The sequence below is a fragment of the Phalacrocorax aristotelis genome, chromosome 3 (assembly GCF_949628215.1).
Source record: "Phalacrocorax aristotelis chromosome 3, bGulAri2.1, whole genome shotgun sequence".
NCBI lineage: Eukaryota > Metazoa > Chordata > Aves > Suliformes > Phalacrocoracidae > Phalacrocorax > Phalacrocorax aristotelis.
Genome location: NC_134278.1, coordinates 39,930,668 through 40,074,846, shown reverse-complemented (window position 1 = coordinate 40,074,846; position 144,179 = coordinate 39,930,668). Strand labels below are relative to the sequence as shown.

General features: G+C 42.5%; 2 long non-coding RNA genes across 3 annotated transcripts; one reads left to right on the top strand and one right to left on the bottom strand.

Annotated features, from left to right (window-relative positions):
- Positions 1 to 34,497: 34,497 nt before the first annotated feature.
- Positions 34,498 to 71,673, bottom strand: LOC142055739 (uncharacterized). Its single transcript, XR_012660022.1, has 3 exons — positions 71,569 to 71,673; positions 58,209 to 58,547; positions 34,498 to 34,976 (listed from the first exon to the last, which is right to left on the bottom strand). It is a non-coding gene; the product is annotated as an uncharacterized LOC142055739 (long non-coding RNA).
- Positions 71,674 to 71,795: 122 nt separating this feature from the next.
- Positions 71,796 to 106,987, top strand: LOC142055738 (uncharacterized). Of its 2 annotated transcripts, XR_012660021.1 has the most exons (4): positions 71,796 to 71,920; positions 72,118 to 72,242; positions 103,249 to 103,448; positions 106,710 to 106,987. It is a non-coding gene; the product is annotated as an uncharacterized LOC142055738 (long non-coding RNA). The 2 variants fall into 2 exon arrangements; XR_012660020.1 differs by lacking the exons at positions 103,249 to 103,448; positions 106,710 to 106,987 and adding an exon at positions 74,607 to 78,372.
- Positions 106,988 to 144,179: the final 37,192 nt, after the last annotated feature.

The window sequence follows — 144,179 nt, the reverse complement described above, 5'->3', positions numbered from 1 at the left end:
CCTCTTGCCCACCTGGCAGAAGCTGCTGGCTTTGTTTTGCCCCTAATTTACCTGTAACTGGCCACACACATTCTGCAATAGCTTTACTATCTCCTTCCTAGCAACACTACAATAGCAGGCAGCAGCAGCCCCAAGGCCAAGGGTGTCCAAGCACCTCTCCTGGATCCGGTGGAAAGGAGGATGATTCCTGCAGTAAGCTCTGTTCTACAGATATATTGCCATGACCTCCTGCAACCAGAAGAGATCTGTGATGTGATGTTAGTGCTACCAACAGAGACAAAATGCTATATCTGAAAATAGAAAATTATATAGTCTTGGGTTAGGCAAAGACAGGGTTTTTGAGCATTTCTGCCATTTAAATGTTATAAAACTTTCTCTAGGTGCTAAGATAGAAAGCATTACTGTGGTGCAAGATATTATTTTTCTCTTTCTGGTTCTGGCCAGACAATATATAACTACCTATGAAGAGCCCACACTGATTCATTAGCTTGTTGTTTTCATTTTAATACTGTTTTGGCCTCTTGTCTAACAAGTCAGACTTAACTTTACAGTTCCCAAATAATTGCTGTGTACACAAATTCAGATAAATGTTATTGCAGAACTTTAACTCTTCCTTGTTATTGGTAAGCTGCAAGAATGAGGCCCTATTTGACAGCACTTAAAGGCCAGATCTGTTAGTATCTTGTTATGAAATATTTAGTGTAAGTAAATACAAAAGCTGACTGAAGCAATATTCTCAAGATTATTTATTACTATTTTCTAGAAACAAAGAAGAAAATAGGTCTCCCTGGAGATTCAATTGACATGAAATTATTCCAGCAGAAGGTGTTAAAAATTTGGTCCATTTTTAACGGGAAGCTGGAGAAAAGTTGGCAACCTGGTTTTTACAGCTTCATCCCTCCATCCTCTGTCCAAAATGTGGATGAGCTCTGCACCTCTGCCATTATCCAGGGGAAGGAGAGTAAAGACACTTCATAGAGTTAGACGCTAAAAAAGGCAATTTACTCTGCAAAGAAATTTGGAACTTAATCTGACATAAAACAATAACAGGGATGTTGTTACTTGGCAAACAGAACAGGAAATGTAGATAAGAAAACATATTTAGCTGAGATTTTTCTTGAACTACCAGCAGAAAGGTAAAGTTACATCTGAAGAGATAAAAGTTTTTCCTTCATCAAGAAAAATAATCCATGGGTTTTTATTTAATAATAAGTGGGAAAAAAACACATCCCAAAAACAGAACTATATTTGCCATTGAGCTGCCATTTAATGTATGTACTAGCTCTATAGGCTGTGTTTAGCTTGCACGTAGACAAGCCCTGGGATAAGTTACATAAGAAAGTTCAGCTGTTAAAAAATTTAGAACCGGGAATTTCAAATGATGTGGTGCAGAATTGTGGGTAAGACTCATTGACCAATATTATAGCTTTGTTATCCTGTTCATTTAGGAAACAACCCATCTCTGGATATTTTGAAAGCAATATCTCGTAACTGAGTTCCATTTTTGTATTTCCAAAATATTAGGATTCTGTTCTTTAGTTCATAAAAATTACCATCTTCATATATGTTTTCCTATTTCCTCCTCAGAAGAGAACTGTGTTACATTCCTTCAGCTCAGGAATGCATAGGCATCAGGATAGAGAAAGTAACTTGGTAATAACTAAAACTTATTGTACAGATTCATAACCATCTAAATATGGAACAAAAAGTTCTGCTTCTACAGATGGTTGATTATTGAGGAATTATGTAAAATCCAGTACTCAAGCAGGTACTTAGTGAGACTTCTAGTGTTTTTTTTGTGTAACTAATGTTTTTCATGCCGTTACTTTTTCTCTGTACCTCTAAAATAATGCAGGTGATGCTAGAATGTCATGGATCTCTACTTTCTGTTAAAGTCAGTAGGTCTGAATACATAAGGTGTTCTCACCACCACTCAAAGCAATTTTTGCATCTGATTAAATACCTGATTCAAATCACCAGGCATTAAGAGCCTAAGTTTCCCATCTAGTCAGTAGAGAGAGGTAAATACTTCCAAAGAACTAATTAGAGCGACTAAGTAAACAGTAGGAGTGGTTCCCCAATGTCACTAGCTCAATTAATGAAGAAAAATTGCTTTTGTAGAAATAAGTTTCTGGACTGATTTACAAACTAAACATAAATACTGACACTTCGTAGTTATTCATGATGTTAAGTATTAGCACCTTGGTGTATGCTTTCCTCTAGACTTAACAAAGTAAGAAAGAGAAAGCAAGTTGATAATCAGAAAAACACACAGGGGAAAGAAATCTTGACTGAAACTATTTAAAAGCACAGTATGGGCACTGTGACCTTATTCTATTCCTGATGAGATCCAAGATTACTTTATTAGTTAGGCCTGAATATTAGTAGGTACGGGTACTTCAGAGAGCAAAAATTTGCAGTACTGCTTTAAATTCAAAGTATTTAATAACTTCATTTGGGAGTGCTTGGTAGCTTTCTCCTGGTTCATTAATTAGGGAAAAGAACTTCTCTCCAATGTATCTGACTGCAATCAGAAACGTAATCTCCTATGAAATATACTGGGAGGTGCAGGGGTAAAACCCCAGTGAAATGGGAGCACAGCACCTGAGGTGCCAAGGGCAAATGGAGCACAGCCTGGTTAAAAACATCTGTGCAGACTGTAGTGTTTTGGATAAGAGTCTGAACAGTTAAATTTCTGGTTTACTGTCAAAGTCTGAAATTAGTTAGGAATGGAAGCTTGGAAAGACAGGCAGAAATGATACAGGAAGAGCAGAGGAAGAAAAAAACCTGGGAGGAGCAGCTGATACACCAGAAGGTTGTGTTGCCGTCCAGAGGGACTTCAGCATGCTGGAGAAATGGGCTGACAGGGACCTCATGAAGCTCAACAAAGGGATATGCAAAGTCCTGCAGCGGGTGGAGAGTAATCCCATGAACCAGTACAGGCTGAGGGCTGTTGGACCGGAAACCAGCTCTACAGAAAGAGACCTGGGGGTCCTAGTAGGCACCAAGTTAACCATGAGTCAGCAGTGCACCCTCACAGCAAAGATGGCCAACAGCATCCTGGGGAAGCATTACCAGCAGGTCGAAAGAGGTGAACCTTCCTCTCTGCTCAGTACTGGTGAAACATGTCTGAAGTGCTGGGGCCAGGTCAGGGCTCCCCAGCACAGGGGAGACATGGACATACTAGAGTGAGTCCAGCAAAAAGTCAAAAAGGTGATGAGGGGACTGGAGGATCTTTCATGATTAAAGAGCTGGAACTGTTCAGCCTGGAGAAGAGAAGGAATGAAGAGGGAGACAGGCTTTTCTTGGTGGTACTCAGTGACGGGACAAGAAGCAACAGGCACAAATTAAACCCCATGAAATTTCATCTTAACATAAGAAAAAAAATTTGTTGCTGTGAGAGTGGCCAAACACTGGCACAGGTTGCCTAGAGAGGTTGTGGCATTTCCATCCCTGGAGATATTCAGACACAGTCCTGGGCAGCCTGCCTCAGCCGCCCTTGCTTTAGCAGTGGTGTTGGTCTATGTGATATTCAGAGGTCCCTCCTAACCTCAACAATTCTGTGAACCATTTTGTCCTACTATGTGATAAGGTGAGTATAGGAAAATGGTAGGATTTCATTTGAATGCAGAGCAATTTGTCTTCTTTAAAGTGGCAGTCATGCTGGACACTATGTGCCAGTCTGTGTGAGATACCAACTTCCATGAACCAAGTTTAAAAACAATATTGCAGATTGCAAATGTACTAGATGATCTAATAAACAATATTACTGTTTACCCACATCTAGCTCATCTCTGCACAGTCACTATTCAAAATTAATGACAGTCCTGCAGCAGGATTTTTTTTGTTTGGGGATAAAGCTTTTTAATTATTCCGTACCTATTAGTGTTTTTGTATGGCTGCTAATGTCTTTATATGATGGCAAGTGGATAAGACATATTGTTCTTCATTATTAACAAAATGTGTTACAGGGGAGGTACATTTGCAAAGAGCAGTGCTGGGAACTGGGTGTCCTTCCTCAGCTGGAAAGAGAGAATTTCTGACACTACAGCTATTGGGGCATTACAGAAATAACATCCACTCTCCTGGTATAATTTACATAAATTATAAAATAAAAATGGAAAACTGAAATAAAAATAGTAACTCTCATGAAGGAGAGAGAGAGAGACTGCACTGTTTTGTTTAGAATACTACCTTTTTATTTTGCAAACCAGTGTTTGCAAATCTGGTGTTGTATTTTCTGAAATTATTTGCAAATCATTAGCAAGCTATGTAGCTAAGGGAGAAAACCATTGCATTTAGATTGTAAGGCAAACAGCACTACTACAGTAGAAGTGTTTTTCTTTTGTACCTCCAACCCCTTGCACCACCCCCAAGAGGTACAGAGATTGAACAAGACCATCAGTGAGGGAGCTGGGTGTGTTTAACCTTGAAAAGAGGTTTAGGGACCATCTGACTGCTGTTATCAACTACCAACGCTGAGGTTTTGAAGAAACTACAACCAGGCTTTTCCCAGGATGCACCGCAGAAAGGCAAGAGGTGATGGTCTCAGATTGTAGCAAGGGAATTTACAACCAGAAGTAATAAAAAATATGTCCCCTGTGAGAGTGGTGAAGCACAGATCTGGGCTGCCCACAGGGCTGTGGTATCTCTGTCCTTGGAAATTCAAAACTCAGGGAGACAAGGTGCTGAACAGCCTGATCTAATTTTGAAGCAAGCTCTACTTTGAGCAGGGAGTTGGACTAAGTGATTCCCCCCCACACAATGGCTCTTCCAACCTGAACTATTCTATGGTTCTACTGTGTAATTCCAATTCAAATATTTCTTATAGACCCCAATCCAATAAATCCCTTAAAATAAATCTACTAGAGATATTAGAGGAATAGAACTGATTTCCTTGCTCAGTCCAGTTGTGAAAGATACTGATAATATGAAAATCATTGACAAGTGGGGAAAAAAAAATAGCTGTAGTTGCGGCTCTGTTCTTTGGGAGATATGTTTTAGTGTTCTTCCTTTGTCCTTTTTCAAATGCAACCTCCTGGAATTTACACAGTGTTATTTAAAATTACACTTTAGTGGGTTTTTTCATTCAGTTGCCTATTATCACAGTGAGACTATCAAGTCAAGGACTATTATTTACACAAAATACATGACAAGAGAAAGTGGTGTACTCTATGTTATTCACAGATATTTTTATCCCCAATACCTCTTCCTTCAAGGTGCTATTGAAACTAGATGATAAACATGTTGGATAATGATAAAAGATATGAATGGGAACAAGGCATTGGATCTGAAATTTTATCAAAAACAAAAAAATTATGATACAGAGGCTCCTGGACAGACCAAGGCTTGAGAACTCACCTGGGAAACAATGTTTTGAAAAGCAGCTTCATGGTAGTTACCCTCTAGCTTGAAGTCAGGGTGAAAAAATGGCTTTTACAGACAAAAAAGTCCTTTTTCTGAGAAGATGGAAGACTGAAAGCACCTCTGATATGGCTGAGGAGTGCAGAAAAAAATAGTTACAGAACCCATTACAAGATGAGATCAATAAAATTAACTGTAGACCAGAATCAGACTGGTAAAGGAAAAAAATGCACTGCGAGGAAAAGCACAATAAACCCCCAAAAGTCATGAACTTCACTTGACTCTGGTAAATATTTCTGTCAGTCTTTTAAGGTCTGTGGTAACTCTTGTAGAACCAAATGTAAAACTAAGAAGCATCTATTTGTTCCTTGCATAATTCAAAAACTAATAGTAATATATTCCGGAGTTTTATTATTACCATATATTAGGTTGCCTGTAGTACTAATTGAGCAGAGTCCTGCTGACCACAGAGAAAATCAAAACAGCTTATCTGAAGCTCTGATTAATTTAAAAAATCCCTTTGTGTGAAAGCATTGCCTAACTTTTAAAATGAAGATTAAAAACCTGAATTTCATGCCTTGGAGTCTTTCATACAAACAGTTGTTACTGCTTACAAATTCACTATGGGCAAACTGCAACCACATGAGGGAGGGCTCATCTGGGGCAATTCATTTTCTACTAGAGATTTAAGCCTGGTGTGCAGTAGAAGCCATTCTTTCTAGTCCTTCTCTGAGGCATCCTGGTTTTCCAGGGAGCATGTGTCCAACATATTCCATAAAATGTGGGTGAAATTCTCCCAGTGTGCCATCAGTGCACTGCTTTTATAGAAATATTAATGGAGGAAGTGGATCGGATGGAAGCAGCTGGATGTCTAGTCCAGAAGGAGGCTGAAATTTAATCCAATCCCATCATCCAGAACTGTGGCATCCTTGGTCTTTTTCCTCAAAACTGTGAACGCTGGGAATGGGGAGAATGGGCAAGATCACACCAGCAATAGAGAATGAATAACTATTACTTGGAAAAAATCTGCCATGCTGCTCTAGTGCAAAACGCACATGTTGCTGGCTGTCTTGTCAGGGGAAAAACTGGAGATGGTAACTGAAATTTGAACCATTCAAAGAAGCACAAATCCTGCAACCCCTGGCCCCTGACCTCTCCAAAGGCTCAAACCCAGACCTGTGGTCCCTCCTGTATCCAGCCACAGATCTCTTGTCCTACTTATCAGCTAGTCTGGCTTGAAACTTGCTAGCTGATTGCACACAGAGAAGAGAGGAGACACAGCAGATGATAGCTAGGGATAGAGCTTAACGTGGAGGCAGGACAAACTGTGGTGCTCAGGCACAGGGCCTGGCGAGGTGAGCATACTGACCAGTGCCTGTTTCCATATGGTTATCCACTGGTTATTCCCTTAAACCTTTTTCCTCACACTTGTTCTTTCCCTGTCCACCTTGATGCCTCCCTTTGGTTCTTCCCCTAAATCCTGCATAATAAGTTTAAAACAGTCCCACAATCCCCCTCAACTCATGATAAGATTGCTCTTTCCCATAAGACACATGGTAATCTTTTTCTTCTTACCTTTACAAAGTTGCATCTGAAGTTCTACCTCTTCAAGGTTGCACTTGAGTGGTACATTAAGTGGCTCATCAATCAGCTTTCTCAGGTCTATGTATCTGTGTGTTTGAATTATTTCTCTTCCCGTTTCTTGACCTTGTCTTTCATGCTGGACAGCCATCACCCAGCTATCCTTACAAGGTAAACAATAAGAGAACAGGGTCTTAAGGTTAAATGAACTACAGACTGTCTAGTCATTTATCTTCACTAACCCAAACACATGGTTTCGGAGATGATATTTTGAAGGAGCCCAGCACCAGAAGCTCTGCTATATAGAACCCCAGCCAGGGATGCCACACGCAGGGAGAGCCAGGACCTTCTGCCTTCAGGTGCTGCTGGTGAAATCCCAGTGCTGCACTCCAAAGCTCTCTGAACACAATTGCTGTGGGGTCCCAATTCCCCCCTGTAATGACCTGGTTTGCCACAGGCACTTTGAGCGTGACTTATCTCATGCAATTCACAGGGTTGGACAGCTTGTGTGAACTAGTCACTAGGCTCCCTCCATAGTGAATCAAGATAGAGGCAAACCTGGAAGATGAGTCATCCCACTTTTCCTGCCCACCGTCCACAGGCTGAAAAAAAGCCCCTTCAGGGCCTTGGGATGGCTAGTAAGGGACTCTGGAGCACACATTATTTTCTCCTCTCTCCTTCCAGTTGCAGGCAGCAACACTGGAAGGAACAGATGCACCCAATCTATTAACGCATGGCTCTGTGGCTGGTGTCATCATCACAATTTATTTTTTTTTATGATGTGATGGCCTACACAGCACCAGGCTTGCTGGCATCTGATAGGATTCACCTTTCTCAAAAGGGAAAGAGGGTTTCTGCTCATGAGTTTGCGGGGTTCATTGACAGAGCTTTAAACTAGACTTGAAGGGGGAGGGTGTTAATATCAGGCTTGCCTGAGACAAGCTGAGGGACAACACGCCAAGGTTAGTGGGATGGGGTGCTAGGGAGGGCACTCAGCCTGTGTCTCTGAGATGCGCTGGGTTCATTGGAGCACAACTGAAGTTGTATGGAGACAAGCTAGGGGCTACTGAGGTAATACGAGCCAAGAAGGGAACACTGGTGAAACACCTCAGAGGAATTAAGGGGTGTTCCCCTGAGAAGGTGACACGGACAACCGCCCAGCTGAAGTGCCTCTAGACAAATGCACACAGCATGGGCAATAAACAGGAGGAGCTAGAAGCCATAGTACAGCAGGAAAACTATATAGTTGCCATCATGGAAACATGGTAGGATGACTCACACAACTGGAGTGCTGCAATGAATGGCTATAAACTCTTCAGAAGGGATAGGCAAGGAGAGGAGAGGTGGTGGGGTAGCTCTGTGTCTCAGGGAGCGCTTGGATTGTCTAGAGCTTAGTGATGGTGACAATAGGGTTGAGTGTTTATGGATAAGAATCAGGGGGAAGGCCAACAAGACAGATATCATGGTGGGAGTCTGTTATTGACCACCCAACCAGCATTAAGAGACAGATTAATTTTTCTACAAGCAGCTGGGAGAAGCCTCATGATCACTAGCCCTTGTTCTTGTGGGGGACTTCAATCTACCAGATGAATGCTGGAAATACAACACAGTGGAGAGGAAACAGTCTGGGAGGTTTCTGAGGCGTGTGGAAGATAGCTTCCTGACTCACCAGCATGAGTGAGCCAACTAGGGAAGGCACCCCACTGGACCTGTTTCTTATGAACAGAGAAGGACTTATGGGTGATGTGATGGTTGGAGGTTGCCTTGGGCATAGCGATCATGAAATTATAGAGTTTTCGATTCTTGGAGAAGTAAGGAGGAGGGTCAGAAGAACTGCAACCTTGGACTTCTGGAGGGTAGACTTTGTCCTGTTTAGGATACTGGTTGACAGACACCCCTGGGAGGCAGCCCTGAAGGGCAAAGGAGTCCAGAAAGACTGGGCATTCTTCAAGAAGGAAGTCTTAAAGGCGCAAGAGCTGGCTGTCCCCATGTGCTGAAAGACAAGCTAGCGGGGAAGAAGACTGGCCTGGCTGAACAGAGAGCTTTGGCTGGGACTCAGAAATAAAAAGGAGAGTTTATGACTTTTGGAAGAAGGGGCAGGCAAGTCAGGGGGACTACAAAGGTGCAGTGAGGTTATGCAGGAAGAAAATTAGAAGGGCCAAAGCCCAGCTGGAGCTTAATCTGGCTGCTGCTATAAAAGACAATAAAAGTGTTTCTATGAATACATGAGCAACAAAAGGAGGGCTAAGGAGAATCTCCATCCTTTTTTGGATGCAGGAGGAAACATAGTGACAGAGGATGAGGAAAAGGCTGAGGTACCTAATGCCTTCTTTGTCTCAGTTTTTACTAGTAAGACCAGTTGTTCTCGGGGTACCCAGCCTCTGAGATGGAAGGCAGGGATGGTGAGCAGAATGGAGCCCCCATAATCCAAGGGGAAATGGTTAATGACCTGCTACACCACCAAGACACACACAAGTCTATGGGGCTGGATGGGATCCACCCAACGCTACTGAAGGAACTGGCAGAAGTGCTCACCAAGCCGCTTTCCATCATTTATCAGCAGTCCTGGCTAACTGGGGAGGTCCCAGTTGACTGGAGATTAGCAAATATGATGCCCATCTACAAGAAGGGCCAGAAGGAGGATTCAGGGAACTACAGACCTGTCAGCCTGAGCTTGGTGCCGGGGAAGGTTATGGAGAGATCACCTTGAATGCCATCACACAGCACATACAAACAACCAAGTGATCAGGCCCAGTCAGCATGGGTTTAGGAAAGGCAGGTCCTGCTTAACTAATCTGATCTCCTTCTATGACAAGGTGACCTGCCTAGTGGATGAGGGAAAGGCTGTAGATGTTGCCTACCCGGACTGTAGCAAAGCCTTTGGCGCTGTTTCCCACAGCATTCTCCTGGAGGAACTGCCCACTCATATCTTGGATGGGCATACTATTCACTGGGTAAAAAACTGGCTGGATGGCCAGGCCCAAAGAGTTGTGGTGAATGGAGTTAGATCTAGTTGGCGACCAGTCACAAGTGGGGTTCCACAGGGCTGTGTTGGGGACAGTTCTGTTTCATATCTTTATCAATGACCTGGATGAGGGGACTGAGTGCACCCTCGGTAAGTTTGCAGGCACCACCAAATTGGGTGGGGATGTTGATCTGCTCAAGGGTAGGCAGGCTCTGCAGAAGGACCTGGACAGGCTGGATTGATGGGCCCAGGACAACCATATGGGGTTCAACAAGACTAAGTGTTGTGTCCTGCACTTGGGCCACAGCAACCCCAAGCAATGCTACAGGCTTGGGGAGGAGTGGCTGGAGAGCTGCCTGGCAGAAAAGGACCTGGGGGTGTTGTTTGACAGCCAGCTGAACATGAGCCAGCAGTGTGCCCAGGTGGCCAAGAAGGCCAACGGAATCCTGGCTTGTATCAGGAATAGTGTGGCCAGCAGGAGCAGGGAGGTGATCGTGCCCCTGTACTCGGCATTGGTGAGGCCGCACCTCGAGTACTGTGTGCAGTGTTGGGCCCCTCACTACAAGAAAGACACTGAGGTTCTGGAGTGTGTCCAGAGAAGGGCAACGAAGCTGTTGAAGAGTCTGGAGAGCAGGTGTTATGAGGAGAGGTTGAGGGAACTGGGATGGTTTAGCCTGGAGAAGAGGAGGCTGAGGGGAGACCTTATTAAATCTCTACAACTACCCGCAAAGAGGTCTCTTCCTACTGTAAATGCAGGTCTCTTCTCCCAAGGAATGAGTATTAGGATGAGAATAAATGGCCTCAAGCTGCACCAAGGGAGGTTTAGATTGGATATTAGGAAATAGTACTTCATTGAAGAGGTTGTCATGGATTAGAACAGGCTGCCCAAGGAAGCGGTTGAGTCACCATCACTGGAGGTATTTAAAAGATGGGTAGATCTGGCACTTCGGGACATGGTTTAGTGGTGAACTGGCAGTCTTCACAGTTTACAGTTTGGTTTACAGTTGGACTTGGTGATCTTAGAGGCTTTTTTCCAATCTATATGATTCTGTGTGATTCTGTGAGATTTCTTTCTATTGACTACAGAGGAGTCAAGGCAATTAATCTTTTTTAAAACACCTCACTTTCCAATAGCATGGTTGGGTGTGATAAGTTCCACCTCTATGTGGAGGGGTGGAACGTATCTACATGATTCAGGACTTCCTGTGTGAGTGTAATCTAAAGCCCATCTCTGTGTGCCTAATGGGCTCTCTGGAGTCTGTTTGCTCTCGAGGGACTATCTGTTACTCACACCACACACAGTACTGGGCACAATGATGCCACTAAGGGATCTCAGCAAGGAAACCCACATGCTTTCTCCTCCTTTCAAAGTGTCATGCAGCTGGCCAGCAGCAGGTAAGGCAGCCAACCGTTCAGTGTGCTCAAAGCCATGAGAACATGCTGATTTCTACACAAATACCACTATTATTGTTGGTATTATTATGCAAGTAGTTTATGTATTAGTAATATTTCTGTATCCTAGAAAACGCACACATTTAAATGCCTTTAAAAACACCAAGAGGAAAAGCAAGACAAATGAAATGGGGAAAACAATATTCTATAACATGTGGTGTACTTGTATCCCAGCAAATGGTTCGTTAATCCTGGAAACCTCCCACGCTGTGGCGTGTGAGTGCTGAAAAGTCAGCTCCAAGCTCGCTCTTCAGTTGGTGGAACACCACCAAGCTCTTCCATAAGGGGTGAGCACAAGCCAAAATACCCTGAAGGGGGCTCTGCTTCAGAAGCTGCTCCCCACACATGCAGCCTTGAAGTTGAATATTGTTTGTTAGTCAGTGAGAAACCTCCTCTCAAATTTTTTGTCTCCTCAGAGGGAAGGGAAAATCTTAATCTCATCTTCCTCACAAAATTTTAAGCTCTTGATTATTGCTAAAAATATTAAAGGATTTTAAATATAGAAATGTCAGTGAGGGAAGTTCAGCCAAGTCAAAAAATAAGGATGAGGAAAAAAATACATTTTCTTCTTGTAGATTAAGAAAAATGCACACAGTCTTTTCATTGAAATGCTGGATTGGAGTTTTTGAAATGCTGCAAGGATGGTTTCTAATGCTTTGACTTCCATGAGGAAATCAGCTCAAAATGTGACCAAGCCAGGATAAAATCTTAATCTACATACCCTCCAAAGAAATTACTTGAATTTGCAGTACCTGAAGGGTCTGTCCTTTCCTAGCAGGCTCACAGTTCTCATCAGTGAGCATGTTCCTTTCCCACAGACCAGATGAACGTGATCTTCTCTGAACTCAAAGCTATCAGAGAAAAATCAGGCTTCTCTGGTAACTGCAGTTTCCAGCTGGTCAGGGGTGGGCAGACACTCTTCTCCTGTGCTCTGTGCAATTTCCTTGGTAATGTCTAGGCTGGACAGAAGAGAAGACTGATTTTTGTATGGAAGGAACAAAAAGATAAACTAAGAAGGGAGAAATACACTTTGAAATGGAGTCAGATGAAATTACAGCTTGTGAAGAAAAGCTGAAATCAGTTTAAGGATACCTGATTTGAAGGATTTATGGCAAAATGAAAAAGGTTAGTTCTATACCAGTTGCCGTTCATAGAGGATAGTTAAAGGGAAGTCTGTGTCAGACAGAGCCCAAAAGAGATGGATTTGTGTCATGCTTTTAGCTGGGATAATTTTCTTCACTGCAGCTGGCACAGTGCTGTGCTTTGGACTTAGTAGGAAAACAATGTTGATAACACAGTGATGTTTTGGTTGTTGCTGGGTAGTGCTTGTACTAGTCAAGGACTTTTCCAGCTTCCCAAGCTCTGCCAGGTGCACAAGAAGCCGGGAGGGGAGGGGGCACAGCTAAGAAAGCAGATTCAAACTGGCCAAAGGGATATTCCATATCATGTGACATCATGCCCAGTAGGTTAACTGGGAAGAGCTGGGTGGGGGAGGGAGGCAACAATTGCAGCTTGGGGACCAGCAGCGTTGGTCAGGGGGTGGTGAGTGGTTGTATCGTTTGTGTTTCTGTTTTTTTCCCTTTTACCCTTTTCCTGTTTATTATATTATCATCATTGTTATTATTATAATAATCACTATTATAATAATTATTATTTGATTTTAATTATTCAACTGTTTTTATCTCAACCCACAAGTTTGGCTGGTTTTTGTTGGTTTTTTTTTTTTTGCTTTTGCTCTTCCAATTCTCTCCCCCGTCCCACAAGGGTGGGGGAGGTGAGCAAGCGGCTGTGTGGTGTTTAGTTGCTGACTGGGGCTGAAACATGACAATTTGTGATGCAGAAGTCATGAAAGACAGAACGTAGTGATTGTCAGGAAACAGCAGCAGGAAGGTCGGAAAAGCACTAAAGAAATGTCAGTACGTGATATTGCAGAGATCTACAAGATGAAGAAGACCAAATCAGAGATTGACCAAAAAGTGCCTAATGTCCACCCTTGAGTGTAAGTCTAAAAAGGATAGATTGAAGGCTATCTAACATGTAATACTGATGTGGAAATATTTCATACATGGACCAGAGAAGCTAACTCTGGTTAGGCTGGCATTCCCAGAGATCATATATCATAGAAACATAGAATGCTTTGGGTCGGAAGGGACCTTTAGAGGTCATCTAGGCCAACCCCGCTGCAGTGAGCAGGGACATCTTCAACTAGATCAGGTTGCTCAGAGCCCCGTCCAACCTGACCTTGAATATTTCCAGGGATGGGACATCTAAAACCTCTCTGGGCAACCTGTTCCAGTATTTCACCACCCTCAGTGTAAAAAATTTCTTCCTTCTATCCAGACTAAATCTAGCCTCTTTTAAATTAAAGCCATTACCCCATGTCATATTGCAACAGGCTCTGCTAAAAACTTTGTCCCATCTTCCTTATGAGCCCCCATAAAGTACAGAAAGGCTGACTCCCTGCAGCCTTCTCTTCTACAGACTGAACAACCCCAACTCTCTCAGCCTGTTCTCACAGGAAAGGTGTTCCAGCTCTCAGATAATTTTTGTGGCATTCCTCTGGACCTGCTCTAACAGGTCCACATCTTTCCTGTGCTGAAGGCTCCAGAGTTGGACACAGGACTCCAGGTGGGGTCTCACCTGGGGAAGAGGGGCAGAATCACCTCCCTCGACATGCTGGCCACGCTTCTTTTGGTGCAGCCCAGAATAAAAATGGCTTTCTGGGCTGTGAGTGCACATTGTTGGCTCGTGTCCAACTTTTCCTCCACCAGTACACCCAAGTCCTTCTCTGCAGGGCTGTTCTCAATCCCTTCATTCCCCAGCCTGTACTGATATTGGGGGTTGCCCTGACCCTGGTAAAGGACATTGCACTAAGTATTGTTGGACCTTATGATGTTCTCACAGACCCACCTCTCCAGCTTGTCTAGATTTCCTTGGATGACATCCTGTCCCTCAGGCATCTGAACAGCACCACTCAGCTTGGTGTCATCTGCATACTTGATGAAGGTGTACTCGATCCCACTGCCTATGTCATTGATGAAGATATTAAACAGCAGGTTCCTCAGGTGGTCACAAACCTGATCTTCTCTTACAGTGGGAGGGATGTTACTCCCCTGGTCCCTGTCTTGTGGTCCATCCACTTGAGGGGTGTGGGAAGAGAGATTCCCAGTGAGGACTGAGGCAAAAATGTCACTGTTGTGCACCTCAGCCTTCCCCTGGTCCATTGTTACCAATTTGCCAGTCTTGCTCACCAGGGCATGTTTGCTTTCTTTGACCTTCCTCTTCTGGCTGACATACCTGTAGAAGCCCTTGTTATTATTCTTTGTATCCCTTGCCAAGGTCAGCTTCAGCTTTGGCCTTCCTGACCCTACCCCTACACAACTGGGCAGCATCCCTGTAGTCTTCCCAGGATACCTGTCCCTGCTTCCATCCACTGCCTGTGCATTTCCATCTTGCCCTTTTATTTTGACCAGCAGGTCTTGACTCAGCCATGCTGGTCTCTTGACTTCCTTTCCTGATTTCTTACACCTGGGGATTGAGAGCTCTTGTGCTCTATGGAAAGCATCCCTAAAGGTCTGCCAGCTCTGTTCTTCTCCCGTGTCCCTGAGGGCAGTTTCCCAGGGAGTCCTATTGACTAACTCCTTGAAGAGGTGCAAGTTGGCTTTCCTGAAATTCAGGGTGCTGACTTTACTCTTCCTCTGACCCATATCCCTCAGGACTGTGAACTCCACCAGCGCATGATCACTGCAGCCCAGGCTGCCTCCAGTCGTGACATCACTGATCAGCTCACTTGCACTGCAGACCAACGGGGCCAGTATCACATCCCCTCTGGTAGGGCTGTCTATAACCTGCCTTAAGAAGTTACCCTCAATGCATCCCAGGGGTCTCCTGAATTGCCCATAGCTCACCGTGCTACTTTTCCAGTAGATGTTGGGGTAGCTGAAGTCCCCCAGCAGGATGAGAGCCTGTGAGTGCGCTGCCTCCTGTAGGTGGAGTAAGAAGGCTTCCTCAACAGGCTCCCCTTGATCAGGTGGCCTGTAGTAGACACCAGCCACAAGATTCCCTTTGTTGCTTCAGTCTCTGATTCTTATCCATAAGCTTTCAACTTGTTCTTAGCTATTCTTCAGAGACAGCTCTTCAAACTCTATACATGTCTTGATGTAGAGGGCAATTCCTCCACCCCTCCTTTCACGCTTGTCCCTTCTGAACAGCTTGTAGTCATCAATAGCCACAGTGCAGTCATGGGATTTGTCCCACCAAGTATCAGTAATGGCAACTGGGTTGTTGCTTTCTAGCAGCACGGTGGTTTCGGAGACATAGTATTGTAGGGATGACAGTTGGACTTGAAGATCCTAGAGGTCTTTTCCAACCCTGATGACTACATGATTCTGTGATCTCCCCCTGTTTGTTGCCTATGCTGTGTGCATTGGTGTGGAGGCAATTCAGCTAGGCTGTGTCACCTTCTAGAACTCCCCCCAATTCCTTTGAGGTATTTCATTGTTGTTTTCCGGTAGGCTCCTATCACCTCATGAGCCCTGTCTCTTCTCTGTAAGAATTCAAGTGTGCTGCAGTGTAGCCAGCACATGCAGAACAACATGTGATAAAATATGAAGTTCGTCCCTTCTGTTCCTAAAGCCATTTCCTCTATTTGCCTTATTGTACACTAAAGCTCTGCACTAAAGGCTCTATTTAGTTATGAGTTCAGACACAGACATGCCCATAAGCACCTCTTAAAAAGACTGAAATGGAGATAAGTGCAGAATTTCAGGGTTAGACCTGGTCATGGATAGAGGGGCAGAGGAGCATAGGGTCTCCTGAGCTGGAGAAGCTGTCAATGAGAGAAACCTGGGGAGGGTATAGAAATAGAGTTGGAGGCGATAGTGGGAATTCCCTTTGTTAAGGGGAATGCTGAAACTGGATGAAGACATGTTGGGTTGAAAAGGACTGGAATCAGCTGGGTAAGAAAAGTAATATCAGAGGGACAGCAGGGCAAGAAGGAAAGGAGTAGGATTTTGGCATGGAAAAGAAAAATGGGGTTTTATGTAGCTAATGTCTTGGAGGAGGGATAAATGCAGACACTGAAAACCTGATCCACAGTGAGAAGGCAGAGAAGGAGAGAGGGCATGAGGAGCTGGAAGGCCAGAGTGGCCACTGGAGTGGAAAGGACCACATCAGTTATGTGTTTGTGCAGAGCAAGTGCTCCCACATAATGAGAGGACAGCATTTTGCCAAGCATTGATTCTGATTTTTTGTTTTCTATTCCAATACTGGAATCTAGCAGGATGAATTTTTGCCATCCCACTCCAAAAAAAGACAAAAATATAGAGCCTTCTGAACACATTCCATTAATTTGGTGTAATTTTGTTCTTGCTGAGCTAAGAACATTTCTTTTTTCTTCTGGGATTTAACTGTTCATTTGTTTGTTTGTTTTGTTCTGTTCATGTGCTGCAGGCATCCAGTACTTGAAATACGAACAGCCTCCCCTGCTTGCAGTTCACAAGATAAATTTTGTTGCGGTTTCCTTCTGCTAGACTGGGTAAAGTCCAATTTTGGTAGTTTTACAAGGAAGTTTTTGAGCAGCCCCTGTAGTTTTATATCTCTCAAGTAAAGCTTTGAGAGCTTCGGTGTTTTCTACACCACTTAAATATTTCCTTTGTGAATATTATTTCTAAAAATCATATGCTTCCTTTTAGGTATTGTTCCGAGGGAAATAAAGCTCTATGTACAAAAGTGGAAGCAAATGGGATTTTGGAGATCACTGTCACATCATTTTTTGCATGTGCACTTCTCATGGCTAAAGATGCTTGTTACACCCTTGCTGGGACCCTCTGAGAGCCCTTAGCACCTGCTTTTGAAAAAGACCAGTTATCTCTTCACTGTGCTGAATATTGTCCTACATTGTACAAGCTCCGCCAGGGAAAACTGGGGATATTCAGCTCTAATTTCTGTCAGAGCTGCAGACATCAACACAATGCAATTACGCTTGCAGACACCCTCTTTGCAGAAGGTGCACACATCTCGTCTCGTCTCACTGCCATTCTACAGGAGCCTTGGCTGAGGATTTTGGGAATTCAGCCATTCTGCTGTTGAATACTATTCCATCTCATATCAAAGGCACTACTTCTGGCAGGATAGCTTATATGCCTGAGCTTAAAACTAGTTCTACAAATGTTTTAGCAAGTTAAATTTGACAGCACAAGTTTCCATGTACAATGAGCACTCCAGAAGCAGAGATTCAGAGAAAGGGAATTCAGCCCATTCAGGACTCCTCTTCCTTTGAAGAAAATAACTGTACTCCTTAAGACTTCTGCCAAAATGTAGGGTTTGGGTCCCAGGTGGGGGAAGCAGGTCTTTTTTTTTCTTCATCAAACAGCAGAAAGTCACAGGATGCTCTGAGATCAGCTTCCCATGAGAACTTCCAAGCATCCTCTGCTTCCATACTGACACCAAGACACGCTTGCCCAGTGGCACCTAGAGGCCCCAAACAGGAGCTGACTCTGGCACATATCACTAAGGGGGAGTCTCAGGTGGTCTCGTGACAAGGCCTCCAATGTACCAGTCCTTTTTTTATGGCAAATTCAGACATTAAACACGCCTGAAGAGAATCACTGATGTATTATTATAAGGAAGTGGCAGCAGTGTTATGGTATGTGTGACGAGCGTGTTAAACTCTGACTCTTTGCTTGAGATGACATCAACATACCTGTCTGCAGGTAATACCAATAGTACAAAGCCAATTTGAGACAAGCCTCTCGTATCACTGAGAAATAAAGCATGCTGGCTTAGCCATAGCAGTGGAATGCTGCAGTGCATCATAGAGTGTGCAGGTCCTGCGAACATTCATTTTGTGTCTGTGCTACTTAATTTCCATCATTTCAGAGGCAATTAATTTTTTTCTAAATCCTTTCTGAGTTAGTCAGTGCCCAGCGATATGTCTTGTCCTTCCAGAATACTGAGCTCAGCAACACTTAAAATATTGGAAAATCAAGAAATATAGCACTGCAATGCACAGCCACACTGCCTTTACTCTGCTTCCTTCCTATCCCATTAAGGCCAGCTATAACCAGTGAGAATGATTTGAAAGCACTCTGTGGGTTTACTGATGGAAAATATAGTTATGGTGTGGGGTAATACGTACAAGATCGATGGGATCAAGGGCTCACGTGGTTTAGCACAGGCAGACATTTTTGGAGGGCTAAATGGTTGAACATAAGGCAAAGAGAGGTAGATCCTGCTCAACCCTGTGCAATGGAAAGTACAAATGTGTCTTCTATGGGTATACTGGGAGAGTATACTGGCAGAGTTAGGGTTGTGACAATGTGTCTACTAAGGCTGTGTTTCTATTTCTCAAATGTTATATGTTTGAGTTGCTCTTAAAAAAAACCCAAAACCTAAAAGGACATACGCTATCAAAGCACAACCTTGTCACTGCATTAAAGGATTTTGGTGTTGAATTTCTTTGAACCATTTTTTTAAACACAAAAGAAAAATTTCCCTGCAGGGATTAATGTGCACACACACAGCTATTCTAGTGCAAAGACCTGAGATACTATTATAGTGGGGTAATTGTAAAAGATACCTATGAGCTGTCTTCCCCTCTACATTTTGTTACTGCGAGATGAATAGCAGGAGGAAATAGGGAGTAGATATTAATCAACGCATTAAACTGTGTTGTCAGCCAGTCCTTAGACCATTCAAGGAGGTACCTTTTTGCAGTTATTTATATCATTCAAAAAAGAAAACCACAGACTGCAGAAAACTTGACTGCAAATTACCTGGTATTTGAAACTTTTGTACTGAAGCCATAATTTCAGCCCTGACAGACAAGTTTCAGGCTTCTCTACTGTTTCTAACTCCAGCACTTTTTGCTCTCTCAGAGAGCATCCCGCCTGCAGGTGCAGGAGGCTCTGAGTTTGTGCAGCCCCCAGTGCTAGTGAATGGCAAAAGCAGGCACCCCCTCTCCCCATTGACGCCTGCCGTTCATAGTTCCCCCTGCCACCTGCGGCATCAATGTACCTTCCAATATCCTTGAAGAAATAAAGATAAGTGGAGATTCTGAATGTGCATAAATATTCATGTATTTGCATCAACTCAGCTGTTACGTGGGAGGATCCTGCACACTTTGCAGGCCTGTGGTGTGGGGAGATAATTGGACACATCTGAAGATGTCTAAGACCTGGGATGCCAGCGTGCATCTCCTCCCATAGCTTTGCTTGTCAACAGACACCAATTTCTTTCTTGCTTTCCCAGAGCAATGGGAAGCAGTGAAGCTGGGAAACCTGGAGAAGACAGTAGGAGTAGAGACACTTTGCAGATAGCTTGGGTGGAGGGAGAGCCTGGCGAAAACACCTGAAAGGGAGGGCAGTTGTAGAAAAGTCAGGCAGCAGAAGACTCCTAGGTCCACTGCAGTCTGCTTTGAGGCAGGATTGACTTTACCTTTGCCAATCCCAAGCACATACTTTAGCTAACACGTTCTTAAAAGCTATAAAGCAGGACTGTCTGTAACTTCTCTGGTTAGTTTATGCCCAATCCCTCACTGTCCTGCTAGAAGGTTTTTCCTAATATCTATCATAAACCTTTTTTCTGAACAGTAAACAGATTTATGCTGTGCTGTGAAGAACACCTCAGCATACCTTTCCCTTTCCAGCAGGTTATAACATCATTCTGTACTATCTTCTCATGCATCTGTCTGCTCAGATTTCTATTTTCCAGATAAAATGATCTCATTTCCTTCCTCTTTCCCACATAAATTGCTTCTGTAAACCTCTTCATATTTTTAGACAACTCTTCTGGACTCTTTCTTATTTCCCTATCATTCTACTAGATAACACCCTTCAATGCCATGTACAATGTTATCACTCCAAGAAGTCAGTGACTTCCCCTTTAGACTGCTACAGCTATAAGTATGAACAAATCCTACTAATAATTTCTGTTAATATATTCCTGAATAAAATTTCCCGTTTTTCCATTGCTTCATACTATAGCCATGTATGGTTCCTTCCTGCAATACTGACACTCAGACAGATATGTCCCATTATACATGAAAATCTTCTGCCTAAATTTAGCACTTTGTACTTGACTTTGCTGAGTTTCATCTCACTGAAAACTACTTTACATTCATAGAGTCATAGAATCATAGAATCACATATTCCTGTCCCTCCTTGCAGTTTCTCTTTCCTCTGTTGGTGTCGACTCAAATCTGACGATCATGCACTCTGTACCATCATCTCGGCTATTAAGCACAATCTTGAAACTGCCAATGACTCTGACCCCCATACAACCATACTTCAATGCCCTTGAAGAGTGACAGTGAATCCTTGATTAACCCTCATGAAGAGGGCTTCATCAGTCAGCCATGCACCCACTTTTAGTGATTGCATCTGCAGGATATTTGTCTACTGCGGTTATAAGAACCTCAAATGAAATAGCACCAAGAGCCTCACTAAAATCAAAATGAATCATACCACCCCCTTCAGCCACAAGGCTGGCTTCCCTGCCAAAGAAAAGAAGTGGGCTGGTTTGATGGGATGCATTATTTACAAGTCTGTGCTGGCTGTTTTTACTCTCTATTATGGGCTAGATCCATTCTTTCAGGAGATCAAAGTTGAGCTGATGGGTATGTGATTGCCTGGGTTCATGTTTTTTCTGCTTTTTAAAGGTAAGCCTGTTGTTTTCCCTCTTGCACTCCTCTTCATCAGACAGCTTGAATATATCTCTTGTCAAAACTACTTCTCTCTTTCTTCTTTCCTGTTCCTGTATTGCCTTCTTAGATGAAAGTCAGTAATTCAATGATTGCAGTTAACTCTTTTTCACAAAGCTGAGGCCAAGAAAGCATGTAATATTTCTGCATTTTTGCATAAATTAGTTTGCTTTTTTCTCTTTTTTTTTGCTGGTAGACCTAGACTTCCTTTTAATCCAGTTAGCATATCTCTTTCTTCGTTCCCTTTATTTCCCTGCAGTCTGCACCTCACTTTTAATCTTATCCGCTTTGATTTCAACTCTATGCCTTGCGCCCACACCTTTTACTATCCCTCTGCTTTCCCCCCCCCTATATTTTTCAGGATATCTATTTGATTTTCAAGTCATTAAAGAACTCCTGAGACAACTGTATCGGTCTGTTTGTAATTCTCCTGTTTTTTCCTTTGCAATGGTACAGCTTGCCACTTTGCTTTTTACATAATCTCTTTTAAGAGCTGTCAGTCTTTGGCACTTCTTTGTATTTAAAGCTGTTGGCTTTGTTTAGAAGTTCTTCCCGCCAATTTCCTAGTTTCTTAGTCTGCTTTTTTGAGTCCATAACTTATTCTGCTTCTTTTTCTCAGCTGATTTCTTAGTCTAATTAATTTTATCATGTGAAATCACTTTCATGTAAATTATCTTCCACTCTTAAAAGTTCTCATCTATTCTCAATTCCTCCCACTTAAAACTAAACTGAACCAACCAAAGAACTGAGATCCTCCACTGGCAGCACGCTCTGCCTTGTGGCCATTTTTGGCTAGGTATTCAGATGAGCACCATCTTTTGTGATAGATACATACAACATTGTTCCCACTTCCTCCATTTATCTTCACCCAGAGATGGCCAACAAGCCTGCAGCCATCCTGCCCCAGTTGCCAGGCAGCTCTGGATGATGCTGTCAGTGAAATGGACTTTCTTGGGGGCCTCTCTCAAGAGAACTGATGAAAACAGTCATGATCCCTGCCCCGTTCCTTCAGCCCCACTCCCCAAGGCTGAGGTCAACTCGGGTGCATTCAAGACCAACGTGGTGGTTTACCAGCCTCTGAGCAGATACTGTCCTGTGGTGGACAATTCAGTGCTTGGTGGGTTGGAGGTGTCCCAATGCCTTTCAGCTGGTGTCTGCAGCTCGGCAGCACACCTTCCAGGATGGAGGGCCTGAGAGCAGAAAGGTGCCTCTCTTTCCAGTATGGTGCCCTCCCCTCAGTACAGCAGCTACAAGCCACCTAGCCAGGGCAGAGACCAGTGCCTCCTCACTAAGCATTGGGGCTGCTTTTCTTCACCATAGCTCATAGCCACATAATGCTCCTTTAACACGAAATTGTTCAAGGAGTGTTCAGCTCTCCTTGGAGTTCTCCTTGGAGAACTTTGTCCTTGGAAGTGTTGAAGGTCATGTTGGATGGGGCTTTGAGCAACCTGATCTAGTGGACAATATCCCTGCCCATGGCACGGAGGTTAGAATAGAGGATCTTTGGTGGTCTCTTCCAACACAAATCTTTTTGTGGTTCTAACAAAACTGACTGGGGCAAACAGTGGACCCTGTTTCTGACAGAAGGTGTCCATCAACCTTGTTGTTTCTTTTTCAATTTTGGCACCTGACATAGTCTCAGAGATCAGACACAGTGTTAAATATGTGCTACAATTCTTTTTTATATATATCACTTTCAAAGGTGAATACAAGCAAAACATTATTCAGGACTGTAAGGAGCACTCTGGGATAGTCCCATGGAAATGAGTTGTTTAATACCAGACATAAACTGATTATTCTCCACCTCAAAACAATTTTAATTAATAAATTGCTCCAAAACCTCATTTCTCATTTCCACATTATACTAACTGGATATAGTTTTAAAGTACTTCATACGTATTTTTTTGCCTTTCAGAAGAAAAGTGTTCTAGACAGGATAATAACAGAAACCATTTGACATTCACAATCACATGTTCATTATTTCAACTGACAGCACAGGATTAAAAAGTGTCTGTATGGTCTGATTGCAGCATATTCCCTTTCAAGAGCAGTGAGATTTTGCTTTTGTTAAAAACATACACATATACAGACAGAAATTGTGCTAACACCTGCAACTTCAATACCTTTGAAAAATAATCAAGCCCTTAAGGTTCTCTTTTGTTTAGAATGAAAATAGCTCATTGATTTATAAAAAAAAGAAAAGAAACACCAAACATTTTAGTAACTACTTTTACAGGTAAGTACATTTTATCCTTTCACCATTCATTTCTGTTGTCATATCAACTTTTACTTTCAGCCTTTACTGAGACAACGGTCTCTGCTAAGACTTTGTCATGGCTATGATTGAGCTGCTGGTTATACACTGCTTCCAGCTCTCAGATATAACACACATCCTCCAGCTGCATGAATTGATACCAGAATCTCTGAAAATGCAATGGAAAACAGTCACACAGCCTTGCGACGACCACAAGCCTGCGGTGCTCCCTCTCCTAGCCCCAGGGTTCTCAAAGTGTTCTCAAAGTTTCAGAAGCATGTGAACTGAAGTCAAATACTTTTTAGCCACTAGCATCTTTGAATGCCCACTGCCTGTAAAACAACCTTTGTTGGAAAATGTATTTGTTTAGGAAGGTGATTATACTCCCAGGAATTTCATTTGAGTTGATCTTAACAGCATGAAACTCATCCTTCTGACAGTACAATATTTTCCAAATTTCTACAGCAAATTCTAAAAAACAGTGTGCTTTTCACCACTTAGGTGTAAGCTGTTGAACAAATCAGACCCTGAACTATTCAGAAATACAGATCGCCTTTTGTTCCTGTCCATCCCTGCACCCTCACCTGTCTTCAGGGAGAGATCACATTTTCCCTTGAACTTCTCATGTCCTGATGCATCTCCAGGGTCTTCTAGATGTTCTTGTTCATGGTACTTTCTCTGTTCATTCCTTTTCTTTTTTCCTACTCTTGTCCATACTACCACCTTTAATAGTATATATAAAAAATGTAACGGTATTTCATTTCCAAGAATGAAATATTCTCTGGGGGCCAGAAGCCACGGGTCTGTACTGGTGTTAACAACTGTAACAAGCCTTTTTGTTTGTTATTTTATCCTGAATTAAGCTAAAAGCTACTAGAAGAAAAAGCATATAAAGGAAGGAGAAGGACACATGTCTAACTCTGCTGGAAGGTCGACAGTAATGCTCAAATAACCAGCATCCTAGGGAGAGGTTTTATGTTGACATCAGCCCATGGAAAGCTACTTGCCCTTGCCCAGCCCTTCCTGTGTGCCTCCCTGTGTCATGTGCCCATGCCCTTGCCAGCTTCCCATTGTCACCCACTTTGTGGCATCATCTCTCATGTATCCTAACCCAAAGTGCCGGTCTGCCAGCTCCCTTCTGGTCGGCCTCAGCGTGTTCCCATTGTTCCCCTCTCCTTGTGAAGCTACTCCTCTGCTGAGCTCTTATCCGATATACATCTTCATCCCAACTCCACAGATCTCTTTCCACCCCAGTGCTTCTCACTCCCTGCTGCCAAGTCTCCCCTCCCAGTACTGCTGCTTCTACACAGCTGTGTTTCACAGACCTATCACTTAGGCTGCTACACCTATCTTTTATTTTCTTTTTTGTCTCTTTCACAATAAAGTGTTTCCTCCAGGAAAAAAACCAGAATTTAGGTTCTTGGTAAGTCTGTACACAGGATTAGTCCGTTAGCAACCTAACGTTTGTAATACATGTCTTGTATCAGAGGTTGAGTGTCAGCTGTCCCCGTGAACTGCTTCTTATTTCATTTGGAGTCTGTGGGGGAGCTGAAGCTATGTATAGCTTCTGGAGCTTTGCATTTTAATGATTTCTCATTCTTATTTCCAATGTTCTTGGAGACAACTATAAAGAGAAACACACAACAGCCAAGAACATGTTAATTGCATCCACCATTCTATTTCCATTGAAGAAGCCGATGTATCAAATATACTAATAAAAATCCCAGCTGGTGTGTTACCTTTTTCCAAAAGAAACTGGAAAATAGTATATTCCTTCAAGAATCATGATTATAGTATTAGGGATTCACCATAATCCCCCGTTTCCCAGGCTTCCCTTTTTGCCAAGGCTCTCCAGGTCCTCCCCAGCACAAGGGTCTGATGGAGGAAGCCCCTTCCAGGAGCAATGAAGTAAGATGACCTGTGTGCAGCCCCCTCTGGCTGCAAAAGGGTCATTTTGAAGTGGCTGGGGAATAGGCTGAAAGAAATGGGGAACCTGCTCCTCTTCCCATGGCCATGGTAAGTTTTCACTTTGAAAGTTAAGCTGTTTTGCTTGGTTATGGTAAGGCTAATTGTGAAGGTTGCTCTGTGTGTTTTAGGGATATGAAACCTGTTATCCTGAAGAAACAAACAGACATATTTCAGGAGATCACAACTAGCTCATATTAATTCTGGTAAAGTGTTGACAGTGCTCAGGCACTGTTATAAAGGCAACCTGGCATTAGGGGAGGATTTTTCTCAGGAGAAAGAGCATTTATCTCAGGGCATTTACTGCAGTCACTTGTGATGTCGCCTTGGTGGCACTGGCTTGGCTGCAGCCTTCGGTTGAACAAATGGCAGAAGCATTTACAGCCTGAAGCAATGCCTTTCTGAGACTGGCAGGAGAGCCTCTGCTCCAGCAGTCACATGCAGAATGGGGAATTCATTGCCAGCATGCAAAGGAAATGGAGGACATATGCAGGGATTCTGGCAGCTGGGGCAAGATGGCATGAGGTGTCCATTGGAACAGGAGTGTGAAGAGGGCAACAAATGACGAGAGTCAAAGTAGCTTCACAAAAGCTGGGGCTGTAATTTTTTGCAAGCAACCCACATCAACTTTCCAAATTGTAAAATGTATCAAAAATGGGCAGAAGAAAGAAAAGAAAAGATTGCTGCCTAGTGTTATCCACTGTTTTTAATTCTATTTTTAGGTCAGTCTCATATTGTTTTGAATTCTGACCTATGGTTTTTGAAGTTGTGAGAGATGATGCTCTGAGGCTGTTGCTAGTTTTGCACCAAGGTCCCAGGGAAGCACAGCTACACACACGTTGGAGATGGAAAGCAGGACTTCAGAATCCCATGGTCTGAGTTCAGAGGTGCAATTGCTATATGAGCAACAGAAAAACACCATTGGCTACCACAGCTTTTTATTTTTATATCCTTTGCATATCTCTATGGAAATATAATACTGACTAGGCCTCATAGATTGAGAATACTTAGGCCATTAATTAGACTTTGCTGCAAGAGGATTAGAAGTACCAGAGAAGCCTAAGTGTGTTTGGTCATCAGATCTGAAGAAACATGAACAGAAATTTTATCCTCTTCATTGCCTTTGAAAAACCCAGCCAATAGGAAGATGCTGAAGATAGCCCAGCATATTGTCATTAGCGACAGATGGCTGGAAGAACCTGTATCCTGTTAATAACGTCATCATCTTCTGTATAAGACAGCCAGTCCAGCTGGAACAGTTGCCTCCAATTAAAGTGAGATAGAAAAGCATCATCTCACAATCGACAAATGCTTTGTGTAACCAGGCTCAGACAGGAGGTTATTACTGTGATGAAAATATATGTGTTTATGTTTAGCCATTTTCAAATGACCTACACCTTCTCAATCTACAATAAATAAATTAGTACAAAAAGCCCTGGGATTTACAAAAAAACCCCAAAACATAATGTGGTTTTACTGCATATAACACAAAACAATATTTACGGAAGTATCCATTTTGTTTAATTGCATACAACCCGATTTGATTCATTAAATCTGTGGACTTGATTTGAAAAGACAATAGATACTTGTGATAACGTGGTAAAAATGGACCAAAGTTATCCTAGCAAATAATTAACCATAGATTCTGTTACGAATACATTTACGAGGATAACTGGATTATAAAACCTCTGCAATAAAAGTTAGAGCACATATGCTGGAGTATAATTGAGACACCTGCATGGTGCATTAATGTCATTTTTTGCTTTCAGATAAGTAATTTGTACTCACTGTTGTATTATTATGTTGCTAGATCACAAAGTCATGCTCTAAGCTTAAATGGACCTTAGGCAGAATGTCAACAAAAATGACATAATGACAGCATGATTACTGTCCTTAAAATGCAATACTTTACAGCTCTGACAAACGAGCTGCCACTGTAAACAAATTCAAGACTTACACTGACTTAGCATGATAGATTTTGTTCTGTTGGGAAAAAATTGGATTTCCATAAACCTTGAAGGAAGAAGAGACGCTGGATTTATTTAAATCTCTCAAGAATGTTAAAGACAAACAGAGCTTTCATCCATGAAATATACATTACAAAATTGTCAAGGTAGAGTCATAGAATCATAGAATCATTAAGATTGGAAAAGACCTCTAGGATCATCAAGTCCAACCATCAACCCAACAGGGTAGTTCTTGGACGTAAAACTAAGAGGAACGGAGGCAGAGCTGTTGCATACATTTCTCTAGGAAGGAGTTGTACCAAAAGCCTTTTGCAAAAGCCTTGAATTTTCTTTCAATAAATACTGTTTGCAGCACTAACTGTGATGTTGTACATTAGTTTTAATTAGTTGGTTTACATGAACCCTAGATCCTAATAACTATGCACAGCTAGATCTTCTTAAAAACTGCTTGTCTTCTCCCTCCTCCCCCCTTTAGCTGAATACACTGGTGAGGATGTGACATTCTGGTGACTTGATAAATTTAGTTTCCTCATTCTTGAATGAGGAAGAGAAAGGGAAATGAGGAAGGGAAATGGAAATGAGGAAGAGAAAGGGAAAGAGTCAGAGAAAGGGAATATATTCTGAATCTTTTCTTACAACCTGTTGAATACAGAGTAGGAGATAGTAAGGAAAATATCAGGAGTCACATAATACCTAAAATAAGAATATTATGGTTTTTTTCTAGCCAGTTCTTTCAGCTCTTGCCTCTAGCAATATTGGCCTGCTCTCTACACTAGCATTAACCCATATTATTTTTTTTCAGTTCAAAACAATTGAAAAGGGGCATGTATCTAGTAAGATAACAAAGGGAATCTTAGTTTGTACATGTACTGGAACAAATCCTTCTTCTCCTATTCACTTATAAGACCCTGCTAAGTATGATGGACACGGGTTTCCTTAAGGCATTATGATCTGAGAAGGGTGATTAAAACTCCTCACTGATTTTTAATCCAGGTTGTGAATATGACCTCAGGAGGTGTTGTATACAACATGAAACAGTTGTACATAAAGTAAGAGTCTAATTCCTCAGTAACCAGCCAAAGCCTAGCAGCAGCACTCATCTGTTGGAGGACTTGGCAGAGGACAAAGCACCGAAAGAAGGTTCATCAGAGCCTGTAGAGCATGGGGCAGAGATGACCCTGGCCTGACTCAGAGGGATCTTACCAATGTGTATAAATACCTGATGGGAGAGAATGAGAAGAGGAAGCCAGGCTCTTTCCAGTGGTGTCCAGTGGCAGGACCAGAGGTAATGGGCACAAACTGAAACACATGATATTACATCTAAACATAAAAAATTGTCCTTACTGTGAGGGTGACTGAGCACCAACACAGGTTGTCTGGAGAGTTTGTGCAGTCTCCATCCTCTGAGTCACTCAAAATCCACCTGGACATGGTCCTGGGCAACCAACTCTAGCTGACCTTACTTGAGCAGAGGGATGGACTAGAAGTGCCTGCCAGCTTCAGCTGGTCTGTGGCTTGGTGCCTGTCACCCACTTTCAGGGTGACAGGCTGCATCCACATTTGAAGCATTTGCCTGTGGCTCCTCTGGGCTCTGTGCACTGGCCCTGTGTCCCCTAGACAGTTATTGGTTTTCACGGGGGACAGGGCAGAGATTTATATTAAAATGTCCACAGTATTGTAAGGGCTGCCTTGCAGCCCAAAAAAGAGAAGTTTTAAAAACATGAAGCTGAGGGTGTATGCTATGTGCTTCAGGGAAGGAGTGATTGAGGAAGAAAATTCTGATGGGACAGCGCTGGAGGAGGTGTAAGGGCAGATTCAAACGTGGTGCTATGCTGCCTTCAGAGACTGGTGTCCGTACTGAGTTCTCCCAGGGCCATGCCCGAGTTTTGTCCAACTCAAAGCACTGCGTGGTCCAAGTAATAGCAAGGTAGCAAGCTAATGAGGATGTGAAGTGTCAGGGATGTAGTCCTTGAGTTCAGTCCCTGGCATAGATGTATCTTATGGGATTGTTAAGTGTCTTTCCTCAGGGCAGAGGTGGCTGGAAAGCTTCTGGGTGGAGAAGGTCCTGGGGGTGCTGGTTGACAATCAGCTGAACATGAGCCAGCAGTGTGCCCAGGTGGCCAAGAAGGCCAACAGAATCCTGGCTTGTATCAGGAATAGTGTGGCCAGCAGGAGCAGGGAGGTGATCATCCCCTGTACTCGGCATTGGTGAGGCCGGACCTTGAGTATTGTGTGCAGTTTTGGGCCCCTCACTACAAGAAAGACATTGAGGTGCTGGAGCGTGTTCAGAGAAGAGTAACGAAGCTGGTGAAGGGTCTGGAGAGCAGGTGTTATGAGGAGAGGTTGAGGGAACTAGGGTTGTTTAGTCTGGAGAAGAGGAGGCTGAAGGGAGACCTTATTGCTTTCTACAACTACCGGAAAGGAGGTTGGAGTAAAGTGGGTGTTGGTTTCTTCTCCCAAGTCACTAGTGATAGAACGAGAGGAAATGGCCTCAAGTTGTGCCAGGGGAGGTTTAGATTGGATATTAGATAAAATTTCTTCACTGAAAGAGTGGTCAGGCACTGGAACAGTCTGCCCAGAGAGGTAGCAGAGTCACCATCGCTGGAGGTGTTCAAAAAACATGTAGACGCAGAACTTCAGGGCATGGTTTAGGAGACCTGGTGGTGTTGGGTTGATGGTTGGACTTGATGATCCTAGAGGTCTTTTCCAACCTTAATGATCCTATGATTTTATGATTCTATGATTTATTTGCTTCCCATTCCTTGCCAGCCCATGGTTAGTGCAAAAGATAGTTTTGGGGTCTTCTGTACTCCAGATGGACCTCTGGTCCTTCCTCACCCCTCCCTACATCTCTCAACAGAAACAAATTTTGGGGTCTGTCACCTGCTGTGCATGGAAGGATTACTGCTGAAGCTGGGCAGTACCACTCATTGCAATGCTCAGGCAGGTTGGGACATAGAAACGCCATTGACTGCTCAGCTCATATACAGAAGCAACTGTTTAGAAGAGCAATCACTCATTTGGCCTCTGGAAGACTTTGCATCCAAACTTCCTCACTCATGCCACACATGTTCACTGCAAAAGCAGCTATGATGTGCTCCAGCTGGACAACAGCAACCTATTACCTGCCGCAGTAGGCAGCGGTGTCCTTATATTTTCATCCGTGCTCCCGGATTAAAGTGTGATCAGACAGGCTGTGACAACACCATCTTTTGGGTCAGAGCTCCATACACTGCAAGGCTTCATCAGTCTTGACCCCGCAGTAACTTTTAGGTAAGCACCTAAGAAGGAGGGGACAATATTTTCTGTGCTCTCCAGGGAAAGTGGTCCCAGATGTGCTGACAGAGCTGGCCAAAGGGGAAGGCTTTCATCACCAAGCACATTCCTGCAGAGGATTTATGGGAAATCGTCCCAGGGAACAGCACCAAGCCAGATACCATACAACTTCAGAAACTCATGTGGATTTGCTTAGCAGAAGTTGCTCAGGTAGCTGTCTTATAGCACTGCTGTAAAATTGGATGAAATGGTTATCTAAAATCAGTTCCATGATTCAGTTTGTTCAAAGTTTAGGTTTTCATTTCTACCTTTGATCACCTTTACTTCTTTTTATACAGACTACCTGCATTTTGAAAGCTGGTTTGGACTAGAAGAAAAATTAGAAACTATTAAAGCAAAACATGCTGAACCTTCTCTTCTGAAATGTTCTAAAATGGCTGTATTTATCAAAGAAAGACCCTCTTCTTTTCCCACTTTGACTCTCAATTACATGGCATTTTCAGTGGAGAGCATTTAATCATAAAACTCCCAACAGAGAAAGAGCCTTTTCAAATGGAGCGAACACCTGACAGTGACAGAAGCTGATGAGTTAGCAGGAGAACATACGGGGGTCACAATTACAATTTTGCAATTGACGCGTGTTTGATTGCATTAGGTTAGAAAAACCAAGCAGATGCTAACACGCTTTTACAATTTTTGCCAGCCTTCTTTGGAAAAGAAATGAAAGCCATGTGGACTCTTGGAGGGGCACTGACAGTACTGCAGAAAAATAGGATGGAGATATGAATGCAGAAATCTTTCCTTTTAACATCCTCACTGTGAGCTTTCAAGGTTATAGGTGGAGAGAGTACATCTCTCAACAAGCTGAACTGCCAGTAAGCAGATTTGGTTTGTTGGTTACCATTTAGCAGAATTACAATTCAAATGTGCTGAGTGCTTCCCAGAGGAGACCTTGCAGACCCCCAGAACATTGTTGCAATTTCAGATATTTGTGTCCACTAGAAAATGGCTTAAGATCACCAGTTTAAGTACTGCCATATAGTGCATGTCACTGAACAGATGTCAGAAGATAATTATCCACCTGAACCAGATGGCCACCTAAAAGAGAGGCTCCTATTTATTAGTTTCTTGAAAATTTTTTTCCTTAATGTTTAATGAGCACAGTAGGAGAAGTGGTAAAATGAAAAGCTCTGGGAGAATCAAGGCTTTCTGGTTATGGGAAATTCTCCGGCTTGATTCTGTAATGAGGCTATTCTCTCCCAGAGGTACACATTAGGATCGCTCTGTAAGATTAGGCTGATGAATAAGCAGATATTTTTGTTTTGCACTTGGCTTTGAATTAGTCTCTTGTACAGTGCAGAGAGCTGTCAGAGTTTCCACAACTGAGAGTTACTTCCAACATTGTTTAGGCAAAGACAATCTCATGTCCCTAGAGCAAAAGCATGACTCTACGCTGGTACATCAGTGTCCACTTTGCCTTGCACAATACAAACCCCAAATGCCTCAGGATGCCTGCACTTGTGACCAACAACATCCTTTCCTGGTCCAATTTGAAACCATGTTTTCATTTCTTAGTTTAAGTAATCAGTATAAAATCTGGCTGTGTTTCTTCTTGTGCTCTGTTCAAAACAAGCACAACATCTGATGGGAGTTTTTCTGCTTTTGGAGTAATCCACTTCTGGTGTGGAGGGCCCACATTTCTTTCCAAAAAAGAGCGTATTATTCACCATGTATACCCAGGAAGAACAATATTTTGTATGTGAAGGAAAGAGGCAACATTTAGCTAAGAGTAAAACCCAAGGCAATAGTTGTGAATGCAAGAACAGAGAGAAAAATACAGCATTTTCATTTTACTGTTTTTGTTTGTTTAAAAATGGGAAGCAGAGTATCTGGACTTACACAGTAAGTACAGAAAATTAAAATTTCATAGTAAAAATAAAGACAATATTCAATATACGCATGTCAGTCCAAATGACATGGAAGCCACAAATTTAATAATAATTAATATTTTACAGACACTGGATAATAAAAGCATCAGCTAGTTGCACGTCCTGCCCAAATACCAGAAAAAATGGAGTGTTTTATTTTACTGAGCAGGCTCGCAGAAGCTAATCCTTTTCACAGTGGGAGGAACTGGTAAGGCATGATTGCAAGGGTATCTAAAACATATCAAATAATGCTAAGGCATCTCAGCTCAATCTGTTTCCTTATAACATTAAGCAGAGGCAGCTCTGTTGTCACCATTAACAAAGGAGATCCCATGTCTGAACACACTGTTGAATATCTGAAATTCTCACAATTTTTGAAGGCCGCTTTGCAAAGGCTGTGATCACATAACATGAAGAGAGTTGTCAGTCACTCACCACATCAGCCATTACACGGAACATCTATCCTTAGCTTTCTTTATTTTTTTTTTTTTTAATTATCTTTTTACACCTCCTCTAGCAAAATTCTCATTTTTCCAGTCAAGAAGAACACTCAGAACTTGCATGCTAAACATCATCTCAAAGAACAGGAAAAGGAAATGGGAGCACTACTAATTGCTCAGGCTTCAAAAGTCCAGATTTCCCCTTTCTTTCATTCATTTGAGTAATGAAGAGCTTTCATAATGGAAAAATGTAATTTTACTCCAGTATCAAAGTTGTAAAGTTCTGACACACTTTTGTTTGGTCCAAGAACATGAGTTTTCAGAATCTACCTGGTCCAGAGGTGACAGGTACCTTCTGAGGAGTCCTCCAGTTTTCTGACAGGATCGGCTATATGTTCTCCTGAAAAAGGGAACCTAAAATCAAAGTGTACTTCAGCTACACACTGCCACTCTTAATGCTGCTTTCTCCTACCCCGTCGCCACTGTACCTCTCTGGTGGCAGCAGAGAGGCAGTGGTGGGAGCAGTAATGAAGTGCAAGGTATCTCATTAACTTACCTTTCCCTAGAAATGAGGGGTGTCTTACACTCTACTACATGGCATGCCTTGAAAGACATGGGATAGATAATCAAATATGAGCACTTGGTTGCTCAGGGGCTTGAGGCTGTTGAGGATGCTGCTGTCTCCTACATCTCCTGGTCTCCTGACAGCCCTGCACATGCATCTGTTCTACATCCTTACCCTCCTAATGGCCCTGGACTTTTATCAAAACAAAATCCTTTCCCCGCTTACTCGCATATATGACTAGCAGTCTGCACCGATCCAGCGTCACGTCCTGAGCACCTGCCGCTCCCTCCAATGATGGAAGGGAGAATGCTAGGGCCAAATTCTGGCAAGCCTTTCAAACCACAGCAGGTTTCAGCAAGGACTACTGCTCCAGGAGAGATTAATGGGCGTGGGAGATGAAAAGATAAGTGTATACTTTCCTCAGTTGGAATTAAATCTGGAGGAAATAACGTTCTACAAAGAGCAGAGAAATCTCAGGTGGCACTAATGATAGGAGCAAAAGAAGAAGAAAACAAAATAAAATCTGAGACCATTTATCAGTTGATAGTGAAGGGATTGCAACTTGCAGCAGAAAGACAAATTTTCTCCTCTATGCAGAAAGAGACAACCATACAAAATGCTCCTGTGAGGGATTCCTTGGAGACAGTCAGCCCAGACTGAAAAATTCATTTCTGAACTGCTCGGTTCCCGCCATTGTGATGCCTAATGACACGAACATTTGACAACACACTCTTTTCTGACCTTGAGACTGTGTGTATGAGCTGAAAAAAGAAACTATATATTCCTCTTTCTTTACTGCTGAAGCTTATGACAGAATAAAGTGTAGTATGCGCTTATGGAATACTTTTTGCTCCCCATACTTAAAACTTTATGCCTCAGCGTTGTTATGTGTAGAAAAAGAATAAACCCTTTATGATCAAGTCACTGAGTAGGAAAACTGTGAGAAGTGCCTAGTTGCTCTCCCAGTCCATACCTGCACATTGTATGGATACTGGTATTTAAACGAACTAACATGTCAAACTGGGCTCCTCATCTGTGGCATCCCATGCAGATATCACCAGCCATGCCTGCATCAACTGCAGAGTGTCTGCCCTTGACCCTCCCATTTATTTACTTTATTCAACTCATTTTACCTATCTGAATACAGGGGGTTTTGATGTAGCTACCAACCCAGTAACCTTATACCAGCCGTCAGTGGACAGAGGGACAGGTATATTCAGCATCTTGCCAATTTCTAGCCAAGCAGTTGGAATTCATCCAATTACTGTGGACCTAATCTTGCTCTCACCGCCAAAGACAGAAAAACTCCCATTGGCCTGCGTGGGAATGCAATGAGATCAATAACTGAGCCCAATCTGAGCAGAATTTTCTTTTGGAGGAAACAGAGACGAGTGGAAGAAGCCTTCCCGCAAAATCACCAGGAGTGGTCCAGAGGGACGGGAGGAGCCGTGCTTTCTGGTGTGTGCCTGTTCTCTCACGCAATGTGGCAAGAAGAGTTATCTGCCCGCAGCTGTGCTGACTGTTGATGATGAAATGATTTAATTCACAAGGCATTGGGTACAGGTCCCACAACAACAACAAAATGACATGCATTTGAGATATGTAAATTAAATTACTTGGTTTTGCACACAGAATTTCAGTCATTAGAGGGAGAGATAATGACTTACAATATGTTTTTGAGAAGAAACACACAAAGTTAATCTTATTTACTTTACACTTTAACTTCCTAACATGCACATGAGCATGGAGGACTTGTTTGTGCAAATGTCGGTTATCAAAGAAATGTCAGAGTACAGCTAATTTAGTATTGCTGCCCCTTAGGCTCGAGCAGATGGTCAAAGTGCAGAAAGTAGCAGGGTTGCCTGCATTAAGAAGATAAATCCATGATGTGCACTCAGTAGACTCTTGTTTTAATGTTGATTACTTACACACAGACATGCAGACATAGACACAAACATATGGAAAGTAGAGAGAATACAAAAAGTGGGTTGTTCAAGAATTTTTCTATTCAAATGATTCTTTTGTTTCCAGAAGAAAATATTCTATTTGCAATCACTTTCAGCTGAATCACATTGTCTGACTGACCTGAAACATTTTATTTTAAGTCACATAATGCTATATATTGCATTTCTCCCTTGTAGTGCACTGTTTCATGGGTCCTGCAGTTTCAGAGCTCTGCTTCTTAAAAGAGCAGTGAGTCCCATGTCAGATATAGCCATTTGTTGGTGGAACAGCGTGATACCTCCTGGGAGACATGCACTGGAGCTACAAAGGGGTTATCCCACCTCCAGAGCTCCAGCACCCCAGAAGGGACCGGTTCCTGCACCCAGGGTTACACCACCCTTGACAGGGAAACACCATCTCTTGCGGGATGACCCGAAGCACTGTTTCCAGCTAGTTCAGTATCAGGCACTTCAGTGTGGCAATATTGTGTCTTAATCAAAAAGTCTGAAATGAAATGATTTTACCATGGCTCTCTAAAATATCTTTCAGGGAAGTGTCCCTCCTGAAATACGTCGGTGTGTAGTACTTTTGTCCCAGTGGGTGGTTAAAGTAAAAGTACCAATACAGAAATTCCCCAGGGAACAAAACACCTTTTTTTGTATGTGTCCTAGAAGGAAAAGTGTACATAAAATTTTTGTTCTCCCTGCCCCCTAAACAGCAACTATTTCTTTACATTTCAAAATGGGCCACTCAGGGGAGGGCTGCACCCAGGAGACACTGCAGAAAGGGATGCGACTGCTCCCTTGATGAGCCTAAGGCCAAGACCTTAAGACCAGGCTGTCTTTGTCAAGGGCAACAGCTGCCATCTCTTCTTTTAAGCCATGGCTGGGGTAGGAGCCCTCCTCCCTGCCTCAGACACCACGCGGGGGTTAGAGTTGTCACTCAGCAAGCCCAAGGTCAGCTCGTCCCTCTGCTCTGGGGCACTGCAAAACAGTCAGCTGCTGCTATTCAAAGCCAGGTGACATTTTGAAGCTAGGTGGCATTTGGGTCCTTTTGTACGTCTAATGTTAGAATTTCATTGCACGTACAGAAACTGCAAAACTCCTTGTCCTCCCTGGGATTTGTTCTCACGTTGGCTGCACTGTTATTTAGGATGAAGTAAGAATACATCATTTTTTCCATCTTCTGAAGGCCAGTCACAATATTGTGCTGAGAGCAGCAGAAAATGCCCTTCAGAATAACAACATAAAATCTTATTAATGGCTTCTAAAATGTTCTGGTGCAGCCTGCCCTGGTTTCCTTTTTTGTGACTAACATAAACATCTGTCCAGCTCTGTAGCAGAGCAATGACAGAAACTGAACTATTGCCTCAAAAAGTAATAAAATCCCAGCCTTGTTTGGATTCACAATCAGGCTTTAAAATTTCTTTTAGTGATAAAATTTCTGGCTTTTCCTTACAAGTCATTGGTCGTGTATGAAAGCACCATGTGTACCCCCTAGTCAGCAGAGTAGAAGAGCAGAGGATGAACTGACACCAAAAATTGTGCCTCAGCCAGCCATCCTGACCCAGCAGCCTGCCCGTCCCTCTGACCTCGTAAATGGACAGTATCTTTCTTGCAATGAACAGTGAGGCAAAAAATACAGTCTTATGAGCACACAGCTTTGTCAGCAGCTCACATCAAGTGCTATAGTTAGACAAATGTCCTCGGCAGAAATGTGTCCTTACTTCGTGTATGTGATATACATACAAGGTTATGTCGTTTCTTTCATTGCAAAAGACAGACATAACACTAATTTTGCTGGAGCGTCACTGGAGGTACCCCATAAATGCGGACACCGGCCCATTGATGTGTTTTTGTACTTCCCCCCCTGCCCCAGGGTGGTCCCAGAGGTGCTCTGGTACTCTACAGCTGATCAGACTGGCAGGACAAGACCAGCCCAAATCTGTAGGATTACAAACTCATGTATTCAAAGGAACACATGAGACGAACAGACTGTTTGTTCGCTTCAGTCTCTTCCTTAAAGCTGTGCTCCAGAATGTGGAGGCTGGAAGACTGCCTAAGGTAAAAGAAATCTGCGTCAGCTGACAGCTGATGAACTCCTTGTTCAGAGACATGGGGCCAAAATCTGCAGGGACTTATGCTGCAGAGCAAGTCATATGGAGCCAAGTCCATGGACGGCGGAGTGGGGCTGGGTGTCTGGGCAGAGATCAGCTAGCAAATAAGTAGCGGAGGCTGTTTTGCTTCAGTTTTGTTTGTGATAGGGAACAGAGGATTAGCAAGTAGACACATGCGTTTCTTCTGGGTGCCTCAGTACTGAAGTCCTGCATGGGGTGTTCACAAGTGCAATCTCATGGTACACCTCCTTCTACCTTACCTTCACGAGCGGGCTGCGTTGCATCTCCACTCTCCTCTGGCAGGGGAAAAAGCTCACCCTGAGGTTCAATTAGGGCCAGTTTGGGTGCTACAGTCTGAGGTCCAAAAGTGTGTGCAGCCAGGTCTGCTTATTCCCCTGCACTTCCTTCAACTGTTGCTGCTGTGTTTTGCACAGACACTGCCTGGGCATTGGTATGGCAGAGGGTCCTCAGCCTCTTGGTACAGACAAAGGGCCACAGACTCAGATGGCACCTACCACTGAGCACAGGTGGAACGAATACCATGTGCCATACCAAACAGCCTTAACAGACTAAGGTTTACTTCACCTTAGGTGTACTACTCTGGCGATCACTTTATGCAGCCCTACATATCACCTACATCAACATATTTGGTCTCCTCACCTCATGTTTTCTTTCCTCCATTTCAGTTTCAGTTGCTTCTTCTCATTCTACCATTCGAGGATGAGTTTCATGGAATAATACTTAAGAACAATCTTCATCTCCTTCTGACCTGCACTAGCCACTAGTCTTGCTGCTCAGGCTTGCATCCTTTGGGGTCCTTTTGTCAAATTTTAACAAAACTTTGAATCGGAACTCTAAAAATAAAATTTAAATCAAAGAAGGTACTGAATCCTGATCCTGCCGCCTTTAATCCCAGTGTGTTGCATATTGCTATGCAAGCACACAGGCATAGCTTATGTAGCATGAAGTCAGTGAAACACCGATTTAACAGACCTCCGGAAGGGAATTCCTGTATGCTAATTAGTAATGAAGATTAATGGAAGAACAACAGTATAACCCAAACACTTGTAGGAACTGGACTTTGTCCCAGTTCTTCTGTAGTTCAGGCACAGTTCAGTTTTCTGCAGAAGTAGCCCTGTTTCACTTTAGGAAACGATCCTTGGGCTTTGGATTAAATCCACACCCATTAAAACTAGAAACTGAATCCCTGGCATCAAAAATAGCTGTTTATACCACACTATCAGCGAATACAGGCTGGATTTGAAGCTTTTTTTGTATGTTTGGTTTAATTTGTTTGTTTTGTCTGACCTTAAAACAAAATTATTCACAATTCTTTTGGAAGAAATAAAAAAATCAGCACCAATTCAATATATTTAGCACTCTATCAGATTGGAGAACTACTTTCTTTAACTACTGTAGGAGGAAAAAACACATGCTTCAGCCCACACTTCTCAGGCAGTTAATAACTTAGGCTTTTTGCATAGGCAAAGTGATCTTAAGGCAATAGAAAAACAATGTTATATGGTTAATATAATCAATGAATTAGAGATCTACCTCCTCCATGGCTCCCAAAACAACGGGAAATGATGGCTCCTCTTATCAGGTCACCACTGAGCCCTCTGACAGGAGGACAAGAAGGAGGGATGAAGAAAAGTCCCCTTTTCCTCCAGATGAGTCCAAAACTGGACTCTCAGTATCTGAGAGAATGATGCTTTCCTGGCTCTGTCAGCCCTGCATAAAGAAGGGTCTCCTAACTCCCTTTCAGTAGCTGGCGACAAGACTCTCATGGAGGGAAGGCAATTTATAACCTATTTCTAAGTGGATTTAAATCCACTACCTTTTGAGAGGTTTCAAAATTTTCATATTCTCAGATTTAAATCTTTGGGCAGGAGTGGGAAGAAAATAGGTCTTCATTGCCTTGGGAAGGACATAGAGAAAGCAGAGTTATTTTACTTTTTCAAGAAATTTCCTGTTCATTTTTCAAGAACAAATAGTTGACATAGATAAAGATTTCTGTAAAAGCCTCACAATGCTTAATAAAAACTGAAGCAAAAACCAGAATATTTGCCATAAGTAACTGTTGAAAATATTTCATGAAATGTTCTCAGTGTTTCCACTTTGTGGGATTTCAAAAGGGAACATTTCCCCGGATTTTCTTAAAATTCATAATGCTTTCTAGCTTGTAGCAAACACTTTTTTAAAATCTTTTGTTTACTGAAAGACCCCTTCTCTGGGAAATGCATGTCAATATTAGGATTTCATTAAATGATCTGGTCAAAATATTGTCAAGGAAAAACATAGAAAAATACAAAACTTGAAAAGCAGGTCACAAGGTAATTGTTTCTGTAAATAAAAAACACTTTTCAAAATGACTGCTTTTAACAGTCACAATATCAGGACACTTTTGACCTTGTCTATTCACTATCAAATTTCAAATGCATCTGAAAGAGAATTAGCCAAATTGCATTAGCTTGAAAAACAGCAATCAGAAGGTTACATGAAATTAATTAAAACTCATTTTCACTATAAGACTCAACTGAAATAATTTTATTATTTACGGTTTAAATAGTCCAAGAATTCAGGAAATATTTTCACAGGTTTTGTACTATTTTCTGCATTTTTTCCCTTTTGCACAAAGAAAACCAACAGATTTTTAAAACACTGGCAGCAAACAGCAGGGTTGTCATCAAATCAATCAGGATATGAAGAGATCGTGTTCTGTTTTGTAAATGCAATGTATCTCTCTTAAACTCCCCACTGAGCAGACCTGGTGTGGAGGCTGGGTCAAGGATATTTGAGCAGAATGGTGCTAAGAGGCATTATGCCTATACACACAACCTTACAACAAAATTTTGGGGAGAACCAGTTTTGGGAGAAATAGCAATGCTTGCATCTAATATTGGCTGGTGGTCCCCATGATGATATTTCTGCAGTGATAAATGGTTGCTTATCTGACCACATGAGTCTTTTTAGTAGGAGACACCACAGAGATCTTTATCAGCTGTGATTTTATTAAATTTCTATATCAAAATGAATAAAACCCACATCAGCACAATGGGCAGCTCCAGCACCCTTCCCCTGGGGCTTCGGCATGGTAGGAGCAGGGAGGGATGCTGTTTACTCCATGAAGGTACAGGTCACCTGAGATAAGGGCTTGTGTTCCCTAGCATGCTGATATCCAACAGAGGGACAGGTGCTTTCACAGCTTCCAGCAGCAGTAATACCTGCCTGAAATTTCCTGCTTGGATTGATCCTGTAAGCAAAGCAGAGCTATTTTCTGGGAAGAAGGCAGTGCTTCCTAAAGAACAAAAGAAAGAAGGTTGGTTGTGTCTTTTGCATGGGAGGGCAGACCTGCCATCACCACCTCCTGCATTTAATTCAGTGCCAGGTTGGGAAGCCTGCCAGCCTGCACGCCTGGAGTGGCAGGTAGGATGTGTCATGCAACACTGTCCAACTGGTACCTGCTTTACTTTGGAGTCTGTTCTGCTTCATTTTAATTGAAGTTAAGCCTCCTTGTTATCCTTCACAAGCAGTTTTAGCTCTGTCTGTACTTGTCTTTTAAAGACAGAAATCTGCCATTCTTTTAAGACTATATATTTATTTAATTATTTGAAAGATTGACTTTAAAATTGCAGGGACTTTTCCACTAACAGAATAGGAGCCATTTGGTCAGTGGAAGCAGGTTCTTGTAATTCAGGCAGAACATAAATGAAGTGGAGAAATGTTTGTGAATATGACCCTTAGATTACATCACTTGACATAATTGTGTTTCGACTTCTTTTTCTCCTCTGAGTAACCAGGCTAACGTCCTGATTTTGCTCCAGTAAGGAGTTTACCGATGATTTTACTAGGCACAATATCAAGGTCCAGGTATACTGTTATGTTTCAATCATTCACTGAATGGTAGGTCAAAGTCTTTCAAGTTTGGCTTTGCTTTTTCTAGGTCAAAAAACCATGTTGCTCCAAGAACTTCTTGAAGCCTGAAGGATATCTGGGTTAAAACTTGTGACAGGTGAACCAGAAGCATGTGTAAGTAGTGACAGACAGAGAAATTAAGGCTTTGAATAACAGTTTGAAAACTGTCCTTATGAAAAAACACGTCTGTATATTGTTGTACTTGCTGCAGTCTTCCAGAGGCTGACGAAGGAATTGCAAGCCATAGCATTTGTTTTGACTTAAAGCTCGCTGCAGTGCATTTCACATCATATGGTGAAGGGTCTTATACCCCAAATGGCACCTTCCACCCCTACTGTCCCATACAAAGGTCCAGAGAAGGAGTAGTGGGAATATCGGTCCATAAGCAACTCCAGCCAGCATGTCAATCCAGGCAGTGTTGAGGCCGGCTAGCACACAGCAGGGGGAGATGGAGCTAGATAGGGTTGTCCAAAATCCTGCTCCCCTTTGTTGCTAATGGGAGGGACTGGATGCCACATACCTTTTTAAAGACTGGGACATCGGTATATCATGCTGACATCATCATCTAGAAGATGACAGTGTGATTTCAAACTTGGCACCCCACAGGGCTGTGTCCCAAGTTGTACACACCACTGCTGCTTGTACTGCTGCTTTAAGCTGCAATAGAGCATGGGAAGTTAAAACCTGACCTTCAAGGGAAACAAATGGAGTCTTTCAGCAAAAGATGCGGTATGATATCCACAAAAAAGAACCTATGGTCTCTTCCTGGAAGGGTGATTGTTTTAAAGAATAGTTACATTTATTCCCTAAGGCTTTTTGTGTTTCAATCCCTCCAAGAGTGTGTGTCTTAAGGTTGTATTTAGTTCAAAAGACTCATGTCATTATTAAATGAATTTCATCTGCTGTCACTCCTAATGCAAACAACTTTTTTATTTTTCCTGATACAGGCAAATTGTAAGTCAGGCAGGATGTCCTTTTCTTTCATCTTACAACCTATGTTAAGAAAATATTACTTTCTGGAAGCTTTTTCTGATTGAAAAAGAAAAGAACAGATTAAAGACCACATAAATGTTATGACTCATGGAAAACAAATAAAGGTATCTCTTTATGGACTGTCATTTCAGGCCTCAGGTTATAAAACTTATTGCTAATTTTTATTAAACCTGCACACATGATCACAGTCATGGTTGGGTACTAAAGTAAAAATGTAAACAGGAAAGTTTACCTTGCAAATACTGTAACACAGGGCTCGTGCCCCACCTGTGCCTTCCTGCTATTGAAATGCTTAATGTCTTTGCTAATAAAAGCACTCGGCTCCCAGGAAGGATTCTTTCTTCTCTGTAAGCAGCAACAAAATTTAATGACTTATAGATACCTTTTTATGTCTTTATTGTCATAGGAAATGAGAAGTCACAGGCAGTGAAGTATTGCAGTTAAAATAGACTGATTCAGAAAATTGTTTCCTTTTTTCTGCTGACTTTTCCTCTTTTCACACTTTATGTTGTCTCTGTTGTAGTCCTGTAGAATCACAGATCACCACCCATGGCCCTACCACCAAGATGTTTAAAGTCTAAGATACAGACCCCTTTATCTAATTCTCTTTGCCACATGACATCAGATGACAAACAGACCACCGCCTTTAACTGCAAATACATTGGAAAGAAATACTGACAATAGTGGTATAAATACAGAAAAAAAAAGTCACAGGCTCCAAACACTACCTGTAAGTGTTTATTTTTAGCAGGTATATATGGCAGTGTTTCAATTCCATTCATTTAAGAGATCCCAGCTGAGCTGCTGACTGCAGCATGAGTTTAACTGCCAGCAAGCCTCCCTACACCTACGGGGAGAGGCTAAAATCCAGTGTTTGCTCCTTGAAGTACATTGAACCCCTAAGGACAGGTGAGATTAACCCAGCTCCTGCAAATCAGTTTTTTTTTCCTTTTGTGACCTCATTAGGTAATAATGTCAAGCTGAAATGCGTTTATTCCATCTTTCCCTTAGCTTATGGTACACTTTCTATCCTAACAGCATTGATTAAAACACACAGAATAGTTTGTTCATGTTTCTCTTTATCTGGAGTACTATGGAAAGGTGGGTTATACCTTAAATCTCAGAAGGAGGTGTCTTCCTTACATGTTTGAAACAAGTTGAGTGTATTTATTCCAAGTCCCTCTTCTGACTCTTTCTGGCAAAGAAGGGCAGGAGGCAGTACTACGGGCTCCAACCTATATATTGCTTTGTACAAATACTTGGACATGATGTCAATGTAGTCTGCAGTAGGTTATTAAATACCAGGTCAGAGTTGTGTCTTCTAATGTGTGTCTCTGAATGTTAGGTATATTGTTTACATCAGTCCTCAGTTCCCACCTGGAGTTTATCCCTGTTGAAAACTGGTGTGTTAGACAAATGGACAGATTCTTGCCACCAGAAATATCTCTCTCTCTCTCTCTCTCTTGCCTTTGACTATAGTGGGAGTCTAGATACTAGACTGGACTAGATATCTCACTTCTAGGTAAGTGAGGTGGACTGCACAGTAGGTATTTTCAGTTGTGACCACTGAGAAGAGCAAGCAGGGACTTAAGCTGTGCAGAAGTCCAGCTGCACTGTCGTTGTAAATGTTTACCCTTAGAAGATGTGTTTGACTTGAGAGGGTCAGTGATTTCATATATCATTAAAATAAAATTCTGCCCAGTTCTGCTGTCAACAGTACATGGCAAAGCAAAGTATAAATAACCCTTCACGTGGGTTTGAATGCCTTGCACATTCTTTGCACTCAATACAATGTCAGCAAGAATTTGTCTATTAGTACCCAGTGAGACAATCACACTTTTACATTTATAGAATTGCAGGTCAGCTGAAGTGAACTGGTTGGATTTTATTGTAAATATATAAACTAAAGTCTTCTAGAGAAATCCTGAACTTTACACTTGAGAACAACTATGTTTTGAGCACTGAAATTCTACATTTGAGTTCCCCTGCAAGACGAATTTGCAGCTCTAATTAAGGTTGCTGAAAGCCAGAGCAATACTAAAAAAAAACAATAATAATATTAGCATAGAGAAAGTTGGCTCCAGATAGTTTTAAAAGAAATTGGAAAATTAGTGGAGAAGGCAGAGATTACTCCTGATGCAAAGAAACAAACCATGCAGTATGTCTGTATCTTTAAAGTAGAAGAAAAATGATGAAGGGAAGACATACCAAAAGACGAAAATAATTGTTTGAGAAAAGCAAGACCCATTACTGTACCAAAGCCCACCACTCTCTGATATTGTAATTAAAAAGCATTCCTTAAATTGCACACTTTCTTAAATTCACGAGTGTAGCATTGTTTCAGTATAATACAGTTAGGAAAAGGGAATTAAAATGTTTTAATCAATATGGTACAATAATTATCCTTAACACTTTTGTCCTTAACATTAGGTGTAAATACAAATTGTAGTGGCTTTCAGGTCATACTTTGTTTCACCAATACCACAATACTGCATCACTATGTGACTAAGAATAACATTAAAATAGGAGAAACCTGTAAAACTTTCAATTACATTTTAAAATTCTGAAATGAAAATATCCTAAAAATATGTGCAGAAATTCAACCTGAAAATTTCAAAACATCAGAATGAAAATAACATTTGAAAATTCCAAACTTTCTTGTGAAAAGGGAGTGACTTTGATCAACCTGAGATGAGTAATGACCATTTGGAAATGTCTTTTTTTTTTGTTATGTCATGGCTTAGCCCCAGCCAGCAACTAAGCACCACGCTGCCACTTGCTCACTCCCCCCCGGTGGGATGGGGGAGAAAATCAGAAGGGTAAAAGTGAGAAAACCCCCGGGTTGAGATAAAGACAGTTTAATAGGTAAAGCAAAACAATAATAGTAATAATAATAATAATAATAATGATAGTATAATGAAAAGGAAAAACAGTGCTGCACGTGCAAGCAAAGTAAAGCCAATAATTCATTCACTCCTTCCCATGGGCAGGCAGGGGTTCAGCCGTCTCCAGGAAAGCAGGGCTCCATCACGTGTGATGGTTACTTGGGAAGACAAACGCCATCACGACAAACATCCCCCCACTTCCTTCTTTCTGCAGCTTTATATGCTCAGCATGATGTCATATGGCGTGGGATATCCCTTTGGTCAGTTGGGGTCAGCTGCCTTGTCTGTGCCCCCTCCCCTCCCCACTTTTGTGCACCCAGCAGAGCATGGGAAGCTGAAGGAGTTTTTGACTACTATAGGCACTACTTAGGGACACCTGGCCGCTACTTAACAACAACTGAAACATCAGTGTGCCATCAGCACTATTCTCATACCATATCCAAAAGACACTATAGCAGCTACAGTGAAGAAAATTAACTCTATCCCAGCCAAAACCAGCACAGTTTACTAGGCCACAAATTCTAATTATTCAAATATGTTACAGAAACAAATTTATACCAATGGTCAAACAGTTTTTTCCTTTGGCTTTTTGGAATTCATTATCAGCAACAGTAAAGACTGCTTAAATTGCATAGTCCTGTTTCTGCTCTCTGGCTTGGCAATGGCAGTTGTGCTTGGTAGAGAAAGACTCTGCTTTGGGAGAGAGAGGGGTGATGGGAGATAAAAGAGACAAGTACAACTCTCCAGTACTCTTTGACCCCAGTTTTGTCCTTTTCTCTTTCTTATGGCCAATACAACTTAATTCGGCACAGAAGTTTCCCAGCCTTAGGCTGGCTGGGAATTTAAAATTCAGACAAATCAATAATAACACAGGTAAAATGGACAGGAATAACTTACTGTTTTTCGTAATACATGAACACAGGCACATCAAGTAAATTGATCTATCAGCAGGTTTCAACAAAAGAAGTACTTCTTTCACATGGTGTGTAATTATACTATTGTCATAGCTGAAAAAGTGAAAAGTATAAATGAGTTCATGAAAAAAAAAAAAGTCTTGAATCATTATTTCACATCATCTATACCCTATTAGCTCTTGAGGTCCCTAGGATTCATATTGCTCAAAGAAAATCCTCAGGGGAGTTGCCAGTACATCTGTCTTGCTCTGTTACGTTTCCGCAAGGATTTGCTGGTGTCTGCTGGTGGTACTAGGCAAAATGACCCAGTAGAGCACCTCTTATGCTCTTAAACTGGTGTGCTTGTCATCAGGAAAGAAAGCAAACAATTCTCTCATAATTTTTAATACAAATAAGGAAGGGGTTTTTTCCACTGCACAACCCCTCTCCCAAGGACTATGCAGCTCCAGTGCTGGAGCCTGCATGAGCCCAAGTGTACCACAGCAGACTGGGTGCGCACTGCACGTTTGCAGTTGTGTCAATGCCTGACGTGCTGGATAACTGTCAGTCACCATGCGATGGAGGGATGAGGTCAAACTCCTGAAAAGCTAGTGGAAAGAAAGGTAATCACAAATTTTCTGCTTCCTTGTACCTGAGGGTCTCAGGCTATAAAGTGTCCTGAAAAAGGCTTCTGCGGTGTGGGGTGGAGAAAGCAGCCAGAAAAGGCAGGAGACTGATGGGGTGAGGGGAATCCACAAAACATGGTGGTCTTCTGATGAGATGAGGAGAACTAGAAATAATGTGAATAGATAAAGCAGAGACAGCTGGGACTGAAGTGGGAGGGAAGTAGGATAAAAATGAAAGAAAAAAAACCCCAAACATTCAATGTTCGGGTGCTTGCAGCTGGGCATGGGGGAAGAAGCATATCAATTTATAAGTGAAAGGCAGCCTGTCCGATCTTCTCCAGTACCTTCCAGCAATACTGGAAATAGGAGAGTACTTGGTGTAGAAGCACTGTGACCTTTTCTGCTGCATTTTGCCCCACCAGGCACCTCTGAACCTTACTCTGTCATGTGGCACACTCACATCCTGTCTCACAGGTAGGGCCAGAAAGCCCCCATATTTAGATTATTTTAGATCTGTAGAGAAGTCATGGGGATCTTCACCCCGAGCAGACACACCTTCTCCTTGCAATGGGAGGAACCAGCCCAAGGAACCACTGCAACTGCAGGTAGGTCAGTCGGGGCTTTCAGTCAACATAAATGGCAACCAGAGAGGCACAGCTGCCAGCTCTGACCCCAGGCTCCCAGTGTAAACCATGGTGAGTCACTCTCAGAGAGTCTTTGGCCTGTCCATAGCCAAAGAAGAAGGGTTAAAAATTCCTTATGCTGCAATAACTCAGCCTGGTAGGCCAAACGTTTTCCCTTTTGCCTTGTGTGCCTGAAATCATCCAGGTGAAGGGGTCCCTCACCTGAACAGATGCAATGAGCTTCTGCCCCAGAAGAAAGCAAGCAGAGCCTGCCCATGATGCAAGATTGAGTTGTTACCTAGCTTTAAATCCTAGTTAAAAGTTTGGGGTTTTTTCAAATCACATCATAGTGGGACCCTGCATCAGTGAGGTTTTCCTTATAATGCTGGACTTGATTACCTGCAGCCTCCCTTTCTTCAGATCTAAAGTCTTTTAGATATACAGCTGTATTTTAGATCAGTCAGTGGTTTGCTCCTTTAGCCTTTATAGATGTATAAAAAGACAAATTTGTCTTTAATTATAAATGCAAAAATATTCACACTGGTTTTATGAAACTTGGTTCAAAGCTGTTTTTCTTGATGAAATTATGATATAAAAAAATGAGCCACTGCTATGAAATATTTACATAACTCTAACTACCAGGCTATTTATAAGTGTTACTGCAAAGAACTGATTCCATTTATCTGGTTATAGCTCACTTCATATAGGGCTTTATAAGATTTCAAAGATGCAAAAACCTGGACGAGGCAGTCCAAGCCTAGTGATGCAAATGGGGGACCTACAACCTTTCTTACTCAGCTTTTTTGAACACAACTACACTGTAAAGGTATGTGCGAATGCCCTTATTCAAGGCTGCATTTATTTCTAGTGTCAGGAACGCTATGAGATAGCCTAGCCTGAAAACACCATACACAATTCTCACTTGCATATTAACTAATTATAACTGTTCATTTTTAAAGGAATGACTATTTAGACAATCTATATAAATAATTTATTTTTCGGCTGCACTCACTGATGTTCATGGGAAAACCTCTTCTGGAAGCAGTCTATATGCACACATTCAAAAGATATTTAACTGTATAACTTCAGGTATCTTCTTTTAAAAACACTGGCTGTTCTCTATCAGCTTTTGAAGATGGAGTTCTCTTAAGAAAAATATTTGCTTCCAAAGAGTTTCTGGTATAAAGCAAAGGCTGACTGTGATGGTGGAAGAATACTACCCACCTTTTACATACAGTGTTTTTCATCACAGGGCTCAAGAGTTACCTTCATAGAGGCAGTTGCTGTTATCCATATTTTATGAATAAGGAAGCAAATACCAGGGGTGAGGCAATTTACTGAGTCATAGAGTAAAACCGTAGCCAAGCTAGTCCTGAAGTCCATGCCTCCCAAGTTCTCCATACACACTGAATCTTAGATATGCTCAGAAAACAAACTTGTTGCAGAACACAAACCTAAATGACTTGAAAATGAAGTTTCAGTCTAAACCAGCATGAAAACAAAAATCAAAAGTTTCTACTCCTCTGTCATAGTTTTAGCTGGGATAGAGTTAATTTTCTTCACTATAACTGGCACAGTGCTGAGCTTTGGACTTAGTATGAAAACAATGTTGGTAACACAGTGATGTTTTAGTTGTTGGGTAGTGCTTACACTAGCCAAGGATTTTTCTATCTTCCCATGCGCTGCCGGGTGCACAAGAAACCAGGATGGGAGGGGGCGCATCTAAAAGAGCAGATTCAAACTGGCCGAAAGCATATTCCATATCATGTGACATCATGCCCAGTATGTTAACTGGGAGGAGCTGGCCAGGGGAGGGAGGCAGCAATTGCAGCTTGGGGACCAGGAGCGTTGGTCGGCAGGTGGTGAGCCATTGTACCATTTGTGTTTCTGGTTTTTTCCCTTTTTCCCTTTTCCTTTTTATTGTATTATTGTTATTGTTATTACTATAATAATAATCATTATTATTATTATCTTATTTTAATTATTAAACTGTTCTTATCTCAACCCACAAGGTTCTCTTTTGCTTTTGCTCTTCCAATTCTCTCCCCCATCCCAAAGGGGTGGGGGGAGTGAGTGAGCGGCTGCATGGTGTTTAGTTGCTGACTGGGGCTGAACCACAACATCCTCCAAAAAGCAGGTCTCTGTTTTCCACAGTGCTCCCTTCATTTACTTGCATTTTCTACCACCCTTTCCACAGCTGCACTTACTAGACATCAGCACAAGAAAACTAACCTTCAACAGAACTACCTCTACTTCTGAAGTGACTCTTTGCCTGAAGGAAATACCCCAAATGACATCTATATTGAAAGACATTCTCCTACTTAAAGCTGATCATTGGCAGCATCAGAAGAGAGAAAAAAAAGAAGATGGACTGATTGAAGTGGTGGATTTTTTGTCATAAGTGTTTCTGTAAAGGAGATTATTTACTATTTTGTCTATGAGTTAAGAGATTAGCAGCCTCAAACTTCGAAGAGATGTGTAAGAACTGATAATAAACAGAACCAGAGAATTGAAAAGGAAACAAAAAGTTTGGAAGGGATCTCTGGAGATTGCTTAGTCCAGTCCCTCTGCTCAAGCAGGGTGAGCTGTCACAGGTTGTCCAGGACTGTGTCCAGTTGGGTTTGGAATATCTCCAAGGATGGATACTTTTCAGTGTCTCTGAAGCAAACATCAGGAGGTCCCTCCTTGGTTATCATACCCCACAGACATCAAGCTCTGCACATCAAAAGGAAGCTGAAATTTAAATACACCAGCAATTCATGTAAATGGACAACAGGAAAACAGTCCTAAATATCCAGAAGTAGTTCATCAGTCACCGTTAAGATAATTTATTTAGATTTTGGCAGATGTAGACTTCCTATTTTTAGCTTTCTATAAAAACTGTTTCAGAGTGTTCATAATTCTTTACTGTGCTGTACTGTACTGTTTAGCTTTCCAGGAGTGTGTCTGGGTTACAAAAAAGAAGTAGTAGCAGTAGCATTATTATTTTTGGAAACATGTATAAACCAGAAAATAGGATCAGTGTTGTAGGACCAAACCTCAGAAATACACTTACAACCAATTTTCCAGCAGATGATTAAAAACATGTAAATAAGCAACATGTTGGATTTGACTGAATGCCACTTGGCTGTGCATAAAATATCACTGAACAAGTTAACTAAATTTAAGTTTATAAATATTTGTATAATCTTATGAGAACGTGCAAACCCTTCACCTGCCATGGGTTCAGGTTAGTCTTCCTTGTTCAACTTGTTAGAAACAAGCATCAACATTAAGGTGAGTCATTCTCCTTCTCTCTTTCTTTTTTATTCTTTTAATGATAAGTTCTCTTATTTCTCCAGTTCAGCAACTTCATGTCCTGAGATGCACTGAAGAAATTTGCACCTGTTTAACTGTGACAGAGTGACTAGTAAACTTCACTAATGTCTGTTTGCTTTACATCAGCCCAATTTATACCTCATGGAAATGTTTTAGCTCAGCTAAGAAATATCCAAGAAAATTAGACTAGATTGAGTTAAATCAATGGAAATGGCTGCATTCAATCTAATTTATATTGCTGAGCCAGAATTTGTGCCACTAGCAGGGGAAGAGAACCTACTTTTTCTCCTAAATAAAAAATCTGAGTTACTTATTCATTAAGGAGATAAAATGAAACCTGTACAAGTACAGGCTGCCCAGGGAGGTTGTGGAGTCTCCTTCCTTGGAGACATTCAAAACCCACCTGGACGTGTTCCTGTGCCCCCTGCTCTAGGTGTGCCTGCTCAAGCAGGGGGGTTGGACAAGGTGATCTCCAGAGGTCCCTTCCAACCCCTGCCATTCTGTGATCCTATGATTCTGTAGTTGTTTTTATTAACCAAAACCCTGCATTAATGCACTGCAGAATACTCAGTCCATATCTTCAATATAAAAATTGGGGTTTTTTCCTAATGATATCTCTAACTGAAGCTTACCATCTCAGTCTAACAACCCTGTGAAGACCAAACACTAGTAATTTTTATTTCTCTGTAGTTTGACAACTATGCCATATGTAGCCATTATGTCAACTAGTTACACAAGGTCAAAAAGACGTTAAAAATAAATCTGTTTGCTACTAGGAGGTTATACAGAAAGATAAACTAGGCCTCTGATATGCAGCCTTGTTCTTCAGCTAGTTAGAACACCTTAAGATCATACCAATAAATATTTTCTAGATGACATAATAAATGCTTTCAATGTCATCTGTACCTGTGTTTGCACTGAGCCCTTGCCTTACTGTCGTAGTGGTTTTTTGAAGGAATTCCCCCAATTCTCCAGCTTCCTGCACACTGGTGCAATTTTGGTGCAATCACAGCAGATTTCTTTCAGAGGCACCAGCCAGGAAGCTCTGCTCAGGGGGTGCCAGCAGTGTTCCCACCCGTGGGGGGACACAAGGGCCCAACCATGGACAGCTTCCAGCCACATACAACGGGGTGACTTTTTCTCCGAGAGATGACGAAATCTAGTCCAAATGATAAACCCAGAACCACCAGCAGTGTAGGTGTGAGGACTCATCACCAGCTGCTTCACTCCTGAACTCCCTGACTCATTTATGCTGTGTTGAACTGTTTGCTAATGTAGGCACAGCCCCTGAAGGTTTGTCAGTAATTAAGACTGCCAGTCTAGGCATTCATGGTTCTGTGAACACCACACATTTGTTAGCAACCACATGGCCATCAGTTTTCTGAGGTCTAGCAGGCAGGTGGTAGAACCGCCTCTGGAGATTTCGAGGAGGGTTGTCAGGAGCAGACTACATACATGTCCCTGGTTGAACATAAGCTTGCTGCAATATCATATCAGTCCATCCAGGTCCCTGCCTGGCACAGCACTCAGTGGTCTTCCATATGGATTGAGCTGGACATAAGACTGTGTCTGTCTGGTTTTTTTCATTTTGTCACTGATTTTAAAGATGTATTGTTACAACAAGGTCCTGAGAAGCAGCAAGAGTGAGGAGGTGAATATTGTCTTTAAAAGACTGTAAAAAATAAGTTATCCTGATTTCTCAGAAAGACTGGGTACTGGGTGGATCTGTCACCTAATACAGGCATAACTCCTATTACTCTACCTCATCAAAGGATTTTAGCACAGGGGCCAGAATTACTGAAGCAGTGCTTGGCTTATCTAGGAAAAATTTTGCTCATTGTGAATTCACATAGTATTTTTTGTTTTGTCTGAAAAGTCTCAAATTTTCTTTTTGATGTACCTAGTGATTGGCAGCCTTTCAGTTAAGATGCAGCATATTTTGATCTCCCTCAGGGAAGGCCTTGAATATAGGGAGGAAAATATTTAAAACCCATCAGTAATTTTTAATGCTTCAGCTTTCAAAATTGTAAAACTTTTCAGTATGCTTTCATATATTTTGACCAATTGTTAAAGGTTAGAACTATTCTTCAGTAGTCTGTATTAACATTTTAATATAGGCTGGTAAATACAGATGAAAAACTCACCTTTCATTTTCCTTTAGTACAAAGTCTATTTTTAAATCATTGGGGGATTTTTTTTTTTAAGGCACTGAGTTAAAATAGTCTTCAAATAGTTTATTTTTATGAAAGTGTCATGGCAAAACTTAATGTGATGATAATGCTTTCAGAGACTTAATGAACACCTTCGATTGCTAAAGAATCTGTAATGCTCTCATTACTGAGTCCTTTTGTTTCTCTAGTGAAAATATTATCTGGACTCTTAAAACAAAAAGTGGTGGTATTAAGCCCAATACCACCTTGCCAAGGATACAATGTTTTTTAAAAAGACGTCTCGATGTCTATAGCATTCATTTCTTTTTTAAGTAACTACTGCCAAGCTTGGTGTCTGCAAAGTACCCCTCCTGAGATCTGATGTTTGATCCCAGCAAACAGGAGATTGCTATTTTCATTCCCAAACAGAAATGTAATTGCATTATCATAAAAGTCACATTGCTGTTGGCTGTATTGCAAACACCCATGGATGTCCTCTTGACCCCAAAGGTGGTATCAAATGTAAAAGAGTTCCAGATAACAGAAATAGCTCCATCTGCTCATGTCTGCAGGATCAAAGCAGAAAAAAATCCCACCATAATTATACTTTAACATCAGTAATACCATAACTGAAAGTATCTTTAAATGTTTAATTTGTTTTAAGGCCACAGTAAAATAGAGGAAATAGATACCAGTAAATAGAAAGGAAAAGTTCGTGATCTCAGATACTGGTGTGGAAACCTAGACTCGTTCCAATAAAACCGGTGGAAGTCTTGGACTGTCCAATGCTGCAGCCAGAATGAGAATTGGGAATCAAAGATTAAGGCATCTTTTAAACATCAGAAGCAACAGCAAAACCAGAAGTTATCTTTTTTAGCCTGCTTTCCTAAGGAGAGGAGGCTTGCACAAACATGCTGCATCCGCCTGTCTGTCTGTCCCATCCTCAGTACCCTGGGGGCCACTGATCCATTTTAAGGAGATTTAACAAGCAGTTTTAATTTCAAAGATGCTGTATCCCTGTGTGTTTTCCTGAAATCAGATGAGGGAGAGACACTACTACTGCCTGTCTGAACCAAAATCTGGGGTTGGCGCCTCTTTGGTATGCTACATCCATCTGGGAGCTCAGGAGCAACCTGCAGCCTGTAAGCAGACACAGCTCAGCCAGCTCTGCCCCTCAGGGACTGCTCACACGCCTTACCCTGTGCTGAAACCTTTGCTGAAAGCCGTGCACTCCACGAGGGTTTCAGAAGAAGGATTCCCTGTCCCAGGTATATGTGTTGCAGTATAGGCTGTCATGCAGCTGCCCAGTTTCTTTCCTATGAACTGTGCAGAAGTGTTACATCAGGTGGTGCTACACCAGCAGGCTTCCCGCCCTCCTCTTCCTCTTCCCCACAGTGAGCTCCCTGGCCTGACACAAAATCTTGCAGTGTAAATAGGCATGACTTAAAACAGGATTGGAGAAAGGATATTCTTGTTATTCCTCTTTTATAGAAAGGGTCAGAGTACCTGAGTTAGACAGGGCCTCAAGGGAGAGTCAGCAGCAGAGCTGGGAGGTAAACACAGAATCCCTGAATCACAGCCCGTAACTAAGCGTAAACCTTCTCACGAATTCCTTGCCAGCTGCTGTGGGACAGCAGCTGCACCGGATGCACTCCCTGCACATCTACAATGCACTTCATGCCCAGCAATAAACAAAAGGAGGACCTCATAATCTCTGGGATGTCATGCTGGTTTCTAACACCTCCCTTTCCAAATCCCTCCTTGTTTTTGTCACAAGTGGATGTGCTGCAGGTGTCTGGAAACCCCTGTCCTCAGAGAGGGAGTCCCCAGTTCTGCATCATTCTCCAGCACTTGGTTTCACTTCCCTCATGGAAGAGCCCTGCAGCTGACCTAAAGCACAACTTTTTCCCAACAGGAGGCAAACAGCAGTATTGCAGCCCCCTATGTGCAACCACAGGCAGTTCTTAGCAGCTCTTATACACTGCAGCTGAGGTTCAGAAATCATTCCCACACAGACCTTCCAGGGCATCTTAGTGCTGCTCTTTAGTGATTTAAATCAGGAAGACACCAGCACCCCTGCCGTGGTGGCAGGGCTACACCCACGGGTGGAGGTGTCCGCACTGCCCTGAGCAGGTCCCATCCTTGCTATTCTGCTCAGACAGCTAGTGGTACTTCAGGCAATGCGCAGACAGTTCTGCTAATAGAAATATAGCTTCCTCTGTGGCTGCTAATGGATATATTTCTGTTGTACATATGGCTGTCTCCAACTCCTGCAAGAATGGAAATTAGTTTATTTCCTGGGCCAGACACCAGAGAATTATATTTATCAGCAGACTGCAGGATCACTTGCTCTATATGACTTAATTTAGGCAATTTTACACTACACCGTAGCCAACAATTGCTTAACCAAAATACTTTTTGTACTGAACAGGCTTTGTTCTGTGATTTTTTTTCAGTCTAAAGAACTGATGTCCTTTTCCAGCTTGGGTTCACTTACTGCCATCATTGTAGTGATCACTGCCCTGGCTGGCCTCTTCACACGCTGCCTGGTGAGGAGCAAAGCATCCTGCTTTCATGCTTGCTTCTCCTCCTGGGGGCTGCTGCCCAGGAACTTTGGATCAGCAGGAAGGGAGGGACAGGAGCAGCCTGAGGTGGGATAATGCTGCTTGAAGAAACCAACTCCTTACTCCATGTGAGGGAGCAGGGATAAAACCAGGATCTTTTGCAACTTGGGACCAGTTTTAATGTTGCAGGCTCATGCAAGCAGTAATGCCTTCAGTTTCAAACCAATAAAACTAATGAGAATATGCTTGTATATATTTATATGCTTTATTTTTTTCTCTGAAGTATCTGCAAGAGCTTTATGTTGTGGTTGGGCTAAAGGGTAAATCTGTTGTACCGCAGGAGGCCAAATGTCCCCGTGCGCCTCACTGGCCTGGCTGGTTAGCACAGGTGACACAATCCATAGCCAACACTAAGAAACACTACTGCTGGCAGCCTGTCCTTGTTTCCACACATATAGGGGCAGGTTTCTCCCAAAGACTACAACATGTCCCAGATCATAGTCTCCAGAGGTTCTGCTCCTGCCAGAAATGACCAGCACTTCCACTTGAAAGACCGAAATCTCATCACAACAAAAATTTCTCAGAGCTCAGTATGTGCCATAAATCCCTGCTTGCTTTACTCAGGTGGGTGGTAACATCGCTTTTAAAACCTCTAGTACTATAAGGAATGCAAGCAAGGGGCTCTGAGCAACCTGATCTAGTTGAAGATGTCCCTGGTTATTGCAGGGGTCTTGGACTATATGACCTTTAAAGGTCCCTTCCAATGCAAACTATTCTATGATTCTGTGATTCAACTTCATAGGAACAAAAATACGAACTATTTCAAACCCTACCCTTTTTATATCTGGCCCTCAGATTAGATGGGAATTTGTGCCCTGTATTTAAGACATAGTGTTGAATTTCTGCCTCTGCTGTCACAATATTCCTGTCAGCTAAAGCTTTTGGCATGCTACAGTAATTATACATTTATCAGCCAAATCTGTTTCCAGCTGAGAGAAAAAATAGATTTTGCTTGGGAGTTCAGGGTATTTTAAATAACGGGGTGATTCCCTAGAATATACAACTGAGCAATTACTACCTTTTAATCATGCACTTTATGTTACTGCTTACGTGAATCATGTATATGCCAGCCAGTATTATAAAACAGAACAGTGCTATATCAGAATCTGGTCCAGGTCACCTGAAGATACTGGGTTCCTTGGGAGAAAAGGAAAAACATAGTGACAATCCTCACTCAGATGCTCATCAGAGGGTGACGTGTCCGTAGCAAGGGGGGATTCTCACCATCTGACATGAGATGTCTACAGTGAAGAGGTCTGAGTTAGCGCTAATAACCGTACGCTGCCTTTTATAATCACTGAAAAGAAATAGGCAATTTCAGGGGGCAATTTCTGTGGTCAGTTTAACATTTACTTTATGATGAGATGGTGCAATGAATCCTGTCTGCTCACTCTGAAAATGTGCTTCTGTCAGCCACAGTGGGAGAAGGCTCTGAGGAAAGGGCTTACACTGCTTTTCCAGACCATTTTTTCCCCTAAGTTTCTTACTGTCCTTTTCTTCCTCGAAGTCTTCAGGGAAATATCCTAGAACTGGTGGGTCAGGATTTGATCTTTTTCAATGAAGAACAAGAGGGTGAGAAACACTGCAGGTCCCGTGCAGGCAAAGCTGTCAGCCACACAGGCTGTTTACCAACCCTTTGGCCTACACTTCAAACCTTTACTATTTCCCACAGGCTGTTTTAAAACAAACAGAAAAATAATTGCCCGAGGAGCTGAATGACTTTCCAATCTGTAAATAAACACTTCACAAAACCCAGGTCCTTTGTTGACCCATCAGCAGTGATGCACTTGCGCGTGGGTCAGATCCTCAGCTGCTGTAAACGGACTTGGCAGCATGGATGTCCCTATATCATGATCTGCACAAATATCCCCACGTCATGATCTCATGGATGTCCCCATGTTGTGACCTGTGCAGATGTCCCCATATCGCGATCTGACAGCAGTTCAGTCCTCCAGCGAGAGCAGGTTAGCCAGTACTGCGTATCAGAATGGTTTGGCACTGGGGCTTTTCACTGATGTAAAATTCAAACCCCTTCAAGCAAACTACTAACTTTTGTCTGTGGATGGAAAAGTAACAAATGGTTTTCTAGAGAACAATATTCACTGACATATGTATCATTCAGCAAGGTATTGTTTCCTGATGTAATCACAGTAATGAGGAAGGGAAAACTATCTTTTTCTTAGTAGAGGGTCAGAGGACCCTATCGAGGAAAACATTGTCATAAAGCAAGTATTTTACAATCAAGTAACCAATTATGCCAAAATGGAAATAGAGGTGTTTAAATGACAGAATAATTAGAGCTGTAAAAATTATAGGCTTTAGTAGAAATTCTGAAATGTGAAAATACACTAAAAACTCAGTTTGTAACAGATTAGCATAGTACTCTAGATCAGATTTAAAATAATCTTTCCCATCCAGACAGTAGGTCATTTTTGAACAGAAGGGAAAGCATAAGTAACATGAAAGGTCAGGATTTTGCTACTGTCTTAATGAAGTACTGGTACAAGTCCATACGTACAAATACTGTCCTTCTAAGAACAAAGAGAAATGGACACCAAAAAAGGAGGAAAAGGCACTAGATACCCAAATCCTAGAGAAACTTCTTATGACTGAGCACCAAAGACCAGATTCAGAAGGGCAGCTGACTACATTTATCAACCTTACCTGCTGACTCTTTCTGGAAACTCCAAGCTACTCAACTTTCCAATAAAATATACAAAGGAGTATGCATGAGCCCTCTGCAAATTGAAGATCCTATCACAACTTCCATGCTCTTCTGTCTTCCTGCTGCTCTTTCTTTGTTTCATTCACTTGTATTTCCACATCCCTCTCTTCAGACAGCCTCTCTGAGGAGCATGAGCATATTGGGTGACCCAGCCAGGGTGCAACGTGAGACACATTCAAGAAACTCTGTCTGCAGAAGCCGCCCAAGGCACCCAGCCTCAGGTGCTCTGCAAAACTGATGCCAGCACAAAGGTGGTGGTACAACATTAGAGACCCCTTCTGAAAAAAAACAAGATACAAAAAAAAACAGGTTATATTTTTAAGTAACGACACAACTGCTCAGGAGAAAAGTCAAAATCAGTCAATCTCAGCCAAAAACACAGTCAAAAAGTCAATCTCAGTCAAAAGTTGAGATTTTCAATTGATGGGGGGAAGTTTGTTTGCTTAGGGTGAGGTTTCTACCTTTATATTGTTTACCTAGTTAAAGCAGTGCCATCTCCTGCATCTCCCTTTTCTGAACACAGTCAGCATGTGGGTGACAGGAAAGTTACCTGCTCAAGGCTTGATGGGTTGATACTATTGACATATAACATCACTGCTGCCATTAGCAGGGCTGTCCCACACTATTTATTCAGCCCATTAACTATGGACCAACACCATTTTGATAACACAGGTGCTGCTGCAAGATCTGCCAGTGCGGCACCGTCTGTGTTTGTCTTCTCAAACAGCTCCCAATGAGTCTAAATTTAGAACACTGCCAGCCCGCCTTATCAGCTAGACACATAAAAGCTGGTATCAGTTTAATTAACATTCGCACAACACTGCTGCAACGAGTCCCCTGAAAGCGGCAGTAATGGGAATCACGTGCAGACAGCAAATATCCAGATGTCAGAGGGAACCCACGCTTGCCTTTTCCTGGTGTTTGCAGGATGGTACTCGCAGTCCCTGTGCTTTATACATCCCCATCCCCACTCTGGGTGCTCTCCTTGAGTCTGGCAGCATTGGCGTGGGGGTGATGGCCTCTCCAGCCTCCTCCCCAGGGGCTGCAGGGAGATATGGGGTACAGCTGCAACTGCTGTGGCCTCAGCAGCCACTGTGGGATAAGGCCAGAGGCCAGCAATGATGGTGGCACTAAAGTCGCTGCAAGACCAGAGCCACATCCCAAGGGAGGAATGAGGACAATGGTGTCAGCACTGAGGAAGACCCCAAATTTGAAGGAAATGTTGTCTGTCTCACTGGGGACACATTCGACATGCACAGATACCATGTCGTGGCACAGACATGCTCATCCTCCTGCCTCAGCAGCTGCTGGTGCCATCCAGCCTGGCCATGTCCTGGGGCTGCAGCACCCTACAGGGGCAATAGCTGGGCTGGGGGATGGATGTGGGCAGGGGCAGGAACAGAGCTTTGTCAGGGCTGTGCTGTGAATTATCATTTGCTGCACTCCTGCTCAGGTTTTGGCCTAACACACAGCTCATCCCAAGGTGCGACATGTGCTCAGAGTGGTGTTGTTAAATTAAAAAGAGAGCATCAGCCAGGCTGGATGCATGGAGAGGAGAGGGAAAGGACACCTAGCAGCCATTGCCCTCTGCAGCTGATGTCTCCTCTACTGTCTCCTGCAGTTTTGCAGCATTGACTGTCGGGCAGTTTCTGCATGTTTGCTGTTGGGGTGTGTGACAGCCGAAGTAACTCAGGAATTCTGGATTGCCAAGGAGAAAGTGTTCAGCTATTTCTGTGCAGGCAGGATTTTAGGCTAATAGCACGGCATTATGCAAATAGCACACTAGTAAAATGATTTTCACTGTTTCATGTGCTTGGCCCAATTTTAAAACCACAGTCAACCAAACAGAAAGACACAGTCGGAAAAAGCTCTGAATTTAAACATTCATTCAGGTGGAGCGCTTGCGTCAGGCCTAGCGACTTAATTCAAGGCAGTATTAGTGTAGGCACGCATAATTCAGAGTCTGCTTTGTATTTCTCCAACTCAGAAAGGAAAAAAATATTCTGATGCTGTTACTCTCACAAACTGCAATGGCATGTTCTTAGCTTTCTGAGCTGTAAGCTTCCTTACCACAGGGGTTGCTCACAGCGGGGCCTTTACAAGACTGGGAGCCAAATGAGGAACAGGGACCATGATTTTCAAGACTCCAAAATAGCTCAATAGCCACTGGAATTATGGTGGTGGTTACCAGCAATGACCATCCAAGGTGCAGTAAGTAGCACACAGAGGGAGCTAGAAACCACATCAGAGGTGTTTTCAATCATACAGCACGGTGAGGACGAAATGTGGTCACCTGGGAGAGACATTAGAAGCTGGCAGCAGTCCACAGGCCCAGCTAGTTTAGAAACTACAGATGTAATTTGTGGCATAGATAGTGTTTTTCTGCAGCCTTGAAACCTTTCAGAAAATAAATAATGTTTTATTTTATGGATAGACCTTACAAATCTCCATGAAGCACATGTATACGGGCTATATAAGATACACAGTAATAGCCCTTGAGGGAGTCATCACTCAAACATCAAGCAACATTTGACACAGCAAGGTAAGCTTTTATGTCAAAAATAGGAAGTCTAAGTAAGCAAGTATCTATTCCTCATATCACATATGCATTGACCCTTTACCTATGATGCTTACTAGTAGTTTCTAAGAGAGTACCAGCATAGCTATTATATACAGTATAGTGGACGCGTATCAGGGAGGGATGGAAAGTTTTACTCCAGTTTTGGTAAACCTCTTTCCCCTACACTCTGAAAATTCATTGGCATTGGAGAGATGTTTTAGTGAAGTCTGCCATCAGTCCCAAACACGACGCTGCTATGTCAGCATTGTGTTTCAATCCATACTGCCTGCCTCCTTGTAATTTTGGATCTAGAATTTTTCTTTTCTGTCTACCTCTGATACACAAATAGAGGGAAATATTTTTTAGTACCAGTTACACAGGAAAATATCATTGTTTAACAGCTTGCCTGAAAATCCTTGCAAATGCCAAAAGACCTCATATTACCAGGGGAATTTTTATGCTGTTCAGAATTTTATAGAGTAAAGTACAAAGAGGCTCTGCAGGGAAATGCTGCTGATTTACCTAAAACCGTCATGGTTTTACTAAATGCAGGACGTTAAGTATTTTCTGCCTCTCTTTCAGTTTAGTTATTGATTAAATTTTAAAAAAACTGTGAAAGCAGAGGCTAAGGAGATTTGAAAGCAGTTGCCTTTTAAAATAAAAAAATAGCTGCTAATATCTAGCTCTGGTGAAGAACTTCAGAGACACAGGCTTAAATTTAATTGCCTGGCTCCCAGAGGAGGCTTAAATCCCTCTGTTTTGTTCTTTGACTTTGTGGCTTGGGTAAGAGCAAGGCTGCTCAGTCTTCTGAGTTTTTAACCATGAATGATGGTTAAAGGAGGATAACTGTAATGTCCTGGTACCCTTACCTGGGAATGAGATTGGCTTTAGACAGAGGTCATTCAAGCGCCCATTTCTACCTCCCAGGAAAATGCCCACAACACGAGAGGCTGGGTCAAGCTAGGAGCTGCTGGGCAAGCACTGTAGGAATAGTGAGCATATAAGTAAAGGCACTCTCTGGGGAACCCCGGGCTTTTCATCAACTTCATTTTGTGTTGTTTTTGAATATAAAAATAGAAATATACCAAGGTACAAAACTCCAGTCAGGTGCCCCCAAAACTAAATACCACTTGTTGGTAATTCATTTTTTACCAGTCTTTCTCCTGTTTTGTGAATCCTTTTTCACTCACATTCAGTGGCACACTTCAAAAGAGAGTGGTGGCTTTGTATTGAAAAAAATACTTACAGGTATGAGACTGTGGAAATATCCCAATGTTTATGAAATGCAGGATTTTGTGCGTGCAAGCTACGTGTTCCTACCAACTCGCTGTGCATGCTAGAAGAGTTAGCAGGCCCTTGTTGTGCGGGAAGTTCATTTCTGATTGAAAAAAGGCCCACAAAGTGGGAAAGAATCAGTAGCAGTTTCTTTGTTAAAATCTCCACTCCTTTCATTTTCTTCTGTTGCTTCACCTGGCCTCCAGTTGTACCCATGATACAGCCAAGCCAGCTCCATTAACAACCCCAGTATCCGTACTTTGATGAGACATGGCTGCATCCCTTGAAAACCAAAATGCTCCTTAGAGGCCATGGAGCAAGCAGCCTGCATGAAATCAAAGCTGCTCTGTTCAGCCCTTGTCCAGCCACAGGTCCGACAGGGAACTCAACTTCAATAGGAGCCTTTTTGCATGCCAACAAAATATTTGCAGAGCAAAAATAATGGCATTCACCTCCACAAATATAAATCCATCAAAATGCAGATTGCAAGCTCTTGCTGTAAAATGCAAAGACATTTCCCAGGACTTGAAAGTACAAATTCATGAAACACCTGCTCTTCTCATCTTTGTTAAATTCTTTGTGGGAAGTCTTATGCATGTCCTTGGGTCTTCTCTGCATGTCACCACACTGGATGCAGGAACATACGAGGTAAACATAAGCGACAAGGCTTTAGATAACATGCAGATGCAGTTGGTGTTGGTTATGTGTTTTCATGAATCAGGTTTTACAGGTGAGTTCCCCGGAAGCTTTATGGGGCCAAATGCCTCCGAGGACATTTTAACACACACTAATCATAATAGTTTACTGTGGTGACCAATATCTCCAGGCTGGCTGGTGCAGGCACAGTTTAGACCCTTTGTAGCACAATCCAGAGAAAGTCCTTGGGATTTACTTTCTTGTGACTTATAGAAATATCACCCAATAATTATCCTTTTTGCCTTTTGTCTGGAACACAGCATTTCTCCTGTTTCTCTTCCCCAAGTTATGGCCTCACGGGCTTGTCAGTTCCTAGGTTTGTAGTGGGAAAGCTTCTGAGAAAGGATCAGGCTAAGAATGAGGTTTCCTAGCCAGGTGCAGGAAAGGAATGGTCAGACCCCATTGTAGCAGTAAATCATGTGGACGAGCATGGGGTATATGCCCTCCTTTTCATTTTCTGCTGTCATCTGACTCCTCACAAGAATAGCTATAAATGGTTATTCTGGTATTTTTCAAAAGGGAAATCATAGAAAGGAATATGCAAACCTCAACTTATTTTTAATGCCTTCTTTAATAAGTACTGAATGTTCTCAGCACTCCAGGGGAAGCAGAAGGAGTGGTATATGCAGTCTATTTTTAGACTCTGAACCGTTCTTTCCAGTGCATCCAGTAATGTGTTATGGCTTTCCAAATGGTAGAGCAGCTATTGAATTCATTTAATTTCTCAAAGCCTATCTAAAATTCAGTAATTGTTTCAGCTGTCTGAATTTTTACTACCCATTGGTAGTCTGTCTGTGTTGAAGCTTCCCATCACTTCAGCCAACCTGCCATTGCCCACCATGCAGATGCCTTGCAACAACAATATATAAGGCTGTGATGTGGTGGCAGCTGCATAGATCTGCCTCATTTCCCATACCCAGTATGGAGGAGGTAACTGCTCCTCTGGCTGTGAAAGGCAGCCAGTCCCATTCAACCCTTCTGTTTTGTAGGAGGAGAATATAGGGGTTGTTTTCAGAGCCCAGATTTCAAATGTGTAAGTACTGGCAACACGTTTGCATGTACACAAAATTTTCATCTGCAGACTGCTCCACGTGTGCTGAAAGGACTGAATCCTTTGTGCATACCTGTGCAGGAATATACCCTTCCATAGCTATGGTGTTTGCAGCTCATTAGCTCATATCAGTCCCACAATAAATTTATCTGAGTTCTCCAGCTGGACTGCACAGTGAGTGGAAGTTACTTTGCATGAGTATTAATGCGTTCCTCTATCATCTTAGCTTTCTTGTTAATTCTTCAGGACTCTCTTGATAATCCTTTTCATTTCTTCTCTGTTTTCCTCCTCATGAATCATAGAATTTACACAAACTGAAGATGGCAATCTCAGTGTTTTCTCTAATAAAATCTATTAAATATATTCTTGCATTATTTCAGTGGTCTTCTCTGCTTAGAGTAATTCTAGTATTTTTGCCAGTTTATCAGCCTCCATTCCTCAGTTTTGCTAGCTGTCACGTTGAGCATATACCCTTCTTTTGCCTCTCTCATACACATGCAGTTCAACACTGATCTCCCAAGCTGTTAGTAGAGCACCTTTGCAGGAGTCAAGCACATTCTGAAAAGGTGACCCGGTTGATATTTAGCACAGAAGTTCCCACCAATAGCTCTTAAAAAAGTTGGGCTGCCATGAGTAGAAGGGAAGTTCTTTCTCAGGCTAACACATGATTAATAGCAAGAAGGCAAAGATTAGGCATTAAATATCAGGTTGCTGGCAGGAGACATGAAGTTCTGTACTGGGACCATTCAACCCATCCTATACGTACATACATAGACCATTTTGTATGAGTGTGACACACTCGGTTCGATGTACTGATGGAAAAGACATAAATAACAATGTGTGCTACACAGCCTGAAGATAATAAAAAGTGAATCAGAACAGTCATATCTAAAGCTGACTGCAAAAATTGTCACCAGAACACTAAATAAGTGGGCAATAAGCTTGTAGGTGAAAGTCAGAGCAAATAAAAGCATAGTCAAGAACAAGGAGAAAATTATCTTGGCCGCACACACCCACCCACAGCCTGTGATTTATCCCTTAGGAGCCGGAGAAGAGCTCTTGATGTCAATGTGACTAGTTGCATGAAAATATCACTCAGTGCTCGGAGATGCTCAGAAAGGCAAGTAGACTATTATGCATGTGGTCAGAAGTATGACTGCTGCAGTAGAGAACAAAATGTTTATAGATTTGGATTTTGTACCTTTTATTAATCTAGGTAGTGTAGCTAGAAAAAGTAGACAAGTGTTCGAGCATGCAAATCCTTTTCTGAATCTCAGGAAAAGAGAGCAAAATTGCAAACACCATTATGCTGCCATATAAAAGCATATAAATACGTCTTCAATGTTGCTTGCAGTGGTGGTCATCCCAGCTTAAAAATGCAATAAATTTGAAAACTACAGAGACAAGAGATATGGAGCAGCTTATTTTGAGAGGACAAAAAATGTAGTTTTAGATGGGAAAAAAAAAGGTTAGACATGGTACTCTGCTCGAAGCATACACAAGAACTGGTACTCCAGTGAAAATGAATAGGGAAAGCAACGGATTTTTCTCACAATACGACTGTGGACATCTAATAAGATTACTGTGCAGTAGGTTTTAAGCAAACGAATGGATGTGCTTTTTTATGAGTATTTAACTGAATTGTGGAACTCTTTTGTGACAGAGGGGAAATCCAGAACAGGTGCAATTTTAGGGATACAAGATCAGAAATTTAGGTTTCGTATTTAGAGATCAGTGGCTTGAGGAGGGGACAAACATCCAAATGCCCTTGTGTGCACAGGTCATTTAGCAGATTTGTGAAAATTATTTATCCCATTAAAACCTCTGGTGTAGATAAAGAGAGGGTGTTCTTTGAATCAGCAGTATGACTGCAAAGAGTTAAAACTTGCTCTGATATGATATGAGACTTAGCAAATATGCAAACTAAGTTATGCCCTATTTTAAAATCCTGAATGTGCTACACTTGTCGGATCTTTGCTCTGTGGTGAGCCAGTTGATTCTTGCTGGTTTTAGACACAAAGTTCCATAATCCATGGACTAATCCTAAACAAGCACACATCCCCAGACACCCTTTGCGTTGTTCCCCTCACTGCTGCGGTTGCATTTCTGCCTCCTCTGATCCGTATGGTTTAGCAGCCACTGAATTAGCCAGAGAATAACTTCTTTCTTGTGATCTCAGCTCTCTATCTGCTCCTGTTCGGGCTTTATTTGCAGAGTTATTTCCTGCACAAATTTGGCCTTTCCAACTCCTTTTGCCAAGTGACTAACAGGTAAGAGTTCGTGACAGACCAAGTGGGGTGGCACAGGGACACCTCAAATACACACTGCTTTAGTTCACGTTCAAGGAGTGTTGTGTGCATAATTATGTCAGCCTGAGGGTTAAAGAAATTGCATGTTCAGCTGACAGAGCTATGCCAGGAGATGGTCTTGGAGAGACACAGCAATCTTCTTTACGACAGCTTGCCAGGAGAGCTTATGTCGTTCCTCTAACCACTATAAACTTCATTGGGAAAATAACGCCCTCACCAGCACAAACTGCAAAAGAGCTTTTGCCACTTGTATTTGGACATTGGGCTGAGGTCTCTTCTGGCTACAGCTAAAGGCACAGGGTGTATTCAGCAGAGAGGAGAGGGCATGGGAGCTAAGCAGGGTTCAGGTGGGGCAGAGAGCAAAGAGTGGGCAATACCCAGGCTAATCTGTGAGAGCTGGTGCAGAGTGAATGGACCCTGGCAGCTCCTCTGCCCCCAGCACCTTTGGAGCAGCTTTTATCTAAACACAGCACTGGGTGGCCTCAAGCCTGTTGATGGGAGCTCAGCTTGATGCAGTGCTGGAGTGAAATATTGCGCTTCATCCCTGCTGTCTCACCCCACCTGCTCTTGCACTCGCTAATTGTGACAGGCTATTTGGCCAAGCTGCACAGATGCTTTTTCATGCAGCACTTGCCAAATTCATCCTTATGACGTCCCTGTGAAATTTCCTATTTCCACATAATGCAAGTCACAGCAGTTTTGGGAGCATCTTTTCACTCAGATCAAAGCTCCAGAGTTCTGCAAGGGTGACCTTTCAAAGCTGCACCTGCTTGCTGCTGAAAGGGTGCTGGTTGCTTACCCAGAAGGGGTGCAGGCTGCTGCAGCACCCATGGAGCCCCTGGCAGCTGCCTGTCCTCTGTGAATTTTGCAAATGTCCCAGGGAGTCTGGCCATGGTGGGGGGAATGGGCTGTGTGGTACCCTGTTTTTGCAAAAGCTGCCATTGGCCTTAACTTACCCATTCCCTCCCCTTCCCTGCATAACATGGTGTGTTTTCTCCTCCAGAGGGTGTGAGCAAGGAGGCACTGGGTGTTTGGGCTAACATGGGTGGCCCAAATGGGGCACTAGGTGGTGGTCATAATTGTGCAGCAGTGCAATGGCACCACGGAGGGGTGATCACAAAAGCTACTTTCCAATGTAGCTGTTAGACTGCTTGTGACCCCAGGTCTGCAGACTGACATCCCCTACATTTCACATCACAGCTCATGAAATTGTAGATCCAATTTGTCACTGCTTAAGCATGTGCATCAGATCCATATTTAAAATGTTTATTTAATTAAAATATTACATTAAAATGTAATATTTAAATGGTTGTATTTCTCTTTCAACAATAGCCAATAGGAGCAAACCAAGAGGCTCAGTTTTATCAGAGAATCATAGAATCATAGAATGCTTTGGGTTGGAAGGGACCTTTAGAGGTCATTTAGTCCAACCCCCCTGCAGTGAGCAGGGACATTTTCAACTAGATCTGGTTGCTCAGAGCCCCGTCCAACCTGACCTTGAATGTTTCTAGGGATGAGGCATCCACAGCCTCTCTGGGCAACCTGTTCCGGTGTTTCACCACCCTCACAGTAAAAAATTTTTTTCTTATATCCAGTCTAAGTCTATGTTGTGTCTCATGACAACTAACATTTAAGCTTGTAGCGCTTGGCAAGCAGAGGATGAAAGAGCTCCACCAGACTTCCCATCACATTCCCGTGTTTCATTTTACCACGTCCCTTTACTTTTGCCTTGCTGTCAACACTGTCTTACCTGCTTTACTGTGGACTCTTAACATCTCCTCCTCCTCCTCCCACCTTTGCCCGGCTGCCTGCACCAGCCCCTCTGCCAGGGACACTGCCCCTGCATCCAGGGGAAGGCTGGCTGAAAGGGGTGTGCAGGGGGGGTAAGTGTAGGAGAGGTTAAATGGCGTGTTGGTGTCTGCAGATCAGAGAAACATCAGTTCAAATATCTGCCTTTAATTCCTATAAACGAAGGGCAGCAAAGCTTTCGCTACTGAGCAACACCTTCATACTACAGTCTTTCTGTGGTTTTTTTAACTGTGCACAGGACAGAAGTGTGAAATACATCCCCATAACAGGCTGCCTGTAAAATTGATTTTTTGTAATAACTTTTTCCTCCTTTTCCAGCACCTCTTGCAGTCTGCATAGATTTTTGCATAAGTTGTATTCAACTTATGAATCTAAGGTAAAACACTAGAACAAAACCGGAATAATATGTTGTCTGCTAGGACATGAACCCATATTTTTTTAATATATCTCTCAAAGAGTATCCAAGACTAATTCATAGCAGTTACCTTTTTCTCAACTATAACAGACTCTCAAAGCAGCAACACCAAGGAATCCTATGGGTTTATTCCTGATTTAAACAGTTTGTGAGGAGAAAATCTATGTAAGGGTGAGAGAAGTTGTTCCAACTTGCACATTGGGAACAGAAAAATTAAGAGGCAAGCGGTCAAAATAAAGTACAAAAAATAAAGAAGAGGAAAGGAAGAGGGGTTTGCTGCATCCCATGGAAACATCAATGCGATGCAAGCCTGGAAACAAGTGTGGGGACAGGAGAAACACAAATTATGCTGAGAAATAAGAAAGGCAGCCTCAACGGTAGACATAGTATGTGGGAGACCCTCATTAAAATCTACAGTTATAAAATTTATCCATCCACTGTAAGAAGTCTGATGAGAGCCAAGACACAAAATTAAATTCCTTCAGCTGCACCCCATTTGGTTTACTCTTCTATTGATGAAAATTACTTCCCATGTAGGATAGTGCAGGAGACTCCTTTTCTAGCAGCTTAGCTTGAAATGTGCTTGTCCTGGGGGGCAGAGTTTAGAGATATCTATCTGAAACTGAGCTTCTTTTGCCTCTTTGCTGTTTTGGACAGCCAGGTAAGACCTGGGTGGGGGGGGGGGGATTTTGTGCTCTTATTCACATCTTCACCTCTTCCCTACAGCAGTTAAGCAAAAGTGGACAAAACTGGCATAACTGCATCCTCAGGTAATTAGCGGGGCTGGATATAAAGGCTGCATTTGCATGTGTGTGAGAGGGTGAGAAGATGGAGAGGATGTGAAGAAGTTAATGGTCCTTAAGATGTAGGATCTCCCTTCAGATCCATAGATCCCTTTAGATCCATTCGGATCCATAGGGTATATTGCCTATGGAAAGGGGGATGACATGAGTTGCCTCCAGCACCCCAGGGTACCCCACAGTGTCACAAGAGGAGCTAACAGGGAAGCATGCAACCAGGGTGCCCTTCAAACCATCCACAAGCAAATGGCCTTGTCACTGCAAGCAGTGATGGGCTTGAAGGTATTTGACCTGGCTTGTGTTGAGACCCCAATTCTGAGAGCAGAGAATCACACCAGCAATTTATAAAAATAAGGAATGAGCCTCCTCAACAGTACAGATCTGAAAGGAGAAATAAAGACATCAGAGCAGTCGCTCAGCAGAGGTCCCTGCAGAGGAAGCACAGTTACTCCTTCTTCACCAAGCTTTACACCCTGGTGGACAGCAGGGAGGCAGCTGCATGGCTGAATGCTCCATTCCTGAAAACTTTACTGTCTGTGAGATCAGGTAAATGAAACAAAGCATAGTCAGGCCTCTTGCCAAATTTGTGTGTGTTTGCTCCCAAGGTCATGCTCCACAGAGCAGAGCTTTTCCAAACATTATAACCCTCCAAAACATTACCAATAAATGGAATAGAATAGAATAGAATAGAATAGAATAGAATAGAATAGAATAGAATAGAATAGAATAGAATAGAATAGAATAGTTCAGTGGAAGAGACCTAAAATGATCATCTAATCCAACAGCCTGGCCACTTCAGGGCTGATCAAAAATTAAAGCATGTTATTAAGGGCATTGTCCAAATGATTCTTAAACACTGACAGGCTTGGGGCATCAACGACCTTTCTAGGAAGCCTGTTCTGGTGTTTGACTGCCTTCTCAGTAAAGAAATGTTTCCTAATGTCAAGTTTGAGCCTCCCCTGACCCAGCTTTGAGCCATCTCTTGTCCCGCAAGAGAGTTAACAGCACCTACCAGTTTGATATTTTCAGCAAACTTGCTAATGGTGCATTCAACTCCTGCATCCAGATCATTGATAAATATATTGAACAGAACTGGCCCCAGGACTGAACCCTGAGGAGCACCACTGGTGACCGGTCGCCAGTTAGGTGTAACCCCATTCACTACAACCATTTGAGCTCTGCCCTTCAGCCAGTTCTTCACCCAGCGCACCATGTACCTGCTCATCTCACAGCTGGACAACCTGTCCAGAAGGATGCTGTGAGGGACAGTATCAAAAGCCTTACTAAAATCCAGAAAAACTACATCCGCCACCTTCCCTTCATTCACTAGGTGGTTGACCTTATCATAGAAGGTTATCACAGATTCACAGAGTGGTAGGTGTTGGAAGGGACCTCTGGAGATCATTTTGTCTAACCCCCCTGCTTGAGCAGGGACACCTACAGCTGGGAGCACAGGAACGCGTCCAGGCGGGTTTTGAATGTCTCCAGGGAAGGAGACTCCACAGCCTCCCTGGGCAGCCTGTGCCACTGCTCTGTCGCCCTCACCCTATCAAATTAGTTAAACAGGACTGTCCCTTTGTGAACCCACGCTGACTGTGCCTGATGACTGCATTATTCTTTAAATGCCTTTCAGTAGCACCCAGTATGATATTCTCCATAATCTTTCCAGCAACTGTTGTTAGACTAACAGGTCTGTAGTTTTCTGGGTCTTCCCACACTACGCCCTCCTTGTAAATTGAAATAACGCTGGCTAGCTTCCAGTCAGCAGGGACATCCCCAGAGTCCCAAGATGCTTGGTAGATGATTGAGAGGGGTCCTGCCATAACATCCGCTAGCTCCTTCTGTACTCCAGGATGAACCCCATCAGGCTCCATGGACTTGTGAACAGTCAGCTAATACAGCTGGTCCCTTATATTTATACACACACCCCAAAATTGTAATATATACATATAGTGTGCACATATATAGTTTATGTATACACATATAAATAACCCTTATCTATTGAAATATATATACAAGAAACTATGGAAGCTAGGGCTGAAGTCTAACCCTCATGGTCTGTAGTACTTAATGAAAGAATACATGAAGCCATTAAAAAATGAATACCAGAGGTACACAGATAGGCAGAATGAGCTTCCATCAAGGACAGCCGTTTCATAAAAGTAAGAATTTGAGATGACCTCTAGCTAGATGCCACTCCTAATGATGCTGAGGCTGTATATATGTTATTAATGAAAAGGACCTGCTGCAAAAACTCTGGAGTGAGAGTGTGCATTGAATTATGCAAGTGGAAAGGACTTGGTGAACAATTTTTCTGGCCAAAGAACAGATTCTGATAATGAGAATTTCAGGTAGAAAACGAAAGAATTTACCCTGTGACTTACCTTCTCATTTCCTCCTGCTGTGTAGATGAACATGGAAGTAGCCTGAGGCTACAGACAGGTTAAACACAGCCTTAGGAAAGAGACCTAAGCAGGTCCCCATGCGAGCTGGGGATCATCTGACCAAGCGTGCATGCCTGCAACTAAAATTATTGCATTTGCTGACTCAAATGTCAGCAGTGAGAAACAGATTAGCTCCTCCCAGGTCAATATACCCAGCAGAGCAATGAGTCATCCCTATGTATGCCAGTTTCTTCCCATCAACTGCAAAAAGACTAGAAAACTAGCTCAGACTTGCATGTCTAGAGGGGAGAGCTTCCAAAATATCTGATAAGTGCACTTGAGTGTGAACAGGGTGAGTAATTTCCAATGAAACACCTATGACAACACTGCTTTCCCTGAGCTGCTGCAGATACGGAGCTCACTGAGATGTGGGATGAGACACAGAGCTCCAGAGGCATAATTTCTATGGGAAAAAACCCTAGCTGGAGTGAAGTGGCCCATCCCAGGCATGCTGTCACATGCTGTCTTTGTATTTGTGTTTGCCCGAAGGTACAGGGGTTAAAGCTTAAGGAAGAGGTTATAGTCAGCTCCAGGTAGAAGATGAGGCATATCTGTGCATCCTTCTGACTTGTAAGATCCCACCACTAGATCTCAGCCCTCTCTCAGGATTATTGGTAAGTTCTGCTCCCCTTGAATCCCCTTCAGGTTCATCATTTATCTCCAGAAGTACATGGAGACCTGACTCAAGCACCCACCAACACAAATCCATGGGGTAGGCATGCCATTGCACACACAGCTCAGAGCAGCGAAGAGGTGACTGCTGTGACCCTGCGCTTCCGTGTTGCTCGGTGGGTGACTTTTTGGATGCTGCAAAATTTACTTGTTTGGTTTTTAGCTGCAGTAATCATACTTGACAGCTTAGGGTCTGTCTGCTCAAGGTTTTGTTCTTGACTAATGACAGCAGTACAAAAGGGATTATGTTAGTGTGCCTGATTTCTGTACGTTTACCCCATTGACGTCAGTGGAGCTCTATGGATACAGCACATGTTCAGAGCTCCCATTGAATGTGAAATGACTCATGAATACAAAAGTAAATATGCTCACTGACAATCCCCTCCCCCGGCCTCTGAGCTAGGAAGGCCAGCAGAAGCATGTGATGAAAGCTACCCTCATGCACTGATCTTCTAAACCTCTGCGTTTTGCTCAGCCGTGCTGCAGCAGATGTTAAGCTTATGAGCCACACGATTTTTCCTTCCCATATATACTGGAGAATAATGAGGATGAAACATAAATACATTCAGGAAGAGTTTCTTCCTTCTAAGGTCTCTCTCTGCATCAGGTTAGCAGAGCTTTTAGCATTACAGTGACTTTAATTTCTTTGCCCAAATATTCCCCGAGGTGGGATTTGCAGAAGATTTTAGGCCTGGGTTGAGTTCCCACTTAAGCTGATGCAGGCAGCTGTTAAAAATCACCATATATAAGCATATCCTAAGCATGCAAATTAGAAAAGAAAACTTTGGTGTTCCCACTCTTTCTTTCTTTCTTGATTACACATAAATGTTTACCAATTTGCATAGTTACCTATTTACTATGAATAGAGCAACCTCAGGGAAATACTGACTTGCTATAGGACGCACTTTGGGTAAGAGATATTGATAGGGGGTTTGTTTGCCTGCAATGGGTAGTAAAATACGTTCATCTTAGATCTCTTGAAAAGTTTCAAATTCCCATTTCTTAAAGCAGTTTTGCAGCTTCACCCTGGCAGATTTCTTGCAAAGATAGAAACACAGAGAGTTTATGAATGGATGATGAAAAGCATAGATAAAGCATTTGTTTTCCAGGGGCAGATAATCTTATCTATCCTAACCAATTTTAATGATAGACATAGATAAAAACTATTTAAAACCACAGTGAAAGAGTCATAATATCATTAATTATGCTGCAAATACCAGGTGGTGTTTCAAATATGTAACAGTAATGATTAACTCTGAAACTTATCATGTCTAATTTACCTCTTCAAAAGCTAACTGCAGAAGTGTCAAATATAGAACATCTGGCAAACACAAAGTCTCCATAGACAGCGCAATTTTTCCACTAACCTGTTGCTTTAGAAGCCAGTAACACAACCTTTTCCTTTTAAAATACACACTGACTCCTGTTCGCACTTTTCTTACCATTATTCTCCTGATAAACAGTGAAAGAATTATTACTAATTAGGTCCACAAGTAATAAACTACCAAAGAGTGGCCAAACACTGCTTATGCAGCTCCAGTGCCATTGCTGAGGCCACGTAAGTGTGAGAGAGGGTGTAAATCAGCCCTTCACCTCTGCAGTGGCCAATGCTGCTGCTTTTTTTCAGTATAACCCTGCCTTTTCTCATGGCCTTGTGAGAAAACTCATTAATTTTATTTAGCACTCACCTGCAGCTTTGCCATGCTGTGAATGTGCAGGAACACTTTCAAAGGAATGTTTGTGTTGGGAACAATAAAATTAATCCATTTGCTCTGTGTATGATGCAATGCTCCTGCTACCTCCCTGCTGAAGGGTGGTCAGTCCTTACTTGTCCACTCCAGAAAGGTGGTTCATGGTCAGTATTTTTCTCCCCATCAGCTTCAGGGTGCACCGTCAGAGCAAGGCATGCACTGTGGGAGAGAGATTAACCATAAGGGATTGCAGAGACTTCCCTGCAGATACCCAGGGAGCTTGTGTGAAGTGACCTATGCTTTTTCAAGTCCCATCGAAGACAAGAGAGTTATTTGTGGATTCAGCTACCATAATATTCAAATATGACTGTCAGCTAGCTGACTGTACTCTGGAAAATGAAGTCAGGGTATCAGACCAAGAATGAGCTGGTGAAAGAGGCCAGGAGCAGCTTTCACCTCTCTGGCAAGATATTCAAGCATTCACATAGATCTGTAGTGTCTGGAGTAAATCCTGCTTCCATTTCCACCCTGGCAAAGCTGCTGAGACCCACAGCAAAACACGAATGCAAATGAAGATGCTGTTTGACTCATAACAAACAATTTGTGTCTTGACAGGTGGGGAGCAAACATAGCGCACGTGTTGCCCCAAATAGTGCCCAGTCTACAAAAGCAAACAAACAAAAACAGCAAGAAAAGGCTGATGAAATGGAAATGGAGTGGAAGTTTTGCCATGCTCATTAGAAAAGGTCAAGGCTGGTGAAATTGCCTGCCTACCAGCTTAAGCCAAGTTTTCCAGTAATGGTGCCATTCCTACTCTTGTTCAGGATTATGTTCCCAAATGTGACACCTAAGAAGAATTTTTAGGAAATCCCAAATGGAAATACAAGGTTGTGCTCTCTGAAGACCACTCATTAAATCCAAAATATGCAGGCTGTGAATCTATTGGCTCTGGACTGCACCTCCTGCATCTGTAGGCAGGCAGCAGTGACTTGTCCCAGGACAACAAGGTTCCTAGACATGTCAGCACATCAGTAGCAGTAGATCAGACATCTGGTCTGGTCCTTCTTTCATCCAGACAAATCTTCCACATGGTAACATTTCTGCAAGACCAATTGCAACACAAATAGCGACTGCAGATACTAGAGTTGCTGAAAACTAGTAGCCAGAAAAGGTTTCCCCACATAAAGATCACTGTTAAATTCAGGCTCCATACACAAAAGAAACACAGCTGTTGGCTAAGTCTACTGCTTAATGAAAAATATCATGCTGCATTGAAGCCCTCTGAAGAATATTACCAAACTTATCACACAGACTTTCTTCATAGGTTTCTTCAGGTAAAATGACATTTTAGAAGGGAGAGTAAAGCCAGACTAAGCAGAGAGAGAACAATATAAACACAAAAGATAAAAGCAGATCTGTGTGTACATATGAGATAAAGTGAGATGTCACCCTCATAATCATCTCTCATAACCAGATGATGCTCTAAGTCAGTCTGCAGAGTCAGTCAGCCTTTTGGACTCTGGGGTGTCTCTCTTGGAAGGAAGACCTGGGGAGGCATTAGTTTGCTACAGTGCTGTCTAACTCTGAAGGATAGACACAGAGGCCCTATATCCCTGCATACCTGACAGCTCTAGTTACCTGCTTTTTTATTAGATGAACCAATAGAGCAGCTGGATAGCAGTGGGTGTGTTACTGGAGAGGGGGATGAGAAGGCAAACGCAGCATTGACCCTTCATAGGGCAGTCCAGGACTGTCTTGGTGTGTGACAGGGACTGTGCATCCCCGCTTCACACTGCTGCCGCATCTAGGCCTGAAACAGATCTACGCACCCTCCTTTGGCTTTCCAAATGACCCATGTCTGGGGCAGAGGCTCCCATTGCTTTGGTTGTCTGTGGATTTCTGCATATCTGACCAGTGAAAGGCAGCTGGTACGCAGGGCACCAGCCTCAGGCAGGAACCACCTGCCAGCCAGGAGAGGCAGCTACGCGCACCTCTCTTGAAAATTATGTTCTTACAAAGTCAAGATCAAAAAACCAGGAATGCTGCTCAGGCAGAATAATCAAGGTGAAAGGACAACTTTAAAAATAGGAAAATAGCAAGAAAGCTAAGGAGTATACCAGCAAGCAAAATGTTCAGAATAGAAAATTAGGCAATCAAGGTGGCAGAGCAATCAGCTGAGGCCACAGCCATGATTGCCAGAAGGAGCCACCCCATAAGGCTGAAGGGTCCAAGGCTCTCAGTGGATGAGAACTGCCACGGCTCCACTCAGGCCAAACTAGGGACTTGCCCATTCATTCTTAAATCCTACACACTGCACACTGATGTTCATCTGACAGCATTTTTAAAGATGAAATCCCAGTTTTCTCCATGTCTTTTAGAAAGGAAGTGTCAGGCTTTACACTAGTTTGTTACAAAAGACCAGGCAAAGCTTAAGAACTTAAGCACTGATAAAGAAAAGAAATAAGCCTTGTTCAAAGGGCATTTGTCTGCTTAGAAATCAAGGGAAAATCTCCATGTTCTTAGTCCCTCCTTTGAAATGTGTTGCTTTTTTTCCCTTATAACTTTCTTGAAAGGAAGATAAGAGATTTTTAGGTGTTTTCTGCAGTGCTCTTTTTCATGCAAATGCTTCCTACATTTATTTTCTATTTACTAAAGCAGGATATAATTGCAGTTATTGTTTGTTTAAACAGGATAAATAAATACTGTACCATGCAATATTGTGTATACTATAAACACTATACTATAGTATACTATAAATAACGTATCTATTATTTCCGTAGAACACATAGGCATCATACCATACCTTCAGCCCCAGGGGGTAGTTTCTAGCAGCTTGCTATAATTGTGTAGGATGAGTGTTCAACAAGGGAAAGGGCCCCACAAAGGTGCATTGAGTCCACTTGTAATCATGGCTTTTATGAGCTGGCGGAGGTTTGACTGATTGAACCAACTCTGATGAGTTTTAGTGGTTATGGGACCACTGAATAGGCAGCACCTTTTCTCAAAGTCCAGATTTTATTATATATTTGTATTTTTATGCATTATATATCACCATGATGCCAACAAATCTGCAATCCTCACTCCTTCACAAGTTTCAGAAATGAGCTGACCTGCACTTTACTCCTAGAGTCCCAATGTTGTAGGAATAAGATGTAGTTTGGGAAGAAGCCATAAAAAAGGCAACAAAGCAAGACCACAGCAGCTCTGTCTACTGATTCCTACAATGTTATGCAGGTCTAAATAATATTTATCTTTTTAACTTGGTCAAATTCTCTTTGAAAAAGTGAATCTTATGCACAAAGAAATATTGCTGTTCAAGTTACATTGCTGTACATGTCGAGAGATAGATCTCATTTATTATTGTTTAGGCTTATACATTACTTAATCTGTTTCATCAATAGCTGTGCCAGTGCACGCAGGAACAAAAATAAATCTTAATGAACACTACAATGACAGAAAGCAGTTGTACTGATATGCGGGACATGCTCCAAGCAATGAAGAATGACTGAGGGAAACCAGGCAGAACTGGCAAATGCTTACTAACTGACCCAGTAATGCTCTGTGAGGGTGTGGAAGAAGGCACCTCTACTAGAAATGCACTAATGGAAGGAATTTCAGGGCTTCTTTGTGCTCCAGACAAGCCACACAAGCACTTTGGACTTAGACTGGGACAAACTTACAGTGATTTGCAGGATCCTGCAGTGAGTCAGAGATGGTTCACTAATGAGCACGGGACAGCAGGATACATTTCCCCCATCACTGAAACACCCAACATTTAACCGTGACTATTCAGAGGCAGCATATTGCTTTACATTTAAGAATCCAGTTCAGTAAAGCACTTAAGCAGATACTTGATAGTATACAGAAAAATCAAGCACACTTTGCTGCACAAGAAGGCTAAATCTGCTCTGAACCATGCTACAAGGTACTCCCCTCTCAGCAGCACAAATACAACTGTTGTGCCTCCAGCTGCCAGCTCTTCTCCATCCTCAGGGTTCACAAGATTTCATGTAAAGTCCAGTGCTAAAGCATAAGCATAAAAGTGATCCCTTTGCAGAAGATCAAAAACCCATCCTAGCTTGCCTTGCTTTATTGCATGCTGTCATTCCTGTGATTGCTCCTTCTGGCGCAGCTCCCTTGCCTTAAATAGACCAACTCTGAAAGGGCAGTCATTAGAGTCAGCAGTTTATTTTGAATGGAGAGAAGTACCAGGCATTTCAGGAGCCCGACAGCTTCTTCTTTTCAACCCCACGATCAAGACAAATCTTCTGAGCACGTTTCTGTGCTGAACATCTTTCTGGCTGAACTGATGCTCCCGTCATTTTCCTTTCATGTTTCCAATTAAATGAAAGAATTCTGCACAGGGCTTCTAGTAATGACATTTATCGTCACACCTTTTGTATATGGGCACCTACCTATAAGCTGTGTGGCAACGACATGAAAGTAAAACTGACCCTGAATATTGCAGGCTCATCTAATTATGTACTGCATAATAATTATTATATATAATAACATTGCATACAGATAATTAAGTATGGCAGAGGCTTTCTTTAGGAATCTTTCCATCCCCTATACTCTGTGCCAGGGAGTTTTGTCCAGTGTGTTGTAATCTTGCCTGTCATGGCACTTCCCACGTAGGAAATAAGCGTCCTAAGAATTAATATGAGTCTTAAAGAGATTAAGTCATTAGGGCCTTTGCTATGTGAACACACACTTAGAGTTTAGCATGTGCTTAAATTTTTTTAACAAGTGCAGCTGAACGAAGGAGACATCTCATCCAAAAACATGCTGCATAATTAGAAGTGAAACAACTGTATGCCCCTTCCAGCACACTGAGATAAATATGACCTGCTGTCTTACCTCAGCTTGCCATGCATGTATACGATTTCGGTTCCTGCCTCCCATATGTCCTTTGCAATGCCTCCTCTCACTCCTCAGATGCTTTTACAGTCACTGCTGATGTATTTTGTAAAAAACAAAGTAAGGCACTTTTACTGAGACAGAGCAGCTTCCCTTCCCTGGGCTGATTTAATCTTTTCATCTCCAATTCACCCCACTGTACCTCATTTCCAACAAGCACTTTAAAAGAAACTCTGGTTGGAAAGCTATTTTTTAAATGCTTTTCCTTTTTAAGGTTGTGGCTACTCAGGTAATTTTCCTTATTGCTATGATGTTGACACAGAGCAGTGCGGGGTAGACAGAGGGAAGGAAGCAAGGGTGCCAGGTCAGTACCAGGACTTCTCTGCACCCCAAAGACAAGCCAGTTATATCTTTCAGCCATGCCTTGGGGAAAGTCAGTAAATGACATAATAGTAAACTGTTTCCTTTTAGTTGTGAGGATAGAAACATCTTTAGCCAAGCAGGAGGTTTTTAAGCACCTGTGTTACAGCAGAGCTGTAAATACAAGCAGAAATGCTTTCACACCTGCAGATTACTTTGCCCACAGTTCCACTCCTGCAAGTGGCACAGGAATATAGAGCAGTGACGGTCTGCTTGCTGACACTCTTTCTTCATGGCAGCATATGAAGATAAAATGCAAAAGGTTGATTCACCTGAACCTTAGAAGCTACTCAGAAAGAAACAGAAGACTCCTTGCAAAAACCATTGCAGCTTTTGTATCTGTTTCCATTACAATGACTCCTGAGCCTGAACACTTGCTCGTGATCTTTCTAGTCTACTAACTCCCCTATTTTTACTCAGCTACTGTCAGAAGTTTGTACCAGTGTCATTTGGCAGGCCTGGTCCTAGGAGGGAGCTGTTCCTTCTCCTGACGACAGCTGCCTTGGCCTCTTCTGCTGCCAAGGTTTTTCAAGATGTGAAGATGAAGAAACTGGCAGCAGCGTTGAACAAGATTTATTCAGCCGTTCATTATCACAGAATCACAGACCCACATAGGCTGGAAGGGGCCTCCAGAGGCCACCTGCCATGACCCCTGCTTAAAGCTGGGCCAGTAAGAGCAGGTTGCTCAGCAGAGCTTCAGAATCTCTGAGGACTGATTCAACAACCTCTCTAGGCTATGACAGTCTGCTATACTGTTTGAGCACTCTCACAATGAAAATTTTTTTCCTTAATCTGACGATAATTTCTCCAGTCCCAGCTTGTGTCCATGGCTTCTTGTTGTAGCCCTGTCCACTGCACTGCTAAGAAGAGTTTGGCATCATCTTCTCTATACCATCTCATTTGATGGCCCTTTGCTGGGCTCACCTCAGCATGTCCATGTCTTTCCTGTACTGGGAAGCCTGAAACTGAAGCCAGTACTCTGGATGTGCCTCCCCAGTGCTGAGCAGAGGGGAAGACACACTTCCCTTGACCTACTGGCAACACTTGCTGATACAACCAGCAGACTGCTGCCTCATGTCCCACTCATTGTCCACCAGGACCCCCAGATCCTTTTCTGCAGATCTGCTCCCCAGCCAGACAGCTCCCAGCCTGCACTGGTGTATGGGTTGTTCCTCCCCAGGTGCAGGACTCTGCATTTCCCGGTGCTGAACACCATGGGATTCCTGTCTGCCCACTTCTCCAGCCTGTCCAGGTCCCCCTGCACAGCAGCCTGTCCTCCAGCAAATTGACCACTTCTCTCAGTCTGCTATAGTCCACAAAATTGCCGAGAGTGCACTCTGTCCAATCATCCACAAAAGTCGTAAAGACACTAAAGTGTTGGTCCCAGCGATGGTCCCTGAGGGCTGTCACTAGCCGGACTTTGCACAATGGGTCTTTTCCTTTGAGCTTTCATGTTCAGCCAGTTTTCCATTCAACATCCACTGATCTAGTCCTTATCTCACCAGTTTGGCTGCATGGATGTTGTGGTGGATAGGTACTAGAGTCAAAGTAAACAGCATCCCCTTTTCCACTGCGATGGTCATCTCATGATAGAAACCAATCAGGTTGATCAGGCATGATTCATGCAGTCACCTTCATGCCCTTCACATGATCAGATATTACTTTCACGAGGATTTACTTCATGATCTTCCCAGGGGCTGAGGTGAGTTTTCAGTAGGAAATGTAGAAAGAGACAGAATTCAGAGACAGAATGAAATATCAACTCCTGGAAAAGAAGTAATAAGCCTGTAATTATCCAGAAATACACCTGGAAAAGTGGGCTAAAAATCCCAGGGGTTATTGTACTACCTTTACAGGTGCTGCTGGTGAATGAGAGCAACAAAGGGACTGTCACCGCCACGGCAGTAGTGTGAGGGGTGCTGTGCTGAAAGTCTCTTCCATTTAAACTTCCAATGATGATACATCAGCCAGCGCTGCCACAGCAGCCCTACCTGTGTCCGCCTCCACACTATGTCAGGCTGTAACCCCTGATGGTGAGGTCTCGGTCAGACCAGGAGCACCAGGTAGTGTGTGCTTGATTAAAAGCCCATTTACTTTTAATGCTCAAGTGTTTATTTAGAGTTGTTAGTGGCACAGGAGGGATCTAGGGTGAAATATGCAGAATTAAGGGCAGGTGGTGAATCACTGAATGCCTTTGATTTTAGGAAGCTGTTCATCTGCCTGCAGTGTTTCCTTCCAGGGATACTCTATTGAATTATTGAATATTTTTTTTTTTTTTGACTGGAAGGACAGTAAGTACTCACAATCTGTTCCTGCTCATTGTGCTCTGATAGCCAAAGAATACACCAATAATATTGTCTGTGCTTAAAGATTACTAATGGTATTGCAATGCCTGTAATATTTTATCAGAATGAAATTTAAGTAGGTCAAGAAGCTCATACAAATAAAGATGGTCTACAAGTTTGTTCTCTTTGGAGATGGGTACTTTTTGCTGAGAGTTACGTGCTTTCTAGTTCTCAACTTATGAGAGCAAATAACGTGACAGCAAAGGGCCAGGCAGGGAACAGTTCAGTCCAGGCAGCAGTGAGCAGTAAAAAACACCTTGTGGAGCTAGGCAGAGACTGACATTTTGATTATCAATGCTAGAGACAAAGTCCTACTTCCTGTCATATATGACACACTGCCGCTTTAAGCAAGAATGTTATTGAATCTCCTGGATTAAAGAAGATGTTTTAAAACTGTGTGCAGGAGGACAGATTCAATAGGTGGCATTTTCATCCTGACTTCATATTAGGGACAGAGGATGGCAGGATGGGTTTCTTAGCCCTGGTTTCACAAGGAACATGGCATTGTCCCCGGGCCTGTGTACACAGCTCTGATACGTGTCCCTTTTCAGCCTGGACCTTCCTTCTAGAAAACTTGAGTGAAAAAGTGACATACATTACAGTTTAAAACAGTTGCAGCAGTGTTTATGAGAAATAGAGCCCTTTGAAATAGCATGCAATCATCCACCTCACCAGCATTTATTTTGGAAACAGGTCATTTTTATGAATGAACAGTGACTCATAAAGCATGATCCAAAGCTCACTGAAGTCAAGAGGAACATTTCTTTCGGTTTGACTGGATTTGGGTCAGCTGCATGATAGGCTAAAGGGGTTTGCAGCGAAAGCGTGGAGACAATTAAAAGCTTATCTGCAAAAATTGGGTCTATGAGATCCTGTTCTAAGGGGATTGCCACTTGCCCTTGTGAGATAGTCTGCTGCCTGCTTTCCTGCCTGAACAATGAAATGAACCTGATGGATTAGCTACTATAAAAAGTATAAATAGTCTCCTTGAAAAAATAAAGCCTTCTAGTCCCTGATGTTTTCTGTTGCTGAATCCTCTAAAAATTGAGACTGCTGTGCCAAGAAAACTTTGCAGACTCCCTGGCAATCTCCTGCAGTGTCTGAAAAGCTACCCATTACCCACTTGCTACAACCTTTAACACCAACTCACAGTGATCTCAGAAATTACATAGAAAAAAATCAGAATTTGTGTGTGCTTGTCCTATTAAAATTATTGCTGCAAGAGAACAACCATCTGTCCATTTAATGGGAGAATCTGCTTTAAAATTACATAACCCTCTTCTCAGATGAGCAGGTATATAATTTGCTCTTTTTAAAAAACAAAGAGAAAGGGGTTTTTTCCCCCCACAAAAAGGCAAAGGAGAGCCTTTTCTGACATCGTTTTGTCCTGTGCTGTAGCACTCAACATCAGTGGGTTTGGTTGGTCCTAATTTATCCCAGTTCAGCGGAGACCAGACCCTCTGAGGGCTGAGCCTGGAGTACATTTAATGACACCTGCATTGAATGGTCCTGGTCATCCCCTAAGGATACCCCAGGCCAACTCACAAGGGCTTACTATCCCAACAAAGGGGACATTAATATTGATCAGGCTAAAGGAAAAAAAGCTACAACTATGGGCCCATTCTCCCCTCAGAAGATGCTGGTTTACATCTGTCAATCAAGGAACATTTGGGCAGGATTTTCTGCTGCAGATCACCTGGATTTGAGGGCACCAAGGCTTTATCTGTATTTAAAAGCAATATAGGTCATGTTCAAATGACCAAAGGGCAAGTGGCACTTCACAGTTTGTATCCATCAGTGCAGAGTCTCTTCTCTGCTTCCCTGAATCAAGGTGGCGTCATCCAGGGTGCCCGCAGGGAACCAGTTCTGCTTTGCACCCCCCCCAGTGCATGCACCAAACCTCTTCTGGATGTGCGCAAGTCTCCAGAATGCAGCCTATCAAAAATCTTCTGCAGAAATTACATAAATACTGGCTATTGTTAACATGAATGGCTAGTCTCATCAAGTCTTTAAGAATAAAAGCTGCTCTGAAATATATGGTAGGCACCCACAAGGTCTTTTCTGGCTTCTGTTTTTCTTCATTGTATGCAGAGGTGCTTATTATGATTTGCATATATCTTTAGCTTGTCAAAGCGTAATTTGTCTGTTTCCCAAATTAAAATGGACTATGGGAATATGGCCATTTTCCCAGCTCACAGTGCAGTGCTGGCCACGTGTTACAGAGAGCGTTGATCTTCTAATCATGTAATAATATAAGTGGCTGGGAAGAAAAAATATAATTAGCTCATTAAGAAAAAAGAAAATCTATTCTGTCAGACCAGATCTGATTTAGTAATTCCATCATTCATGTCCAGCTGGGCCACACAAAGTAGAAGCTTGCTTTTCATTTGGCTGTAGCCTACATAAGGCATATGAAAACCTTAGACGTAAAATTAAACAACAGGTAGTAGGCTACTATGTAATTAAAGCTTGGTTCTGGTTATTTCTGACCTCTCTTTCCAGGCTTAGATCTATGATCCCAACCTCAAAGACATATCTGGGTTCATGCAGATACTGCTTCATGTCAGGCTGTCCGTACATTGCCTTCCTCCTTAGGCTCACTACTCCTCGTTCTCCCCACACCTGCCTGCAGTGCTGGTAGCTCAAAGGGAAGAAAACCCCCCAGCTCATATTCCCATGCTGGATAAAGCAAATACAGGAAAATTTATATTATATTATGTTATATTATGTTATATTATGTTATATTATGTTATATTATGTTATATCATATTATATCATATTATATTATATTATATCATATTATATTATATTATATTATATTATATTATATTATATTATATTATATTATATTATATTATATTATATTATATTATATTATATTATATTATATTATATTATATTATATTATATTATATTATATTAAAGTAACTCATTATAGTAATCCCTCCATGCATAGCCTGGGAGGATGTCAGAATAACCATTAATGAGAAATATATATTTTATTTCGGTGAAACTTGAACAGTGGAAAGGCTGACCATGCTCTTTTTGAACACAGACAAAGATGAAAAGTGTGGAAAACCCACATTTCGGTTAAGAGCCACAATTGCTTTTCTACAAATAACTGGTTATGATTCTTTCAGCTAGTGAAAATTCAGAATTTTGATATGGTGGCTAATTCTGACATTTAAAAGAAAAAAAATCAAGTCTCCTGAAAAATATTCAACTGAGGTTAAGGATTCTTGAGCAGTCGGAGCCTAACGAAAATCTTATACTCATTACTTTCCCTCTTTTTCTGCTAATAGAGATGTCTTCCTATGGAGTGTTTCAATTTCCCCGAACAGGAATTTCCTAACAGTGAATAATGGTCTGCCAGAAAATGTACAACCAATTTACAAATTTTAATAACACCAAAGAAAACGTATCCTTCCAGCAGAAGAGCAAGGTTATTTTATCCCTCATCTTTCCCTGCAGAAGCGGTTTTTGCACTGTTCTGTACTTTAGGGCTGTGGTGCAACGCCAGGTATTTTGATGGAAATATCTCTCTGCTGCACTAATGCTGGTGGAGCTCATACAGTCGAGGCCTGTTCAACCCTTGGTCTTCACACTAATCTAACTAATCATCATGTCAGTGAGTGATAAGGAAACCTCTCACCGGGCACTTGTTTCAAAGGGAGAAATTCCAATCTTTTCTTTGCCATCTGGCTGTGCTGGAAGAATAACACTGCCACTGGCAGGGCAGTGGGGTCACTGCTTTCAATCCACTGTGCAGAGGCAGCAGAGGTGTGTAGTGCAGGTATAGCTTGGGGCTCCTCTCCTGTCGTTAATATTTGGCTGCTTGGGATTAGCTGTGCTTGGCCAAATGAAAATTACCCAGTATTAGTGAAGCACCTTCATCTGGCAAGCCAGGATTCATGGGGACACTGAATGCAAAATGGGGCTATGGTAAAATTGTCAGTAAAATCCTTCTGCTAATATCAGATGAAAAGCTCCGAGCATCAGAAGGCCATGGTAAAAGACAAGAAAAATGTTTCCCACCATCCAGGGATAACAGATGAAGCAGCAGATGCCAGCATAACAACTGTGGGAGTGCAATGCTTTATGTAGGGAAGTGGCACATCTAGGTGGGAAGAAAACAGAGCAAGTGAACCCGCTGCCAGAAGGTTCAGCAACATCTGCAGACCCTGGTGTGTAGTGCTAAGGCATCCTTCTCCATGTGAATCCCCAGCTTTGAGACCTTACCCTCCCATCTTGGTTCCTCACGATCCTCACAGAGCAATTGGATCATTCATATAGTTGCATCAAATTTTAGAGAAGCATTATGTGAACATCAGGAACTGAAGGGAAAATATTAGTGTCCTGGGAATAAATTAAACGGCCCAAAGGATTGCTTTTTGGCTTTGCAGCTCACCTGCATCCCTGTACGCTCCAGGAACATCATTTCTTGAAACAAGCTGAGATCTAACAGTGACTGAGTAGAAAATCCCACCAAGAACTCCTGGAAAGATTGCCAGCCCCAAGTTAGGATTCAAACCTCCAAAATCAGGAGGCAATCCTTAAAAATTTTTTGAAATAAACATTGTTTGATTCTTTTTCTCCCTCTTCTGTGCCTTCACAGCACACATTAGTAAGCAGTTCTCCGCAATTCCATTGCATGTCACGAAACTCCTCTGACAGTCATATCTTGGGGGTGGAGGAGTTAATTGTGTGACCACAATTTGACCATATAATCAAGATTGGGTGAACTGAGACTTGGGGAGAAATGCTGCATGCCATTCAGGCTTCATGATAAGCAAAGGAGAGTTGGGAACACTGTTGTGCTATCTCTGGGCAGCAGAGCGTTTGGGCAGGGATAGCTCTGCACGCCCAAAGCAGGCAACTGTGTCAGCAATTTCTTTAAGAAGTAAAGAGCAATTTTTGTATTACAAAGGACCATGTCTGGCAAATTTTTCAGCCATCCATAAACATCAACTCTTATTTCATCCTAAGCTGAGTTTCAAAATGTCTTTAAGAAATGGATTCAGCTTGCCTGCTGCAGAATGTTACCAGCCCCTAGCCTATGCCAAGCGCTGAACCCTGCAAGCCAGCTCTCTGTGGACACACACAGAGCAGAGTCACCTCTGGGGGCATCTGTCTTTGCACAAGTTATCCTCTGGGGCAGAGCCAGGGCCTGCCACCTCTGCTGGGAGCATCTCTGTGGAGATCTACTTTGTTCACTAACATCAGCTTGTCTTTATTCTGTCCCTGCTTGTTGGGGAATTTTTATGGTACCCCTTGAGGCAGCTCCAGGAGAGGTATTCCCACCAGCCAGAAAAACCCCACCTCCTCAAGCTCTTTACAGGGAACACTGACCTTGCCTTTAATCAGCATCGGTACCTAGAAACACTGAAATGTCATGATCTGTTGTTGAGAACCAGGTCATGTCCTGGCAATCCCTCTCTGTCATCAGGAGTGTGGGTGAATACAGAGCAGCACCCCACACCTCACTGCTGCCCACATCCACAGAGGCTAAAGCTGAGAGTAGGGTTTCTATAGGTCCTTTGAGAGCAGGGTTTCTAAAGGTCCTCTGCCCTCTTTGAGGAACCAGATTACCTCCTTGGCTCATAACATTTTGAAATACTGGTGTAAAAGTCCTTAAAGACCAACAGCATTGCATTTGCTGTCAGATCACAGCTAAGCGGAAAACACAGTAGGCAAAGAACTCCCTGCTGAGCACTAAAGCCGCTCTCGTATTTGCAGTGAGTTTACCAAATCAAATCACAGGGTAATTTAGAGAAACTGAAAACTATGTAAAGTCTCACAAGCAATACTTGCTTTCAGATGCAGTGGAGCATCTCAGGTTTAGCTGTGAGTAAGGAAGGGGTGTATACAATGGCACTGCAGGCAAGGCTCCAAAAAGCAGTGCAAAGCAGGTAGTAAAAGTGCACCAAAGCACCAGGAAAAACATATCTTAAGTCAGCTGAGTACCTGAGCTGAGAAATAGACCCCATTTACAAGGTACAGCCAAGTTTAGGAATGCAATTGCAGGTAAAATAGTCAGATAGGAAAACAAATAGGCTCCTGCTTGAGAGATTTGCAAATCACATACCCCATCTGCAGCAAGCCCAGCAAGCTAAATTGGATTTGGACTTGTTGAGAAATCTTTAGAGAAATTATGTTTTCTTTTATTTCCCTGTGGATATAGATTTTCACTACTCTACCTCCCACTGTCTACGGAGAGGACAGATAAGAATGATTGTCAATGAAGTGTAATGTTGTGAGCAACACGGGAAAAGGAAGCTGCTGCCTCCACAGTTATGCTGATATGCACCTGTGAATTCCCGTCAGATGCAGGCATAACAGCACTCGCTCTAACATGGTTCATTTTTGCATCAAAATTGATTGTGTACAAAGATGCACAACCGAAGTTTTTAAATTTGCCTCCAGTTTGAGGCAAGTTCAGTTGCTTGATTTTGATAAACATTGATACACCTCACTGATGCCATAGGTGACATTCTGCTAAGAAAAGGACCAGGATGTTTTTCTATGACAGGTTCTAGACAGTAAAAGACCCTGATTCAGGATGCATTTTGATCCCTATCTGCACCTGCCAAAAATCAGAAACACCCAAAAAGGAAAAGATTAGGGAACATTTATTAAGTTATTTTGTTTTCTAATCACTGACTTTGGAAATAAAATAGTGAGAGAAACTACATGGTAATATTCCTTGACAAGCGATGCTATTGCTAGCAACAAGGAGATAGTGTTCATTGACCACAGCTAGAATGAATAAAGCTGCTTTGAAGTGGCTCAGGAAGATCTGTAAGGCTGTGTTACTAGCAGCTAGGGACTGTCTGATTCAAGGTGAGTTTTTCTGGACCAGCTCAGTGCAGTCAGACAGAATTAAAATGGTTAGAGGGAGAGGTTGGACTGCTGAAACACAAGAGTGGCAGATACTTGTTTGCTCTTTTGTCTGAGCACCTACTTCAGGGGATGACCTGCAGCTTGGATTTTCAGAAATGCTTATTTAAGGTCCATTAAAATCCACACAAATTGACATTGATCATCTAAAGTTGCAGACTCCATCTGCAGAGGTACCTTGACATTAACTTTCAAGTACTGCTTACTTTTTGCTGCAATTAAATGTGGACTGGTTTAGAGAGGGATTTGTCTGCATTTGCTGATAATTATATTGTATTTTTATTACTAATTTATCTAGGAGCATTCTGCAAATGTAAATTAAAACAAGATAGATTATTCTTTTAAATGGAAATTTCATAGTCAAGTTACCATGACAAGGTAGCGGTGCTTTCTACTTAGATCAAGTGTCATATTACTGAGCAAGATGAAACATCACATGGTGATGAACATGCAAAGAGAATTTCTAATTGAACTGTCAGTCTCCTATTTCTTGTGCAGTTCCTAACTCACAAGGCCACATTTTAACCATTTATGCCAAGGAGTGTTGTAAGTAGAGTCCAGTGACAGCCTTTGCTCAGCAGGAAGAATAACTCCTCTTCCTCCTTGCCCCTCATGGCTGGGACTCAGAGACATCCCCTGCACTTCTCTGGATGGCACCAGCACCTCCTTTTCAGATGTGCAAAGTTATGCCTAAGACGAAAGTCCATAGGTGTTTCCTTGCTCCATTTCTCTCCTCCATTTCCTTCTGCTTTTCCCCCTTCCAGCTTTTAGTGCATATCCTTCTGTATTTTTCCCTTATGGGTCTTCTAATCTTTACATAACAATTTCCCTGGAAATACCATGACAGCTTTGGCATTTTAGTCAGCAGAAATCTGTGAGGAAATAACCTTGTCTACTATAAACCAGAAAGCATGAAGGAGCCAGATAATTGCTTTTGCACATTTCTCCATTTTGCCCAATACTGTAATAGCAGGGTCCAACTGAAACTAAATATTTTGTGCTTTCCAACCTGCCAATGCATTGTACTAAATGTATTGAGTTACACTGTATCAAATTTTTGGAAGAGAGTTTTTAAATAGTATTTGTCTGATTCCCAATTAATTTCTGAGAGAAGAGAATTTTGATGGACTAACAGTGTGTTATGAATCATGACATCTACTCATTTAATGTCTTTGCACTGCAAATGTATGCCATGTAATTGCAGATATCCAAATTTAAAAATATGGTAAAAGGCAGTTTCCTTCAAATATACCCAATGTGAGAGGAGATAATAGCTCATTGCAGGTTACAGAGATAGCAGCTGTAAAAAGAAATTATGAAGGCAAAGTCTGTGTCCAATATTAACTGTGAACCTGAAGGTCTACCAAGTCCAGGAAGCCTGAGGCCACTTAAAATTTAACAGCACTCTCCTGAGAAAGTCTAAGTAAGTCAAATGTCTTCAGGCAACTTCAAACATGGGATGCCACCTTCTGCAGAAGTGCCTTTCACCTGCCATGGACACTGCACGGTGGTCTGTGCACTCCCAGCCTGACATCTGCAGGGGAAAACGATCACAAACATGAAGCATAACTCTGGGAAAGTGTTGTGATTTAACCCCAGCCAGCAACCAAGCACCACACAGCCACTCACTCACCTTTGCCTCCCCGCTGGGGGGATGGGGGAGAGAATTGGAATGGCAAAAGTAAGAAAAATTGTGGGTTGAGATAAGAACAGTTTAATAATTGAAATTAAATAAAATAACACTAATACTACTAATAATAATAATAATTTGTAGTGAAAAAGGAAAAAAAAAACAAAAAAGAGAGGAAGAAAACCCAGGAAAAAAACAGTGATGCAATTGCTCACCACCCACTGGCTGATGCCCAGCTTGTCCCCAAGCAGTGATCGCTGCCCCCCAGGCCAACTCATCCCGGTTTATATACTGAGCATGATGTCATATGGTATGGAATATCCCTTTGGTCACTTGGGGTCAGCTGTCTTGGCTGTGTCCCCTCACAGCTTCTTGTGCACTCGGCAGAGTGTGAGAAGCTGAAAAGTCCTTGACTCTCTGTAAGCACTGTTCATCAACAACTAAAACATCAGTGTGTTATCAACATTATTCTCATACTAAATCCAGAACACAGCACTATACCAGCTACTAGGAAGAAAATTAACTCTATCCCAGTCAAAGCCATGTTAGAAAGTTAACAGATTTGGGAGAGGGATATTCCAATACCCTCAATGCTTACCTTACTGGAATAGTGATGAAAGATCTGTCTCCAAAGAAATTCTGGGAGTAGTTTCCATCAGATGTACCCAGTTCCATTGGGTCCCAGATCCCTGGAATCTTTAAAACATGGTAAAATATTTGATGTACACCAGAACAAGGCTGAGATGATGTTTTTCTGTTAACAGGTGATGCAAAATCCTCTACAACCCATGTCATATAAGAAACTAACCTTTGGCATAAGCCACCATGAGAGTTGTGTTAATACCTCAAGCATCTAAACGCTCCTTCAACCCATTCCACACACACCTGCTAAGATCATCATCCATATTTGTTTGGGTTGTTTTCACTGTATCTGGAAACCTTTTCCCTCCTCTCCCACAACTGTACAACATTAACATCCTCCACTTTAAGACATGCTGCTACTAGCTTTTCAGTCATCTATTCCTGCAAGCAAGCTCCTCAGTCTAACATGGCCAAGACAGCTGACCCCAAGTGACCAAAGGGATATTCCATACCATATGACATCATGCTCAGTATATAAACCGGGATGAGTTGGCCTGGGGGGCAGCGATCACTGCTTGAGGACAAGCTGGGCATCAGCCAGTGGGTGGTGAGCAATTGTGTTGTGCATCACTTATTTTGTATATCCTTTTACAATTATTATTATTTATATTATTTTCTCTTCCTTTGCTGTCCTATTAAACTGTTCTTTGTCTCAACCCATGGGGTTTACTTTTTCTTTCCAATTCTCTCCCCCACTCCACCAGGGAGCGGGTCGTTGGTAAGCGAGCAGTCTTGCGGTGCTTAGTTGCCAACTTGGGTTAAACCATGACAGATTTTCACACCTGTGTGGGTCCAGATGCAAAGATCTGGATCACAGCCAGTCTGTGCAGCTCATGGTCCCTCTGAGATGTCACTGAATGTCATTCCTCCAGAGGCAGGAATTTCTGGGGCTTTCAGAGAGTCTGGCTTTTTGTATACAACCCACCAAAGAAGAGTGAGATGATAGAATAGGTTTGAAATTTAGAAAATGGCCACTGTTGATGAGGCTGAAAAAAAAAAACCAAGCACACACGACTGTGTTGAGGTCTTGGAGATGAATGAAATACACACTCTACATTAAAATCAAACTCTAAAATTGCTTTCAGGCTCTCAACCTTGAGAAGGAGGCTACAAAAAATGGGAGAAAGTAGAGTGCTTGTTTGGGTTTTTCACTCTCAGCTGTAGAAATCAATGCTTTTGAGAAGAAGCAGGTGAGCTTTTGATGCTCTTGAAATTTCCAGTACTTCAGCATCTGATTTTCCTGAAGAGACTTGGCCAAGGAAACATGGATCCTTGCAAGTGTATCAGGCAGCAGACAGCTAGCTCTTTACACAACCGTAAAGAATGAAACATTGCAAATATCACAAAATTTTTAAGAATTGGAAAACTCTACGAGCAGTTATGATCTGCACTGTTGCATCTTTTAAAAGTCCAGCAGGCAGTTCTTCCTGAAGCAAATGGGTTTAGTGCAGTGTTACCAAAGTGCTACAGATAATGTAAATGCAAAATGTATTATAAAAGTGTAATGAAGACAAATAAGGGAAGGAAGAAAAAATTCTGTGTTCTAAAGTTAACCAAAAGAGTGTCTTTTAATGAAAAGATGCAAAGAAATGCTTGAAAAAGCACTGAACACCCTATGACCAACCTTCAGAAATAGGAGCAAGCTGTAAAGACAGGGATGTTTGGTGGACTGGTAAGAAGGTATTGGCATTTCATCCTTTCCCAATTTAAGAGTAGAAGCATTCCCAGCCCAGCCCTTTTTAACATCCAGCATTTAAAAGTCTTAGGCCAGCACCATCACTCAAAATAGGCATGAGTAAAGAGACCCATGCCAGTAAGAGACTGAGGAGCTAAAACACCTCTGTGTGCAGGTCTCTGACACCTTCAGCAGTAGTTAGTGCAAAACAGGGCCACAAGTCACATTGGAAAGGAAGGAATAAACTGGTCAATGTTTCCCATTCTTATGCCAACAGGCATTCACTTTCCACAGCATTCAGGGCTGCTTTTATAAGTGAAAATAGTCAGCTTCTGGGAAAGAAGGTATAAAAGAAAATCATTCAGGACTGAATTCTTCATTAAAATTTCTTAGATTTCCTATTCTTAAAATAAATTTTTGGGAACTGTCCTTAAATGTCAAGGCAAGCTTGACCACCTATACTGGAAATACTTACAAATAAAAGGCTTGCACTGTCCTGTATTGAGAATCTAAATTTAATGATACCACAACAAAGTTCCCCTAGTGTTAAATTAAAACCTTACAAACCTGCATGCATGGTACTGGTAATGGCACAGAAAGATGCTAGCACATAATGAAATGTTTTGTGCAAGATTTTAAAGATACTTCCATACAGTATTTGTAGAAATGTTTCCTTGAATACATATAACCTGATTCAAGGAGACCCATATAAGAGTCCTACATGTTACTGCAGCATGATTAAATGTCATTATTGTTGTTCTTTTTATTGTTGCTATAATTTTTAAAATTGCGTGTTGCCCGTGGCTGTCTGCACCTGTACATGGTGTGCACAAGAAAGTAAAAATCTACAAATTTATTGGGACCTGTGTGTCAAGACCCATGACCAACAAAAAATCAGTGTCATAAACGGTGTAGGTCCAAAGGAGTCAATATCTGGCATGGAAGCAGGATGGAAAGAAATTTTGGAAATGCTGGTCCCTAAGAGTGGAATTTGAATGAATGGGGAGAAGAACTGCCAGGTAATGCTAATGATGACAGATGGCAATCTGCAAGTTACCTTTATTCCACTGAGGTATAGGTGATTTTAAAAATGTTGCCTCTTTCCAGAAAGCAGCAGGTATGGGAACTTTTCCATGCACCTTTTTCCTCATCAGAAATCAAACCTGTGCCAATAACGCTGGGTTATTTTTTGGTGTAATTTCTATAGCCACTGAATACAAAGTTGAATAGAAATAGCCAAAAACATGTATAAAGCAATTTTTCTTTCAACCTACCAAATGAGATACCCAAACAAAAGAGGCCTGTTGCCATAAGTCTCTCCCTTTGTTCTTTTGTTCTCCATCCCTTTGCTTCCAGCTCCCCACCTGGTCATTTTGGGAGTTTGTCCCCTCGAGGTCATTCGCTCTGACTCACTGGCTTTTGAAAGCACAGCCCTTTTTCCAAAACTAAGCACAATCTAGCACAGAAAGTACTTTATGCTAATGTTTCATCTGTGAATTGGCTTGGTTATTCGGAAAATTTAAATACGTGCGCTATCCACAAGAGCCACATCTTCAGCTGACTCCCATTTTGGGAAGAGGTAACTCGGTGCTAATCCACACATTATCCTTGGGGGTCATTTAACGCCACAGTGGGAATCAGCCTTCAAGGCATCTTTTGGACAACATTTCTACATGACATGTTTCTACAGAGTAACTTGTTCTCCTCCCTAACACTTTTGCCATAACAACAGGGAATGTTTTGGAGTTCTCAGTTAATACAGAGCTCACAGTGAGACATCAGATACATCTTTTCACTTACTGCATTGCTTTCCACTGTGCTCACACTGTTAATACTGTATTATCTAGTACACAGCAAGCCAACATCAGACAACAAGAATTAATTATCACAGGCTTTGGAGCTTTGAATCACATACTATCTACCAATGTTTTTGTCTGGAACAAACAAATGCTTGCAAGGAGACTCAAACATTGTTAAATCCCAAGGACACATTTTGAGGGCAATACATCGGTGGCAAGTAGAAAGGTAACTTCTTTGTAAGTTAGTTAAAAGAAAAAGACAGTAAGATACATCCAGGCATGTTCCCTATTCAATAAACACACCTGGAGTGCACAACGGAACAACCTCAGGTACAGGCTCAAAATGAAGCCCGGACATGGCACTGTGCCCCCAGCTCTGGGTGTGCCTGCTCAAGCAGGGGGGTTGGACAAGATGATCTCCAGAGGTCCCTTCCAACCCTGCCATTCTGTGATTCTGTGATGGTGTGACTCTTTTGCAACCGATAGCATAGTGACACCTGCTGATGAACACATATATTGCAAATACTTGTAAGGTGAAGGCCTCGTTCACATTTGCATTAAGCCTATTTTATCTTCTGTCTCTGAACCCACACAGCTACAGTATTACTGAAAGTGCATTGCCAAGACACTGCAGACCCCCAGCCCTCCTCCCCCTCAGCCTGTGCCTGACTATACTGCCCTTTGGCCACAATGAGCTCATTTGATCTCTAAATTTAATGACAACACTTTTTTAATGGGACTATGGGTAGGATCATGACTGTGTGATGGAGGATATGTTATTCTTCTGGACATAACACACAGTGATAATGACACCTGCTTTTTGCAGTGTCAAAGCACAAAGGACTTTTCAGTTTGAAGGTCAAGGAACTGCCTGCGAAACGGGGCTGGTTCCCCAGTTAGTATGTTTGCAAATGTTACCCTGGGGATGTGTCTTAAGACAGAAGCAGGATTCAGAAACAAAGTTGGAGGGCTCTAACTACTTGTTCAAACCTGAAAACAGAGATTCACTCATTCCCACTCTTTGATGTACTCTCATGCTTTGCCACCAATGGATATATATGTGCTTGACTGTGACTTCAGGCTACATTTCTACGTTTCCCTTCATTCACACAATGGTGGAGGAAAGGCAGGGAGTCACTTCAGTTACTCCTAGGCAAGGTTAATTTATATGCAGCCCTAATTTATATAGGACCCTGAAGATCTGGATCCTTTTTTTCTGGCTCTACCACTGAGCTTTGCATGACCTTTATCAAGGCACTCCTCTGTTAGGTCCAGCGTGCTGTTACCTCCTTCAGCCATGTCTGTTACCTTCTCACTGATAAGCTTTTCCATACTGCCTGCTTTGGGTCTGTGTTATAAGCTCTCAGGGTTTTTCCAAACCCTGCCCACTATAAAAAACAGCCCCAGACACACTGGAAAAACAAGGCTTCTCAACAGGCAAGGGATTAGTTTAATATTGACAGAATAATGAGGTAATATCCAGTTTTGCAACAGGACATTTTATAAACATTTATATCCCAGTATTTCCTAAAATCTTAAAGGCAATCAGCTCCTGGTGCTGTAGTAATTCTATTCCTTTTGACTCAGTGGGTGATTAAAATCGGTCAACCAAAAGGGCTTAAGGGCAGAAGAAGACCCCTTTGTTATATGTCATTGGGCAGGATTTAGGGGGAAGTTGGTACGTTGTCATTCAGGCTGAGGGATGTCATGCCAATGTGGCTTTAAAACTTTACCTGAAGTGTGTTCCTCCACCACAGGCTTGGTCACAGCTTGGGAGGCTCTTGGTTGGGAGCTGATGCAGCAGGAAGCACAAGCACAGCAGCTGCTTCTCAGGCTGGATGGAAGCTTGAACCAGATCTTCCTGGGATCCCATAAGGCACATCCTGTGTGCTTTCACTGAGCACAGTGAATTTTCCTGAGAGGAAATGCTGCCTTCATCAAGGCACCTCGTAACTCATTTGTCTTTGGCCACCTCCCAAGTCACTAGTGACAGGATGAGAGGAAATGGCCTCAAGCTGCATCAGGGGAGGTTTAGATTGGGTATTAGGAAAAAAATTTTCACTGAAGGAGTGGTCAGGCGCTGGAACAGGCTGCCCAGAGAGGTGGTGGAATCACCATCCCTGGAGGTGTTCAAAAAATTTGTAGACATGGCACTTCAGGGCATGGTTTAGGAGGCCTGGTGGTGTTGGGCTGATAGATGGACTTGAAGATCCTAGAAGTCTTTTCCAACCTTTATGATTCAATGATTCCTTTCAAATGAGAGTATAGCGTCATGGTCCTTGGGGCTCTTGGCTTACCTCAGAGCTGTTGTCGAGCTGCACACAAAGATGGTAGAGAGGTGGGGCACTGCTGGCACTCACCAGTTGCTCAGTTTTATACACTGACCCATCTCTTTGGCATGTCCAGCTACAGACATGGCAGTGAGTGAAATACTGCAACACACAGAACAGGCAAAATCATGGCTGTCCCTTTGCATCTTTTGCCACCATGCACACTAGGGGGCCAGCTTTTCTCATGCCATTCACCAGCAGCCTCTGGGGGAGCTTGGAACCCCTGATTTTGCACTATCATGCAGAAAGTTAGTTGGTCACTGCAAGTATCTTTTGGCATACCACTTTGCACACACTAGTGTTCAGAGATGGCATTACCCTTGGATTTTCACGGTATCATTTTAAGAAGAAATTTAGCACCATTCACAAGACCACGATATATTTAAGTACTGAGTCATCAGCTCTGCAGTGATATGTAAATTTAGACATAGGCCATGAAAAACATGTTTAATCAGGTTCCTTTCAATTGGAGCAGTTAAGAACCCCTCTGTTTCATTTAATACACCAATAATATCCCAACAATGCAATAGATGCTCTTCTTGCGTTTTTTTTTGTTGGAACGGTGCCAGGTCAGGCTCCCTGTTTTACAGATTCAGCTCAGTGCTAGCACTTTCTCACCTTCAATGCCCCCTAAAGCCAAGAGTGGCTCTAATAGTAGCTCTAAAAAATGAAAGCTCGTTATGGCAATGAAATGCCACATCAGTTTTAAGTCTAACTTGCATACAGTTACACAAGATGCATCTGGATGTTTGTATGGCAGTTTGTTGGAATTGCACTGTACTACAGGAAGGCAAACTCTATGGTGTTCATTTATTGTCTTCCCTTTATTTCACATTTCTCAGAATATATGCATATCTTCTTAGTTTTTTTAACTCCATGTTTGGAGTTTGCAACTTTTTAAGTAATTTTTTTCTCCTGCAACTCGGTAAAAACTATTTACAAAGTTTCTAATAATCTCAAACAGAGGAGGAGCCCTCCAAAAATGCTGCCAAGGGCCTCTCTGTCTTTCTGGAGGGCAGAACATCTTTGAAAACCAGGCCCCTCATCCTCTTTACAATGAGGAAAAAAAAATGGGTTTTAGGCTTTTGCTTTTCTAATCTGAATCTTGTCCATTGCTTTTTTTGACCCAGCCTGCAGCATCAGCCGGCAGCTGAGGCTCCAGTTTACCTGAGCCTTCCCCGGAGCATGACTGGTGGGTTTAGCCACAGCTTACAGCCTCCCAGGTCTGATGCTGTAGGAAAAAGCCAAGCAAAAACCAGGGCACACCCCCAACAACAGAAAAACACTTCCCCCAGTTGAAGGGTGTGCTGGTCTTTGAAGGGAGCTGTGCTGATCCTGAAGCAGGGCTGTAATTATCCTCCTGTTAGTTGGCGTACATATAAACAGGATGAATAATCATGATGCTAAATCTCCTCGTGTGCCTCAGAATTTGATTAACAAAGCCTTCTCTTCCTGGCTGCTCTGTACACTTTTCAAGAAGCCAAAATAGCCTTCATCATAGCAAGACTCAGCAAGCAACAGGTACCAATTCCACTTGCGGCCACCTTCAGTAGGCTATTATTTATTAAAATACATCCAACTAATTTAAACAACATGATGGTCTGCAAGAGACCCGTACTGAATTCCCTTCCCTGCCAAAGGAGGTGTTATCTGAACAGCTGTGTCTTCCCTTTCCCAGCTGATTTCCCATAGTGTCTCTAGTGATGTTTAAACCATCTTAATTATTGTCTTTGGCAATTGTACAAGAAAAATAATTATTACAGTATTTATCTTTATTGCTTAAATGCTGCTGGGGAGAGGCAAGATGTCTTTTCTTAATTCTTTGGCAATAATTAAAATTAATGCAGTTTCTTATTAATTTAGATTTTTGTACTTCTTTTAAAGGCCTCATCTTGCCTACCACATGCAGCAGCTGGAAGGGAATACACAGCATTGAAAATACAGTGAAAATTCCCTTTTTCCTGGTTGGAAACAGAGTTGGAAAAGAAACAGACCACATCCAGTATTCATTAGAACAAATTTTATTAATTAAGCTGTTATTATTAATGGAATCAAGCTGTCATTAACAGCAGATGACTATGTGCTTTCACCTGTGCCCATTCGCTCCCTTAAAGGTGGGATCTGGGGTATCTGGACATGCTGGGAGGAATGAGGCATGCAGAAAGCTGGGAGGGCTGCCTGCTTTCCTGGCTGCCAGCCCATGCCCAGAGCCCATTCTATGTTGTTAAATTAGCATTTTCCAGCAGAAGACGTTTCCCACTGAATACTTCTGCCCAGCATGAGGGCTGGACGTTATGTGAGTTCAGTCCTTAAAGTTTTCATGCACTCTTTAGTTCCCCATCCCTCCCTGTATAAGTTAACAGGCATGTCTGACCTTCCTGCTGCTAAGTGTGTTTTATGGGAGCATTAGGAAGCAATGCTCTCAGCAAAGATAATTACTGTGTGTGGTGGTGCAGAGCTGTAAATGCAAGAGCAACATCACATCTCGGGCAGTAGATCTTTCAAGGGAATTGTGCACATAGTGTCAAAACATATTTTAATTGATAAGAAATACTCCGTTTGTTGCCTCCCTGAGGGCAGCATACAAGTCGTGCACTTAAGGCTTCCTATAATCGTTTTTAAAGACGTAAGTCCTGATTCAGAAGGGTCTCATGCTTAACTGAGGCCATGGGGAAAGTCCCATCGGAACCAAAAAGACTGGGCACAAGCTTGCCACTAGCCCCAGGCAGGGATGTGGGCCGAGCAGACAACCCTGCTGTTTCTGTCGGGGCAGAGCAGGCACAGGCAGCAGCACCTGTCTGTCTTTGAAGGCAAAAATGCTTTTTGCTTACAGAGAAGAATAAGGTGCTGTAGCTCAGAACAGTAACTTGTTTATATTTCTTTAACCTTAAGAGGCATTGCCTTCCAGATTTATGAGGGCAGTGGTGATTTTTCATGTATATTATGTCCCTTATTTTGAGATACTTGAAGAGGCTGTTTCCTTGTTACAGTGTGGAGACATTTCACACCTATTCGACCATGTTGGTGCAGTTTAGGGCAAATTTCCTTATATCTTATGATGTTATTTGCATCGTGCTGAAAACAGGCAAAGGCAATGCCTAACCTGTCAGGTCACGTCACACTTTGTGTCCAGAGTCAACAGCAGAGTCCAAACCCTGCCCAGGCCCCTGGAGGGCAGTGGGCTGAGATACTGGGCACTCTGCAATACCTCCAGCCTCTGCTTCTCAGTCCATCATTACTACCAGAACCATGAAGAGAAGCCAGATAACTCCAGACAGAAGCAGGGAAAATCCATCTTGTCCAAGGCGTCCTTCTTGTACTGGGCAGACTGGAGTTTGCAAGGATTTTTCCCCTTTCTTTCAAAACCTCATCACAAAATGCTGCACTTTCTGTTCCTGCTTTTTTCTCTTTTGTCTTTAGGAAATTGTTTTGGAGGGAACTGGTGATTTTAGCAGCTGCTCTTCATCCAGAATTGGCAGATGAAGCAATTCTGCTCTTTTTCTGAGCAAGGGAGCTGGCGTGGGAAGAGCCCCTGAGGCCAGGGGAGAGCTGACCAGGGGGATGTTAGAGAACATTTTGTTGAGGACTCAATGAGTGTGCTAAAGGGGCTGTGCCTTTGGAAGGACTTTGAGCATGTGTGTGCATGTGTGTGAGCTATTGCAGCTAGGCAGAGTTTAGAAGGAGTGCAGAAAAAAACCCGCAAGGTCAACCCGAGAACACTGAACTGTCAGAAAAGGTTGAAGAGATGTGCTGCAGGGACACAGTGCTGGCTAGAAACATAGGTTTGAAAAATGGAGGAAGGAGATGAATGGCCTCCAGGCATTCATAGTGACTACTTTCAGCAAGGTGCATGCTTACCTACTTCATAAATTAAAGGGCAGCACAGATGACCATGCCTGACTTCATCACCAAGTTCTTCCCCCAGTGGCAGGGAAGTGGCCCCTTCTGCTAAAGGGTGTCCACAACCTCAGGCTTCACCCCCAGGGCCACCCTTGTCACCTCTGGGGCTACAAGGGCAAGGGAGGGCCCACCTTCAGCAGTTCACAGCCCACCCTGCGACCCGATGCTGAGAGCAGCCCAAGACAGGCAGTGACTACGCAGCTGTGTGACTATGCTTCTCAGCGTCCTCCTCCACTCCTTCTCCATTATCAGGACTGCTTCATTTCATTTGCTAACCTCTTAAACCAGCTGCAATCTGAATTTGGGGCTGTTTAATGGAAACCGTGATTTTTAGCTTTAAATGCCAAGACAGATCTTGCCTGTGGGTGCTCTTCAACTGGTTTTACCCTGGTTTATATTTGCTTAATTTGCAGGAGAAGATGCAAATCAGATCAATGTTATTCTAATGAAGTAGATTTGTCCTACTTTATCCACTTCAGGATTTTTTCAAATGATCTGACTTAAATTAGTATACTACCTGTGAGCAGACTACCCCGGTCAGGACAAGGAATCAGGAGTCACTGGTGGTGCGGAGCACTGGATTTCTCTTGCACAGGATACAAAATAATGCAACCACAGTGCTATTTTTTTCACATTAAATATAACCCTAATTAGTTTTCATAGTTTTTTTTTTTTTTTTAATTTGCCACTTGTATATCTGTATTTCAGCCCACATGAAAAGAAAAAAAAAGGCTTGTATACAAGGCCCTTTGGAAAACACAGTTCCCACTGCTAATTGGAAATCCTTTTCATGCATTCCCTGTTACAGGCAAACCCTCATCACTGAGGGTCCTGGCAATACTGAATGGAAACCTCTTGTTATGAGTCTGTGATTACAACATGCTGTTGTCTCACTGATAGCAGGGCACATCCTACCAGTAAGATGGCTTCTGGTCTCTTCCCAAAACCAAAATTAGATCGTACCGCATTTCCTTCTGCTGAATGAGCTTACCTTTATCAAAGTATTGCTGACAGCCATCATGAATCCTCCCACCACTTGATTAGTATCATCAAAGAGCAAACTGCAATGGGCAGAAGAAGAACAGACAAAGTTCAGACAGTTGCCACAGAATAAAAGGGGGAAGGATCTTGGGGAAGTATGGCACACTCTGGTACCTGTGCCAGCAATGGGAACCAGGAAGGATTGGGGCGTCCAGCTGGGGACTGAGGACTGGGGAGCAGCTGAGCACCCCACCGTCAGCCCAGCAAGGCACCACATCATGGTACTAGCAGCTTGTGGGGGGGTTGAAAGGGGATGTTGCCCCATCCCACTGCCCCATTTTCAGCCACTGGCAGGGCCACTCTCCCCCCTGCCCAGCAGCATGGTGCAAGTTGGAGGAAGAGGCAGATGTTCCTGGACAGGTAATAAATACCCCTCTCCCTGCAGATTTGTGGTATGCCTGGCTTTCCCCACAGGGAGGTTTGTTGTGCTGTGTTTTGTTTTTTTCCTTTGGCTCATGTGGTCATGTAAGTCAGTAACTAGAACATATTTTGACATGAACTTAGAGCATTTGAAGTCTATTTTGACAGGAATTTAAATTTGACAAGAGCGATTACTCCTTTCTTTGCTCTACTTTGTTTAACAGAAATTTCATGAATGGTGTAATTTGAGGACTTCCCCATCACTGTCTCATGCCTGATACAGATTTAAGTCCCCTCAACCCAGCAGGGCACACACTTTAGCCACTGGCTCGCTCCTGCGCCCAGCCAATACTTACCTCCCCCACGCTGCAGCCGCCTGCAGATCTGTACTCACACATCAGAGGGACTGATGTTAAAAAATATCTTTCCCAGATGAGGGACCAAACCAGACAGGAGCACAAGGGGGCCAGTCACTCCCATTTCCAGCAACAGAGTGAATTTAGGGGAGCACCAACAAACACAGAACCAAAGGGGTTTGTGCATGCCAGAGGCAGAAAATATCAGAGGCCCAAAAGGGACCATCAGATGACCAAAAGGGAATAAAGACCTGTGGACACCTTTTGCAAATAAAGTCTATGGTGTAAAGAAATAACTGATCCATCGGATCAACAGCCCAGCATGGCCCCAGCTACCAGCAAACTGCTTGGCTTTCCAGGCCCACAATCACACAGAGCAAAATCTGGAAATCATGGATATAAAATATAAATTGTGCCTATGGACTTCAGCACTAAGATAAACTGTTTCCAACACATGAACATTAATGCTGCTTTAAAGAAATTATGACATTTCAAGAGAGGCTGAGAGAATGTGATGTTTGCAAGGTCTGTGCCTGATAGTCTGCACACAATGGGAAGAAAGAGGAGACAGAGGAAATGTGATGCAGACACTTATATCCTAAGAGATTTGAAAAGTGTCTATGCCAAGTCGTTTGGAAAATCTCATGAAATTAAATAATTCAATGGAGAAAAATGTTCTTTCATGAAGCAAAGAGGCAGGGGGAGGGAGCAAGACTTATAAACAAGATGGAAATGTGGATTAAGTATTGGAATAGATCGACATAAGTGAACATCTACTGTCAGATCATGCCACGTTTTGTTTAAACAAAAAACAGGTGAATGTTAAAATATAGCTTTATCAGACAAATGTAGCTGTAAAACACAGCACATCATGGGAATAGAGAGTTGGGAAAACCTACCTCAGAAATGGAGCAGTTTGTTTTGCAGTGATTGGGGTCGAGGCTAACCACAGTCTGTGGAAATCTGTCCCCTGGTTTAGATGGCTTTTCTGCCCTATTGCAGATACTCACATGGGAAGCCTTCAGAACAAAGCTCCTGAAAGAGGATCAAAGGTACCAAAAAGCACACAAAATAACACTGCAAACCGATGTGGAAAACTATCATCACAGGGAAATCATTTGGGCTGAACCCAAACTTCCACACAACCAGCAGGAAAAACGTTTCTGACTTTGGTAGGATCACTCATGACTTACGAGAAGCAGGTAACTAATGGTTTCCTGGACTGGGATTTTAACCAGCAGTGAACAGGGTAGTACAAGGATATTTGCTGTAAATGGCAGAGCAGCCAGGTGAGGAAGGGGTTGTATGGGACCAGCAGTGGGTAAGTATAGCAGGACAACAGAGGTGAGATATAAAGGAAGATGCTAATGGGTGAGACTTGTGAAAAAGGCCGCTAAGGCCATACAACTTCCTTTTCAGCTTAATATTGCCAGTTCATATTCTACACAAAATATAGGAAGAGATGAGAAGATCACAGAATCACAGACTAGCTGAAGTTGGAAAGGACCTTTGAGTCACCCTTACAGTGAAAACTTGTTCCCTCATGTTCAGAAGGAACCTTCTGTGTTGCAGTTTGCGTCCATTGCCTCTAGTACTGGCACTGGGCACCACTGGAAAGAGCCTGGCTCTGTCCTCTTTGCACCCTCCATTCAGGTACTTACATGTACTGATAGATCCCCCTGAGCTTTCTCTTCTCCAGGCTGAACAGTCCCAGCCCTGTCAGCCTTTTCTCATTGGAGAGATGTTCCAATCTCTTAATCATCTTCATGGCCATTTCACTGGACTCTCTCCAGTATGTCCATGTTTCTCTTGTACTGAGGAGCCCAGAAGTGGACACAACACTCCAGGTATGGCCTCACCAGCGCTGAGTAGAGGGGAAGGATCACCTCCCTCCACCTGCTGGCAATGCTTTGCCTAAAGCACCTCAGGATACCATTAGCCCTCTTTGCAGCAAGGGCATGCTGCTGGCTGATGTTTGACTTGGTGCCCTCCAAGACCCCCAGGTCCAGCTGGGTGGCCCCCAGCATATACTGGTGCCCAGGATTCTTCCTCCCAAGGTGCAGGACTTCATACTTCTTATTGAACTTCATGAGGCTCCTGTCAGCCCATTTCTTCAGCCTGTTAAGGTCCCAAATATGCTAGATATTATATATGTGGATCCATGACATTAGAGATTTGCAAAATAGCCATGAAGATCCTCCAAGCTTGTCAGTGTGGTGGCTTATTTCTCCACAGGACAATCTAGCCTAAAGGCCCAGATCTCTCACCCCTAATGTCCTCTACCAGGTCCCTATCAAATTTCGCTCTCAGTTGTTTGCCTACAGGACTGGCATTGGGCTATGTGGACTAGCATAGCTCTGAGGTAACATCAAAGACAAGCTCTACATCATTTTCCCCCATGCTCCTTCTGGAGAAAGTAGCATTTGCTATGGGTATGACAGAGGCCTGACCATAAACAGAACTGAAAGAGCTGTGAAAGCCAACCAGGTCATAAAAAAATTAAATATCCTCGGCTTCACAAGTATAAAAGCAGACAAGTCAAGTTTTGTGATCTTATTTCCTTGAATTTGTTTCATATTTCACTTTTATTTCCTGGGAAGGAGAGCTACAGACAGACCCCATTCATCTATGTCAGGAGAAGGTCCAGTCCTCACTAACGTAACAGGAGAGGGCCAAGCCAGAACAAGCACTTTCCAGTGTAATTACTTTGCCTCAGCAATTTCGTTTTATCACAGCTGATGTAAGTCAAGGCAAGTGAAAGGGCACCTGAGAGCACAACATGACAACAGCATGGCACATGAAAGTCTTCAGCTTTCCCAAAGACAGATCAAGTCTGTCATCTTTATCTGACACTAATTGGGAGATTTTTCATTATCACAGCCAAATTCTGCCCTTGGCTACCTGCCCATAAATCTTTCTGACACCTTCCAGTGGGAGCTGGAGGCAGATAATCTGAGGACAGAATCTGATAGGGAACTGGTAGAAGGACACAGGGGGGCCCAAAGACCACCCATAGGAATTTGTCCTCTGCCCCAACCCAGGCACATCTGCTAGCTGCAATGACAGCAGCCCATCCTTTTCCCTGGATGTGGGGTGAAGGGAGAGTGTGAGGAGATTTGCTAGTTTTGAGAGAAATGGGCCTCAGCTTGGATTTAATTTTCGTTACTGCTTGGCAGCTTCTGGAGGTGAGCTGGGGAGAGGTTGCTCACTTTACTACCATTGTTTGCACTGGGATTTCAATGGAGTTTGAAACTGCTTACATTTTTGGTTGGCTGCTCTTATTCTTTACATCTACTTTCAAATACTGCATTTTAGTTACCTGGGAAGGGGCAGCATGTAGTGATCCTGGCCAGGAGGCCACTGTACATCGAGGAGCTGGTGGTCCAGACAGCAGCTAACCCGGGTGGGTGCCTCCACAAGCTTCCTATACAACCTGAAACCATATCTCTCTTAAAAAAGAGAGTATATCTGGAACAGCATCATATGGTGGAAAAGGCTCACCAACTCAGGCAAAAAATGTGGATGCATGGACCAGAAAGGGAATTTTGAAGAAAAGTTATTTTGAAGCACATGATGAGCTTTAGCCTTATTTTAGCATTTCCTTCTCTTGTAAAGATGCAAATGAGGCAACAACCTATAATTTCCACAGCACAGCTAAAATGTTGCAACATGCAGAGAGGCATTTTATAAATACCTGAAATCCAATGGGGAAATTGTAGAATAATTAAATAAGGACACTCCACTATGTAAGTGGGCTGGCCATACAGCTATCTTGTTTTGTTTATAAGAGTGTCCACACTGTTATTCACAGGGTTGCTTTAAAAATCCAGTGTTTAGCAGGAAGCCTGCTAAAGGGAGGCACAAAAAGCAGTTTGGGGAAGAAGGTGGCTCCTTCGCCTACCCACCTTTACCTGTTCCTGTACCTCACTGATTGACCTGTGTATCTACAAGCATGAATACTGACAGTGAAAGGATAAGTGTCACACTGGAAAGATGGGTAGCATTGATACAGCAGACAACATGCCATTGCTATAGTCCATTCGTGTCTAATCACTCTTTTAGCCTCTGTTTTCTGTAAAATGGCTGTTTTCACACATTGGCTTATATACTACTACAGGAACTGGAGGACCAATTATTACATTGCTTGCATTACTTTGCTGTTGTACAGGGCAGGCTGGAGGACAGAACCAAGTCAGAATAACATTTTGTATATGTGACTGTAGTTCACAGGAAGGCCAAATATGAACCAGGGCCCTCTGACAGGTTTTGTGCTAACACAGACCAAAAATATGATCTCTGCCTTCAACTGCAATGTAGCTTCAAGGGTGCTTTCACCTGAACTCAGCCTGGACCAGCAGTGAGTGAAGGTTCTTGTTGTCTGGTGGTGGGACTGGGGTGGTCTTAGTTCACATCTCGGCTCATCAGTAAATAAATTATCATGACTCCTTTTCTGGCTTCCACAGAGAGCTCTTCATCCTGTGAGAGACACTCAGAGGCCTGAAAAGATACCGTGTCAAGGACACAGCCACCTTCTGTAAGACCAGCATCACCAATCCCTTGGAAGGAAAATTCACATGCTGTATGGTCGCCATGGACATCTAAGGAGCTTCAGGAGTGTAGCAGGGGTGGGGGATAAAGGGAAAAAGTAGAAACATTTCACACGGAGACGAGGCTCTTGCCACTATCCTGACTGTCAGCCAGCCCCTGCCAGTGCCCTTTAGCAATTGTTTTAATCCTTGGTCCATCCCATTAAAAGTCTCAAAGGAATTAAGTTGTTGTAAGTTTTGTGAACATTGGCTCTTTCACAGAGGAAGAGTGACTTCAGCTGTCCTCTTTTCTGCCCAGCAGCAGCTGTCTGACCTGCAAGCAGAAGTATAGGTGTCATGGTTTAGCCCCAGCCAGCAGCCAAGCACCATGCAGCCGCTCACTTACCCCGCCCTGCGGTATGATGGGGGAGAGAATCAGAAGGGTAAAAGTGAGGAAACTCCTGGTTTGAGATAAAGGCAGTTTTCTAGGTAAAGCAAAAGCTGTACGCACAAGCAAAGGAAAACAAAGAATTCATTCACTGCTTCCCATGGGCAGGCAGGTGTTCAGCCACCTCCAGGAAAGCAGGGCTCCATCACGCATAATGGTTACTTGGGAAGACAAACGCCATCACTCCAAACGTCCCCCCACTTCCTTCTTCTTTCCGCAGCTTTATATGCTGAGCATGACGTCATATGGTGTGGGATATCTCTTTGGTCAGTTGGGGTCAGCTGCCTTGTCTGTGTCCCCTCCCAGCTTCTTGTGCACCCGTCAGAGCACGGGAAGCTGAAAAAGGCCATGACTAGCGTAAGCACTACTTAGCAACAACTAAAACATCTCTGCAATACCAACACTGTTTTCAGCACAAATCCAAAACACAGCACTATACCAGCTACAGTGAAGAAAATTAACTCTATCCCAGCTAAAACCATGACAGTATCCACCCTTTATTCCATACCATTTATGTCATGCTTGGGTCCCATATTATCTAATCAACTTCAGTAACCACCACTCGCTTTCCCATCCTTTGATAAAATACACAGATACCATTTATCATTCCCTTAGTCCATGGACCACCCTTGTAAAATGTCTGTAGAAGGTCCACAAATGTCCACAAAATGTCCACTGAGTTCATTTAGTCCATGACTTTGGGCTCCATCTGTTCTGGTGGACACTTAGGGCAGAAGCAGTGGTGTGTTGCCTGGAGTTACGGGTCACCAAAGCCAGCTCAGGTCAGGTTCACTGCTGCACTTGTACTGCTTTTTGAAAGGCTTGTCCTCCACTGGTTCAGGTGCTTCCTACTGTAGTAATTCCTATAACATGCAACTCAATTCATGAGTTCCAACAATCTAAAGGTGTTTCCATTACAGTCTCCACCCCTGGTCCCTTTGGACCAGACCATTGGGTTTAATACTGCAATGAACTCCTCCTCTTGTCCCTGCTTCTGCTTGGATTTATCCACAGACCACAGTCCCTTAGGGTTGTACCTGCTCCAAGTGGAGCCTTACCTAGGAGCCACAGTCTCTCCAGGGGTACACCTGCTGTGGCATTGACTTATCCAGAGTCACAGTTGCTTTGAGGTGCACCTGTTCCAGCATGGCCTTCTCCATGGGCCAAAATGCCTTCAGAGATATACCTGCTGCAGCATGGCCTTACGCACAGCTGCAGTCCCTGCAGAAGAGAACCTGCTCCAACACGGCCTTACCCATGACTGCAGTCCCTCCAGAAGTAAACCTGTTCTGTGTGGGCTTACCCATGGACACACACTTTGAGATGCTCCAGCATGACCTCATGCACAGCCACTGATGTTTCAAGATGTACCTGCTGCAGCATGGACTTATCTACAGCCACAGACATTTTTGAGGTGAATCCTCTCCAGCATGGTCTTATCCTTGGGCCACAATTCCTTCAGAGATATATCTGCCGTGACGCAGATATAACCACAGCCACAGATGCTTCAAGGTATAGGCTTATCCATGACCACCAACGCTTCAGGGTGTCCTGCTCCCACATGGACTCATCCACAGGTTACAGTCCCTTTGACTCAAGTTCACACTGGAGTTCCAGCCTGTCCAGTACAGCAGCACAGAAACAGCAGCGATGCCCTGGCCACCTGCCAGCCCAGGTGCATCGCCATGGCTGTTATCCAAATGTTCCCAGGCACGGCAGAGTGAGGTGATCAGCAGTACAGCAAGCAGCGAAAGCAAAAAGCAGCCACTAATGAGCACTTGACTTTAATATACAGTAAGGCAAGCAAGCCCAATGGCAAACACAGAAGCCTGCCGTTTAAGAGCTAAACAGCAATAACACCTATAAATACAATCTAGCACATTCCAACCAAATCTGTCGTTATCTTAAACCCGCCGAGCCCCACATTGGGTGCCAAAAAGGACTGTCATGGTTTAGCCCCAGCCAGCAACTAAGCACCACACAGCCGCTTGCTCACTCCCCCCACCCCAGTGGGATGGGGGAGAGAACTGGAAGAGCAAAAGCAAGAAAACTTGTGGGTTGAGATAAGAACAGTCTAATAATTAAAATAAAATAGTAATAGTAATAATGGTAATGATAATAATAATAATGATATGATAATATAATGAAAAGGAAAATAATGGGAGAGAGAAATGAAACCTGGGGAAGAGGGAAAAAAGCCACAAGTGATGCAACCGCTCACCACCTGCTGACTGATACCGCCAGTCCCCGAGCTGCAATCACTGCTCCTCCTGGTCAACTCCCCCCGGTTAATACACTGGGCGTGATGTCATATGATATGGAATATCCCTTTGGCCAGTTTGGGTCAGCTGTCTTGGCTGTGCCCCTTCCCCTCCCAGCTTCTTGTGCACCCAGCAGAGCAGGAAGCTGGAAAAGTCCTTGACTAGTGTAAGCACTGTTCATCAACAACTGAAACATCAGTGTGTGTGATCAATATTATTTTCGTACCAAGTCCAAAACACAGTGCTATACCGGCCACAGTGAAGAAAATTAACCCTATCCCAGCTAAACCCATGACAATAGGTCAGGAAATCACCATCACCAAAGCATACATTTAAAAGAAAACAGCAGGTTCCTTAGCCCAGGCTGGGCATGCCCATCTGGCAGAGAGAATTTATGCATGGTCATTGCCCCCTGCAGATGCCAAGGGCACTTAGCCCAGCAAGGAGGATGAGTCCCAGCCAAGACCTTCGCTGCATCTGCCTGCAGGCTCTGCTGGACTCTGAGACCTGGCCAGGGTGATGCCCCTGAGCCAGTTCAGCACTTGCAGAGGGAGCGCTCAGAGCTGGGCTGAGGCACAGAGCAGTGTTAAAATGCCCAAGCACAGCTGAAAACTCAGATGCCATCGTTTTGCTGCCTGGAGCCAATGCCACTGCTGTGCTGATGCTCACACATTTTGTGTCAGTCCTGCTGTCTTTGAACAAAAAGCTGGGTGACGGGAAGAGGGTCACACTTCATTAAGGAAAAAGAGGTGGTGTCTGTGTATTTTTGTGATCTCAGAGTTGCTAACAAGCAGGTAAGCACTGACTGTGCTTCACCATAGTTTAGCAGGGTGCAGTCATCAACAAAATCAAGGAGACCTTGACATTACGCTTCCCAGCTCCACACACCCATGGGTTGCTAATTACTGACAGGCTGCAAACCAGTTGGTATAGACAGCACCTTCATCTTGTAGGCAGGCCCTTCCCACCACTGCCTGCAGACAAACCATCAAGAATCAGACAGCTCAGTGCTGTAAATCTTTTCTGAAAGTCCATGCTTACTTTCTTCCACTTTTCCTCGAGTTACAGCACTAACTCTGAGATGGATTAGGACAATTTCTCATACATGGCTGAATTGCTCAGTTGCTCTGTGGACAAGGATGGATGTTAAAAGATGCTGAAAATCTTTTGATGTTTGTTGGAAATGGCACTGATGCAGAACATCAATTACAGTTTCAACAGAAAGCTGAAATGCTTTGCAAACCGGTCTTCCCCAGCAGTTTGTTGTGGTACAATAAATAATAACGAATCTGAAAATATCAAAAGGGAAGTAAAAAATAATAGCAGATAGCAGCTCAGGTATTGCCATTGTAATACTTGCAAATTCTAAATAAATAAAGCAATGCTTCTAATTTCAGATAATCACATTGCTAGTGATGCCCAATTAGTCTAATAAATTGCCAGCAAAACAACTGAAAGCACCTGTGCAATGATGCATTTGTCTCTCCCTCCCAGACATTTCACTTGCACGGATTTATTAAATCAAGACATAAAGCACGCATAATAATCCTTCTTGGAAACCAACTGCTAATTTGCATAGAAAATCAAACAAAGGAATATTTTTTGTATGCAGTGCAGGGATAAGAAAGGCCTACAGAGTGGTATAGGATTGGATAACTTGTAAAATATGAAATTGAAGGAGAGACAGAATGGATAATCAAGTCTGTGAATTAGGCTCAAGGTGGGCTCACAGGGCAAAGGGCTGTAAGGTTATCTGAAGCATCAGTACTATGCCACACAATTCCTTTCTGTGAATACGCATTGGTTTTTATGAGCTTAGAAAGCTCACTTTACAGAAGTAATTTAAAGAGCACTGTTAAGGTTGGGAAGCCAAGCAAAGAGAATTTAGGAACTGGCAAGACTATGGTCATCAGAAATTTTCCTGTTTATAATATGTCCTATGACAGTCCTGATGTGTTCATACACTGATTTTTCACAGGACCCTTATCAGACAGACCATTTTAGGGCTGAACTGTGGACAGACAGACATATGCAGTGTTGCCTGTCAGCACTCTCCTTGCTCTAATACAGGAACAGGATGAAGGACACCACTGTGGTCAGAGAACACTGGACACTGACTGAAGACGTACTCTTATCTCATCCCTCCTGGCATTCCCCAGCAGGGCCAGGTGAGGTATACAACCTCACTTCTCAGTGGCTGTCACCAGCTGAGTGGTACTCAGTTTGTGGTGCCTGGGGTCTGATTTACAGAAGTACTGAGCACATTGAAAGACAAGCTAAATCAGGCAGAAGTGTGCCAGGAGAACCAAGGGCAATTCTGCCATTGATTTCACCAGAGCTAAATTCCATTCAACTCCTGCATTCCCTTCCAGACCTGTATTTGAGCGGGAAGAGCAGAGGAAGAAGGGAAAAAAGAAAAGACGGGCATTTAAGAATAGAACATGTGCAATCTGCTTATCTCCATACGGAGTCATCCTTATCTAGCTGGGAGAAGGAACCATATGAGGATGCTTCAGTACAGAGCCATGAATAAGAAATCAAGGTAATAAATCTGGGGGATTCACCTGCCTTAACTTGGGTGTTTGAAAGACAGATGTCTGAGCCTGGGATAGCCACTATATACCCCCTTAATAATGGAGAGAAATAGCTAAGTCCAGGTACTCTAAATCAAGTGTCTACGGCCAGAAACATGATCTGAAGGGGCCTGTTTTCCTCTGTTGGCTATGGTGGGACACTAAGGCAATTTCTGTGTTGGCATGTACTTTGGCACAACAGAACAGCACAGCAGCTGGTGCTGAGGTCCCAACATACACACTATATGCAGTTTGGGGTTTTGCTTTGGACTAGGTTTAGTATGGCTCCCCTAGATCAGCTATTCCACCTAAAACAGCTATTCCACCATATACACATTTCAAAGTTGCCTGAAGGATTCATTCAGACCATTATGCCTTCCTAGAGATAGAAGCACATTTGGTGCACACCTGGAACAGAGCTTTTGTTTAAGTTTCCTCCAACAGGAATTCAGCTTAGACCGAGCTCCGAGATGCCAGCCATACACAGACATGAGGATGAGATTTGCTTTAGAGCTGCACCACCGCTTTGTCCCCAAATACTTCTGCATATGCATCAGGACAACTAGTTCAGACTTAGATATCTAATTTTTAGATGCCTATGCTTGGTGAATCCCAGGCTTAGTGAAAAGGATCATAAAATTGAATCATTATTTTAACAAAGTCAATCAAAAATATTTACATAGCTGCAATTATCATAAATCCTTTTGAAATGCTGTTTGTCCAACAGATCATAAAGTGTGCAGGGAACAAAGTGAACACACAGCAATGGTATTTTTAATTAGAAATTAATTAGCTACAGAGGATTGCTAATCAAGTTACAGATTATCATCTTAAAGCAACTTTTCCTACCAATGTCAAAAGCAAAATCCTAATTCAAATAGTTATAAATAAGAACAGCTTAAGCAGGATTGGAAGGAAAGGCTCTTGGCTGAATGCAGAGCACATTCAAATACTGATTCAATGCAATTTCTCTCTCTGTTTTCTTAGATGTAATGGAAATGTGCACAAATTGATCTCAGCTGTGATGGTAAAGTTTATTTCTTGAATATTCACCGCAACTTCTCAGGGGAAATTCTGGCTCTGATCGCAAAAGACCCCTTCATCATTTTCAGCAGGGCCTAGTTTTTCTCCTAAGCTTCCCTTTCTGAGAATTAACATCTTTGAAACAAAGATTCCTTTAAACATTGTAGGACCAGCACCCATTTTCAACCAGAAGAAACTACAAATTCCCTACTCAAGCTTTTCAAAATATCTGTTAGTAGAGATTATTTACATGGTTACATCTTACATGGTTGCTTTTGTTTATGAGGACATTTGTGAGAACATGCAGAGCTTTTCCATCCGCACCAGAGATATCAAACCACATTTGACTTCTCCGTTGCTTGGCCCTTTCACTTCAGTTACATGTTCATGGGCTAAAGCTGGTAGGGAAGATGCATAGTATATTGTAAAGCCAGAGAAAGGGAAAAAGACAGGTATTTATGAGTGAGAAGAAAGCAAGCCCAAGTGGTAGACTATGTAAAGGGCTACAAGTGGTGCTGTAGGAGGTAGCTAAGCATTCAGTGGAAGCATGAGTGCTCTGGCCAAGCTGGGAAAGATGGTGGTTGAGTGTTCAGTGACTTAAAACCATCTGATTTGCATTAAAAAATGGATCCTCAAGGAGGTGTCTTGCATGGCCGTCATTACCATGGCATCTGAGCAGCTCACAGAAATAGCTGGCCATGCCCACTGTTGCCTACCAGGCTCCAGAAGGTACCCTTGCGCTGTCTGTTCAAGGGCTGTCTGCCCCAGAAACCTGCTTCCCAACAAAGCAATGTTCAGCTTTCATATCTAAGCAGGCAAACAAAGGTGATTTCGGAGAACCAGGGTGACTCATGCTATTCTAAGGAACCAGATTAATTTTATAGCCCTGACAGAAGTTCACACACTGAAGAACAAGCCCCAGCCGTCACATTTTATCACCTATTTCTGCTCTCAAACAACGGTATTTACCAGCTTAGTTGCAAAGTGTGCATGCAGAGCCTGAAATCCTGGTTTTATCTTTGTGCCTTTAATGAGACTGCCTGGTGTTTTCCTTTAGCATTTTATCTTTATGTTTTCCTTTAATTCATTTGTCCTTGGGGCTTCGAAATGTCTGTGAGCATTCTCCAAACAACAAGCTCTGAGCAAACCCTGGGGATTATTCATGCCTGGCTTGCCAGCCATGCAGGTAGTACACACCTTCACTCCAAAACCATGAGCTCCTAAAATACTCCCCAATGCTTTTACTGGGATGTGCTACATGGCACACTGGCGCCGTCCACTCACTGTGGGTAGCACAGGCTCAGGTTCCTGAAGTATATTGACATTTCATTTTTGCTCACTGCATTTTACATAAGCCATCGTTTTGCATAAATCCTCTTTGATTGAGAAGGAGAAGGGAAATTTTGTGAATCTTGATTACTTCAGTGTTTTGGCTTAGAGTGTGATTCAATAAATAGCTCCAACCAGGAGTGAAGAACTGAAATATAGCACAGCAGGAAGAAGTAGCAGTTAGGTGGTAATATGGAGACCAGGAAATCTGCAAGTTGCCTTTCCCAAAAAGCCAGTGCCTTGTGAAGGTAGATCCCTAGACAATTGTTCCTAAATTCCCAGATAGATCAGTTGGTCTAAGAAGAGATATTACCTCTCCCTCCAAATCTTGCTGCTATTATTTGGAAAAGAATAGTCCTAGTCCTTCTTAAAATCTTTAAGATCTTTGAAAATCATGTTAGAACAAGAATCCTGAAGACAAACTCTTCTCTGCCATAAAAGGTCTTCCAGGACTATTTTATTTTAAAATAATATGGCCGTGTTCTGCCATCTCAAAAGCTTTTCACAAGCTTTTTTTCAGAGCATAAAATAACTCAGACCAATGATGCCAGTTTTTAGCTGTGAGCCTTTTCCCTCCTGCTGCCCCAGTGGGGACATCTCCCTTCTACCACATCAACAGGAGGAGACTGCTGGCCCCAGAACAACGGCACAAAGAAGCAGGACTACACAGTTAGTTTACTGAGATGGTTCCTTAAGATGAGATTTGCTTTTAAAGGCAGGAGCTGGCCTATCCTGAATCCATACCTCCACTTTCCTAGCCTGCATAACCCAAATTTAGCCAGAAGAATTAAACTGCTACTTGAAAAATCACCATCCATTTATATATTTCTCACCACTCTGCAGTTGATTAAGACATCTTGAACATTAAAGACACTTGAATGCTTTATCTATACTACAGATTTTAGCTCATTGACTCCTAATTTGCATTGGGGGTATATCTTATATCTGAGGAATTATATTGGCTTCCAAAAACCAGATAGGATTTGATTTGAGCTAACAGTTTCAGCCAAGATAATCAGTACAGGAAGGCACAGCAGTAGGGTAGGACAGAGAGAGAGGACAGCTTGGAGCAGACTGGGATGTGCACCTGAAGTCACAAGAGGCAAAGGTTGAACAGGGAAACCTGTAACTGGAAGCGCTTATTTACAGCATCAAACCTGGCTGTGAATGGGTAAGATAAAAGCAGCCCTGGGAGGATGCCAGCTTCTAGATGAGGACAAAATGGGAGGTTGGCGTGGTAAGAAAAGCACAATACAGATGTCTTAAGAGTATAGCAGGAAAGAGAGCAGTGGGTGGAGAAGGGGCTAGGGGGGTAAGAGACAGTAAGGGACACCCAAAGTGCAAAGCCGTATGCCCAACACACCAAGGAGGTTGGGAACAAAAGGACAGTGTGTCACATTCACACCAGACAAAACTTCCTAATTAAACACTTTCCAAACATACAAGTGTGCCTACCTACAAACTAGTTTAATTAAACTGGTGCAAAACATGGGAGGAAATTACTGTAATGACATTGGACTAGTTATAAGTATTTGTTTATTCCAAAACAATATGGAAATGTCCACACACAAAGTTTCACCAAATTCAAGTCAAGACCTAAGCTTGATCTGTAACAAATACAATTATTTTAAATAGATTTTTCTTAAAACTACCTTACTTTTTAAACTGTTTTTTTTCTCTCTGCATAAATCCCAGTTTCAGTTAGAGCTATTTAGTACAGGAGCAGCCAGCCAGAGAGTAGAGCTGCCTGCAGTCAGAGCTGTGGAAACAGCAAATTCTGAGTATGCCCCAGAATACACCTTACCATTTATCCCAGACTCGTTTGATTTCTTTTCTCACCAAAATAAAATTGTGGGGCCAAAGAAAGTTTCCAGTTTTTCAAAGACAGAATAATGAAATGTGAAGCAAAGGCCAGATGCGTTTCACAAAAGCAGGACAGTAGCCTGTGCAAGTTTTTGTGGATAACTTAATGGTTAATATGCTTGCCCAGCACACAGAGGGGCCCACTCAGCTCCCTGCTGCTGCCATGCAGATCCCCCATTAGAGGATGAGTGTCAGCATGCAGCAGTGCGCTCTGGACTCCGTGTCCCTCAGTCTAACCATTGTAAGTACCTTTCATTCATTGCCTCACACTTTCTCTTTGGTTCAGCTCCCGCTTAGCTATTCTGCGAGAATTGGGCCAGTGCTGGCTGGAGGATGGACAGACCTGTAGGATGGCAAGTCATCACTTTTCATTAAAATCCCATCAATAAAAGAAAGGAATGAACCCCCACCTCCAGCATCCTCAGGGAATTCCTTAATGACTACTAGCTTGAGTGAAACCCTGCATCTAGCTTCAAAAACAAAACCCACAGCCTACATTATATTCAGGTCAAATATTAAGGTGTCCTTAACTGCAGTTTCGGTGAATAAACTATTTCCCAAGATGGGGGGGTGGGGGGGTGGTGTGGGGGTGTGGAGATTCCTTGACTGAGCTTTCAAACACTAACATGATGAAATGAAAACAGACTCCAGAGCATCCTCCCCACAGGTGTGCTGAATTTCACCAAGGTAAGTTAGCCCACTGCTGCACCTATCCCTAGTGACCCCACTTTAAGTCAGAATACATCCTGCCTGCACCTTTCCATGGGCAGCAGCAGGATCGGAGTTGGTGTGCAAGGGCACAGGGCCACTTATTGTGCGGCAGAGCATGAAGCTTTGAGCTTACACAGATGCAAGGGGATTGCCTGTGTGCCTCTGCCAGGCCATGCTGGGAGGGCAGCCAGGGTTAAGCAGAAGCAGAGAGGGCTTGAGCACAGCAACCTGCAGGTGCAGCTCTCCTCCTTCCTTCCCTCCCTCCCTTCCCAGAGGCAGCATAGCCAGGGCAGGCTGAATCCCTCTCCACTGCCTGAGCCAACCTCCTTCTCCCAGATGTGGTTTGCTTGGGATGAAGTTTGCAAACTGCAGCTAGATGGAGAGGTTTCAGCTCAGTGACATAGGTAAGAACTTAAAGGGACTTTTACATGACACTTCAGTGTCACAAGCTAAAGGAATAGTCTTTTATCTATCTCAAAAACCTCAGCTGAGGTACAGTTTAAACTTCTAGTTGCACCCCTATTACACAGCACCTACCTGTCTGCAGAGATGCTGGCCCTGAGCAACTCCAGGATGTCCTTAACATCAGGAAAAGCAATATATGACAGCTGATGAATAGCTGGGGGCTGGGGGGAATGGAAATCTGTTGCCAGGATCTTTTGTTATTCACATGCAGACCACTGTTCGGAAAATGGACAGTAGTTACACTGTTTTCAGTCTATAGGGCATGAGGAGAAAAGCCATGAGAACAACAGAAAGACCTAACACCAAAACAAAAAAGAAAAAACCCCTAGCTACATGTGTGAGTCGCTTTACCTGCAGATTTATGTGGTCAATTCCTACAACTGCCCAGCTGATACAAGCACCTAGGTTTTTTTTACACTATCCCAGAGGACAAATGAACAACAAAATCCATCTTCAATTCTTTATGCCATGGGCCAAGTTCTTAATTCATTAATGCCATCCAGTTAAGGTCTCTGTGCTCTTCACAAGATATCCTAGCTTGATGTAGCCCAGCACCTCATGGCTGTCAGGACCAGAGTCTATCTTTTGAGAATTTGTTTCTTCTGCAGAAATCACCACACTTACTGATGTGAAGCCTCAGAAGCCAAGTCAAACAAAGTGCAGAAGCATGTGAAATGCTCTTTATGCATCAGGATTTAGTTCAAGCAATGGCCTTGCCTTTATGCATCACTACCAGCCAATTTCTTTATCGCTCTGGGGAGACGAGGTTTGCCCTTTATCTTTGCACTTCAGCTCTCTGCACATTATTCTTCAGCAAACATTTATCACCATAAATCCACAAGAAACCCTTTTTTTCCCTGCTAGTAGACCCTTTTGCTTAGCTGCAGCTCACTCCACCCCTGTACAATCATTTACTCAGGTTTCAAATTCTTTTCTAGTATTCCTAGACTTAATTTGAAACTATTGCAGGAGACAGCAAAAATGAGTTTAAAGAAATAATTTTTTTCTGCCAGCTCTCATTCCACTATTTCCTCTCCTACAAATTCTCCAGCCTTCTTTATTCCTTTTCCTCCTAAAAGGATTTTCTGCATTATGAACCCTAAATTGTTCATATTCCTGTTTAGTTTATAGCATTCTCATTGCAAGCAACAACAGTTCATGTTTTGTGCTTCAGGCATTTCTTAGAGTCAAATCACTGTGCAAATTCTCTGCTAGAGTGACGGTGGAAGACAGTGAGACTCTACTAATTCTTGCTAACAAACCCTTTGACCTGATATTTCTAACATTTTATCAACACTAAATCTATTGTGATGTAACTTGCATTTTAAATATAAATACACAATTTTCTTATTTATTATGACTATTTAAAACCCTGGGTTCTTCAATTTGTACAACATCAATAAGCAATTTAACAACCCAGAGAAATTAATAACACTCACCACTGAGCTCCGTTGTCAGGCCACAGACCTCCTGATCTTGACAGATTGGCTGGCACCATCTCAATATCCATTATTTATCTGGAGATAATTTCTTTTTGCTCGGAAATAACTCAACTGGAAGGAAAGTTACCTTGTCAAAAAGTCAACATCTTAACTGCTGAAAAGAAAATTTGTGAGATAAGAACTATTGGATAGGAAAAAAGGGTATTTAAAGAAGTAATATTCATCTGGAATAAGTCGGAGACTAGGACCACTAAAATGAAGTGGAACATTTATCAGCTGTGCTTATCCTGGGACAGGGCATTAAATTGTACTAACTTCCACTGCAGCTAAAAACATGATCACGTGTCTGTTTTCCAAAACAATGAGAAAAGTTTATCCTCATCTACTCTGCTTCTAAGGAGTGCTTAATTGTTTGTTCAGCCATTGCTATGCAAATAAGCTAAGTGTTTTAATAAACATGAGAACAGAAATGCTTTATTACTGATTGCATTACAAGTATATTACCACTGTGAAGCTTTTTGCACACAGCCACATCAATTAATCTTCCAATTTTTTTCTACCAGTCCTAAGCAGATTCCCTCTTTGTGGCAAAACAAAATTAATGGCCCAAGTGGAACATAAATGATCTCCTGTTTCAGTGGTAATAGGTATTTTGTAGCAAGGGATTCTTTCAAGTATTCACTAATGTTATTCTACAGTATGTCCCTTCATATAATTTACAAGATTAAGAAAAACAGTTCTACACTCACTAGTTAACTGATCAAAATTCAGTATTCATACAAGCTCGACACTTACTGAAATCTGGCAGCTCAACCAACCCTGCAGAAAAAAGTAAGCCATTAACAACCATGGCAGTTCATCACACATCACTGGCACTGACGTTGCAGTAATATCTGCTCAAGAATAGATGGTTGCTCTAATATTTGCACCCAGCAACGACAACTGTATCTGCAGACGTGTGGTATGACTTTTTTAAAAGCCAAGCACTCACTTTTTAAAAGGGTTAACATAGTATAAGAAAGACAGATGGACACTGAATATAGCCACGAAAGAGGCTCACCCGATCTTGCTCTACATGCCTGGCTCTAAGCACTGACACTTTGCTTGGCACAGAAAAGGAGATGTCACATCTGGATGGTTGGCAGTACCTGTCCTGCAGAACTGGCACAAAAAATTCACTAAGTTCCTCCACCCCTGGTAAGAACCCCCACAGACCATGTGTACTGAGTTAAATGTAAAGTTTAAGATAGTCTTTCTGGGATCAGCCTCAGACTTTTTTAGGAGGACAGGAATTTATTAGTAATTTCATTAATCTGAAGGATATGATCACCCCGGGAACAGGAAGACCCCCAAACACTGTTCCTGACTCACCTGCTGGATCATTGGTCAGTCTTGATAAATACTATAAATTATATTTAATTTATATTAAATTGACTATTTAATTTATAGTTATATATAATAAATTATATAAATTTAAAAGCAGTTCTTTTCCTGTTACATAGTGTCTCAGTGTTTGATATGCACTGATGTCTTCTACTAAATGCCTCTGTCATCATGGCAGTCCAGTGTTTTACTGAGGGAACCAGACAGCAGTTTCTAGACTGGTCTTCACAAGTTACATGAAAGCAGCAGCAGCTCATAAGCCCAGTCGCAGAGGTCATTGATGACTTACCTCCAGCCCATCCCCTTCATCTCCCCTGAAAATGGTAGCAGCTCCTCAGAGGCAAAGGTTGCAGACCAGGTGCAACCACCCCCAGCATAGCTGGGTCCCCAAAGCCAGCAGCATACAGGACTGCTACGCTGAAGTAACGATAGTTTAAGCATGGCATTGGATTGAATCTTGCAGCTTCTTAACTACTGATGGACAATCCTGCTCCGCTGCTGAAAGATAATGCTTGAGTACAAGGGGAGAGAGGAAGGGCAGGAATAGCAAATGCTTTTTTATTTTTCACAGCCAAACATGGGAAAACGCAATTCAGATTAATAGATTTTAACAGACGCTCATTTGCGAGAGTGAAATGACTTTGGGAGGTCATTTCTTCTTCCAAGACACTCATTCCTTCAGAAAAATACCTGAAGATTTGGAGTGGTTTAACATCTACAAAAAACATCACTTGTGCTATATAAACAGTTTACAACTACTTAGTATTTCTTTTGAATTATTAGTCATCTTCTAATTGCCCAACACAATGACTGAATTCACATTTGACTTCTTAGGTATGAAAGGCCTACATAGAATTCTCTCAGTAATGAATAAAGATGGCAAAAAATGTAAAAACACTTGGGACCAATTTCTGCTCTGAGTCAACATTGCTACCTCACTGGCAAGAGGCAGCATTGCTCTGGACTGAGCCCAGCACTTGTAGCAAAAAATAGACTTCAAATAAAACGTGTTCCCACTTTCAATAAATATGTATCTACAGCTATGCTGAACTTTGCCAAGGGCTTCCCTTGGTGAAATATTGATTTTTCATTCCATCTTCCAGCAGCAGCAGGGTTCTCTAAATCCCACAGCACTCTGAGAACAAGACTTCTGAAGTTAATGTCACAATATCACCTCCTTGCAGTATGGTAATTTTCCCAGAGAAAGAACTTTTTCCTTTCCTTTCTTGATGCCTTCCAATATGTTTTTCTTACTTTGCTGAAATCAGCATTTTTTTTTTGCCACTCAGCTATGCAAAGCTTAGAACACTGTTGTTATTTATATAATAATACTTGCATGCAGGGGAGCCCTTCCTTTAAAAATAGTTCAAAAAGATGCAATTCTTCATAAATGTGTACAAATTTTTTTTTTTTTTGGCCAGTGTATCCAAAAGACACTTTTTTGCTGTTTGTAAGGCCAATTCTATTGCGCTGAAAGCTTCTTCCTCCTGTGGTTAGTTTTTCAGGAATTAATTTTATTCCCCTTTTTTTTTTGATCCAAAAACAAGGAATATGTGATGAAACTGCTTGGCAGCAAACTGAAAGCCCATAAAAGACCATGCTGTTTCACACAGGTGAGTATCCCATCGGTGCAAGACAACACTGGGGCTGAGAAATTAACTCAGGTCTTCTGGGCCACTTCTCAGTCTTCCTAAGCCTTCAGTTATGTTCCTGGGATGAACAGGTTCCTGTCAAAAGAAAGCTCCAGTCCTGAACAGCAATCCTGTCACAAGAACTCAACAAAAGGTGAGAACTATGACACGCTGAGAAGAAAAGCAGCACTGGTGGTGGGAGAAAACAAAGGAAGGACAGAAGGACAAGGGGGAGGAGGGAGGTGGGAGCACACAGGAAAAGAGAAAAAAAGTGAGAGGCTTTTCCAAGAAAAGTGAACATGTGCAAAAACAAAGGGAGAACACGGAGGGCAGTTGAAAGCAAAATTGCAGAATAAGACGCTTGTGAATAAAAGGCTTCAAAGGCAGCTGGTACCCATAGCAGGGAGGGATACAACTTCCAGGCACCCCTCACTTACTCCCGGGTCAGCATAATCTGCAAAAGTTTAAGTTCAGTTCTTAATTACCAAGTGCTTTTTGCCTTAGAGGTTTTATTTTTTGCTAGAATTGAAAGATTACTGCCTTCACAATTTTATTTCCGTATGGTTCTTACTTAATTAGATACAAACAGGTGCAAACCTGTGAAACAATGTGCCAGCAAAAGGGGGAAAAACAACCCAAATTATTCAATTACCGGCGGGGGGGGGGGAATAACTTCTTTTTTTAATCCCTTTTCTTGGAGGTAGGGAGAAAGATCCTAAATCACATGCCTTCCTCCCTGGGGATGTCCTGTCGCCTGTCAGATTTCCTGGAGCCAGAAGGAGCTGGCGGAGCAGGCTGAACTGCGTGGTGTGGTGTTTGTGATTACTGCACATGGTAACCAAGCCTGTCCTGGGAAGCCCACTGGGAATCTGCAACTTGGCTATCTGCACATGCAGGCAGGGATTGTTCATACAAAGTGTACTTTCACAAAGTGCAAAGCCATTTAATGCAACTGTTTTCAAGGCACTGATTTCTCAATATCTAACTCTCACATCTCTGTACTCTCAAGTATACGTTTCACAAAAAGTTTTGTGCATTGGCACTGTGTCTTCCATCATAAGAAACTCAGAAGGTCCATCATAGGGACATCCCTTCCTAAATTCAGAAATGGTAACATACTGCAGCAAGTAAAATGGTCTCAAAACAGCTCCTCGTTTCACTCCACTGTCCAAGAATTTGGCAGGCCTTTCCAGCAGATAAGGCTAAAGGAATAGTTATATAAGGAGGTAAAAATCTCAAGGTGTATAAAGCATGGAAAAAATAATCAGAGTGTAAAAGCGATGGCCTTTCTCAACCACCATTACTACAATGTTTCTGTAGATTCCTCATTGCTCTGGAAAGTACCTGCCTTGTTATATACAGTAATATATCTTATGGAGCAAAGCACAGTGTTCCTATAGGCTATACACCTTATGGTCCTCTGACAAATCCACCTACAAAAATACCATTAATAATGCATTGCATTTGGCAGTGTGATCACCTTTCCATGATCAGTACATATGAAATGCAAGTTCCCATTGGCAAGTATGGCAAAGTGCAGGTGTATACATGCACCACACATGGATCACACAGAGCTATCTGAACCATCACCAAATCACCCTCCCTTTGTTGCTCCTGCTTTGAAGTACAGTTTGGCACCAAAAACTGTATCAAACAACCTAGAGTAGATTTTTTGTGCTTAGAGATACGCAGGGGAGTAATCCTCTCTTCAGTAGTTCCAACATATTTTCCCAAATTCTTTTAACAACATTTTCTAATATGAACAAGCTACTGCCACATCATTTTTATTTGCTTACAAAAAGCAGAGCTAGTACTTTGAGAATGGCATTTTAAACAAGTCTTTCTTAAGCTGAGTGGAAGAAGTTTTTACCTTGCACAGAGCCTTATGGTTTGCAAGGAAGGGTTTGCTGTGGACCAGCTGGAGCACAGACAGTGAAGGAGTCCAGTGAGGGACATCTGCTAGATCCATGTGATCTCAGTGACTGCTGGAGAGCAAATACTGTGACAGCTTCACAGCAATCCAGTGCACATGGATATTTGGAGCCTCATGCCCCTAAAACAGAAACGCCTTCCTCCTGAGCTCAAGTTAAACGTCTGGAAAAGATTTATGAGATCCAAGCAGCTCAAAGGGAGCAGAAAGGAGCAATTTCTCACCCACAGAATGAACTTCCTTGGCTGTTTCATGGGAACATTATATTACTAAAGTTTATGGTTACATTTTATAACTCAAATTCTTGGAGATATAAAAAGATCCTGGTGGTTTTTTAACAGCAATTTTAGCTATTCAGCTAACTGCAGGAAGCATTGAAAATAGGTAGAAAATAATGTGATAAGCAAAGAGACCACCTGTATTCTGCTCAGCTAAAAAGACTGCATTCCAAGTAGGGCAAAACTGCCCTTGCTGGGACCCATGCCAATAAATTACAGAGAAGATCTGCTATATATGAGGAGTCATCTTTTGGCCTGTATAATTTTCCGTTGTGAAATGTTGCTCTTGAAACAAATTTCTTCTGATATGGCAACGATGCTTGTCTTTATGGGGAAAAATGTCTGTGACAACTCAGAAACTTGAAACACAAAGGGTCGGTCGGATCTATTCCACATGTAATTTTAATGACAATGTGAGATTTGGAGGTTTAGCACTATGAGATTCCTACCTTTTATGAAGCATGAGTATAGGATAGAAGCAATTGTGAGTGGTGTATCGGTTCAAAGCAGTACTGCATAAATAGCATCCTGCAAAGAAGCTGTTACGGTAATTCACTATCAGATGACGAAAAGCCCATTGAAAGAACCTTCTATTCCTCTTGACTGATGTGATTTCTTTAAATTTAAAAAAGACACAGAGGGAGAGGGATGTTTTCTCAACACAGAGTTGCTTTATGTTCCAACTGCAGCTTCACATCAGTTGGTGATTTGAAACTCTAGACATGTTATTTCATTTCACTGCGGGGCACAACAGAGTTCAGATACTTTTGACTGTGAACAAACTGGTGAAGTTCTCTGGCTATTAATGCAGCAGAAAAAAAACCTCTGTGCAGGCATTATCTATTTGTTGGCAAGGGATAAAGAAAACAAATTTTTTACTCCAAACCTTGCTAATTATTTTAGACTTACACAAGTAGATCTTTTCATTAGCTTTTTGTATATCACTCAAAAACTTTATGGTTGACTTGCATGAGTTTTAAAAAACAAACTAGGTAATTACTTAACTGAAAAAAAAATCCAATGTCTATATGCTTTAAAACCTTTCAGGACATTAAAAAGCTAATGTGATATTTATAAGAAGCCTGATCCAAAGCCCACTGAAGTCAGTATGAGTCTTTCCATCAAATGCAGTGGGCTTGGATCAGGTCATTGGTGTAAAAACATAGAATTCAGAGGAAGATGATCAAACAATGTACTAGCCTGATCTAGGAAAATTAATCTATAATTTCCTGTATGTTTTACTGATAGTGTGAAGTAATCTCAGACACCTCTTTCCACTATACCACTTAATTATGTGTGTTGTAAATACCCAGGCTTATACCTGAATACATCACACAGCCACAAATTCTACTCATCTTCCAGGCATTCACGGAAATCCATTCCTTGCCTGGCCATTTTGTATTTTAGTTGTTTTGCTGCTTTTTGCAGCATAGGAACAGATTAACTTTTCTGAAGTCGATGTCTCAGTTCCTCATTGCTCTCATCAGTTCTTTCTGCACACCAACCAGCCACAACCTATTTCCTTGCCACAGCTCAAAAATTGGGGTTTATTGCACAATCCACTGTCTGTGATGTCCAACACACTGCTCAGTACCCTAAGATAGCCAAACCGTCAGGAACAGCTGGAAGCTGTAGAGAAATTTTCATTACTTCTGGTGGTACAGTTGGAATTTCTAACAAAAATGTGGTTTTGCAACTCTTGCACACCTAGATGTTCATGAGGCTTTGAGTACATCACACACATGAAGCACCCCTACAGGATGATGTCTCATCCATTTATCTAGGTTATATGGAGCTGGATAATGCTTCTCCTGGAGCTCCAAGCACAGCACCCCATCCTTCCATAATTCCTTTCTTCAGAAAGAGTGGCTTGGAGAGGGTCTAGTAACTCATGGGTAAAAAATAGATTAACACTGAGATCCTCTAGATACAACCCCTTATAAAGGACTTGAAACTGTAGCATCCCTGCATCAGCTCAGTGTAAACCCACAGTGTGCTCTTGTGACTAGAAGAGCTTGTCATGATGGCCTCCTTCACCGTGCAGAATCATTCTGGGGAACTGCCGAGTTTCCTGATACTGCAGTATTCCCAGCTCTGTTAAACGGAGCAACCTTCTGCACTCTGTGCTTGGGATATGCTGACAAGAAGTCAGGTTAAAACTGTGTGTGTGTGTGTCCATGAGCACCCTTCCAAATTTGCACAGTCCCTGATGTGTCTTGCAGCCTCCAGCCTGTGAGGGTGATTTGATTTGTGCTTTGAATATCAGAGGACCCTTCTGCCTCTTTCTGCATATTTCCCAAAGAAATGAACACTCAGGCTGCAACTGCAAAACATTCATGTGCCACGTATGCATGTTCTTCCCTCTGCTAAGAGTGTGTTTAACCAGGCAGATGTGATAACTTCTGCATGTGGGGAAGTTGAAAAGACACAGCTGATCTGCAGGCAGCTTGTCTTCTCTGCACGGCACAGGCTCCCAGGGTACACAACAGAGGGTAGTGCAAGAAGCTGAACACATGTCAGGCAGCAGCAAGAGCAAGGCTGCTCACCCGGGGCCAGGAGCTGTGGGGCACTCCAGGGTGGGTAGGGCAGAGCCCCCTCAAGCCAGGGCCCGTCCCACTGTACTTGAGTGAGGTGAGCCGGACAGACCCTGAGACGGCAGCCAGTCCAACCAAGAGTGCAGATCACAAAGCAATATCGTGGTGATGTGGCAGCTCCAAGATCGAACTGGGAAGTCAGTCTGCAGGTCAGTGTGTGGGATCAGGACCAGTGATCACCAGGCAGGGCCATAGTGATGAGGCAGGGCCAAGGTCAAGCCAGGAAATCAGTCTGTGGGTTGAGGTCGGCATCAGGAAGCCTGCATTTGTATACATTGATAAGATCCCCCTGAGCATTCTTTTCTCCAGGCTGAACAGTCTCAGCTTTCTCAGTGTGTCAATGTCTGTTTTGTAGTAGGGAGCCCAGAAGTGGACACAGCACTCCAGGTGTGGCCTCACCAGTGCTGAGGAGAGGTTACCAGTGACAGCAGTGAAAACTGACCATGTGGCTGGAACACAGCTTTCTTCTAACTTTGACCCAAGTTAAATGACTCAGTTCAGCACCTTCAGATTGTCTATTGCAATATAATTACGATATTACAGAAGTTGCCCATGTGCATTGCACAATGGAGAGTCCCAAGCCTTGGCATGCCCTCAGCTTCTCCTGCTGACACGTTTCTTCTTATTCTCCTGACAAGTCTACACTGAATACTAGGGATTTCATTTCAGTTTTCCTATTTGCCTTAAGCTGAAAACACTAACGGTTTATTTTTGCTGACTCCAGAGCTAAATGAGCTTTTCCTGTAGTCTGTCTGGTTGAGTTAATGTTATAGCAATATGATAAGCATGGGCTTTTACCTATGAAATGATGTAATGATAGAAAAATTTTATTGTTTTTCCATTTTAATTGTTTGAATTTGCTTCAAACTTCTGAACATTTTCCCTATATTATGAGCTAAATGCAAACATCCTGCTCTCAGAAGAGCTGTTTGCTAGAAATTTGGATGGATGTTCAAACAGGAATTTCATATTCTTCAATAGTATTGTTAAAGGCTTTGAATGTTATTTTTATAAACATCATTTTTTAATCAGGTAGTGGAAAGGGGGCTGTTAAAAGAGACTTGGGAATTGAGAGTGAGCCCTGCAGATGTCCATAAGTTGTGTGTGCTTTTAGCTGAATGGGCTTCACACAGCATAACTGTGGAAGGACCCAGTCTCTAGCACTTATTCCCCAAAAATGCAATCCCATACTTGTCCTTCAGAAAACGAAAGCATGCAGATATTAAAAAAAAAAACGCTCTGAAATCAGAGTAAGTTGCATGAGCATACTAACGAATGTCCTCTCTAGAAAAGCATCCTTGTCCCTCTGAGCCATCCAGAGGCATAAAGCAACAACAGCAGAATCCAGTTTTCTTGGAAGTAGCTGGGAAGTAACACAATAGGAAACCATTAAACTGGGTTGATATCAAGAGAAATATTTTGTTTGCCTGTTCATTTAGCCATCATACCTTTTAAAAATAGTATATTTTCACCTCCTCCTTTTTTCAGTTTGATTTTCCATGAATTCTGCTTAGATTTGTCTTTTCTTTTGCTATTCACCAAATAATCCATATTTCCTTGTTTTTCTAAACAGCTCTTCTGCATTTTTAAGTGATATGTTTGCAGGCAAAAATACTGACTGCATTTATTGCATGCTTTACTAGTACAAGTTATAAACATACATCATACCATCTTCCTGGAGAGACAGAGCCAAGGTCTCTCCAGGTGCAGCTGCTGGTACAGATGTGGTTATATCGGAACATATGCTCTCTTTGGAAAAAGCAATGCCTGGAATAAACTGAACAGCACCAGAGTATCTTTGAACTACACTTGTTGCCAGCGCTTTCCTTCCTGCATTGCACCAGCAACCCTGCAATGACAGAGGACTCCTTGAGCCAGCTTGGCCCATGCAGGATCAGATTCATTGGCTTTTCCAGCAACACTGGGCTCTGAGCACTGTAACCTTTCTCTGATATCACGGTTCAGGATCGGCAGGCAGAGCTGGAGGTGTAACTAAGCATGCAGCACTATTAATGAATCTCATCAAAAGGAGATCACAAAATCCTTGAGATGCATAAATCTCTAGAGGCTATCTACAGCTAATTTTCTCAGCCGTGTTGTTTCTCCAAGCTCCCTGTAATAATGAAACAGCACTTACACCTTTTAAACAACAGATTGTGTAAATTATAAGTGACACATAACCCTCCCAGCAAGCTGAGGAAAATGACAGCATTAAATTCCCAACAGCTATCAGAATACATTAACAATTTTAGAAGAAAATTGCTTTTGAGAAGACAAATTTTAAATGAATAAACATGAATCTCCAAGGCTGCAGCAAAGCATGGCATTCATCCGCAGCATTTTGCTTTGGGGTCACATAACTCCATCTAAAGCAAAGCAAACCCACCCTTGATTAGAAAGATACGCATGGTTACAGCAAGTAAATCTCAGCTCTGAACACAAATTTGTCAAAACTCAGCAGCTTTAGCTCAGAATGGATTTATGTTGGACTGAAGCTGACGAACATATCAGCCCCTGTCACAGAAAGCAGCCCTTGCAAACCACAGAAGGAGAGATGGAATAATTTGGGCTACAGCTTCAGTCAGTTTGGCTATAGTATCCCTTCAGCGGCTGCTTCCTTCTCTGCACTGCACTTGTTGGTCTCATGACACAGCCTTTCAAGTGACCAGCTTTGCTGCAATAATATGGTCTAGGTCGTAAGCATCCATCTGTTTGGGTCTTTGATCTTGGCAAAGGAACAGCGCTAAATAATCTGGCACCTATGGAGCAGTGATGCAGCTGGCCAGGCAGCTCGGAGCCAGCAGAGGAGCAGACACATGCTCAGCTCCAGGTGGGATACTCTGGATTGCTCCTCTGTTTCCCCTTATAGCTTCGTGTCTCCCTCTTACTAGCGAAGGTGGTTTGGGGAGTTTCACACTACACTATGGTGGCGCTTGTGGCTGCTCGCTTTGTTGTCAGGTTGTTAAGAGTCACTGGCTTCCTCTATCAGTAATGCTCAGTGACAAGGTGCCATGCTGCCTACGTTGGCCCCAGTAGTATATTCAGTGCTCAAGCCTAAACCAAGGACTGTAGTCACACACGCACATCCCAAGTGTGGTATAGGCAATTGCTGGAGCAGCTCCAAGGGTCACTTCGCAAAGACTGTCACTCACAGCCACCTTTGGGCTGCAAGAGCAGTTGAATTTCAGGAGGGCACAGGCAACGTCTAAGGCCAGCATAGGTCCCTTAGCCCCCTACTTTCAGCCTAATGCCATGTCGCAAAGTTGCACACCTCCAAATCTGTCCCTACAGCCTTTGAGCAATGCAACAAGTGAAATCTGCTGAATCAGCAGCTCTGGGAGAGGAGAATTAGACAGAAAAGTTTTCAGAGCTGCCAGATTTTCAAGCAGTGGCATGGCACAGAAAGTAGAAGGAACTCGGATAACATGCAGGGAGCAGGATGCAAGGCATTGGAGATCACTGTACAATCTACAAGGAGAGCAAAGGGGATGTAAGCAGCACAGAAAAGTAAAAAATACCATGACTATTGGAATCAATGCAAATGGGTCCCCTGGGAAAGCATATTTTCAAACAAAGAGCCAGATAACAAGTGAGGTGATTCACTCTTCACTCAGAGGACAAAACACAGTCCTGGCAGTCAGCACCTTTAATAAACAGACTAAGCAGACTCCAAGGTCAATTGCTGTGTAATTCATATTCATGTCAAAGCAAATATGGTGCATAACTGTAGATATTGTATAAGTAGTGCATATCACATATTGGTGTAAGAAATACTCAGAGCTCAATTAATTAAAATCTAGACTTAAAAAATGAGAGTTTGAAGTGCTGTCATTGAAAAAGGAACTGCAAATGCAGACTAAGCTGACTCCACAGAGCAGGACTGTAGAGAAATCAGATGTTCAAATGGATGCATAACTTGTTGCAACAGGAATGCAAGTTAGGCAGAGCTTTGAAGCAGATCTTCCCAGAATAAACTCTCCAACTGAGAATACATGGATTTTAAACTTGAAGAAGTCAGGTTTCATTAGAGTATAAGTTCAAATTCTCAACTACTTCTGCAGAGAAAACCCATAGTCCTACATCAGGCTGAAAAGAAATAAAAAAGCTTATAAAAGACTCTTCCCCTCATCCACTATGTCTTTGCAGGGCAAGCCCCTGTTTGCAGTTTATTTTTTAAGTCAATTCAGGGATTTTCTGAATTGCAGAAGACTGCCCAAATTGGGCCATTTTCTCTTTCTGTCACCAGTGAGACAGGCAACACCTGCAGTAGTACACAGGGCAGGCGTGGACCTCTTTTTGCTCCTAAAGTCAGTTGGCGCAATATAGATCACATCCATAGGGCAAAACACCCCTCCACTCTCTGTCTAAGTGGGGTATCCATATCCAAATTGCCTAATAGGGAATGGTCCCTTGGTCCTTTGGTCCCCTGACTCCTTGCTTCTGCCATGCCCCTCACAGCCTCAGCCTCTGCACCTCCTTCTTTCCCTTCTCTTGGAAGGACCCTTCTCTTGGGTCCTTCTTTTTGTGAGTGCATCCTACTGGTCCCCAGGGAAGGAGCAACCTACCCCTCCCTCCCCTCACCCCAGACCCAGCTTCTCTGTCTTAGATATATTTGAAATCTCCATTAAACAAGCTAGGATGGTTTAACTATGCATTTGAGTTTTTAAAAAGAGGATATGAAAATGGGGAGGGGGTCTGAAATCCAAGCTTAGTTGGATTAAACCAGAGATACGCACTTATAATTCCATACTCCTGAATGTGGTTATAGAAAATGGGTAAATCTCAGTGGTAATATCATTGGATATTAATCCTTAGAATATGGCAAATGGACACAATCTGCATCAAATATTGTAAGAGGGGTAGCAAATTTGGTATTGAGAAATGAACAGCAGTCCTGTGACTTCAGATGAACAAAGGTAAATGCAATGACATGCATGAGAAGATCAATATAAGCTTATCTAGCAGTGAATAGGCATAACTATATGCAAGATGGGCGGTGCAAGTCCTTAACAGCATTCACAGCTGTTAATAGCTTGATGAAGAGAGAAATCCTTCCGACTCCCAAAAACTCCGGTGAGAGACAGATGAATGCTTCTGAAAATGAAGAATGTTGGCTACATTCAGAGAGAAAGATGCGTGGAAAATGATTTAATAATCAGCCAACAAGTTTCTCCCCAGTAACACTCAAGTAAACAAAGTTGCTATTGGATAAGAAGAAACACTGTCACGTAGATGAAGAACTGGCTAAAAGAGAGGGAATGTGATTGAAATGAGCAATCAGTTTTTATAGTGGGGGGTGATTCTTAATGAAGTCCCACAGGGGTCTCTACTGTGGCCTGTGCTGTTCAATATCTTCTTAAACAATCTTGATAAGAGGATGAATAGGAAAGTGAAAGCATGCGCTTGTGGTAAGCTTTCAGAGACTTAAGATGAAAGCTGACTATGAAAAACTGCAAAAGGACATTGTAGAATGGGCAATAAAAATGGGCAGGTAAAATTCAGCAAAGGGTCATGTAAAGGGATTTAAAAGATTTTAAACAAACCCAGATTTACGTGCAAAGTGATGGGCTCTGACTTGACTGCTATCTCTTAGAAAGAAGATCTCATGGTTATCATAGGTACTATTAAAAAATGGTTTCCACACACAGTCTTGGTATAGGTTAGGTGTCAATGATTGTTAGCGAAGGAACAGAGAACTAAACAAAGACACTATGAAAGTCCTTCTGTAACCATATCTTCATTATTGTAATTTGTGTTGCTCAACTTGACTTAAAATATGAACAAGGGAAGATGCAGAGAATAACATGGATCAGAGATGATCAAGGGATGATTGTGCTTCTGTATAAGAAACTGTTGAATACATGCAGACCCTTCTGCTTGGAGAAGAGATGACTGAGGAGGATATGACTGGCGTCTTTAAGATCTCAAGTGGCAGGGAGGACATGGCTGCACAGCAGCTGTATTTCCAGCTGAAGGGCTGAAAAGGCTTGGGATCAATCCAGCAAGGAAACCTTTGTGCTGAGGCTGAATTGTGGAAGCTCCTGGCAGCTTCAGGTTTACTTCCAGGCTTATTCCACACAGGGTCTCTCTGCATTTGTTCCTACCTCTTGCCTCAATGCCTTGGCCAAGAATCCCTTATGTGTGCCCTGGGGACTCCAGCCAGCATAGGAAAGAACAGAACATTCTAATACATACCAACGACAAGCCCAGCCTCCTGCTACAGGTGGTAGCCACTACTTTCATTGCACAAAGCATTTCTCAAGATTTGGACTTGAAAGCTAAGTGACCTGCGTGCATAGAAATGAATGATCAAGACAATCCCAAAGGGACCAATAAAATCCTAGATGTCAAAGCGGGCAGCAAAGTAATCTTCATATTCATTATCATCTTGTCATTCCTTCTCTTACAATGAACACACATAGTATCTGAATGCTGACACCTAGAAAAGTTATTTAACATTTTTTTTCCCCTCAGAAAATTGTCAGGAAACATTGTTTTCTCTTTTCCTAGAGTGCCTCAAGTGATATCATAGGGTTCCATCTCAAACACATCCACCTCACAGCTTGGGGAATGAAATCATCCATTGTTTCCATAGCAACAATAAGCACAAGGAAACTCAGGAAATTCAGACGATGATGCCTTCTGAGGGCGTAGCACTTAGCTTGAGAGTGAGCATCTCAAACAAATTCCTTGTGTCAGAAATATCTCAAATTCAGAGTTACCCCTTCAACCAGCAAACAACAATGTACTCAACTCATTTGCTCCAAATTATTTTGATGGTTTAGGTACAACTCTGATAACCTTTAAAGTACAATCTATATGGATGGAGGGACACATTAGATCAATATCTGCTTTTTCTTATCCAAAAAAAAAAAGCAAAGTAATGAAGAAAAATTAAATTTAGTTTAGGAACAAGTTGGTATCCAAAAATCACAATATTTGGATCATGCTTGATTTCACTGATAGCCAGACATTTGTACATGCTAGCCTAGAGGACTCATTAAGGAAATCAGATGTCCTTTAAAATGTCTGGAGAATAGATGTGCTGCTTACATAAACTTATTACTTGCTGTTATGAAATACTCTACTTACAGTTTTGTACTTGCTGGCCAGAATTTTTCATTGACTATCTATGCATCAGGAATCTTTAAAAATTAATACTATTCTTCTTGTCCTAATACAATTATGAAAGTCACACACCACAAAGCATTTACCCCATTTTTAAAATTTGTACCACAAGGCTACACGGGAGTACTGTAGATCAGGTATAAAGACAAATGTACTGATCAAGACAGAGGCCAAAGGTATTTTCTATAAGCAATTGTATACAGTTAATGAGGACTTTTCCACATAGAAAGGATTTGTTTAACATTTCCGATCAAGAATTCAGGAACATTGGACTGGAAAGGACCTCCAGGTTCAGTTTCTGCAGCTAGAGGTAGCTATATCATAATTCTTCAGAGGAATTTAACAAGTTGACACAAGACTGACACAACCAGGGGTCAGTCAGTTCAGCTGCTCCTCTCACAGGCATTGAGAGCCATATGAGTGCCTAGTGTGTGGTCTCAGCTGCTCTGACAGAAGGGCACAGATCTGCTAGGTCCATGAGGATGTCCCAGATACTCCAGATCATCTTCACTGGCATCTGATACCTATGTTTAAGCAACTGTGTTGTGCATTTGAATGTAGGTACCAACTTTCAGCAGACCCTACAAGAGCCACATAAGCTCCCATTTAGAGTTAGTGGATTTCTAGACACTGGAGACCAGGGCATGATTCAGCTGACCATCACTAGGGCTCAGTTTGTTTACTCAAACCAAGGTATGTAGCACTTTGTAAGATGCCATACAACATCATATAGATATTCATGGGACTCACGGTAAATTCTTGTCTTACCAGAAGCTAGGTGAGATAGCCTACAGCATCTCAAATAGCTGTAGATCATTCTGGACCACTGAATTGAGTCCTACATGTGTGCTTTGGGGTGAGCTGAGCTGCTCAGAACAGCTAGGTGCTGTTGACCATAATGAGGGCTTAAAAACCTGTTACCTGTGTAAATATCTACATGTAGACACCTAAATAAGGTATTGTCATTTCACATTGAATCTTGCCCCAGCTTTCAATACCTTCAGAGATCTGCTGTTCCCATCCAGCATTAAGCCTTTCCCTCCACACTTACTGTTTTTCATTATTATTATATTTCATTCAATATATTAATATATTTCAGGGGCTGGAGCACCTCCTCTATGAGGACAGGCTGAGAGAGTTGGGGTTGTTCAGCCTGGAGAAGAGAAGGCTGAGGGGAGACCTTCTGCAGCCTTCCGGTACTTAAAGGGGGACTATAGGAAAGATAGGGGGGCAATCTCTTTGGCAAGGCCTGTTGTGACAGGACAAAGGGTGATGGTTTTAAACTAAAGGAGGGTAGATTTAGACTGGATATAAGAAAAAAATTCTTTACAATGAGGGTGGTGAAACACCGGAACAGGTTGCCCAGAGAAGTGCTGGAGGCCCCATCCCTGGAAACATTCAAGATCAGGTTGGACAGGGCTCTGAGCAACCTGACCTAGTTGAAGATGTCCCTGCTCAGTGCAGGGGGATAGGACTAGATGACCTCTAAAGGTCCCTTCCAACCTTAACCATTCTATGATTCTATGATTTCATTATTTTTGCCTGCCTCTCTTCTCTTCTTCAAATCCCAATCATAGATTTTCTTTCTCTCTCTGAAATCAGTCTTGCTAACCTGCTTGTCTCCCTTTTCCCAAAACCAAGCCAGTTTCTCTTCCCTCTGCATTCAAATAAAGCAGCTTCTCTATGCGTATTGCAGAAAAAACCCTGAGGGGATCTGTAAGGTTACAGGAAAGACAGCCCTCGTCCCATTTCCCATCACTGTCTGGGGGACTAAGACGCTGCTTAGTGTACATGGAAACCGTAGAGATTTGTGTAAGCCTAAACTGTGATTAGCATTTAATGAGCATAAGCAAATGTCAAAAATGTAATTAAATTTGGACACATATGAAGGAAAAGTGAAAAGTTCACACCTGGCATAAAAGGTATCCTGTAGCTGATTTGATGTCTCTGCCTCAGAATAAAAAGGCACCAGGGCTTTTCAAAGAAAAGTAATCAACTCTTGTTTGTACAAAACCTTCTTTTTTATTCCATTGCTGTTGCCAAAGACATATCGACTTAAACTGTCCAAAAGCACTCAACTCAAGGCAATGCTACACGGTGATGAAAGCCAAGGTCTGGGCAGCTTGGCTAACTGATGTTGCTTCCAGTCACTTCATCTAACAGTGCAACCTCTTAGCTACAATAATATTCAGGACCTTATGTTCCAGGCCTGACTAAAGTTGCTGTAATCCCTATTTATGCAGCACTACATCACTCCTCTCAACACTTTATGCTCTTCAAGTGGCTGCATTGCTGCTAACCAAACCACAAACCTTTGGCCTGCCCCCTTCAAGCTGCTCCTGTCAGCTTGGGAAGTGATCGCTCTGCACAATGGCATTTTTCTACTGCCACAAAAAACCTTCAGGATGTGAAGTTTTTAAACTACTTGTTTATTTGGAGAACCCAGAAAATGAAAGGCACATCCATCCTTTCAGGTGGTAGGCATTCAATTCAAAGAAGATGAAAAGCTGTATAACCCACTGAGTGTTGCTTTGAGGATATTTGTTCTCACATCCCCAGTTTCTTTTAACATGTCATCTTCTCACAAAGTCAGGCTCTTTCATCAGTTTGCAGGTTCTGGATTCATGTTTCAGAGGTACCAAGCTTCAGGTGCTATTTGTATCAGGCAATGCCAGAATATTCGAAAGTGACAGTACATTTGGCAGAATATTGAAAAAAGGCATCTTTCCCCAGTATTTCCAAGGAATAGCCAAAGTAGCCTGTACAATTTGGCTCATTTGTACCATCATAATGCCATAGTCCCACTGAAGTCAATGGTGTTATGTTAGCAGTAGCTGTGTTTTTAAGGCACTAATTCAGCAGAGCACTTAAACATTTGCTTATCTATCTCATTCCTTGATCTGAAGCCACAGATAATTTTGTATAGAAAAACATACTGGAATGTGAATGCATAAAATTGCAGCTAATATTGCTGCTCAGCTTGCAGGTGGAATCAGCTCCAGGTTATTCTGTCTCAAAATTAGCTGTGCTTTAAGCAAAGCACAGACCAGAGTACTTCAGTAAATAAGAATAAATAATCAAATTGACACCTTAAGATTCGATTCTTGGCTTTGCAGCAGAAAAATCAAGAAATACTCAGTTAATATCATAAATGTTGTCTTATTAGTCATGTTGGACTTAGAAATATTTTGGTTTTAAATAAGCAAATAGTGCTGGATACAGACATCAGTCAGGGTATTTCAGAAAGGATATATCAATTCATTAGAGAACTGGCAAAAGCTCCCATTATTTAATTAAGTGATAAACCAATTATAGGAATAATAGGCCATGTGTGCATGTAAATGTAGTACTGTATTATCTTGGGTAAATCATGGATGTCATATGCAAAATAGTGCACACATAAGTCGAGCTGACAATTTTTAACTTCAAGTCCTAGAATTCTGGTACTTTACGAATTAGGAAAGGAATTAAAACATAAAGCATTTACAGAGTATATCACTATTAAAATGCTACTCATTAAATTGCTATTAATTAAACTCATTTAAATTCAGTGTAATTGTGTTGCTTCACACAAGTGCCAGAGTGACTCACATAAAAATACATCAGTAGTTTCTCTTCAAGGACATCAATAAAATGATGTTTTTTCCCCACCCACTGCAAAAAAAAAATTCAAAATATCTGTTCCAGGCACCTCAAGCAACGACCCCTAGAAGAGCTGCAGGGTATAGAGTGATAGGAGGTATCATGCTTCCCTGCCTGTGGCGAAATATAGTAGTGTAATGAAGCCAGGCATGTGCCACAGTAGCTAATACAAAAGACAGCTGTCTCATAAAACGTAGTACGAGTCTGCTGAAGACTGCAAACATAGCAAAATAAAAAGTTTGCAATGGTGGTGAGCAGATTGTCTGCTATGTAGAAGTCTGGACACTTTTACTGAGTCAGATTTAAAATTAACCCAGTTTTATTTCTAAGAATACAAGTCTATTGTTAGAGAAAATTAGCTCTGCAACACTGAATTCTTGCTATTTTCTGCAAAAAAAAGCACAAGTTCTATTTAGCAGAGCAATGTTTGCAAACTGACACATTGCGAAACTTACAGCATCTTCAGTCTTGGCTGATATTCAAAAGTAAATTCATACTATTAAGCTCATAAAACATTGGCATTCAGACAGGCAAGGCTTTGGCCAGCTATATATTTTGTTACAAGTTTGACACTGAACTCAAGTCTACGGTGTACCTCTAGAACAGTTTGAGGGAAGAGACAGCCTACTAGTTCATTGCAAATTAATGTATAAAAAAGAACATTATATCCAAAAAAACCTCCAACCCTGAGTTTGGGGGAGGCCGATGTGCAAAACTACTCCCATCAAAGTGCACCTGAGTAAAAAGAAGTTTCAGGACCAGAGCATCTGCCAGGCTTTTAGTTACATATTTGCATTTCTTTTCCTTTGTGCGATGAGGGCACAACAAAGACATGCAGTGTCCTTGTGGCTTGAAATAATGGCATGCTTCACATTTTGTCTGACTTTTGAGAACAATCAGTGAAGTTCTGACAAATAAATCTCTTATGTGGTGTGATTTATTCCATTTTTTTAACCAGAGCATCCATGTGCTTTGAATTGGACACATCTCCTCTCACACACCATTACTCCTCTCAGATTCAGTCTTTTCCTCGTCCTTGCCTAGCCGAAGTTTTCTTTTCAGTAGCTCTCTCAAAGCATGCTTGGAGCTTATCTTTTAAAATCATCTTTAATCCTTTTCTGGAAAACCAGTAACAACCAACCCTGGTCTGGGCCAGGAAAGAGCATCGTGGCCTTTCTTATTCTGCATCATCCCCTTCTCAGATGCCAAAGCTGTGCCTATGCACGCCTCCCTGAGCACATCTGCTCTGGTTCATTAAACCGTGCCAGGGCCCCAGCGGGGCTTTGCCGGTACAGCTAAAATTTTGCATGGTCGCTAGCATGATTTTGGCCTGGGCTAATTCCTGAACACAGTTCAGGCACTAGCATGGGCTGGGTGTCCACCACCAGGCAGATCAGATGTGGCCACCCTGTGTGCACTGGTGGCTAAGAGGGCATAACAGCATGGACATGCCCATAGTTCCCCTGCAGGGGCAGAGAACAGACCTTAGCACTTCAGTTTATTGGTATAGACACAGCGTAAGTTTACTATAGCAAACTCAGTGCCAAACACCTTCAAAATCTGCACAGTCTTGGGCTTAGATATGTTGAGGAGCATCACAAAACCCAGCCTGCATAGAGGTCTCAAAACCACACAAGCCACCAGTGCCCAGACTGCCAAACATACCCACCAAGTCAGCCCGGCACACCCTTTCACCCACCCAGCACCCCACGTTGCCTCTCTTCCCCCATGCCAGGCATAGTTCTTCATTAATTTCATGCCGTTGGCTGCCTTGATGGAACTGCTTCCCCTGTAACTCAGGTGCAGCGGGGTGCCCACCTGCCTCTCCAGCCCTGGTGCATCTTGTGTAGGGAACAGGGTGAGGAGCTCTGATAACAAACACCATCAGAGACAACTTCTGTAAAAGGCTGTGCTAAAACAGAGCATCCACTGCATGCCTGGTACTCTCACAGGGGTAGGTGACTTGCTCACGCACTCACCGTGATACTTGGTGCGAGTGGGAAGAAGCAAGATATTGCAGATGGCCTCTGATTTATGTTACCTGTCAGAGCTGGAGATGGTTAAGATGGAGGATGTGACCACCTCAGAAGCATTCCTGAGCCTACCACTCTAGGCAAAACCTTTGTGCCATCTCTCCAACACTACTACTTTTTTCTTCCCTCTTTCCTATTCCACTTGTTAGCTTGCTGAGGTAGAGGCTTTATTTCATCTTGGGAAAACAGAGATGTGAGAAGTGCCTGTAAACAAAAGTGGGTTTATGCAACTGCAATCTCTGTCAGCTTCTGCAATATGAATAGCAGTAAGAAAGAGTATCCCTACATCTCCAGATGACTGTTTATTCCACATCCTTTCTATCTATGTATCACTGACACTGTGTGAAAAACTACTGTACTGAAATAGGGAATTGCCCTGAGGAAGTCTGAGACCTTATCATCTAGTTATTGATAATTGTATCTACTTTTTAAAAACTCCATAAATATAGAATATTAATCAATGTCAACGATACTTTGCCGTCAAGTAGTATGTTTGTAAGCATTCTCAGTATGAACAAAACTCTGATTCAAGATTTCACATACAAGAATTGTGTTACTTCAGATGGCAGCACACAGCTCTACAGAGATCCAGCATTATGCAGAGCACTGAGTCTTCTTGCCTACTCTCTCTCCACAATTCCTTTCTCAGACAGTAAGTTGAAATCTGACAGTGAAAGGATCACATTAACTTTCAAATGTTCAATATCCCAGTTCTCACTCCATAGCTGAGACCACCTGATAGACAGGGAAATTTGGTTTAATAAATTCATACTTGCAGTCATAGATCTGAATAACACTACAGTTTTTGACAAATATAGCGAGGGTCTCACCTTTGGAATTAACTTGGTTTACAGATCAAGAAGAATACTAAGTTGTGCTTTTAGAAACCCAACTAAAAATTTCAACTCACCCACATGTGAAATTCTGGGGGTGGCTTCCATAACTCTGGAAGTCGACGGCATCTCTTCCCATAAAAAGACAGAAAAGCATATAATTCAGCCCTTTCTCTCAAAACATGGTTTCTTGAGAGCAGAACATAATGCCAAGGGACTGTTTATTACGTTGCTTGTGTTGCTGCTTTCCCACACTTGTTTGATACATCCAAAATGCTGCATTGTGTTTGGTATGCCATTTATTACATTATTAAGCAGTTACTAATGGATTCAATTTCAAATCAGACCCAGTACTTTACCATGCTGACTTCTGTAACTGAGTTGAATTTACCTGGTGTGGTTCTCCATAAAACCGTAGAGATTGGACCCAATTGGATCCTCTGAAGATGTGCAGGGTAGTATATTATGCCATCCTTTTCTGCAGGAATTCACCTGCTGGATTTTTAAGGGATTACAGTACTTAGGAGCCTCCAAATACTTACATGCAGCACCGCTCATGAAGTAAGTTAATCATTCACATAAGCATTGCCCAGTCTGAGCTCTGTATGTGAAGTACTAATGGCTTCAGTTATTAACTAATTGAGTAATCTCTGACATCAATAAACAGATTCCTACTGTCCTCGAGAGGTGTTGGGTAACAGGACAGGAATTCAAATACAGGGAGAAAATATAGCTTCCTCTTTCAAGGGTATAAACCAGTTAGTTGTGGAGACTGCGGGGAAAAAATATCATCATTTCCAAAATCAAGAATTATATACAATCAGCATTACAGACAGCCTGTCTTCTTCTGCAGCATCAAATATTCACAAACGCCAAAGCCAGATCAGCCATCCAATATAATCAATCCAATCTAATATAGCAAATTACACAGATTGATAGTTTGATTTTAATACAACAGTTCCCGTAAACTGGTTATTCCTGGTATGAGGCATTTAATTAAAAGCCAAAGAGCTCAAAGTCACAAACTATCTCCATAATTCACGCCGACGCTGCTGGGTTTTTGAAGCCGGCATTGTTCCAAACTGCCAGTTTCACAGTCAGTTTGGCCGGATCCTATTTCAGTGATGTAAAAATTTCCTTTACCTCTGATGATTACTGACTGCATGATCAGTGGGGGCTACAAGAGTCCAAGGCTTTTAAACTCACCCTTGTTTTATTACAACATGTTCCAAAAGTAGAGTTCTAAATGCATAAAAAAAGCCCTAAGAACCCTGCCTGTGTCTGAACTGTTCTCTACATGAAGGTCCCTCCAATTAAAGAAGTCTTGACTTGATCCCCCATATAACAGCTAGAAGGACCAGAGTGACCAAAAGGAGCCCTAACAGGACAGATCTCTGCAGGTTAGGGTAGCTGTTGTAAATTAAACAAATCCGTATTTATCTAAATTGCACTGGAGAACTCTAACACAGCCCAAAAATTAAAGATTAGCTCAAGACACTATGTTGTGTCTTGACCTCCACCATATCCTCTGCCTGATGAGCTTCAGAATGCTCTTCTGGGAGCCACCTCACAGAAACCCATGCTGTAGTAACAGGCTTGTGTGATAGATGGATTCAGGTCCTAACAATCCTGAGTTTAAAGAACCCATATGAGCTGCAATCTCTGAAAGGCATCACTCTCCAATACGTGCCAACATGGAACGCTTACTGAAAGATTATTTTGCTACATAATGGCTTCAAAGGAAACTGTTAAAGTGAACAAAATTAGTATGTGAAAAGCTAACTCTTGACCTAATATCTAAATAAAAATTTCCATTGGAGTCTAGCATTTAATTATCACATACCAGATGTGCATTTATGCTGTGCAGGCCCATGTAGTCAACTCAGCAGTCATGCTGAGCATCGACCTTCCAGTGAACCAAGCTTAATATACTAACAACAGGAACTCCTTAGACTTTGGCATTAAGTTTCTCTGTTCTAAGCAATGCACTTTGCCTTTCCTCTCAATTTCCCCAACTGCATTTTGCAGCTGCTACCAATAGGCTTTTTGACCAATTATTGATCTCTGGATACTCAGAAAAATAATTAGCATTGCTTTTACTGGGATTCATTCTATTCATTCACAAGCGAAATAGGTAGAAGTCTACAGCAGTTGCTGCTCAGACAATGAAAGAAGCAGGTCCTCTTTCCCTACCAGGGGTCAGGCTTAGCTGTGCTACTGCTGCCAGGCTTGAGAGCATGTATGGTGGTGGCAACTCTAGGCAGGCAGAGGGCAGACCTCTCCCCAAGGCACCAATCACTCTCCCATTGTTGCTGGTCACTCGGGTTTACCAAACCAAGCTTTTCAGATGTATCCCCCCATTCTCCTACACCCAGCCTCTTCCCATTTGGGGCTGCAGCAGTTCAGCCCCATCTATTGGAGCAGCAAAGTTTAATATTGCCTGCACTGCTGGGAAAGTTGGGTCTACCTCCAAATATTACAAGATAAAGGTATGCATGTCAATTAATGAGTAACATTTGGAATAAATGTGTGATTTATATACTTAATGATGCTTCCAGATTAATTACAGTCCTCTCTTTGATTAAGTATCCGTCCCCTTCAGCTGTATAATCTGTAGTTTTGACATTTTTCTGCCTTGCTTCCAAATGCCAAGTTTGTTCAGACTGCCCATTTTCCCATGAGGGCTCACCTCTTGTAGCACACTTTTTAAAATGTCAGGGAGTTACTACTCAAAGCCTTGTTATATGGTCTTGATTCTTTACTTTTTGTTGGAAATTTTCTATTCCAGAGAACTGTTTCACCATGAAGCACGTCCCTGTTCTGTTCTGTATCCCAGCTGTAGCTGGGATAGCAATACTACCCTCCTCCAGGAAACTAACAGGGAAGCGTTCAAGATGCTCTCCTAACTTCTTTCAGACTCACGACCCTCACACCATAAGGAGAAAGTAAGGAGGAGGGTAGAACGTTCAGGTACTGCTATTTCTCACAAATGGAACCAGATGTTGTAGGATAAACACAGTGGCACAGTCAACAACAAGGAAATGCTAATTATACCACGATGCTCTGCTCCACATGCATGCACATCCAGTTTACCAGTTCCTTGGTGACAGGCAGGAGATCAAGCAACAGGCTCTGCCCCACAGCTGTGTCATCCCAGAAGAACCTCTAGTGACCAGGTACAGAACCACAAAAAACACAGAATTGTTGAGGTTGGAAGGGACATCTGGAGGTCATCTTGTTCAACCACCTGCTGAGGCAGGGCCACCTAGACCCAGTTGCCCAAGACAATGTCTAGGCAGCTTTTTCATATTTCCAAGGATACACCAGCAGCTCTTCTTCCCTGCCTTCTGTGAAAGGCTCCAAGGAAGGGCTTGATGAGCAATGTTTGCAAGTCTGGTCCCCCATCTGCTTTAGGCAGTAGGTAAGGATCATCGTCATGGAGTTCATTGTCCCTGCAGGATGAGACACGGGTCTCCTTTGCCTTGATGGTGGTGCAAGTGATAATGAATAGGGTAGGACGGATCCCCATCAAACATTCATGTTGGCCCGATCTATGAAGAGGAACAAAGACTTTAGTAGTAGCACATGAATATGTGCTGTTACAAATTAGGATGCAACCTTTAGTTTTCTGTAGCGGTCCTCTTTAAAAGACTGCATCCAAAAAAGCTGTGTGAATACTGTTCTTAAGCTGCTTCAGTTTACAGAAATTCCATTTTTCACACAGATAATATTTGACCCTACTCCCTTCCTTCTTTCATTAAGGTAATGTAAATGATGTCTTAATTATTTCAAATGACAGGAAACAAAAATGAAATATGAGGTTCAAATACATGATCTAGG